This window comes from Cervus canadensis, chromosome 7, assembly GCF_019320065.1.
Source record: "Cervus canadensis isolate Bull #8, Minnesota chromosome 7, ASM1932006v1, whole genome shotgun sequence".
Classification (NCBI taxonomy): domain Eukaryota; kingdom Metazoa; phylum Chordata; class Mammalia; order Artiodactyla; family Cervidae; genus Cervus; species Cervus canadensis.
In genome coordinates, this window is record NC_057392.1 from 94,314,137 (window position 1) to 94,458,315 (window position 144,179).

Below are 144,179 nucleotides of genomic sequence, written 5' to 3' on the forward strand. Positions count from 1 at the left end.
TAATACCTCTGGGTACTAGGCAGGATTTTTCCTTAATATGAGTGCCTTTTTTATATTGTGGGCAAGATGAGAATAACTGAAACAACTGTCCCTTAAAATTGCTAAGTTGGTTAAAGGCCAAAGAACATTTTTTAAAGTCTAAGTGTATTACAGAGTGGTCCTTTGAGGAATAGCCGTTAAGCACAAACTTAGCTGTTTAGTACAGTGTGTTTATAAGGGATACTGCCTATTTCTAAACTTCTTGATTATATATAATTGAGAAGTACTATAATTGGAATATTCTTAAGAGTTTTACTATATTATTAAATAATTAAAGCAGGCAATGATAAATAACTAATCTAGAAAAAGAGAAATGTGGTTTCTTCTTGGAAACACCAAATTTTAGTTAATGATACAGAGGATCAATTGACTTTTATTTAACATTTAGAATAATACAGTAGAAGGAGTTATTAAAGAGGCAGCAGAGACCAGAGAGGGCCTGGGAGAGGGGAAAACTAATTCATATTGATATGTGGCTCACAATAAATCAACCAGGTAAGAGCTTTTATCACATGTATTATTTAAAACAATGTATGGGGATTAGGATTTAAAGTGGAAAAACAGGGGAAAGTAGTGACTGGATAGTAGTGGGAAAGACTAAAATAGGATCAAGGCACTAAACTCAGAAGTACTGACAAAAATATATTTTTTTGGTTTGTTTGTTGTTTGGTTTCTGTAGAAATAACCACCACAAAGTTTCAGTTGGACTATCATGGTATTTCAGCAACTATAGTCCCTCAGTTTATGTTTTTTTGGCTAAGGGCATGTACTGATAAACAAGACAGTGGATCAAGTCTTATCAAATTTGTCACTCAGGCTGGGCAGAACGTACCCAAAGGACCTGGAATTTTTCAGAGACATCTGTAACAGCGTGACCTCGTAACTCACCTTTCTCCTTCTCGTGCTGGACCATGCCTAGAGCCCAGCCCTGAGGATGGATGCTGGGTCACATTCTCCCCTTAGGGTTCCGTACCTTGTGAAGTCTCTGATTTTTAACTTGGTTACCATGTAGGGTCCTAGGCTCACAGCTTTTCTTCATGACTTTCTGCCTCATTTTACCCTCTCCTCCTAAGTCTTGGAAAAACTGTAACTATCCTGGGCTGCCCTACAACTTCTAAAGTCCTACTCAGAAATAGTAATGTGGAAGGGGTCAAGCCAAAAGCATTTAAATGGCCAGATTGGCTAGACTATATGAATAAAGAGGAATATGTCATGCGTGAGGGTATTGCTTTAGAGAACCTTGCTTCAACTGTCATATTTGACATATAAATCTGCAGACAGTATTAATATGAGGTCTTCTTTTTCAGAAATCTTTAGATCATGGACAACCAAAGTAAGTACTTTGCTTTGTTTATCTTCTTCCCTATAGTGTTCATCCTGTTGTTACTGGTTTTTGTGACTATGTTTTACTCGGTTTCAGAAAGGGCATGATTTGCTTTGTGTTGTTATGCTCCAGAATCTAATGGCTAGTTCAGTAGTTGGACCATAGACAAGATATAGACAAAAGTCCCCTTTTCACCCTTTAAAAACTCTAAGAGTATTTCTCTGATAATGAGTGATGTTGAGCATCTTTTCATGTGTGTGTTAGCTCTATGTATGTCTTCTTTGGAGAAATGTCTGTTTAGTTCTTTGGTCCATTTTTTGATTGGGTCATTTATTTTTCTGGAATTGAGCTGCAGGAGTTGCTTGTATATTTTTGAGATTAATCCTTTGTCTGTTGCTTCATTTGCTATTATTTTCTCCCAATCTGAGGGCTGTCTTTTCACCTTGCTTATAGTTTCCTTTGTTGTGCAAAAGCTTTTAAGTTTCATTGGGTCCCATTTGTTTATTTTTGCTTTTATTTCCAATATTCTGGGAGGTGGGTCATAGAGGATCCTGCTGTGATTTATGTCAGAGAGTGTTTTGCCCATGTTCTCCTCTAGGAGTTTTATAGTTTCTGGTCTTACATTTAGATCTTTAATCCATTTTGAGTTTATTTTTGTGTATGGTGTTACAAAGTGAGGTACCACAATGAGGTACCATTACACGCCAGTCAGGATGGCTGCTATCCAAAAGTCTACAAGCAATAAATGCTGGAGAGGGTGTGGAGAAAAGGGAACCCTCTTACACTGTTGGTGGGAATGCAAACTAGTACAGCTGGGGAACAGTGTGGAGATTCCTTAAAAAACTGGAATTAGAACTGCCATATGACCCAACAATCCCACTTCTGGGCATACACACCGAAGAAACCAGATCTGAAAGAGACACGTGCACCCCAATGTTCATCGCAGCACTGTTTATAATAGCCAGGACATGGAAGAAACCTAGATGCCCATCAGCAGATGAATGGATAAGGAAGCTGTGGTACATATACACCATGGAATATTACTCAGCCATTAAAAAGAATTCATTTGAATCAGTTCTAATGAGATGGATGAAACTGGAGCCCATTATACACAGTGAAGTAAGCCAGAAAGATAAAGAACATTACAGCATACTAACACATATATATGGAATTTAGAAAGATGGTAATGATAACCCTATATGCAAAACAGAAAAAGAGATACAGATGTACAGAACAGAATTTTGGACTCTGTGGGAGAAGGCGAGGGTGGGATGTTTCGAGAGAACAGCATAGAAACATGTATATTATCTAGGGTGAAATAGATCACCAGCCCAGGTTGGATGCATGAGACAAGTGCTCGGGCCTGGTGCACTGGGAAGACCCAGAGGGATCGGGTAGAGAGGGAGGTGGGAGGGGGGATTGGGATGGGGAATACATGTAAATCCATGGCTGATTCATGTCAATGTATGACAAAAACCACTACAATATTGTAAAGTAATTAGCCTCCAACTAATAAAAATAAATGAGAAAAAAATCTAAGAGTAACCTAAGAAATTCTAATCTTATTGGGAATAAATTATATAATTGTCAGTGTTCCACCAGATAAGTTTTCCCTATTCTGTGTACATTGTATATACATAAAGTTTATTCAAATCATACTAATTAACAGATAGTGAATTTAATATGTTCATTGTTTAAAATCCTCAGATATATCCCCTATGTATATTTCTTAACATATACAGATATATAGGTTTAAATAAGTAACAATCATTAAGTTCAGGCTGTTTTTCTCTAAGAAAATTCTAAATAAAATAGATATTGATCAAGGATATAAATAAAGACCTTCTCTTTTTAAAATTTTAAGATTCTAAAGGGGAAAACAATATATAATAGAGGGAAATGTTAGGAACAAAATCCTGTGAAGAGCAAAGAGGAATGATGCTACCCAAAATCAAGACTTTATGATAGTTACAGTATCAAGACAAAGTGGCAAGTGCAAAAGAGTAGACAAATATATTTGTCATTGGAACAGAATAGAGAGTCCAGAGTAGATACCCATAGATATAGTCAACTGATCTTTGACAAAGGAATAAGGCTTGCAATGGAACAAAAATTTTTCAACAAATAGTGTTGGAACAACTGGACATTGACATGCAAAAATTGACTCAAGACACTGACCTTACACTCTTCACAAAAATTGACTCAAATGTACTATAGACCTGAATCTAAAGAGTGAAACTATCAAATCCCTAAAAAATGACACAGGAGAAAATCTAGATAATCTTGAGTATAGTGATTTTTTTTAATACAACCCCAAAATCACAACCAATGAAAGAAACAGTTGATAAGCTGAACTTCATTAAATTAAAAAACCTCTACTTTGCAAAAAGAGACAATATCAAGCATGTTAGAAGACAAGAAACATCCTGAGAGAAAATATCTGCAAAGACACATCTGATAAAGAACTACATGTAAAACATACAAAGTACTCAAACTTAACAACAATAAAATCCTGTGAAAATTGGGCTGAAAAACTTAAAGTTTTCAGTCTCAAGTGACTTCCCCACTGTGCTCCTTCTCCAAGGGTGATCCAATAGGGGTTTCTGCTGGGGGTGACCAGGATCTGAGCTTTAAGTCTAGAAGGGACTAAAGAGATCTAAGCACCTCACACAAAAAAATATACAGATGACAAGTAAGTACATCACTTATTAGTATGGCCAAAATCTGGCACATTCAGTTCAGTTCAGTTCAGTCGCTGAGTCGTGTCTGACTCTTTGTGACCCCATGAACCACAGCACGCCAGGCCTCCCTGTCCATCACCAACTCCCGGAGTCCACCCAAACCCATGTCCATCGAGTCGGTGATGTCATCCAACCATCTCATCTTCTGTCGTCGGCTTCTCTTCCTGCCCCCAATCCCTCCCAGCATCAGGGTCTTTTCCAATGAGTCAGCTCTTTGCATCAGGTGGCCAAAGTATTGGAGTTTCAGCTTCAACATCAGTCCTTCCAATGAACACCCAGGAATGATCTCCTTTAGGATGTACTGGTCAGATCTCCTTGCAGTCCAAGGGACTCTCAAGAGTCTTCTCCAACATGACAGTTCAAAAGCATCAATTCTTCAGTGCTCAGCTTTCTTCACAGTCCAACTCTCACATCCATACATGACCACTGGAAAAACCATAGCCTTGACTACATGGACCTTTGTTGGCGAAGTAATGTCTCTGCTTTTTAATACGCTGTCTAGGTTGGTCATAACTTTCCTTCCAAGGAGTAACCATCTTTTAATTTCATGGCTGCAGTCACCATCTGCAGTGATTTTGGAGCCCAGAAAAATAAAGTCAGCCACTGTTTCCACTGTTTCCCCATCTATTTGCCATGAAGTGATGGGACCAGATACCATGATCTTAGTTTTCTGAATGTTGAGCTTTAAGCCAACTTTTTCACTCTCCTCTTTCACTTTCGTCAAGAGGCTCTTTAGTTCCTCTTCACTTTCTGCTATAAGGGTGGTGTCATATGCATATCTGAGGTTATTGATATTTCTCCTGGAAATTTTGATTCCAGCTTGTGCTTCCTCCAGCCCAGCATTTCTCATGATGTACTCTGCATATAAGTTAAATAAGCAGGGTGACAATATAAAGCCTTGACGTACTCCTGTACCTATTTGGAACCAGTCTGTTGTTCCATGTCCAGTTCTAACGGTTGCTTCCTGACCTGCATACAGATTTCTCCAGAGGCAGGTCAGGCGGTCTGGTATTCCCATCTTTTTCAGAATTTTCCACAGTTTATTGTGATCCACACAAAGGCTTTAGCATAGTTGATAAAGCAGAAATAGATGTTTTTCTGGAACTGTCTTGCTTTTTTGATGATCCAGCGGATGTTTGCAATTTGATCTCTGGTTCCTCTGCCTTTTCTAAACCCAGCTTGAACATCTGGAAGTTCACAGTTCACGTATTGCTGAAGCCTGGCTTGGAGAATTTTGAGCATTACTTTACTAGTGTGTAAGATGAGTGCAATTGTGGGGTAGTTTCAGCATTCTTTGGGATTGCCTTTCTTTGGCAATACTGGAATGAAAACTGCCCTTTTCCAGTCTTGTGGCCACTGCTGAGTTTTCCAAATTTGGTGACATATAGCATCATCTTTTAGGATTTGAAATAGCTCAACTAGAATTCCATCACCTCCATTAGCTTTGTTTATAGTGATGCTTCCTAAGACCCACTGGACTTCACATCCCAGGATGTCTGGCTCTAGATGAGTGTGACTGATCACACCATCGTGATTATTTGGGTCGTGAAGATCTTTTTTGTACAGTTCTTCTGTGTATTCTTGCCACCTCTTGTTAATATCTTCTGCTTCTGTTAGGTCCCTACCATTTCCGTCCTTTATTGAGCCTATCTTTGCATGAAATGTTTTCTTGGTATCTCCAATTTTCTGGCATATTGATAACACCAAATGCTGGTGATGATATGAAGCAATAGGAAATCTTATACATTTCTGGTTGGAATGCAAGATGGTACAGCCACTTTGAGAGGTAGTTTGTCAGTTTCTTAAAAAAATAAATATATTCTTAACATACAATCCAGATATCATACTCCTTATTATTTACTCAAAGGTATTGAAAACAAATCCACACAAGATCTTGATGTGCTTATATCTGTCTTCTGTCCCAGTATATGTATTTATCATAGAAGTGTATTTTATTGAAAATACAATAATGAAATTGGTAGCCTAGTTCTTGGAGAAGGCAATGGCAGCCCACTCCAGTACTCTTGCCTGGAAAATCCCATGGACGGAGTAGCCTGGCAGGCTGCAGTCCATGGGGTCGCTAAGAGTCAGACACGACTGAGCAACTTCACTTTCACTTTTCACTTTCATGCATTGGAGAAGGAAATGGCAACCCACTCCAGTGTTCTTGCCTGGAGAATCCCAGGGACGGGGGAGCCTGGTGGGCTGCCGTCTGTGGGGTCGCACAGACTCGGACATGACTGAAGCAACTTAGCAGCAGCAGCAGCAGCCTAGTTCTTGACTTCTGTTTGGTGTATTTTCATAAATATTAACATCATGTAGCTTCTCAGATTGCACAGTGGTAAAGACTCCTGCCAGTGCAGGAGACACAGGAGTTATAGGTTTGGTCCCTGGGTCAGGAAGATGCCTTGGAGAAGCAAATGGCAACCCACTCCAGTATGCTTGCCTGGAAAATTCTATGGACAGAGGAGTCTGGCAGGCTACAGTCCATGGGGTCGCAAAGAGATGGACATGACTTAGCGACTGAGCACACACATGAATAAATATCATAAAAGTAATTTTTATTTATAGAGGATAGTAAAAAGATGTAAAGGTAATAAAAACAATAATGAGTTTAGATTTATCTGATGAAATATAAATCTGTACATAAATTAAACCCCAAAATACACATGTTTAATAAAAGAGTTTATTGATTCTCTTTTTATTCTGAAAATTGTGGTCATGTAATCATATTTAGGAGACTTAGCCCTAGAGGTTTTTGAGTCATTTATTATCTGGAGTTAATTGTATTCATTGAGCATCACAGAAGCAGTGACTTTTTAAATCTGGAAGCTGTAAGCAATAGAAACTTAGCTACCTGGGATAATTTTCATTTTTATTTTGTAATATGTATGAAAGCTTTATTTTTGTATGCATGCTGAATCATGCCTTACCTCCCTACAAATTAGGGAATATGTTTTGCTTTTGAACCACTGCATATAAGATGTCAGAAAATTTCATCCAGACAAAGGCAGGTTTCAGAATTATCAGCTGGCAAAGTCCATGGTATACCAGATTGTCAAGTAGGCAGAGACCTAGGGGCCTAGAACCAACAGGAATTTTGTGCCAATACCATGCTATTTGATTACTATAGCTTTGTAGTTAGTCTGAAGTCAGGTTGCTATCTCCAGTTTTGTACTCTTTTCTCAAGATTGTTCTGGCAATTTTAGGTCTTCTATGATTCCATATAAATTTTCAGATTATTTGTTCTAGTTCTGTGAAAAAAAATGGCTTTAGTTCTGTCGTGGGTAATTTGATAGGGATTGAATTCAATTATAGATTGCTTTGGGTAGTATAACCATTTTATTAATCCTAAACATTCCAGTTGAAGAGCATAGAATACCTTTCTACTTCTTTGAGTCATCTTCAGTTTCCTTCTTCAGTGTTTTTAGTTTTCAGAGTGTAAGTCTTTCACCTTCTTGGATAAGTTTGCTCCAAGGTATTTAATTTTGTGTGATTTTTATTTGTTGTTAATTTCATTGGAATATAGTTGCTTTACAATGTTGTATTAGTCTCTGCTATACAGAAAAGCTATTTTATGTGATTAGAAATGGGAGTTTTTCTTTACTTTCCTTCTCTGATAGTTCATTATTACTGCATCGAAAAGCAAGAGATTTCTGTTTACTAGTCTGTTGTATCCTGCAACTATACTGTTATCATTTATTCTAACAGTTTTTTTGTGGAGACTTAAGGGTTATCTATACACACACACGCACACACATGCACACACACATGCACATGCACACACGCACACGCACACATGCACATGCACGCACACATGCACATGCACACACATGCGTGCACACACGCACACATGCGCGCATGTACGCACACACATGCACACACATGCGTGCGCGCACACACACACGTTGCTGCTGCTGTTGTTTAGTTGCTAAGTCATGTCTGACTCTTGTGGCCCCATGAACTGTAGCCTGCTAGGCTCCTCTGTCCAGGGTATTTACCAGGTAAGAATACTGGAATGGGCTACTGTTTCCTCCTTCAGGGCATCTTCCTGACCCAGGGATCAAACCGCATCTCCTGCATTCAGGCGGATTCATTACCACTGAGCCACCTGGGAGGCCTCATATATATATATATATATGTATATATATATATATATAGAGCGAGAGAGAGAGTTATCTGCAAGTGGTGATAATTTTTACTCCTTCCCTTCCAATTTAGATGTCATTTGTTTCTTCTTCTTGTCTGTTGTGACAAGGGCTTCTGATACAATGGTAAATTGAGGTGGTAATAGTGGGCATTAACCACCCACAATTTTTGAACTGTGGGGTTGGAGAAGACTCTTGAGAGTCCCTTGGACTGCAAGGAGATCCAACCAGTCCATCCTAAAGGAGATCAGTCCTGGGTGTTCATTGGAAGGACTGATGCTGAAGCTGAAACTCCAATACTTTGACCACCTGATGTGAAGAGCTGACTCATTTGAAAAGACTGTGATGCTGGGAAAGATTGAGGGCAGGAGGAGAAAGAACAACAGAGAATGAGATGGTTGGATGGCATCCCTGACTCAATGGACATCGGTTTGAGTGAACTCTGGGAGTTGGTGATGGACAGGGAGGCCTGCCATGCTGCGGTTCATGGGGTCACAAAGAGTCAGACACGACTGAGTGACTGAGCTGAACTGAACTGAATTGTGGGCATTCTTGCTTCATTTATTTAGGATTAAGACATTCAGCTTTTTACCATTCAGTATGATGTTAGCTGTTGGTTTGTCATAATTGGCCTTTATTATGTTGAGCTGTGTTCCCTCTATCCTAGCTTTGGTGAGAGTTTTTATCATAAATGGGTGGTAAATTTTATCAAATGCTTTTTCTGTGTCTCTTGAGATTTATTCCATGGATGCAAGGTGGTTCAACATTTGTAAGTCAATCAGTGTGATACACCACGGTAGCAAAAGGAAGGATAAAAATCACATCCATCTCAGTAGCCAGTATTTTATAATAACTTTTAACAGGATATTATCTATAAAAGTACTGAATCACTATGCTATACACTTGAAACAAATATAATATTGTAAAACAATGACATTTCAGTTAAAAAAATTATGGGCAGAAAGGTACATGCATTTTGTATACTACTCTGAGCAAACAAATCTGCTTGGGAGCTACATGGTTTGTCCAGACAGAAAACTCCCAGTGTGGCCTGAACCTCATCCGGATGTTTGCAATTAAAAGTATGTGCAGTAGAAAAACTTTAAAGCTTTAAGGCGGTAAATCTCAACACTGCCTTCACTTAAATATTAAGAAGAAGCTCTTTAAAATACTATCAGGGATTATGTCAGAAAAATCAAATCAGAAACTCTAGTTGTGGGACCCAGTGATTGATAAATTTTAATTCCTCAAGTGATTATACTGTGCAGCAAGGACTGAGAACTGCACTCTAAATCCTTATACTGTTGCTCTTTGAAGAATGATTAGCAAGTCTATAACATCTATCCAAGGCACTTGGAGAATGATTTAATCTACACTGTAGAATTAAAGCAGGTGGTACATAATTAAAATTGGTTGTACTCAACTTGAAAGTTCATGAGAAAAATTGCCGTTTTCTTTTTTAAGTCCAAGGCCACATATAGCTCATGTCTTAGGAGGAAAGTTATGCTAACAATATTATAGCTTAAAATTGAGGATTTACTGTGTTTTAGGCATTGTTCTATGTGCCTAATGTAGATTAACTCACTTAATTCTCAATCATATAGAGTAAATACTATTAATTATCCCCATTATTCAGGTGGGGAAAAAGGCAAGAAAGATTGGATCAGTCATCAGGTTTGGGTTCTATATCTAATAGTTGTGTGGTGATCTTAAACAAGTTATTACACCTCCAGCCTCAGTTTTCTTATCCATAAAGTGGGGGAAATACATATTACAGAGAATATTCAGTCTCACTGGCTTTCCATTACTTTTAGAATGGAAGCCAAAATGCTTAATTTGGTCACCAGGTCCTAGGAGACTTCCCTGTCTTTTCTGTTCAGGTAGATTGGCCTCTTTTTGGATTTTTTTTCTTTTTCTTCATTTATTTTTATTAGTTGGAGGCTAATCACTTTACAATACTGCAGTGGGTCTTGTCATACATTGACATGAATCAGCCATGGATTTGCATGTATTCCCCATCCCGATCCCCCCTCCCACCTCCCTCTCTACCCGTTCCTTCTGGGTCTTCCCAGTGCACCAGGCCCGAGCACTTGTCTCATGTATCCCACCTGGGCTGGTGATCTGTTTCACTCTAGATAATATACATGTTTCGATGCTGTTCTCGCGAAACATCCCACCCTCGCCTTCTCCCACAGAGTCCAAAAGTCTATTCTGTACATCTGTATCTCTTTTTCTGTTTTGCATATAGGGTTATCATTACCATCTTTCTAAATTCCATATATATGTGTTAGTATGCTGTAATGTTCTTTATCTTTCTGGCTTACTTCACTGTGTATAATGGGCTCCAGTTTCATCCATCTCATTAGAACTGACTCAAATTCTTTTTGATGGCTGAGTAATATTCCATGGTGTATACGTACCACAGCTTCCTTATCCATTCGTCTGCTGATGGGCATCTAGGTTGCTTCCTCTTTTCAGATTTTTAAAGTCTCTGTGTTTGTTATTATCCCAGGACTTCTTTCTGAAATGTTCATTCCCTGCCACTGGCCTACTAAACAACTTTACATGCCTTAGGTCTCTTGATGGTCTTTAGGGAGGCTGTCCCCATCCCCTTCCTTCCTCTCTGTCCCCTTCCAAACACTGTCCTTTGGCATGCGTAGTCATAAAACCCGGGTCCCTCCCTTTAAAGGATTTGTTTCTGATTCTAGTTAGTCATTTCATCACACTGGTGTTCTATCTCTTTACTCTAAGGGTAAGCATACAGTTCTGTTTCCCATCAGGTAGTTAGGACAGAGGTTGCATTTGCACTTCTCATTTTAAATCCCAGTGCTGAGTTTGGGAGTGTTCCTTCCTCTGCAATTTTTTGAAATCGTTTCAGAAATATAGATGTGTGTGCATGCTAGGTTGCTTCAGTCATGTCCAATTCTGCGACCCCATGGACTGTAGCCTACCAGGCTACTCTATCCATGGGATTCTACAGGCAAGAATAATGGAGTGGGTTGCCATTTCCTCCATCAGGGATCTTCCCAACCAAGGCATTGAACATACATCTCTTACTTCTCTTTGGCAGGTGGATTGTTTACCACTAGCACCACCTGGGAAGCCCAGATAGACATTAATCTTCTCTAAATATTTAAGAGAATTTACCTGTAAAGCTTTCTGATAGCTCAGTTGGTAAAGAATTCGCCTGCAATGCAGAAGACCCTGGTTTGATTCCTGGGTTGGGAGGATCTGCTGGGGAAGGGATAGGCTGCCCACTCCAGTATTCTTGGGCTTCCCTTGTGGCTCAGGTGGTAAAGAATCTATCTGCAATGTGGGAGACCTGGGTTCGATCTCTGGGTTGGGAAGATCCCCTGGCCTAGAGCATTCTATGAACTGTATAGTCCTTGGGGTCACAAAGAGTCGGACATGACTGAGCAACTTTCACTCACCTGTGAAGCTGTCTGGTCCTGGACTTTTGTTTGTTGAGAATTTTTAATCACAGTTTCAATTCCCACAGTTGTGATTGGTCTTTTCATATTTTCTGTTTCTTCCTGGTTGAGTCTTGGAAGATTGTACCTTTCTAAGAATTTTTCTATTTCTCCCAGGTTGTCCATTTTATTGGCAGATAATTGCTTGTAGTAGTCACTTAAGATACTTTGTATTTTTGTGGTTTGTATGATTTGTATGATTTCTTTCCTTCTACTAACTATGAGTTTTATTGTTTTTCTTTCTCTAGTTGCTTTTCAGTGTAAGGGTAGGTTGTTTATTTGAGACTTTGCTTGTTTCTTGAGGTAGGATTGTATTGCTATAAACTTTCCTCTTAGAATTGCTTTTGCTGCATCTCTTAGGTTTTGGAACATTGTGTTTTAATTTTAATTTGTCTCAGTATTTTTTAAATTTCTTCTTTGATTTCTTCACTGATTCATTGGTTTTTAATAGTCTACTGTTTAGTCTCCACAGGTTTATGGTTTTTGAGTTTTTTTCTTGTAGTTGACTTCCAGCCTTATAGCATTGTGATCAGAAAAGACGCTTGATGTGATTTCAATTTTCATACATTATTGAAGCTTAAAACCCATGAACCTATGGCCAATTAATCTATGACAAAGAAGGCAAGAATGAATATACAATGGAGAAAAAGTCTCCTCAATAAGTGGTGCTGAGAAAACTGGACAACCACATGTTTAAAAACAAAATTAGAACATTCTGTACCACCATACACGGAAATAAAAATGGATTAAAAACCTAAATGTAAGACTAAATACTATAAAACTCATAAAAAGAAAACATAGGCAGAACACTTTGACATAAATCTCAGCAATATCTTTTTCAATCCACCTCCTGGAGAAATGCAAATAAAACAAAAACAAATGGGACCTAATCAAACTTATAGGCCTTTGCACATCAAAGGAAATCATAAACAAAACAAAAAGACAACTCATAGAATAGGAGAAAAAGTTTGCAAACAATGCAACTGACAAAGAATTATATTTATCTTCAAAATATATAATACAAACAGCTTATGCAGCTCAATATCAAAAAAACCAACAACCCTATCAAAAATGGGCAGAAGATCTAAATAGGCATTTCTTAAAAAAAAAAATACAGGTGACCAAAAAGCACATGAAAAGATGCTTAGCATTACTAATTATTAGAAAAATACAAATCAAAACTATAATGAGGTATCACCTCACACTCGTCATAATGACTAATGACCATCATCAAAAAGTCTACAAACAATAAATGCTGGAGTGGATGTGGGGAAAAGGGAATCCTCCTGTTAATGGGGATGTAAACTCGTACAGGAACCATGGACAATAGTATAGAGGTTCCTTAGAAAACTACAAACAGAACTACTATATGATCCAAGTCTCACTCCTGGCCATATATCCAGAGAAAGCCCTAATTCAAAAAGATAAAATGTACCTCAGTGTTCACTAAAGCACTATTTACAAAAGCCAAGACATGGAAGCAATCTAAATGTCCATCAATAGAGGAATGGATATATACAACAGGATATTACTCAGCCATAAAGAGAAAAAACAATGCCATTTGCAGCAAAATGAATGAACCTAGAGATTATCAAATGAAGTGAAATAAATCAAAGACAAATATCATGATTTCACTTATATGTGGAATCTAAAAAAAAAAATAAATAAAGATAAAAATGGACTTATTTACAAAACAGAAATAGACTCACAGACTTAGAAAACATATTTATGGTTACCAAAGGGAAAAGGGATAAATTAGGAGATCAGGATTAACATATATATACTACTATAAATAAAAAAGATAGCTAATAAAAATCTATTGTATAGCACAGGGACCTCTACTTAATACTCCGTAATAATGTATATAGAAAAGAATCTGCAAAAAAATAGATACTTTGTGATTGAATCATTTTGCTATATACTTGAAACTAACACAACATTGTAAATCTACTTTATTCCAATATAAAGTAAAATAAAAAATTTAAAAATTCCAGTGGTAGGTACTCCCCCAAACCTTGTAATTCATAAATCGGACCATGAAATTTGTTCTTCTGCTTAAAATCCTCTAAGGCCTGTCAATCACATTTGGAATAAAATAGAAACGCCTGATTTAGCAGCTCCCAAGATGAGCTGATCCTGTGTCTTTACGTCTTTAGTGTTAGCCATTTCTCTTCTTCTTATTTCCTATGAAATTTTATTGTAATTACAAATTCATGTGGAATACAGAGTATACACTTATTAAATTCCTTCCTATACTGTGCTTATTACATACTTAAGACAAATTTTCCTAACATGCTTTTTACCTTCCTTGCTTCTCAAATTCTATTTTCTGGAGAGCTGAGGGTGTGAAATTGTAAAGTTTAAATTTGTAACTCAAATATCATAATTTAAAATGTTTTAATGTACAGCATCTTAGGAACAGAATACACCATGGATTAAACCCCCAGGTAAGTTGTCAAGCCAGACAAGTATTTGAACAATACTAGATAGAATGACATGTATTTACTTCTATACCAGGGCTGTCAACAGCAGCACTATAGTATTTGGGGGTGGATGATGCTGTTTCTTCAGGATGCTGTTCTGAGCATTTTACAATATTTAACAGCATCCCTAGCCTCTGTCCACTAGCTGCCAGTGTTGCTCTCTCCTCTGCAGCTGGGACCATGAAAACATCTCTGGACCTTGGCAAGCATGCCTTGAGGGAACAAAACCACTGTCAATTTTATACATATAGGAAGTGCCATTTGTTATAATTCCAGAATTATTATGTATCATAAGGTGTTTTGGGCTAGAAATGCAGGCTCCAAGCCATCACATTGGGCCCTTTGTGCTGTGCTTAGCCTCTCTGCGACCCCGTGAACTCGAGGCCACCAGGCTCCTCTGTCCATGAGGATTCTCCAGGCAAGAATACTGGAGTGGGTTGCCATTTCCTTCTCCAGGGGATCTTCCAAACCCAGGGATCCAAACACAAGTCGAATCCCGTATTGCAGGCGGATTCTTTACCCTCTGAGTCACCAGGGCCCTTACCCAATGCTCTCTCTTATTTCCATGAAAACATTCTAGGATCTCTATGTACATGACTCTAGATCATTTTTTTTTCCCCCACTTTCTTAGGTTTCATGCATATTTTCATCTGAATTTTAAACAATAAAAATAAGGCTATGGGCCTTACACACATTCCCCAAACCCTCAAAATAAAAGTGGACATGTAACCCCAGATATTTTATTGAAAATTACTGAATGATAAAAACACAAACTTTAAGCTTAATAGAAACAGGATTTCTGAGGGGAAACTGTAGTTTGTAGATAACTGAAGTAATCCTAAAAAATTGAAGTTTTCAATTTTCTGTTCAATTAAAAACAATTTCATTTGTTCGTATTTCAGCATCTCTAGAAAATAGCCACTCCCCTGCCCCCAAGGATGACTCTAGTGCCCCCACGGCTGTCTGTCCTGAGACCCAGGCTGAGAATACTGTCCCCGACCATCATCCCACCTCCCAGCCTGGCGCCTGCAGAGCCCAGACTGAGTGTATAATCATACCACCTGGCTGTTCTGTGGTTGGAGCGGCTGTCATTCCCGTCCAGCTCCAGCCAGCTGTGCCTGAAGAGCTAGCATGGACCCCACTCTCATCAGACTGTCCACCAGGGTTGGAATGTTTAAATCAGGTAATTTCAAATACATCAAAGACTCTTAACAGGTAAAACTGTGCTTCCAGTTTACTTAATGACATGAACAAATAACTAATTCACAAAAGTCTGAAATGGTAAAACAACATTTCTTGCTAACAAATTACTCTAATTCTTCTAGGTGAGGTTTACTAGTAAAGCAAAATATAAATGTCTTAGGAACTGTGTGTTCTATGATCTTGAATATAATCTGCAACAATACTCAATGGCAAACCTTTATTAAGCACTATTTTCCAAGCTTTGTTCCTAAGTGTAATACACATATTAATGCATCTAATCCCTTAGAAACTTTATAATATGTAGGAGCTATAGTTATCACCATTTTACCAAAGGCCTAGAAAAGTTACATGATTTGCACAGCATCATAATACACAGGAAGTAGATGTGACTTTTTACTTCTGGAACTTTGGTTCTGGATCCTGTGTCCTTTAACCCCAACACTGAATAACTTTCTAGGAATTAGAAACAAACATCAAATATAACTTAGTGTTCAATTCAACAATTTGTGTATGACTTAACTTTTTATTGTCATTAATAGAATTACATTTTATGTTGCTTTTATTCTTTTGAAGACAATTTTATAAGTGCAACCATAAAGGGGGAAAAAGTTCTGGATTTTAATGTACTACATTATAGCTTATCTCAGCAAAATGATGTTTTACATTTGTTTGATGTTAGAAATCTCATATGTAAAGTAGAATAGGAAGTTCTGTGTACCCAAACTATATGAAACTAAATATTCCTGTGACATCCAATCATATTTCAAAAAATGAGTAGTGTCTCTTACAATCTCTGAACTAATTTTATATCTTAAAATGTACTTGGGCATCATATATAAGAATATTATTGATTCATATATTCTCCAAGAAATATCCTCAATGGATATTTTTAAAATCAGGGACTCAAGGAATATGTAGGGGAAGTTTATCACCTACTAGATATGATGGTATCATGTACACTTAAAAAGAAAAATCTTGAGATTTGCAGTAATAATACTCTTTAAATAGATTAAAGTGGTCTTAATAGTTCCTAAATCCCTTCTAGAGACAGCAGTGTGTTCTTATATTTACAGAACTTTCAATGTAAGTCAATTTTATTTCACTTGAATTTTCCTGCATTAATAGTGAACGCATTCAATTGATGTTTTTGAAAAAAGATTACCATTATTTTTGCAACAAAAAATAATATAAAGTATTATTGAACACTGAAAGTATTGATACATACTGATGATTGTGTATATTCTTAAAATATAAAAATATATATGCTTAACAGCTTAATTTATTTGTTTACTATAATAGGTAGATCATATTCAGATTCATCAGCAAATTGCACTTACAGAAGGTAAGTATTCATTGTATTGGTTATGTTTCTAGAAAGATGGGACAGCTGATACATTGATAAAGGAGCTGGTGATATGCAGAGAAAGGTGTATCACAAACCACCAACTGCAAATAAAACACTTTTAGTGATATTGGACCATTAAAGCTGTTTATTTACAAAAGTCTCTGTGGCAATGAATTGATGAGGTTTATCAGCAGCTTATTTCTTAAAATTAGGAGTCAAGTGGTAAAATACTATTTCTCTGGGTCTCTGTCTTCATGATAAGGACTCTAACTTTGAAAGAAAACAATCGGAATTTACCTTTGTTCCCTATGCTCTCTAGACATCATTTCAAGGAATTTATCTCTTTACCTGACTTCTATGACTTCAGCTATTTTCTTCCCAATTTCTGACAACCTTGACATTGGCAAAGAGCTACCAGCAATAGTTCATATTAATTTATTATCATGTATTAATGCTAACAGTTGTTTAGTCAGTTAGTCACGTCCAACTCTTTTGTGACCCTGTGGACTGTAGCCTGCCAGGTTCCTCTGTCCATGGAATTTCCCAGGCAAGAATACTGGAGTGGGTTGCCATTTCCTTCTCCAGGGTATCTTCAGGGCTCAGGGATCAAACCCATGTCTCCTGAATTGGCAAGCAGATTCTTTACCACTGAGCGACCAGGGAAGCCATAATAACACATTTCTAAATAGAGTGAAATTTTTTAATTTGGAGGGGGATATTTTAGAAAATGGTATTCCTGCTCAGTTTCTCTTGGGAGTTCAGATGAATCCTATAAAACCTGTGTTCCACGGGCTATGTTCCACGGACTGTGAATTACCAGCTCAGATGAGGGGACAGAGTGCTGACCAGCGGTCCCAGTAGCCTGGCTTCCCAGAAGAGCACTCCTGCTTGTGCTAAATGATACCTTTGACTCTACCGGATGTTTCCAGGCCTTTTCATGTTCAAGAATAAACTTAGGACCTAGTGAGATGCTTCAGGTCTGCTGCCAAGGGAAAGATAACTGTGTAGATTCGTGAAACAGACTGTCTTCCTTCCAGATATAAGGAGATTAGTGAGAAAACTGCTAGTTGTAGAATACATCTGTAAATCTATCTTTATATCTCTGGACAGTTCCTTTCCAGTAGTATATTTAGAACCTGAATTGTACAGCAGAGTAATGGATTTGTTTAAAATATACAATTATCTGCATCTATCTATGAAATAGAAACAGAATCAAGGACATAAAGAATAGACTGGTTGCCAAGGTGGGGGTGGGGGTGGAAAGGGTTTGAGTTGGGAGTTTGGGATTAGCAGATGCAAACTGGTATATGGGTGTTAGTCACTCAGTCGTGTGCATCTCTTTATGACCCCATGGATGGTAGCCCACCGTGGATTGTAGGCCCCTTTGTCCATGGAATTCTCCAGGCAAGAATACTGGAGTGGGTTGCCATTTCCTTCTCTAGGGGACCTTCCCAACTCAGGGATCTAACCTGGGTCTCCCACATTGCAGGCAGACGCTTTACCGAGTGAGCACTATGAGAATAGATAAATAACAAGGTCCTACTGTATAGCATAGGAAACTATATTCAATATCCTGTGATAAACCATAGTAGGAAACCATTTAAATATATATATATATTCATATTCATACACACATATATATGTGTATATATATACACATATAATAATTTCATATTCACATATACACACATATACATATAATTTCATATTCATATATACATATAATAAATTAATATTCATATGTATACATACACATATATTTTCATATTTGTATATATACATATATGCATATAATTTCATATTCATATATATACATATATACATATAACTGAATAACTTTGCTGCACAGCAGTAATTAACACATTATAATTCAACTATACATTAATAAAAAAATTAAAAATATATATAATATCATCGAATACATTTAAATTACTTATTGTGGACCAGTTGAAGATGGTGTCAGAACAGGCTCCTGAACTCACCTCCTCCGGTGGTGACAGTAGATCTACAGCTACCTACAGAACAGCTCCCTCTGAAGGAAATCTGGACACTAACTGAGCGACTCTGCACATTGGACAAATGAGAAAAAAAATGCACATTGAAATGGACTGGGGGATGTGAGATACAATATCACCACCAACCATACCCCCAGCACAATACACAAAGAGGAGGGAACTTACAACTCCCAGGTTCTCCTAGGGTGAATGGTCCTTGACCCCATAATTGATACCCCAGTTCTTAATATTTTCACAGAATGGTGTACACCCCAAATATGTGGTTTTGAAAGTTATGGATTTCACGTACATAAGACCCACAAGGCTATAACAAACTCAGAGATAACGTCTTCACATTTTTATTGATGTATTTATTTATGACTGTGCTGGGTCTTTGTTGCTGGCTGCGGGCTTCTGGAGAGTGGGGCTCCTCTCTGTGGCTGCACACAGGCTCCTCGCTGCAGTTTCCCTTGCTGCAGAGCTCTAGCTCTAGGGCGCCTAGGTTTCCGTAGATGTGGCACTCCATGGGCTTAGCTGTCCCATGGCATATGGGATCTTCCCAAGTCAGGGACTGAACCCATCTTCTGCATTGGCAGGTGGATTCTTAACCACTAGACCACTGGGGACGGTCAGAGGTAATTAAATGTTGATTCGCTATGTCTAACTCCCAGATCCCAGCACAAATGTAGCAGACTGAAAGCAGCCCAGTCTTTTTGTGAAAGAAACCTAGTCTTACCATGAAAGAAGTGTGGTTTCTTAACTTGACACATATCAGGGCCAGCTGCGGTGCAATCTAGAGTCCCCAGAGACCTGCGGGCCCCGTCTCTGTGCTCTCCCTCGCCCCCATCCACTTTGCTGATATCTCCTAGAAAGGAGTCTGTACACGTCTGTCACCCGGCTCCTGTGGGCGCCACAGAGAGGAAGCATCTCTTGATAGCCTGCCTTTGGTGGTAACAGTGCTTGTGTTCAATTTCCACAGTGTGGTAACAAACAAATGATTCTTAATTGGCTATCCACCCTAGGGTTCAGCACCTATATAGGAGAGAAAAATGTGCATCTCCCAATCATCCCCTGAAAGATGTATATTTGCATACTTTAAATGTTGTTGCCTGAATGTCCATCTTCCAACCAGACCACATGAAGGGACTGAGTAAGACCCTACAGTTTGGGACACTGATAGTTCAACTGCTGAAAGCCACTAAGAATAAGAAGGCTGCTTAGGTGATCACAGAAGTTTGAGAGGTAATCCAGGAGCTAGGGCAGTGTTACATGATACAGTTCACTTCCTTCATGAGGCCACTCATTCAAGACAGAGAGAGATACATGTTTTATGTAGTTCAATGAAACCAACACAGGGAGGCCAGGAAAATGAAGAAACAGAGAAATGTATCACAAACAAAAACAAGATAAAGACTCAGAAAATGTCATTAATGAAATGGAGATGAGTGATTTATGAAGAATTAAAAATAATGATCATAAAGATGTTCAACACGATTAGAAGAATGTAACAATGTGAGAATTTCAACAAGAGATACAAAATATAAGAAAGTACCAAAGACACAGTGCTGAGGAATATAGGAACTGAACTGAAAAATTCAAAAGGGGTTCAACAGCAGAACAGATGGAGCAGAAAAGTGGATCAGCAAATTCAAAGACAGGGAAGTGGAATTCATCCAGTCAGATGATCAAAAAGAAAAAAAAATTAAAGATAGCTTAAGGCACTTATGGGACAGTATCATGCAGACCAATAATCACATTTAAGGCATCCAAGAAGGAAAAGAGAGACAGAAACAGACACAATACTCATTGGAAGAAATGACAGTTTCCCTAACCTAAGGAAGGCTACTGACCTCCAGATCGAGGACACAGAGTTCTAGATAAGATTAGTTTAAAGAGACTCACTTGTGGCTTCCCTTGTGCCTCAGCTGGTAAAGAATCTGCCTGCAATGTGAGAGACCTGGGTTTGCTCCCTGAGTTGGGAAGATCCCCTGGAGAAGGGAAAGGTTACCCACTCCAGTATTCTGGCCTGGAAAATTCCAGACTGTATAGTACATGGGGTCACAAAGAGTTGGACACAACTGAGCGACTTTCACTTTTAAAGAGGCTCACACCAAGATTCATTATAATTAAATTGTCAGAAGCTAAAAGAAGAGAGACTCTTAAAAACAGCAAAAAAAAAAAACAATTTAATACTTCCAACAGAACCCCTATACAACCATGAGTAAATTTTTCAATAAAAATTTCATAGACCAGTGGGAGTGGAATAATACTGTCAAAATTCTGATAAAGGAAGAAAGCTACTGACAACCGAAAATATTTTACCTGACAAAGTTGACCTTCTTAATTTAAGCAAAGATAGTTTGCCAAGCAAACAAAAGTTGAAGAAATCCATCACCACTAGACCTGCTTGCAAGAAATGTTGAAGAGATATCTTTAAGAAGATATAGTTAAATTCAGAATTATTTAAAGTTATAATGATGATGGATTAATCACTGATAAATCTAATGTGAAGGATAAAAGATAAAAGCAGGAAAAACTATACAATAATTTGTTAATGGATACACAAGATAAAAAGATGTAAATCATGATGTCAAATAGTACTACAGAGAGTAAAAAAGTGGGCCTATAGAACATGTTCAAACTTAAGTTGTTTTAAACTTTAAACAGACTGTCAAAAACATAAGATATTCTGTGTAAGTCTCATGGTAATTCCAAAGTAAAAAATCTATAGTATATACATAAAATTTAAAAAAAAAAATCTAAGCATATCACTACAAAAAATCATCAAAGCACAAAGATAGAAACAGGGAGAAGAGAAAGGGACATAGGATTACAAAATATAATGCAACCATTAATAAAATGTCAGTACAAGTCCATATATATAAATAATTATTTAAAATTCTCTAATCAATAACATATAGTGGCTGACTGGATTAAAAAAACAAGATTCACTGAATGTGTGGTGATAGAAAGATATCTCAAACAAACGGAAATCAAATAAAGCTGGGATAGCTATACTCAGATTTGACAAAATAGACTTAAAGTCTGTAACAAGAAGCAATGCCATTATATAATGATAAAAGGGTGACTCTGAGAAGAGGATATAACATTTTTAATGTTTGTGCACCCAACGTAGGAGCACCTAAATATATAAAACAAATATTAGGAGGCTATGGAGAGAAGTAGTCAGCAATACAATAACAGTAGAAGTCTTTAACACCCACATTCAGTAGTGGACAGTTCATCAAAAGAGAAAGTCGATAAGAGACAATTGCACATAAAGCAACATTGATGAAGAGGTGAACAGACGTCTACATAAAATCCCATCCAAAGCAACAGATACACATTCTTTTAAAGCGTACAGACAGCATTCTTCAGGATTCATTATATGTTACTTCATGAAACAAGTCTTGATACATATAAGATCAAAATCATATCAAACAGCTTTGTGTGAAACTAGAAATGATTACAGGAAGAAAACTGGAAAATACATGGAAACTAAACAACATAATACTGAGCAACCAAATATTCAATGAAGAAGTCAAAAGAGAAATCAAAAACTATCTTGGGACAAATGAAAATGGAAATATAACAACTGAAACAGGGGATACACTAAAAGCAGTTCTAAGAGGGATCTTTTTACCAAAAATTTTAAAAATGTGACATTAAAAAAAAGAGAGATTTCAGATAAGCTAACTTTATACTTCAAGAAACTGGAAAAAAGAACAAACTTAACCTAAAAGTATTATAAGGAAGAAAATAACAAAGATCAGAGCTGAGATAGAGACCAAAAACAGTAAAAAAAAAAAAATCAGTGAAACTAAGAGCAGGGTTTTTTTGAAAGGTAAACAAAGTGGACAAAGTTTTAGCAAAGTCTCATCAAGGTAAAAAGAGAGAAAATTCAAATAAATAAAGAGAAATGGAGATTTACCACTGATCTGGCAGAAATACAAAGGATTATGAGATAGTGCTGTGGACATTTAAACACCAAAAAACTAGAAAACCTAAAAGAAATAGATAATTTCCTACAAACATACAACCTTCCAAGACTTAATCATGAACAAATAGAAAATGTGAGCAAACCAATTACAAGTAAGGAGTTTGAATTAGTGATCAAACAAACAATAGTCCAGGAACAGATGGCTTCACTGATGAATTCTACAGAATATTTAAGAAGAGTCAACATCTGAAACTCTTCCCAAAATGATAAGAGGAGGGAACACTTTCAAGCTCATTTAAGAGGATAGCATTACTCTGATACCAAACCTTAAAAGGATGCTATTAGAAAAGAAAATTACAGGCTAATATCCCTGATTAAAATAGATTAATAATTCTGAACAAAATATTAACTGATTTCAATAAAATAGAATTATTTATCATAAATGAGATTTGCCCAGTGATGCAAAGATAGTTCAATATTTGCAACTCAAGTCATGTGATACGTTACATTAACAAAATGAAAGGTAAAATTATGCAATCATCTTATTAGATGCAAAAAAAGCATTTGACAAAATTCAACATCCACTTACAATACCAAACTCTCAACAGAGTATAGAAGGAACATACTTCAAGATAAAAGGCCATATGTCATAATCCTATAGCTAACATCATATTCAGTGATGAAAAACTGAAAGCTTTTCATCTAAGTTAAAGAGAAAGGCAAGGATACTCACACTTGCCACTTTTATTCAATATAGAACTGAGGTCCAATCCAGAGCAACTAGAAAAGATAAAGAAATAAAAGACATCCAAATCAGAAAGGAAGAAGTAAGCTGTTTCTATTTTCAAATATATTATATTATATAGAAAACCTTAAAGACTCTATAAGTAAACTGATAGAATAAAAAAATACAGTAAAGATTTAGGATACAAAATCAATATACACAAATCAGAAAGAAATTAATAAAACAATATCATTTATAATTATATCTAAAAGAAAATATCTGGAATATATTTAATGAAGAAGGAGAAAAATCTATACTCTGAAAGTTATGTAACATTGACAAAAGATGCTGAAAAAGAACAAATAAATGGAAAGGTATTCTGTCCTTTTTGGCTGGAATAACACATATTGCTTAAATGTCCACACTGCATAAAGCAATCTATAGAGTCAATTCAATCCCTGTCAAAACATCAATGAAATTTTTCACTAAAAGAGGAAAAATAATCCCAATTTTTCTTTGAAACCACAAAACCCCCAAAGGGCCAAAGCCATCTTGAGAAAGAACAAAGCTGTATTAGGAAGAACATGCTTCCTAATTTAAAACTGTATTACTAAACTGTAGTGATCAAAACAGTACCATGTTGGTGTAAAACAAACACGCAGACCAGTGGGAGATAATAGGAGCCCAGAAATAAACCCACACAGTCAACTGATCCGTGTTAAAGAGCCAAGGATACACAAAGAGGAAAAAGCAGTCTCCTCAATACATAGTGTGAAAAATTTGCATTTCCATTTGCAAAACAGTAAATCTAGACCACAATCTTAAAACTACAACGAAAAAGAACTCAAAATGGAATCAAAATTTGAATGTAAGACCTGAAACTACAGAACTCCTAGAAGAAACTAGAGAAGGTAAGTTCCTTGACATTGTTCCAGGTAGTAATTTTTTTTGTATAAATCATAAATCACAGGCAATTAAAACAAGTAGGGTTACATTAAACTAAATAGCTCTACACAGCAAAGGAAATCATCAATGAAAGAGTAGCCTGTGAATGGGAGAAAATATGTGTCAATCATATATTTGATAAAGGATTAATATCTAAAATATATAAAGAATTTATAAAACTCAGAAGAAAAAAAAATGATTTTAAAAATGGACAGAGGATCTCAATAGATGTTTTCAAAAAGAGGTACATGAAAAGTCCTCAACATCACTAATGATCAGAAAAATACAAATCAAAACTACAGTGAAACCACCTCATGCTTTAAAATGACTATTATCAAAAAGAGAAGAGAGAACAAGCAGCTAGTAGGCTATGGAGAAAAGAGAACCCTTAGGCCCTGTTGGTGGGAATGCACACTGGTGCAGCCAACATGGAAAAATACTATGTATGGAAATTCCTGAAAAAAATTAAGAAAAGAAACAAATATAATATTATATGTCAATTACACCACAATTAAAAAATTAAACTGCTATATGATCCAGCAATTCCATATCTGGGTGTTTATCAATAAGAAACAAAAATCACTATCTCAAAAAAAAGCATATGCACTTACATATTCATTGCAGCATATGTATAGTAGTCCAGACAATGAAACAACTTGGATCAGATGAATGAATAAAGAAAACATGGAAAATATACACTGGAGTTTTATTCAGTCATAAAAAAGAAATCCTACTGTTTGCAACATGGGTGCACCTTGAGGGCATTATGCTAAGTGAAAAAGTTAGACATAGAAGGCAAATAGTGTATGATCTCACTTATGTGTGGAATCCGAAAGAAACTAAACTTAGATAATAGACTGGTGGTTGCTGTAGGTTTGGGGGTAGCGTGATGGAGAAATGCGTAATGTGGTGGAAAGGCATAAGCTCAGTTGTAAGAGAAAGAAATCCCAAGAATGTGATATACAGCGTGTGCTCCGTGCATAGTCACTCAGTCGTGTCTACTCTCTGCAACCCAGTGCCGTGTCGCCCGTCAGGCTCCTCGATCCACGGAATTTTCCAGGCAAGAATACTGGAGTGGGTTGCCATTTCCTTCTCCAGGGGACCTTTCCCAGCCAACAGTTGAACCCACGTCTCTTGCATCTCCTTCATTGGCAGGTGGATTCTTGACCACTGTGCCACCTGAAAGCCCACAATTAGCAGTACTGTTGCTTCCCAGCCTGCCAATGCAGTAGACATAAGAGACGCAGGTTCAGCCCCTGGGTTGGGAAGATCCCCTGGGAGAGGAAACGGCAGCCTATCTCAGTATTCTTGCCTGGAGAATCCCGCGGACAGAGGAACCTTGGGGGCCCCAGTCCACATGGTGGCACAGACTTGGAGATGACAGAAGCGACTTAATCCTGAGCGACAGCACACACACATGTAGTATATTGGAAAGTTGCTGAGATAATAGGTCTTAAAACTTCCTGCACAAGAAAAAAATTTTGAATGTATGTGTAGTATTATTGTGGTATACATTTCTCATATATACTGATAGCAAATCATAATGTACACCTAAAATGAATACAATGTTCTATGTCAATTATACCTCAATAAAAACAAAGTATATTCTTAAAATGACTTATAATACACATTATTAGATATGTATAAAATTGAATTTGTTTAGTTTTTTAGTAATTTTATTTATTTAGTTAGTTTTGGCTGTGCTGGGCGTTCATTGCTGCAAGGGCTTTTCTCCGGTCGTGGTGAGTAAAGGCTGCTCCTGGTTGCAGCGTGCAGGCTTCTCACTGGGGCGCCTTCTCTTCTTGCGGAGCATGGACTCCAGGGCACACAGGCTCCGGGAGCTGAGGCTCGTGGCCCCAGCGTTTGCAGCCCCCAGGCTCTGGAGCAGTCTCCACAGCCGTGGCGCCCTGGGGGAGGTGCTTCGTGGCGCGTGGGATCCCCCTGAACCCACTCCTACACTGGTGGCAGGTTCCTTACCACTGAGCCTTCAGGAAAGCCCTTGTTTAGCTTTCTGAGACTAAGTTTTCTCTGGAAAGGAGCTCTTTGATGTTTACAATTTTCACTCTAATTTTTTTTTAATTTATTTGTAATTGGAGGATAATTGCTTTACAATGTTGTGTTGGTTTTTTCCATATAACAGTGAATCAGCCATAGGCATACATGTATCCCCTCCCTCTTAAGTGTCTCTTCCACCCCACCCTGTCTGAATTTTTTAAACACTTTATTTTCATTGAGATTATAAAACCCAAAAGACAAGATATGATACATTTTTCAGCATTTTTAAATTTAAATGTTTGTGTAGATTTGCAAAAACATTTTTGGCATGAAATATAAAGTAACAAGTTTACTAGTTGTTAATTTTCAGTCTTTATAAGAGATGTTCTTAACTTTTTTCTCAAATAATAAGTCTATGTAGTATTTTCACATTATGAGTAGTATAAAGGGATGAAGATTACTCAGTTTTTTTTTAGCATATGAGATGATGACACACTTATTTATAGCTGTTTCCAGTTCAAAATTTAATATACCATAAAGATATCACTACAGAATTTTTATATTTATTTTCATTCTTCAGTAGTTAGAAGGAAACAGAGATTGTGTAAACACATTAATCGCATTTTAGAGATGAACAAACTAAAGACTTTCAAGAGTAAGGTACTTAACGAAACAGCTAGACAATAGAGTCTATATCGGGACTTCTGTGGTGGCCAGTGATTAAGACTCCAAACTTCCACTGCACAGGCGTGGGTTTGATCCCTGGTCAGGGAACCAAGATCCCATAGGCTGCAAAACCAAATTAAAAAAAAAAAAAAGATTCTATTTCATGAATCAGATCAGCTTTTTCTCATAAGATATTTGGCTGGGAGATGGTGAGGTCAAGGATAGTTTTCTAAAGCAAAATCCAGGGCCTGTCTGAGTAAAAGACATTTAAAGGAGGTCAAGGTGATAGAGCTTGTGAATGACTTTTGACTAAATCCATGATTTTTGTCTCCGTGTGTCTCTTTTAATTGCTCTTTATTTTGGTGGCTTCTGACTTCCTATGATCCATGTTAATGAGGGCTGTGGACAAGTGGGACCATTCATTGCTTCTTCTGGCTTTAAGCAAGGAGAGTTTCCAAAGTGTGGTTTGTAGGGGAAGCCCTTTGGTAAGACACCACATGGGTGTCAGTATTTAGCATGTCTCTGTTTCCCCCCATAGAGACATTAGCCCCCACTAAAGTGCAGAGTGCACTCAGGATGCAGTGGTCTAGACGTCCTGTGACTTACAGCCCTGGTTGCCAAGCACCTTTTCCCCTTTTCTAATCCCACCTCTCCCTTCTGAACAATGACTGCTGATCTAGACAGGGTACCATGAACCCAGGGCGCAGTTCTACCTCCCCTTCCATTTTTACTCTCTCCTTTATCACATGTGCTCATTGAGAGAAAGCCCTCTCATACATTCCTCACACAGTGCAGAAAAAGAAGTGATGCCTGGTTTATAAAACAAAATCTTAAGCCTGTTTACTTAATATAATATTGTACGGCACATAAATATAACAACCATCCTATATTCCCCTCTATAGTAGAATACATAGACAAGTAGACATTCTCTGCATACACTCAGCATGACTGTGGCCATCGGCAGCACTGTACCATCCCTCACAGCAAAATCTCCCTTTCTGACATGGTCCATGGGATTAGGAAGATGTGAGCTGTTTTGTCTTCCATGTCTCACATAGATACTCTTAATTTCTCAGTACCTTACTCCAGTTTCCTCCTTTTTTTCTTTGCCTTTTTTTCTCTGTCTAGATCATCTCTAAACACCTTTCCTTTTTCTATTTATCCAAGAAATATAATGTCTAAAAATATGTAAGTCTAAAATATTTAGGTTCAAAATATTTTTAAAATAGTGATTGTGGTTTCCTCCTCCATGTTTTAGCCATGATAAGCTATGAGACCAACAACAGGTATGAAATCAAGAACGGCCGTGGGCAGAGGATATACTTTGCAGCGGAGGACACTGCTGTGTGCACTCGGCTTTGCTGTGGGTCCTGCAGACCCTTCACCGTGAGGATTCAAGATCTCAAGGGCCGAGAAGTCATCACTCTGAAGAGGCCACTGCAGTGTTCCAGCTGTTGTTTCCCCTGCTGCTTGCAGGAGGTCAGGAAGCCATTGCCTGGGTGCTCTGTAAAGTAGGTCAGCAAGAAGCTTTACCCTGTCGTTGAGCTACATAATCATATGAGATTTAAAGGAAAAGCAGCACACCAGCCTTTGGATTACACTCAAGAGTAACTTGTAGGAAGGCGGCAGGTGGAGAAGAGCAAGCCGTCAGCCGCACCTCCCTGAGCAGTGTGCCCTCCGGGCTGGGATCAGAGCTCAGAGACCAGACTTCTTGATCTTCAGGGAGAGCTGAGAATTAGGGCACCTGGGTCACGTCCCTCACCTGAAATGACCACGAGGGCCTGGCCAAACCTAGAAGAGGGTTCCATAGAGAATATCTTTGAATGCCATCCCAGAGGCAAGTGGACAGAAGAGTGAGGAAAAGAACAGATGTGTTCATCTCATAATTTTAGCCAACTTGCAGGGAGCTAACTTACAGGAAGGCTCCCTCTAAGAAATCTCAAATCCTGTGTTTTTCAGTTCTCTATTTGAAAAAAAGTATTATATCTGAGTGTTGTGAGCACCTTCAGGCCTGTAAAGGCCAGGTGTCTCTTCCATAGAACTTGACAGCCCTCTGACAGAGAGCATGGATCTCGGTGGGGGGGTGGGTGTGGGCACCAGGGCACAGAGTGTTTACAGGAAGTTGACCTTTGCCTGTATCTTCACTGACCTGAGACCAGCACTGCCCGGGTCACAGCGGTGAGAGCAGGGCAGACAGAGCTACAAGCACATAGACACTTGATGTCTAATACTGCACTTCTTTTGAAAGGATAACTGAACTTATTTATACTGAATTTTGTTTCCCATGTCACCTACTTTAGATATAACAATACTCATAAAAATAGCTAAGGCAAAATTGAGAGTTTGATGGAATATTTTCTACAATTTGTAGGGCACATTAGCATACATTATACTTTTGGTCTTAAAAAATAGGTCTAAGAAGTCCTTACTTACAGATGAACATGCTGAGATACTCTCAAGGTCACCCAGCTAGGGTTCAGAGCCAAGAACCCAGGCCCCATTTTTCCTTATGTCCCAGCACTATTACCACTCATATTTGAACATTGCCCTGGGGATCAGAGCTCCGTTTATACACTAAACTACTATTTATAAAGGAGTTTAAGAGTTTTAGTAATTTAGATATTTTTCATAAATCTGAAAAAAAGAAAATTTTGAAATATAGGAGGCCAGTAGAGCAGTACTTCAAAGTGGAGACTGTGTGTACAGTTTGTGTCTCATCCCTTCCATGTTGCACCTGAGGAAACTTAAACTAATTAATTTACCTCTCTGTCCCTCAGTTACTTCCTCTATAAAGAGGAATAATAGTACCAACCTGCTAAGAATGTAGTGTGAATTAAGTGGTGCATAGGACAGTATTTTGCACTCAGAAAATGAGCAAAGGATTTAAATAGACATTAAAGAAATGTCTTTTTCAAAGAAAACATAGAGATGACCAAAAGATACATGAAAAGTTGCTCAAAATCACTATTGGTCAGAAAAATGCAAATCAAACCCGCAATGATATCTTACATCACACCTGTTAGAATGTCTGTTATCACAAAGACATGTTGACAAGGACGTGTCAATAGAAAAAAGGGAAATTTTGTACATCGGTGGGAATGTAAAGAGCCATCATGGAGATGAGTATCAAGTCTCCTCAGATTATTAAAAATAGAACTACCACATAAGCCAGCAATCCAACATTTGAGTATATATCCTAAGGAAATAATATCAGGTTCTCAAAGAGATTTCTGTACTTATGTGTTTATTGAACCCTTATTTAGTAGCCATGATATGGAAACATCCTTAGTGTCTACTGACTGGTGAATGGATAAAGAAAATGTGAGATGTGTGTGTATATACACACACACATGCGCATACATATATATACAAATATAAAATATTATTCAGCCAAAAAAGAGAAGGAAATCTTGCCATTTGTGATAATATACATGCACCTGAAAGTATTATGCTAATTGATAAGTCAGATTAAAAGGAAAAATGCTATATGGTTTTACGTATATGTCTAATCTGAAAAAAAAGTCTAACTCATAGATACAAAGAATATAATGGTAATTGCCAGGGACTGGTGGGTGGGAGAATCAGGGTATGTTAAGTCAGACACTACAGACTTGCAGTGATGAAATGAATAAGCTCTGAGGATCTAATATGCACCCTGAGGACTACAGTTAATAATGCTCTACTGTATGCTTGACATTTGCTGAGATAGAGCTCATGTGTTCTTACAAAAAAAAAAAATTACTCATATGAGGTGATGATTGCTTCATTTAACTTAATTGTGGTAATCTTTCTACGATGTGTTTGTATAACAGACCATTGTATCATACACTTTAAACATACTACTAATTTTGTGTGTCAAATGTACCTCAGTGAAGGTGGGAGAAAATAATATTATTAATTGAAAAAAACTACTCAATAAATGAAAGTGATTATCAGACATTGTTCCAGTGATGATGATAATTACGTGTTACCTTCCTCTCTTGTTTCTGTAGATAGAAATCTGTGCTCCTCCTGGTATACCAGTAGGTTACGTTACACAGACCTGGCACCCGTGTCTGCCAAAGTTTACAATTCAAAATGAAAATAAAAAGGACGTTCTAAGAATTATAGGCCCATATTTTATGTGCAAGTTTTGTGGAAATATTGAATTTAAGGTAAGAGATGAGATATATTTATAGGATTTGCTTTCCTAATATAAGGATAATATAATTTTGTAAGATGTTACAAATATATTAAATAAATATTTGTATACTGATATCTCAAGAGGACGATAATGTGCTCATGTATTTAACCTTGGTCAGAAAGGTAGTTATTGCTCTGATTAGATGTCAGTGTTGATTATATTAAATGGAAAAAAGAGAAGCAGAGCCTTATAGTCACATAAACATAAGCAAAATATCTAACATTTAAACATGGTGGGTTTTGTATGGAGGCACTGAATATTATCATTTAAAACAGAACACTGTGTGTTTTCAGTCATGTCCGACTCTTTGAGGCCCCATGGACTGTGGCCTGCCAGGCTCCTCCATCCATGGGATTTTTCAGGCAACAGTACTGGAGTGGGTTGCCGTTTCCTCCACCAGGGGATCCTCCTGACCCAAGGAGGGAACCTGTGTCTCCTGTATCGGCGGGGGATTCAATTCTTTACCACTGAGCCATCAGGGAGACCCGAAATAGAACATTAGCCTTGTTATTAAATCTGATTGCCAAAGCATTTAGTCTTTCCTTAGTCTGAAACACAGACTTCCAGTGTTCTAGACCCTTTTCAGGAGCTCTGACTCTTTAAGTTCCTTTGAAAAGCTCACGTATGCAAAGAGAATTTTAACAAAAATGCAGTAAGACATACTATACAGTTATGCTTTCTATGGCCCTGTAAACCACAATATATTTGTATGTTTATTACTACAGGAATAAATTCTATCATGGCAGCTTTTCAACAGGTGGTCTAGCCTTATAGCTTTTGTATTATTCAAATACAAATGCATAATATAAAGGTTCAGTGTTTTGTAACTTAATGATTCTCTTAGAAAACCATGAGGTCTGTTCAGCTGCATCCAAATTTCCATACAAGGGACAAAAATCTAAATGTGGAACTAATACAACATTGTAAAGCAATTATCCAGCAATTAAAAGTAAATTTAAAAACAAGGAAAATTTTACTTTGGAGCCGTTTGTTTTTTTATGCATCCTTCCTCTTTTATACATCCTACATCCTTTTATGCATCCTTCCTCTTGTTCAGCACCGTTCTGTTGTCCAGTCTTACCCAAGCTCGGAGCTGGAGCATATGCCATCGTTACTTATTGGTGACCTACCTTCACTCAAAACTGCCAGTCCGCTTTTCCGGGCTTTGGCATTTTACATTTTCCTACTGACAGTGGATGATAATGAGGCCTTCTGTCATATTTAAACACTCACCCGATGTCAACCCTCTGTGCTTGTCTTAAATTAGAATTCAGATGGGCATTCCATTTACTACCCCCCCCCATGGCTTCTAGAAATTTATCAAAGAAATATTTCATATTTATATCATTTTCACTTAACTTTTATTTTGGATCAGTTCAACTCACTTATTAAGTCTGTCTTAATGTTAAGTTTTCAGCAAAACTACTTTTATGTAAGTCCTCTAAAGCAAAGAGATAATTTTTCATGTATCTATAGACAGATGCATATATCTGTATGCATCTAATGGATCATAATATGCACAGTTCCATTTGGCATGTGATTTTAAGAGTATATCTGTTTCATTTTTATCCAACTTTGAAAGTAGATTAAAATTTTCTAGAATTTTTTTTAAGACTGTCTCCTTCTTTTTTCAATTCAGATTAAATCTCTTGATGGAAAAAATGTGCTTGGCAAGATTTCCAAGCAGTTTACTAAGATTATGAGAGAAATATTCACACACTACAGTGCCTTTGGCATCCAGTTTCCTGCCGACATTGATGTGAAAATGAAAGCTGTGATACTTGGCATGTGTTTTCTCCTTGTAAGTCTGTTGTCACTAATTTTGGCTGTAGATGATTTCTCTAGTATCAGGCTTAAATTATTCAGTAAATTGTATATTTTAGAATGAGCTTCTTAAATTTATAGTTTTTTTTTTCCCCCAAAGTATTTATTTAATCCTAGCTTTTAAATCCTGTTTCACCTGACCCTGTAGATTCATAGACTAGTTCTCTCTGGGACCTCTGCTCAGGTTCCCATGTCAGCAGGAAGACCTTCTATGTTAAGGAGAGGCCCTAGTTTTGGGGGCTTGTATTAAAGAATCAAAATTAGTGATATGGGAATACTTTAAATATGAGCTTACATAGGATAAAACTCCTGGAGTTTGCTCAACTTCATGTCCATTAAGTCAGTGATACTATCTATAGCTATCTCATCCTCTTTTGCCCACTTCTCCTTTTGTCTTCAATCTTTCCCAGCATCAGTCTTTTCCAATGTGTTGGCTCTTTGCTTAGGTGGCCAAAGTACTGAAGCTTCAGCTTCAGAATCAGTCCTTCCAATAAATATTCAGGGTTGATTTCCTTTAGGATTGACTGGTTTGATCTCCTTACTGTCCAAGGGACTCTCAAGAGTCTTCTCCAGCACCACAATTCAAAGGCATCAATTCTTTGGCACTCATCTTCCTTATGGTCAAACTCTCACATCTGTACATGACTACTGGATAAACCATAGCTTTGACGATATGGCCCTTTGTCAGCAAATGGATGTCTCTGCTTTTTAATATGCTGTCTACATTTGTCACAGCTTTCCCTCTAAGCAGCAGTGTCTTTTAATTTCATGGCTGCAGTCACTATCCGTAGTGATTTTGGAGCCCAAGAAAATAAAATCTGTCACTGCTTCCACTTTTCCCCTATCTATTCACCATGAAGTGATGGGGCTGGATGCCATGATCTTAGTTTTTTGAATATTAAGTTTTAAGCCAACTTTTTTATCCTCCTCTTTCACCCTCATTAAGAGGTTCTTTAGTTCCTCTTCACTTTCTGCTGTTAGAATGGTATCATCTACATATCTGAGGTTGCTGATATTCCTCACAGAAATTATGATTCCACTTTGTGGTTCATCCAGTCTAGCATTTCCCGTGATGTACTCTGCATAGAAGTTAAATAAGTATGGTGACAATATACAGCATTTTAATACTCCTTTCTCAATTTTGAACCAGTTCATTGTTCCATGCCTGGTTCTGACTGTTGCTTCTTGACCCATATACAGCTTTCTTAGGAGACAGGTAAGGTGGTTTGGTACTCCCATCTCATTAAGAATCTTCCACAGTTTTTTTGTTCCAAGTAATCAAAGGCTTTAGCATAGACAATAAAGCAAGAGTAGATGTTTTTCTTGAACTTCCTTGCTTTCTCTAAGATCCAGTGGAGGTTGGCAATTTGATCTCTGGTTCCTCTCCTCTTTGAAACCCAGCTTGTGCATCTGGAAATTCTTGGTTCATGTACTGCTGAAGCCCAGCTTGAAAGATTTTGAACATAACCTTGCTAGCATGTGAAATGAGCACAACTGTGCAGTAGTTTGAACATTTTTTGGCATTGCCCTTTCTTGGGATTGGAATGAAAACTGACCTTTTCCAGTCCTGTGGCCACTGCTGAGTTTTCCACATTTGCTAACATATTGAGTACAGCACTTTAACAGCATCATCATTTATGATTTTAAATAGCTCAGCTGGAATTCTATCACCTCCACTAGTTTTTCTTGCAGTAATCCTTCCTAAGGCCCACTAGACTTCACACGCCAAAATGTCTCACTCTAGAGGAGTGATCACACCATCATGGTTATCCATGTCATTAAGACCTTTTTTGCATGGTTCTTCTGTATATTCTTTCCCCCTTATCTTAATCTCTTCTGCCTCCGTTAGGTCCTTACTGTTTCAGTCCTTAAACATGCCCATCCTTGCATGAGATATTCTCTTGATTTCTCCAATAAGATATCTCTAGTCTTTCCCATTCTGTTGTTTTCCTCTATTTCTTTGCACTCTTCATTGAAAAAGACCTACTTATCTCTCCTTGCTATTCTCGGAACTCTGCATTCAGTTGGGTATATCTTTCCCTTTTTCCCTTGCCTTTCACTCCTCTTCTTTCTCAACTATTTGTGAAGCCTCCTTAGATAACCACTTTGCCTTCTTGCATTTCTTTTTCTTTGGGATGGTTTTGATTACCCCTTCCTCTACAGTGTTACAAACCTTCCTCCATAGTTCTTCAGGCACTCTGTCTATCAGATCTAATCTCTTGAATATATTTGTCATTTCCACTGTATAATCATAAGAGCCTTGATTCAGATCATACCCAAATGGTCAAGTGGTTTTCCCTACTTTCTTCAATAAGCCTGAATTTTGCAAGAAGGAGCTTATGATCTAAGCCAAAGTCAGCTCCAGGTCTTGTTTTTACTGACTGTGTAGAGTTTCTCCATATTTGGCTGCAAATAACATAGTCAGTCTGATTTTGGTATTGACCATCTGTAGATATTGTCCATGTGTAGGTATTGTCCATGTGTAGAGTCTTCTCTTTGGTTTTTGGAAAAGGTGCTTGCTATGACCAGGATTGTCTCTTTAAGAAAACACTGTTAGGCTTTCCCCTGTTTCATTTTGTACTCCAAGGCCAAACGTGCTTGTTATTCAGGGTATTTCTTGACTTCCTACTTTTGCTTTCTAATCCCGTATGATGAAAAGGACCTTATTTTTTTTTAATGTTAGTTCTAGAAGGTGCTGTAGATAGTCACAGAACTTGTCAGCTTCAGCTCCTTCAGCATCAGTGGTTGGGGCATAGCTTGGATTACTGTGCTGTTGAATGATTTACCTTGAAAATGAACTGAGATCATTCTGTTATTTTTGAGGCTGCACCCAAGTGCTGCATTTTGAACTCTGCTCTTGACCCCGAGGGGTATTCATTTCTTCTAAGTGATTCTTGCCCACAATAGTAGATGTAATGATCATCTGAATTAAATTCGCCCATTCCTGTCCATTTTAGTCACTAACTCCTAAGATGCCAATGTTACTCTTGCTATCTCCTGCTTGACTGTGTCCAATTTACCTTGATTCACAGACCTAACATTCCAGGTTCCTATGCAATACTGTTCTTTACAGCATCAGTCTTAACTTTCACCACCAGACACATCCACAACTGAGTGTCAATTCTGCTTTGGCCAAGCCACTCCATTCTTCCTGGAGATATTATTTATTGCCTTCAGCTTCCCCAGTACTATGTTGGACACCTTCTGATCTGGGGGGCTCATTTTCATATCTTTTTGCCTTGTCATACTGTCCATAAAATTCTCCAGGCAAGAATACTGGAATGGGTTGCTATTTCCTTCTCCAGTGGATTATGCTTTGTCAGAACTTACCACTATCACCTGTCCATCTTGGGTGGCCCTGCATGACATGACTCAGAGCTTCACTGAGCACACAAGCCCTTTTCCATGACAAGGCTGTGATCCATGAAGGAGAAATTACCAGAAGATGAATTCAATTCTTGCAGTTATCAAAAAATGCATAGAATTATGGGATTTCATTGCTATTAAAATTAAATGCTGCAGGTGGAGCTCATATAGCTATAGACTTGCTACAGCTTTTCAATTTTCAGTTATTTTTTCTTGTTTAACAGATATATTACTGTGTTTCATCAGATCCCTTAGCATCCCTGTGCATCAGAATTATCTCTCTTATGCTGTTGAAATTCATTTCTGCATTTTTGTTTTTATCTAGGATTTCATGTTTTATGAAAACAATGGCTGCATTCAACTTTTGACAGGAGGAATATGGTAGCAGAGTAATGAAAGTATCAAAAACTTTGATGTCTGTATTGATTGGGACCGTAAAAGAAAAACTCATTTTTTTCTTTTGAAAGTCATTATGCCACATGTGAAATACTCTTGATATCTGTAGTCCCAGAGTGTGACTTCAGTTTGAAACTATGGTCCATTTTCTGTTTGCATGCTTATAAATATTTTATACATTTTCTTTGAATGTTCACTATGTATTTGGGAGAAATGCATAGGGCTGTTTACCTTTAGACATGAAACTTCTTATGAAAAACTATTTTGAATTATATTCTGATTTATTTTACATTTTATAGCAAAATTAATGAAAGACTTATTAAGTGAATTATACTGTAAAATTATATTTTTTTAAATCTAGTTATTTCACACATAATAAGTCATGTTATTTTGCAAACACTATATATTTGAGAACTAATATTAACATAATTTCAGTTTCCTTTACAATTACATTCAAATAATACTCAATATAAATACCAAGGAAAGTAAAATGTGTTTGTTTTATATTCAGGGATCCATACTATATTAAATTTTTGATAATCTGCTAATGTAAATAAAATCTTCATATTGACAAGGCAATAAATTGCCATTTTTGACAGTTTTCAGCAAACAAAGAAAAACATGATTCTGTCCCAAAAAGGACACATTTTAAAAACTCACTCTAAAACTGGGGTATTGTTATAATTTTTGAAGTAACCATTTACACATGAAATAGCTCCTATATCCTGTTGTCTACAAGACATAGAAACCTTGATATTATTCTATGTATTAAATATAACATACCTACTCCTTTGCAGGGCTTCCCTGGTGGCTCAGTGGTAAAGAACCTCCTGCCAATGCAGGAGAGGCAAGTTCAGTCCCTGGATTGGGAAGATCCCCTGGAGAAGGAAGTGGCAACCCACTCCAGTATTCTTGCCTGGGAAGTCCCATGGACATAGACTGGCAGGCTACACTCCATGGGGTAGCGAAAGAGCTGGACGTGACTTAGTGACTGAACAACACCAGCAACCCTTTTGCAGGGTAGAAACTTCAATAGAAATCTAATATGAAGTGTACCAATAACCAAATAAGTGGAATTTTAGAACTGTTAACATGTTTTCTTATACATTTGATTTTCTAAACAATCAGTGAACAAACAATTCAGGTGGTATTCTGAACCCTGTACCTCTCGTTATCTTTCAGATCTCCTTAAAAGGAGCAAAAGCATATGACACCATTAGTAAAGCCAATACTAGTGCTAGAAAATAGGATTTCTATATATCAGAAAGTTAGAGGAATTTTTATACTCTGTCTTGTAGAGAAAATTGAATTGTGTGAAATGTCCAAACCACAATTTACTTCATGCAAGGGAAGTGTGTTTAATAAGTAAGAGCTTAGGAGGCTGGTCTCAAGATGGCAGAGGAACAAGATGGGGAGACCACTTTCTCCCCCACAAATTCATCAAAAGATCATTTGAATGCTGAGCAACCTCCACAAAATAACTTCTGAACGCTATAGACGACATCTGGCACCCAGAAAGGCAGCCTCTTCTCTCCAAAAGGAGGTAGAACAAAATATAAAAGACACAAAGAAAGACAAAAGAGTTAGGGACAGAGACCTGTCCTGGGGAGGGAGACATGAAGGAGGAGAAGTTTCCACACAGTAGGAAGCTTTCACACAGGTGGGTCTGGGGTGGGGGTTGGCATCTCAGACGGCAACATAACTGGGAGGGGGAAAAAAAAAACAGAATACGCACCTAACTGCAACTGCCAGCAGAGAAGTAGCCCAGATGCTCACGTCTGCCGCCAGCGAGTGGGGCCTGGGCAGAGAGGTGCGGGCTGCATAGTCAGTGCTTAGGGTAAGGACCAGGACCGAATGCCCTGAGGACAATCTGAGGGAGCTAACATGAGATAGCAACCCAAACTGCGGGATCACCAGAGAGGAAAAAAAAAAAAAGAACTTTCCCATGAAAGGCGCTAATGTCCATCCTGGCCCACTCAGAACAAAGGATTAAGCGAATACCAAAGGAGAGCTAGCCAGCTGCACACAGGCCCCTCTCCCCACTACCCCGGAGGCAGAGAGGCAGGTGTGCGTCAGCCAGAGCTGGAAGGCAAGGAGCTGCTGCAATCTTGGCCCCAGAGACCACATCCTCCACCAAACTGTGACCAGGCTCCCAGTTGCTAGCCATGTCTTCCTGGGATCCTGGATTGTTGACATCCGCCAGGAGGGTCACAGCCTGAGATCAGCTCCCCAGAGAAGATGCACGGCACACCTGAGACGGTGCTCTCCTGCCGCACTGGGGAAACCGCGCGGCCAGGACCAGGGAGGTGATTAAGACGTGTGGCCCACCTGCAAGTGTGCTCACCATGCACCTGGTACCCTGAGCTGCTCGGACCTGGGAAGGGCAAAAAGCGCACACCCAGCTGAGTCTGTGCCCTTGTGGAGTGCCCAAGAACCTGATCGGCTTAGACCTGGGAGGGGCATGAAATGCAGGGTCTGCTTTGGACAGTGCCTTTGCAGAGCAACCTGGAGCCTGAGCAGTGTAGACGCAGGAAACACATGCTGCCTTGACCCACGGCAAAGCCAGTGTGGTCCATGCACTGCAATCACTCCCAACACATGCCAGCAATATTTGCAGTGTTCCTGCCTCCCCACAACACAACTGACCAAGTGAGCCTAAATAAGGGAACACCTTTGCACCCTTGTGTCAGGGTGGAAAAGTCTGAAGAGACTTGCAAAGAGAGGAAGCCAAAATAAACAAAGAAGGGGGAACCACTCAGGAAGCGACAGGTGAACAGATTAAATCCCTGTAGTTAACACTGACTAAGCATTGGAGAGGGGCTATAGACCTATAAGTCTTGAGAACAAGTACAAGCTGAAACAAGGAACTATCTGAAACTGAACTGACTCCACACTGCCCACAATAGCTCCAGAGAAATTCCTAGATATATTTTTACTATTATCACTTTTTTTTAAAGTTTAAGTTCTTTGTTACTACTTTAAGTTTCATTTTTATAACCTACTATAACCTTGCAAAAAAAGAACTATTTTTAAAGCAAATTTAATATATATATACTAATTTAATATATATATATACTATATACTAATTTAATATATATATATACTAATATATATATATATATATACTAATTCTTGTGATTGATTTTGTTTCATATCTTTTATACTGTATCTTTGAGAGTCTAACCTCTATACTAGATTTTTAATTTTTGCTTTTTGGTATTTGCTATCAATTTTGTACCTTTAAGAATCTAATCTTCAGTATCCATTTTCACTTAGGGATGTGATTACTGGCTTGGCTGCTCTCTCCCCTTTTGACTCCCCCTCTCTCTCCCAGGTCACCTCTATCTGCTTCCTCTCCCTTCTCTTCTCTACTTTGTGAATCTCTCTGGGTGTTCCAGAAAGTGGAGAGCAATTAGGGAATTGATTACTGGCTAGATTACTCTCTCCCCTTTTGAGTCCCCTTCTTCTCCTCTTGGTTACTTCTATCTCCCTCCTCCCTCTTCTCTTCTTCACATAACTCTGTGAACCTCTCTTGGTGTCCCTCACTGTGGAGAACTGTTTCACCATTAACCTAGATGTTTTATCATCTGTACTGTATGGATGGAGAAATCTTGAGGCTACTGTAAGAATAACACTGAAAGCCAGAGGTGGGTGGCTTAACTCCAAAATTTGAGAACATCAGAGAACTCCAGATTCCAGGGAACATTAATAAAGAGCTCATCACCCAAAACCTTCCATACCTACAGTGAAACCAAGCTCCACCCAAGAGCCAATAACTTTCAGTGGAAGACATACCACGCTAATTTTCCAGTAAAACAGGAACACAGGCCTGAGTATTAAAAGACAGACTACCCAAGGCCATGCCAACCCCATAGACACCCCAAAATTCACTACTGGACACTTCATTGCAATCTAGAAGAAGAGATCCAGCTCCATCCACTGGAACACAGACGTAGGCTCCCCTAACGAGGAAAAATTGAAAAGCCACCCCACCCAAGGGAGCAGGCTACACAATAAAGAGGAATCATGAACTTTCAGCCTACAGAAAGGGCTTCATAAACACAGCAGTCTAAACAAAAAGAAAAGGCAGAGAAATACTCAGCAGGTGAAAGTCAGTTCATTTGCTCAGTCATTTCCGACTCTTTGCGACCCCATGAACTGCAGCATGCCAGGCCTCCCTGTCCATCACCAACTCCCGGAGTCTACCCAAACCCATGTCCATTGGGTGATGCCATCCAACCATCTCATCCTCTGTCATCCCCTTCTCCTCCTGCCCTCAACATTTCCTAGCATCAGGGTCTTCTCAAATGAGTCAGCTCTTCCCATCAGGTGACCAAAGTATTGGAGTTTCACCTTCAATATCAGTCCTTCCAATGAACACCCAGGACCGATGTCCCTTAGGTTAGACTGGTTGGATCTCCTTGCAGTCCAAGGGACTCTCAACAGTATTCTCCAACACTACAGTTCAAAAGCATCAATTCTTCAGCACTCAGCTTTCTTTATAGTCCAACTCTCACATCCATTCATGACCACTGGAAAAACCATAGCCTTGACTAGATGGACCTTTGTTGAGAAAGTAACATCTCTGCTTTTTAATATGCTGTGTAGGTTGGTCATAACTTTCCTTCCAAGGAGTAAACATCTTAATTTCATGGCTGCAGTCACCATCAGCAGTGATTATGAAGCCCCAAACAATAAAGTCAGCCACTGTTTCCACTGTTTCCCCTTCTATTTGCCATGAAGTGATGGGACTGGATGCCATGATCTTTTCTGAATGTTGAACTTTAAGCCAACATTTTCACTCTCCTCTTTCACTTTCATCAAGAGGCTCTTTAGTTCATCTTCGTGTTCTGCCATAGGGGTGGTGTCAACCGCATATCTGAGGTTATTGATATTTCTCTGGGCAATCTTGATTCCATCTTGTGCTTCCTCCAGTCCAGCATTACTCATGATGTACTCTGCATATAATTTAAATAAGCAGGGTGACAATATACAGCAGGTAAAGGAACATGATAAATGCTCACAAAACCAAACAAAAGAGGAGAAGATAGGGAGTCTACTTGAAAAAGAATTCAGAATAATGATAGTAGAGATGATACAAAGTCTTGAAAACAAAATGGAGTTTTTCTTTCTTTTTCCTTTTTTAATAAATAGACCAGAGACAAGGATTGAGAAGGTGCAAGATAAGGTGTTTAATAAGGACATAGAAGAAATAAGCATCAATCAATAATGAATAATACAATAACTGAGACCAAAAGCACTCTGAAGGGAACCAAGAGTAGAATAACTGAAGAAGAAGAGAGGATAAGTGAGGTGGAAGATAGAACGGTGGAAATAAATGAAGCAGAGAGGAAAAAAGAAGAAAACGAATTAAAAGAAATGAGGAAAACCTCAGAGACCTCTGGGACAATGTTAAATGCCCCAATATTCAATTCATAGGTGTCCCAGAATAAGAAGACAAAAATAAAGGACACGAGAAAATACTTGAGGAGATAATAGTTGAAAACATCTCTAAAACAGGGAAGGATATAGCCCCTCAAGTCCAAGAATCCCAGAGAGTCCCAAACAGAATAAACCCAAGGCAAAACACCCCAAGACACATATTAATCAAACTAACAAAGATCAAACACAAAGAACAAATATTAAAAGCAGCAAGGGAAAACCAACAAATAACACACAAAGGGATCCCCATAAGGATAACAGCTGATCTTTCAAGGAACTCTTCAGGTCAGAAGGTAATGGCAGGACATACTTAAAGTGATGAAAGAGAAAACCTACAACCCGGATTACTACACCCAGCAAGGATCTCATTCAGATATGAAGGAGAAATCAAAAGCTTTACAGACAAGCATAAGCTGAGAGAATTCAGCACCACCAAACCAGATCTTCAACAAATGTTAAAGGATCTTCTCTAGACAGGAAACACAGAAAAGGTTTATAAAATCAAATGCAAAACAACAAAGTAAATGGCAACAGGATCATACTTATTAATAACTACCTTAAATAAAATGGGTTGATAAAATACCCAACCAAAAGACAGAGACTGGCTGAATGAATACAAAAGTAAGACCCCTATATATGCTGTCTACAAGAGACCCACCTTAAAACAAGGGACACATACAGACTGAAAGTAAAGGGCTGGAAAAACATATTTCATGCAAATGGAGACCAAAAGAAAACAGGAATAAAATTCAGATATCAGATAAAATAGACTTTGAAATAAAAACCGTGAAGAGAGACAAAGAAGGACACTACATAATGATCAAAGGATCAATCCAAGAAGATATAACAATTATATATGCACCCAACATAGGAGCACGTCAATATATAAGGCAAATGCTAACAAGTACAAAAGGAGAAATTAACAGTAAAACAGTAATAGTGGGAGACTTTAATACCCCACTCACACCTATGGATAGATCAACCAAACGGAAAATTAGCAAGGAAACACAACCTTTAAATGATACAATGGACCAGTTAGACCTAATTGATATCTACAGGAAATTTCACCCCAAAACAATGAATTTCACCTTTTTCTCAAGTGCACACAGAACATACTCCAAGATAGATCACACCCTAGACCATAAATCTAGCCTTGGTAAATTTAAAAAAAAAATTGAAATAATTTCAAGCATCTTTTCTGATCACAATGCGGTAAGATTGGATGTCAACAACAGGAAAAACAAACTATCAAAAATACAAACATATGAAGGATAAACAACATGCTTCTGAATAACCAACAGATTACAGAAAAAAATAAGAAAGGAAATCAAAATATGCATAGAAAGAAATAAAAATGAAAACACAACAACACAAAACCTATGGGATTCAGTAAATGCAGTGCTAAGAGGAAGGTTCATAGCAATACAAGCTTACCTCAAGAAATGAGAAAAATATCAAATAAATAACCTTACACCTACAGCAACTAGAAAAAGGAGAAATGAAGAACCCCAAAGTTAGTAGAAGGAAAGAAAAAAAATCAGAGCAGAAATCAATGAAAAAGAAGCAAAGGAGAGTATAGCAAAAATCAGCAAAACTAAAAGCTGGTTCTTTGAAAGGATAAATAAAATAGATAAACCATTAGCCAGACTCATCAAGAAAAAAAGGGAGAAGAATCAAATAAACAAAATCAGAAATGAAAATGGAGAAATCACAACAGACAACACAGAAATATAAAGGATTATAAGTGACTACTATCAGCAACTATATGCCAATAACATGGACAACTTGGAAGAAATGGATGAATTCTTAGAAAAGTATAACCTTCCAAAACCGAACCAGGAAGAAATAGAAAACCTTAACATACCCATCACAAGTACAGAAATCAAAACTGTAATCAAAACTCTTCCAACAAACAAAAACCCAAGACCAGATGGCTTCACAGGTGAATTCTACCAAAAATTTAGAGAAGAGCTAACATTTATCCTACTAAAACTCTTCCAGAAAATTGCAGAGGAAGGTAAACTTTCAAACTCATTCTATGAGGCCATCAGCACCCTAATACCAAAATCAGACAAAAAATGCCACAAAAAAGAAAACTACAGGCCAATACCACTGATGAACATATATGCAATAATCCTCAACAAAATTCTAGCAAACAGAATCCAACAATATATTAAAAAGATCATACATCATGACCAAGTTGACTTTATCCCAGGGATGCAAGGATTCTTCAATATCTGCAAATCAATCAATGTGATATGCCACATTAACAAATTGAAAGATAAAAACCATATGATTATCTCAATAGATGCAGAGAAAGACTTTGACAAAATTCAACATCCATTTATGATTAAAAACTACCCAGAAAGCAGGCATAGAAGGAACATACCTCAACATAATAAAATCCATATATGATAAACCCATAGCAAACATTACCCTCAATATTGAAAAATTGAAAGCATTTCCCCTAAAGTGAGGAACAAGGCAAGGGTGCCCACTCTTACCACTATTATTCAACATAGTTTTGGAAATTATAGCCACAGCAATCAGAGAAGAAAAAGAAATAAAAGAAATCCAATTAGGAAAAGAAGTAGTAAAACTCTTACTGTTTACAAATGACATGATCCTCTACATATAAAACCCTAAAGACACCACCAGAAAATTACTAGGGCTAATGAATATGTTAAAGTTGCAGGATATAAAATTAATGCACAGAAATCCCTTGCATTCCTATACATTAACAATGAGAAAACAGAAAGGGAAACTAAGGAAAAAATCTCATTCATCATTGTGATGAAAAGAATGAAATACTTAGGAATAAATTTACCTAAAGAAACAAAAGGTCTATATACAGAAAACTATTAAGCACTGATGAAAGAAATCAAAAAGGACACAAACAGATGGAGAAATATACCATGTTCATGGATCGGAAGAATCAATATAGTGAAAATGAGTATACTACCCAAAGCAAGCTATAGATTCAATTCAATCCCTACCAAGCTACCAATGGTATTTTTCACAGAACTAGAAAAAAAAATTTCACAATTTGTATGGAAACACAAAAAACCTTAAGTAGCCAAAGCAATCTTGAGAAATAAAAATGGAACTGGAGGAATCAACTTGCCTGACTTCAGACTATACTACAAAGCTACAGTCATCAAGCTAGTATGGTACTGGCACAAAGACAGAAATATAGATCAGTGTAACAAAACAGAAATCCCAAAGGTAAATCCATGCACCTATGGACACCTTATCTTTGATAAAGAGGCAAAAATATACCATGGAGAAAAGATAATCTCTTTAACCATTGGTGTTGGGGAAACTGGTCAACCACCTGTAAAAGAATGAGACTAGAACACTTTCTAACACTATACACAAAAATAAACTCAAAATGGATTAAAGATCTAAAATTAAAAACCAGAAACTATAAAACTCCTAGAGGAAAACACAGGTAGAACACTCTCTGACATAAATCGCAGCAAGATCGTCTATGATCCACCTCCCAAAGTAATGGAAATAAAAGCAAAAATAAACAAATGGGACCTAATTAAACTTAAAAGCTTTTGCACAATGAAGGAAACTATAAGCAAGGTGAAAAGAAAGCCTTTGGGATGGGAGAAGATAATAGCAAACAAAGCAACTGACAAAGAATTAATCTCAAATATATACAAGCAGCTCATGCAGCACAGTACCAGAAAAATAAACAACCCAATAAAAAAATGAGCCAAAGAACTAAACAGACATTTCTCTAAAGAAGACATACATATGGCTAACACACACATGAAAAGATGCTCAACATCACTCATTATCAGAGAAATGCAAATCAAAACTACAATGAGGTACCATCTCATGTCAGTCAGAATTGCTGCTATCAAAAAGTCTGCAAACAGTAAATGCTGGAGAGGTTGTTGAGAAAAGGCAACCGTCTCACACTGTTGGTGGGAATGCAAACTAGTACAGCCACTATGGAGAACAGTGTAGAGATTCCTTTTAAAAAAATGGGAAATAGAACTGCCATAAGACCCAGCAACCCCACTGCTGGGCATACACACTGAGGAAACCAGAATTGAAAGAGACACGTGTACCCCAATAGTCACTACAGCACTGTTTACAATAGCCGGGACATGGAAGCAACTTAGATGTCCATCAGTAGATGAATGGATAAGAAAGCTGTGGTATATATACACAATGGAATATTACTTAGCTAACAAAAAGAACACATTTGAGTCAGTTCTAATGAGGTGGATGAAACTGGAGCCTATTATACAGGATGAAGTAAGTCAGAAAGAGAAACACCAATACAGTATATTAACGTATATATATGGAATTTGCAAAGATGGTAATGATGACCCTATATGTGAGACATTTGTAATAGCCTCCAATTAAAATTAATTGATTAATTTAAAAAATAAATAAATACGAGCTTAGGGAAGAGACTTCCTTTCATCCACAGCAGAACTGAACACCACGAGGCCCTTATGCTGAGAACATTGGGATGGCAGAGGAGCTGCAGGAAAAGCCATGTCCAGACCACCTTTCATTAGCCTAAATAATTCACCAAATGCCAGGTTCCTATGCAGAAGTGTAGCTGAGGCACTCACGTTCAGTTTTTTTAGTACACTGTGCCAGGTGCAATGAGGTACAGCTGGATCCTAGTGGTATTAGTTATGCCAGTCAGAGAAGGAGGGCTTTCCAAGCTATCAGGTACCACAGTCAACTGAAAAAGAGGGCAGAGGTATAGGTGTTATCTCTGTATAGCTACATCTTGCTTTCATTTCCTCCCTCCCCTTCCTCCCATGTTCTTCCTTCCTTTCCTTTACATAGGACCCAGGATCTCTGGTTATGTAAAGTAAAACTGCAGTTAATCTGAAAGATTCCTCTGTCTTCAACTGTGCAAAAGAGATTTAAGCAGAAATCCACACACCATCTACAGGACTCATTTAAGTTGAAATACTAGACAAATACTTTCTCATTAAATATTTACAAAGAGAAAAATGACCAAAAATGAAAGATTAAAAATTTAAATCAGAAAATTCTATACCAGGAATTACAATAAATATCTAATTTGTAATCTCTGAATTTTGAGGGAATGCTGCATATATATTTATTTCTGGAACAGGCAATAGAGAAATGATAACATTCTGATGTAGCAAAAGTATGATGAAGAAAGATACCACAATAAAAAGAGGGATTTTAGAACTTCTCCAGCAAGTCTAACAAAGTGTAGACAGAAAAGGTGATGTTTGAGGAATAGATGTATCAACTTTGGGCTTCCCAGGTAGCTCAGCTGACAAAGAATCTGCCTGCACTGCGGGAGACCCCAGTTCAATTCCTGGGTTGGGAAGATGCCCTTGAGAAAGGATAGGCTACCCACTCCTCTATTCTTGGGCTTTCCTGGTGGCTCAGGTGATACAGAATCCACTTGCAATTCGAGAGACTTGGGTTTGATTCCCAGGTTGGGAAGATCCCCTGGAGGACGGCATGGCAACCCACTCCAGGATTCTTGCCTCGAGAATCCCCAGGACAGAAGAGCCTGGAGGGCTACATACAGTCCATGGTGGCACGATGAGTTGGACACAACTGACCAACTAAGCACATTACAGTACATATCAACTTCAATTTGTGTACAACCAGAATTCTAGAAGGAGAAATAAGGTAGAACCAAAAGAATAATTTTTTAAAATTATTTTTTTATTGAAGGATAATTGCTTTACAAAATTTTGTTGTTTTCTGTCAAACCTCAACATGAATCAGCCATAGGTATACATATATCCTCTCCCTTTTGAATCTCCCTCCCATCTCCCACCCCATCCCACCCCTCTAGAATGATACAAAGCCCCTAAGAATAATTTTTATAAGTAAGAAAGCTTATTTTCGATCAGGACTGACTGTACTCTTCTAGTCGAATGAATTTATCATATATCAGAAAAATTCATGGAAATACCTATTTATGATTATTTATTAACAAAACTATTATATGTCTGCAGGAGGGCAGACACTGTCAGACCTTAGTAGAATGGTTTCTGTGGCTTAAAATTCATGACCTTCCCACAGTATAGTTATTTTTTTTTTTTTTACTTCATCAATAAGGTTCAATCAATTCAGCACTGTTTAATCACAAATATGTAAAAGATCAAGATATGAAACAAAGAGAAATCCTAGAAAGGTACTGTGTGCCCCCATTTCCCAAGCCTGCCTTTGAATAGAGACCTTACCACTTCAGAGGTTCTGTCCCTCAGGATGATGTGACTTAGAGATATGGGGTCACTGACTCATTCAGAACATTGACTCATTCAGAACTGGCTATCCTTCTCACCCTGAAAAGAACAAAAGAAAAGCATCACATCTCAGGTCATCATGCTGCCCACCAAGTCCTAGCACTTTGCTTCTAAGTATCATTCTCTACTCAAACTGGGCTCTTTGAGAAATGAGCTGAAATGAGAAATGAGATCAATTTCTCAGCGGATCAATGAGAAATGAGCTCTTTGATCCTAGAGCTGAAGCAAGGAAAACTAAAAGATGAGCCTCAAGCAAATTACGGAATATCAAGGAAGTGATATCAGGGAATGAAGATGGAGTATCAGATGATTAAATCTGAAAGGGCTCCAACCAGCAAGATTAAGGGCAATTTGCATGTCAACATATTTTATTAGATTATTACCATTTAATAAAGTAGGACACCATGTGTCCTTATAGATATAATAAATGTAAAACTGAAAACTTTAATGAGGACGCAGATATAGTTTTGAATTACTTTCTCATGAAACCTTTTCAATTTTTAAGGGGGAAATATTAACTTTTCCAGCATAGCCTAGCAGCCCCCACTATGATCATGTAATCAAAGTGATTGTCGTCAATAAGAACAAAGTAAATTGATAGGATTCAGTAAGATAGAGCATCAGGAGTTGTGATATGTAGTTTAGCATAGCACACAGTGAAGTAATATTTCCAAGTTTTATTGAAATATAATTTATATATAACATTGTATGAGTTTAGATGTGCAATATGATGATTTATGTTCATATTGCAAAATGATTACCACAGCAAATTTAGTTAACATCCATCCCCTCATATTTAATTTTTTTTTCCTTGTGATGAGAATTTTAAGATTTCTTCTCTTAGCAACTTTCAAAATACATGACACAGTATTGTCAACTATAATCACCATGCTGTACATTACATCTCCAAGACTAATTTATCTTGTAACTGAAAGTTTGTACCTTTTCACAACCTTCACTCATTTTGCCAACCACTCAACTACCCTCCACTGACAACTATCCACTATATTCTGTGTCTATGAATTTTTAATAGGTTCCACATATAGGTGAAATCATACAATATTTGTCTTTATCTGTTATATATAATTTAGCATGGTGCCATCAATGTCCATCCAGGTTGTTTCAAATAGCAGGACTTCCCTTTATGACTGAATAATAGTCCATTGTATACACATACCACAGGTTTTTATCCATTCTTCTGTGGATGGACACTTAAGCTGTTTTTATATCCTGGCTAATGTAAATAATGCTGCAATGAACATATGATTGCAGCTATATTTCCGAGACTATGATTTCATTTTCTTTAGTTAAAGACCAAGAGGTGGAATAGCTGAATCATATGATAGTTCTAACTTTTTGAGGACTCCCCATACTGTTTTCCATATTAGCTGCACCAATTTATTTTTCTACCAAAACTACACAGAAGTACTCTTTTTTCTACATTCTTGACAGCACTTGTTATTTCTTGTTTTTCTTAAAACAGTCATTCTAATCAGCATGAATAAATACCTCATTGTGGTTTTGCTGTGCATTTTCCTATTGAGGAATGATATTGAGCAACTGTTGGTCATTTGTATGTCTTCTTTGGAAAAACATTTATTCATATCCTCTGCCCATATTTTCATCAGATTCTTCTTTTTTTTTTTTGCTTTTGAACTATAGGAATTATTTAATATTTTATATATTAAACACTTAGAAAATATATGATTGGTAAACATTTTCTCTCTCTGAAGGCTTCTTTTTCATTTTTTCATTTTATTGAGTTCCTTTTGCTCTGCAAGAGCATTTTAGTTGACAGAGTCCCATTTGTTGGTTTTTGCTTTTGTTGCCTTTGTGCTTTTGGTGTAAAATCTAAAAAATCATTGCCAAGACCAATGTCAAGGATATTACCCCTATCTTTTCTTCTAGCAGTTTCTTGTTTTCAGGTCTTACATTCAAGTCTTTAATTCATTTTGAGTTGATTTTTGTGTATGAGGCAAAACCACATAGACTATTGAGTCTATATTATCCTAGGACAGGAAAGATTCTTCTGCGCGCCTATCCTTGCACCCACCTACATACTACTTTTGGACTTAAACTGAAACATCTTCTCTTCCCTGAGTCTCCAGTCTGTTGGTCTAACCTGCAGATTTTGGACTTGCTGGTTTCCACAATCATGTGGGCCAACTCTTAAAAATCTCCCTCTTCCCCACCCAGAGACTGAAGTTGTGTCTCTTGCATTACAGGCAGATTCTTTACCACTGAGCCACCAGGGAAGCCCTCTGTTTCTCTGGAAAACCCTTAATACTTTCTCTATAACCAATCTTGCAGTTAGTATTTCTGTATGTTTCCTTGTATGCATATGGAAGAGATTCTCTGGGGTATTCCTATTACTGGAATTGCTGTTTTAAAGTGTATGAACATCTTCATTATCATGAGATACTGCTCTCCAAGCTGGTTATTCCAATTTATTGTCTTAAGAGCATTATTCTTGCTTTACATACTCACCACAACTTGATACATTTTCAGTTTTTGTCAACTAGTATTTTTAGTAAGGAATCTTATATTTTTTTAATTTGCATTTCCAAGATTTCTAGTGTAGTTGAGCATAGCTTCATTTGTTTGTTGGATGTCCACATTTCCTCTAATATAAATCACCCTTTTTACATATTTAAATCTTTTTTTCCTATTGACTTGCTTATCTTTTTCTTATTGATTTGCAGAGGTTTTTAGGTAACCAATGTTTCAAAACTCAAAATATACTATATTTTCAGTGAGACATAGTATCTCTGTATTTCCTTTAATTACTCATTCATGTCAGTTCTCTGAAACCTGTGATTCAGTTTACTGAAACCAGGAGGGTACAATCCTGCAATGCTCATTTGATCTTTCTGGGTCCAGAAAAAGGAAATATTTTCAATGTTTTAATCTGGCTGAGGGCTCATGGGTTGCTGTTAGCCTGTACCCTTTAGGCTCTCTCATTTTCCCCAGGCAGAAGTTAGGCATCCAAGCAGCACAGTTCCTTTCGGACTAGTGGCATTTTATACTAACTGACAGTCTTTATCATGGTCTTTGCCCAATGTGGTGGTCAGTGGGACTTGTCTGTCTCTCCTGAACAGAGTGTGAGGTGCTAAACTCTGCCCCTACTTTCAGGTACCACCCCCACCACCGACATCATGGATAGGGGCCCGGTGGCAGTTCAAGCTCACATCTACTTCACAAGCCCCACCCCGTGGCTCACGGTGGCTCACAAACGTGTGTGTGCTGGCCACTGCCAAGGTTAGCCAAAAGGCTCCTGCCCAGGAGAAGCTTGCCACAGCGCCCCTATCACTCTGCCTCAGGTCCTCATACAGCAAAGTCACTCTCTTTTCCGTTTTGATATACCAACGTCGTTACCTTTTCCCTTACCCAAGCCTGACACCAAATGCGATGTCCTAATTCACACTCCGCTTTGTCTTTCTCCCTTGCATATATATTTGAAGGGGAGCTTTTCAAGAACATCCCCCTGCACAAGGTGCAAAAAAGGGTAAACAATACAACAGAAGACTGCATACATACTCTGACACCATTTTACCGATTGTAATGTAATTTTTAAAATTCTATGATTGTTGTGCAATATAGAGTCCTAGGGTCTTTAGCTACCAATAAACCCCTGAGAAAGTGGCCCCAGCTTGGCCAGTTATCCAAATAAAGTGTGGGTGGCACTGGGCACCCCTCTTTGTCCCTACGCTGCCACTGCAGAACTGCAGGAGAGTCACAGCGTTACATCCTAGTACACATGTGAGTATTCACAGAACTAATTCACTTCAAAGTTCTGAGTGGAATGTTTATTGTTATGGCTGTTTGGATGTCTCATCTCAGACTCTTTCTCACAGCAGCTCTGGCAAACTGTGGGTGTAAGCCAGATGAAGGATCAGGTCCCCGCAAACTCCACTCTCAGGTAGCTATTTCACATGGAAGGTCTAGAGACTAACGTGTTCTAACTGTTGGCACCATAACTGTTGTCTACCCTATCTTTATGTCTATGGTCCTATTCATGACCTACCTGTTAAAGATAATAACTCACCTTAGGAAATTGTAGTCTTCAGGCAAAAGAGTCTCTAACTTGGCTGATGTTTCATTGCCGATGTTCTGATATAAGTGAAAATCTTGCTTCCTTTCTGGAGATGATACCCAGTTTCCTGGGTTTTGGACAAGTCTCTGAGATTCCCACTCAGGTGTTCAATATCAAAAGTTGGAAGCTGAGATTTATATCTGGAGCACAGGAAAACAAATATCATAGCTCATGAGTAACCAACCTCCAATCTCATCTGATTTCTGAATTCTAATCAGCCATCTGTATAAAATATATCTGCCCCTGCCTGAGCCTCTTCTTCCTGCCCCAATTCATTTACTCCATCCACACCCTCTGCCCCTATTTCAGGAACCATTTCAATTTCTCCTGCTGTTCCTCTTCTTCAGAAGAGGATGTTAGCTCTAGCTTCCCTATTTATAATTCTCAGTGCCAACAAAGCATCTTTGAGGCTCATATTTTTGATCTGTAAAAATGGGATGAGAGGTGCTTGCTTCGGCAGCACATATACTAAAATTGGAACAATACAGAGAAGATTAGCATGGCCCCTGCGCAAGGATGACACGCAAATTCGTGAAGCGTTCCATATTTTTGCCAGTAAAAAAAAAAAAAAAAAATGGGATGAGAGGAGAATGGCATTATTGAAGTGGCAAAATCAGTTTTCTACCATATTCTACACAAAGAAGACTGATTTTGACAGTCACCCATGAGTGAGAATACCTTGCATCCAGCAGTTAAGAAGAGATATTCTAACACACCATTGGAGCAAAAGATATCAGAGATTGGGCACATTGAAGAGGGTAAGAGGAAGGATTTACTTTATCCACCTGTTCCCAAGGTGGCAAAGCTCAGTACCAAGGGAGCCATTCTTGGCTATGATTTTTCACACCAAGCAAAGTCTGTCATGAGAGTGAGTACCTAGATTCCCCAGATGTGCAGGAAGCTGCCAGAGAGAGCAACCTATTCAGAATACTGAGGCATGTAGCACAATGAGGGCACAGCTAGGTGAACTGTGCTAGGGCTCTTGGAGGACAACACAAGGACATGGATCCTACTAACTTCATCACAGATTCTATCAGAAAGTCCACCCGCTAGCCCCTGGGGACCTCACCTAAAGATCGCACTCATCTGGCCCACAGGTACCCCCAATACTTCATGTGCCTCACCTACTCACATCCCTACCCTGTGACCAGCTACTGTGCATGCCCCCATTTGCAGATGGCTAGTGAGTAGGTAGAGAAAGGAAGCCTGACAATGCAAGATTTGAGAAAAGAAATCACACAAACTCTGGATTCAGCACCATCCTAGAGAAAGCAAACAAGAGACTGTTGGTACCTGGTTGGCTTTGCAGGATAAAGAGAAGGCATAAAATCTTAAGAATTACCCCCCTCCCCCCACGGAACAAGAAGGGTAGAGCAGGCATATTTGTAAAAAGGTCTGAGGAAGCCTCAGAATCCCTAATAGGGTTGTCAAAAATATTTCTCTCCAGAAAAAAGATCAGTAAAGACTGAAGGAGTTGACTGATGCTTTAGGTACAAAGAACAACGTAAAACTTAAAGGAACACGAAAATCAAGGAAACATGAAATCATGAAAAGAATGCAGTAATTTTGTAGTAATCAAATCCTCCAAAATGGAGGTCTATGATTTACCCAATAAAGATTCAAAACAGATCCTTTAAAGAAGCTCAGTGAAACACACAAAAAACTGAAAGACTAATGATATTAGCAACACAGTACATGAACAAAAGGTGTTTATCAGAGAAAAATCACAAAAAGAACCAAACAAAAAACAGAGCTGAACTTCCAGGTATATATTTGAAGGAAATGAAATTATTACATGAAAGAGATGTGGCCATGCCTGTAGGCTTAGTCGTGTCTGACCACTTGCGACCCTTTGAACTGTAGTCCTCCAGTCTCCTCTGTCCATGGGGTTTCCCAGGCGAGAATACCAGAGTGGGCTACTATTTCCTTCTCCAGGGATCTTTATGATCCAGGGATTGAACTCGCTTCTCCTGTGTATCTTGCATTACAGGCAGATTCTTTACCCACTGAGCCATCAGGGAAGCCCTATCAAAGAGATACCTACACTTAATTTTCTTTCATTTTTAAAAATTATATACTGAGATATAATTAACATGTAATGTTTTGTATGTTTGAAGTATATAATGTATTGGTTCGATATGTATATGTTGCAATATGATTACTATAGTAGCATTAGTTAGTACCTCTGTTATATCATGGTTATAATTTCTTTTTTGTTTTGAAAATAATTGATTTACTCTCTGCAATTTTTAATGTTTATATAGTGTTTACTATAATCACTATATATGGTGCATTAGTCTCCAGAACTTATTTATCTACTAGTTTCAAGTTTGTATCCATAAACAATCTCCCCATTTCCCCAACCCTTAAGCCCTTGGTAGGTAACTGCCATTCTACTCTCTGGTTTTTCACGTTTGAGTTTTTTTAGATTTCACATATAAGTGATACCATATAGTTCTCTTCTTTCTCTGTTTGAATTATCCTTTTTAGCATAATGGCCTCAAGAAACAACCATGTTTTTAAAGACTTAAATATAGGGCCAGAAACTATAAAGTTCTTAGAGGAAAACAGGCACTACACTCCTTGACATAAATCACAGCAAGATCCTCTAAGACCCACCTCCTAGAATAATGAAAATAAAAGCAAAAATAAACAAATGGGACCTAATTAAACTTAAAAACTTTTGCATAGAAAGGGAACCATAAACAAGGTGAAAAGACAACCCTCAGAATGAGAGAAAATAATAGCAAATGAAATAACTGGAAAAAAGATTAGTCTCCAAAATATATGTGGAGCTTGTGCAGCTCAATACCAAAAAAACACACAACCTAATCAAAAGTGGACAGAATACCTAAATAGATATTTCTCCAAAGAAGGCATAGAGATGGCTAATAAACACATGAAAATGAGCTCAACTTCACTCATTATTAGAGAAATGAAAATCAAAACTACAATGAGGTATCATATCACACCAATCAGAATGGCCATCAAAAAGAAAATCTACAAAAAATAAACGCTGGAGAGCGTGTGAAGAAAATAGAACCCTTCTGCATTGTTGGTGAGAAAGTAAATTGATACAGTCACTATGGAGAACAGTGTGGAGATTCCTTAAAAAACTAGGAATAAAACTACCATATGACCCAACAACCCCACTACTGGCTATATACCCTGAGCAAAGCATAACTGAAAACAGAAACATGTACCCCAATGTTCACTGTAGCACTGTTTACAATATCTAGAACATGGAAGCACCTAGAAATACATCAACAGATGAATGGATAAAGAATTCATGGTACATATATACAATGGAATATTACTCAGCCATGAAAAGAAATGCACTTGAGTCAGTTCTAATGAAGCGGATGAACATAGAGCCAATTATACAAAATTAGAAAGAGAAAAACGAATATCATATATTAACACATATATACAGAAGATGGTAGTGAAGAATCTATGTGCATGGCAGCAATGGAAACGGAGGCAGACATAGAGAGCAGACTTGTGGATACAGTCGGGGAAGGAGAGAGTGGAAACATGTACATTACTGTATGTAAAATAGATAGCCTGTGGGAATTTGCTGTGTGATGCACAGAGCTCAAACCCAGTGCACTGTGATTAACCAGAGGGGTGGGATGGGATGGGAGGTGGGAGGGAGGTTCAAGAGTGAGGGGACATATGTTTGCCTATGGCTGATTCATGCCGATGTATGGCAGAAACCAGCACAATATTGTAAAGCAATTAACCTCCAATGAAAAAAAATTAACAACAACAACAAAAAAGACACATCCATGCTGTTACAAATGGCAGAATTTTCTTCTTTCTCGTGGATGAATAATATTCCATTCCATGGGATAAAAATATCTATATAGATATCTCACATCCTTTCTATTCATTTATTCATTGATGGATACTTATGTTGTTCCAATATGTTGGCTATTGTAAATAATGCTGCAGTGAATGTGGGTATGTAGATCTCTTTGAGATACTGATTTCAATTCCTTCAAATATATACCCAGGATTAGAACTACCATTGAATATGGTAGTTCATTTTTTTAAATTTTTTAAGGAACCTCCAGTTTTTCATAAGACTGTACTAAGTTACATTACCACCAACAGTATAAGTTTTCCTTTTTCTCCATATCCTTGACATAATTTGTTATCTCTTATCTTCTTAATAAAAGCCATCCTAACAGGTGTGAGGTGCTATCTCACTCTGGGTTTAATGTGCATTTCCCTGATGGTCAGAGATAATGAGCACCTTTTCATCTATCTGTTGACCATTTGTATGTGTCTTTTGGTAAAAGGTCTATTCAAGTTCTTTTTTCATTTTAAAATTGGATTATTTGCTCCTTTTTCTGTTGAATTGTATGAGTTCTGTATATATTTTGCACATTAGTTCATTATCAGATACATGGTTTATAAATATTTTCTGCTAATCTGTTAGCTGCCTTTTCAATTATTATTTCCTTTCTTATGAAGAATGCCTTTAGTTTAATTTAGTCCCACTTGTTTATTTTAGTATTTGTTGCCTTTTCTTTTGTAACTTACCCAAGAAATCACTGCCCAGATATCTTGATATCTCTACACTTCACTTCACTCACTTGAGTCACTCAGTCATGTCCAACTCTTTGCAACCCAATGGACTGCAGCACGCTAGGCCTCCTTGTCCATCACCAACTCCCGGAGTTTATCCAAACTCATGTCCATTGAGTCAGTTAGCCATACAACCATCTGATCTTCTGTCGTCCCCTTCTCCACCTGCCCTCAAACTTTCCCAGTATCAGGGTCTTTTCAAATGAGTCAGCTCTTCGCATCAAGTGGCCAAAGTATTGGAGTTTCAGCTTCAATATCAGTCCTTCTGATGAACATTCAGTACTGATCTCCTTTAGGATGGACTGGTTGGATCTCCTTGCAGTTCAAGGGACTCTCAAGAGTCTTCTCCAGTACCACAATTCAAAAACATCAGTTCCTTGGTGCTCAGCTTTCTTTACAGTCCAACTCTCACATCCATACATGACCACTGGAAAAACCATAGCCTTGACTAGACGGACCTTTGTTGGCAAAGTAATGTCTCTGCTTTTTAATATGCTGTCTAGGTTAGTCATAACTTTTCTTCCAAGGAGTAAGTGTCTTTTAATTTCATGGCTGCAGTCACCATCTGCAGTGATTTTGGAGCCCAGAAAAATAAAGTCAACCACTGTTTCCCCATCTATTTGCAATGAAGTGATAGGACCGGATTCCATACTCTTAGTTTTCTGAATGTTGAGCTTTAAGCCAACTTTTTCACTCTCCTCTTTCACTTTCATCAAGAGGCTCTTAGTCCTTTACTTTCTGCCATAAGGGTGGTGCCATCTGCATATCTGAGGTTATTGATATTTCTCCGGGCAATCTTGATTCCAGCTTGTGCTTCATCCAGCCCAGCGTTTCTCATGATGTACTCTGCATATAAGTTAAATAAGCAGGGTGACGATATACAGTTAGGGTACTCCTTTTTCTATTTGGAACCAGTCTGTTGTTCCATGTCCAGTTCTATCTGTTACTTCCTGACCTGTATATAGATTTCTCAAGAGGCAGGTCAGGTGGTCTGGTATTCCCATCTCTTTCAGAATTTTCCACAGTTCATTGTGGTCTACACAGTCAAAGGCTTTGGCATAGTCAATAAAGCAGAAATAGATGTTTTTCTGGAACTCTCTTGCTTTTTCGATGATCCATCGGATGTTGGCAATTTGATCTCTGGTTCCTCTGCCTTTTCTAAAACCAGTTTGAATATCTGGAAGTCCACGGTTCATGTATTGCTGAAGCCTGGCTTGGAGAATTTTGAGCATTACTTTGCTAGCACGTGAGATGAGTGCAATTTTGCAGTAGTTTGAGCATTCTTTGGCATTGCTTTCTTAGGGATTGGCGTGAAAACTGACCTTTCCAGTCTTGTGGCAACTGCTGAGTTTTCCAAGTTTTCTGGAATATTGAGGGTAGCACTTTCACAGCATCATCTTTTAGGATTTGAAATACTTCAACTGGAATTCCATCAAGTCCACTAGCTATGTTTGTAGTGATGCTTCTTAAGGCCCACTTGACTTCACATTCCAGGATGTCTGACTCTAGGTGAGTGATCACACCATCATGATTATCTGGGTCATGAAGATCTTTTTTGTATAGTTCTTCTGTGTATTCTTGTCACCTTTTCTTAATATCTTCTGCTTCTGTTAGGTCCATACCATTACTGTCCTTTATTGAGACCATCTTTGCATGAAATGTTCCCTTGGTATCTCTAATTTTCTTGACGAGATCTCTAGTCTTTCCCATTCTATTATTTTCCTCTATTTCTTTACACTGATCACTGAGGAAGGCTTGCTTATCTCTCCTTGCTATTTTTTGGAACTCTGCATTCAAATGGGAATATCTTTCCTTTTCTCCTTTGCTTTTCGCTTCTCTTCTTTTCACAGCTATTTTTAAGGCCTTCTCAGACAGCCATTTTGCTTTTCTGCAGTTCTTTTGCTAATGTGTTGGTCCGTCTCCTGTACAATGTCATGAACCTCTGTTTATATTTCATCAGGCACTCTATCAGATCTAGTCCCTTAAATCTATTTCTCACTTCCACTGTAATATCATAAGGGATTTGATTTAGGTCATAACTGAATGGTTTAGTGGTTTTCCCCACTTCAATTTAAGTCTGAATTTGGCAATAAGGAGTTCATGATCTGAGCTGCAGTCAGCTCCCGGTCTTGTTTTTGCTGATTGTATAGAGCTTCTCCATCTTTGGCTACAAAGAATATAATCAATGTGATTTTGGTGCTGGCCATCTGGTGATATCCATGTGTAGAGTCTTCTCTTGTGTTATTGGAAGAGGGTGTTTGCTATGAGCAGTGCATTCTCTTGGCAAAATTCTTTTAGCCTTTGCCCTGCTTCATTCTGTACTCTGAGACCAAATATGCCTGTTAGTCAGATGTTTCTTGACTTCCTACTTTTGCATTTCAGTCCCCTATAATGAAAAGGACATCTCTTGGGGGTGTTAGTTCTAAAAGGTCTTGTAGGTCTTCATAGAACTGTTCAACTTCAGCCCTTCAGCATTACTGGCCAGCGCCTAGACTTGGATTACCATGATATTGAATGGTTTGCCTTGGAAAGGAACAGAGATCATGCTGTCGTTTTTGACATTGCATCCAAGTACTGCATTTCGGACTCTTTGGTTGACCATGATGGCTACTACATTTCTTCTAAGGGATTCAGAGTAGTAGATGTAATGGTCATCTGAGTTAAATTCACCTCTTCCGGTCCATTTTAGTTCACTGATTCCTAGAATGTCGACGTTCACTCTTGCCATCTCCTGTTTGACCACTTCCCATTTGCCTTGATTCCTGGGCCTGACATTCCAGGTTCCTATGCAATATTGCTCTTTACAGCATTGGACCTTGCTTCTATCACCAGTCACATCCACAAGTGGGTGCTGTTTTTGCTTTGGCTCTGTCCCTTCATTCTTTCTGGAGTTACTTCTCCACTGACCTTCAGTAGCATACTGGGCACCTACCAACTGGTGGAGTTCATCTCTCAGTGTCCTATCTTTTTGCCTTTTCATGTTTATGGGGTCTCAAGGCAAAAGTACTGAAGTGGTTTGCCATTCCCTTCTCCAGTGGACCACATTTTGTCAGAACTCTCCACCATTACCCATCCGTCTTGGGTGACCCTACATGGCATGGCTTAGTTTCATTGAGTTAGATAAGGTTGTGGTACATGTCTCTAAGTTATCAAGAATATATTCCCCTATTTTTTTTTCTTCTAAAAGTTTTATAATTTCAGGCCTTACATTTAAATCTTTGATTCATTTTGAGTTAATTTTTGTGAGCTGTGTATAAGCACTCAGTTTTATTCTTTTGCAGGTGGATATATAGCTTTCCCAACATCGTTTATTGATGAGGCTGTCATTTTACATTGAGTGATGTTGGCACCCTTCCCTGCTTATATGCCAATACCACACTTTTTAGATTATTATGGCTTTTAATATAGATTAATATTGAAAGGTTGTTGCTGAATGATAAGATGCGGGATTCTTGGCCTCCGGAGGAGACGAATTCAATCCGGGGCCAGAGATGAGGCTGGATCGCTCAGATCTTTTGTGTAATAAAGTTTTATTAAAGTATAAAGGAGATAGAGAAAGCTTCTGACATAGGCATCAGAAGGGGGCAAAAGAGCCCCTTTGCTAGTGTTAGCAATGGAGTTATACACTCTTCAATGAATCCAAAGAATGTCTGGAGGTTGTAAAGACCTCACCAGACCCACTCCCATAATTTATATTTTAAGATAACAGAGTTGGCCAGAAGGTTTAATCCAAAGATTGTCCTCAGGCAGGATACATCCTTGTAAAGACCAGACCTACTCCCATAATTTATGTTTTAAGATAACAGAATTAGCCAGAGGGTTTAATCCAAAGACTGTCCTCAGGCAGGATACATTATTGTTATATAGTCACTCACAATCTGTTAATGAAAAGAAAGGAATGTCATAAAACTTAGAATGGCACCAGATAATTCATCCCTGGCCATAAAACGATTGACTTGAATCTTGTAGAAGGGCAGATTACCAACAAATAGTTTCATTTACATAGATCAGGGGAACAATACCTGAGTAAATAGGTTGGGCCATTTGGCGGGACCAACTTGAAGATAGAGTCATAGCTTAAGACAACATTTCCATAAGAAAAAGAAATGTATTGGTTAACTCAAGGTTTAAGAGTAGTTAGCTTCAGGTGAAACCAGGCATCATGGCAACACAGCATTTTAAGAGAAACCTCCTTTTAAATTTGTATAGAGAAGAAAAAATATCACTGGTTTGTTTCCTCCTGCTGCTTAAGAGAGATAAAAATGTCTAGTAATTGCAGCCTCTTTCCTCCGTTTGGAGACCCCTGGCCTTCCTGCCTGTTACCCTCTCAATATCAGGAAGCATGATGCCTCCAACTTTGTTGTTCCTTCTCAAGACTGATTTGGCTATTCAGTGTCTTTTGTAGTTCCATGAAAATTTTAGGACTGTTCTTTCAACTTCTCTGAGAAATGCCATAGTAAATTTTATTAAGATTGTATTGAATCTGTAGATTGCTTTGAGTAGTGTGGACATTTTAACACTATTGATTCTTCCACTTTGTGACATAGATTATTTTTCCATTTATTTGTGTCTTCTTCAACTTGTTTCATCACTTCTATAGTTTTAAGGGTTCAGGCTTTTCATTTACTTTGTCAAATTTATTCCTAAATATTTTATTATTATAAATGGGATTGCTTTTTAATATCTCTTTCAGAGACTTTGCTGTTAGTGTATATAAATGTAATTGATTTCTGTATATCACCTTTGTATCCTGAAACTTTACTGCATCCATTTACTATTTATAAATATTTAGAAAAAAAATTTAGAGTAGTTTTTAGGCTTTTCTATGTGTAAGATTATGTTATCTATAAACAGTTTTGCTTCATCATTTTCAATATGGATACTTTTTACTACTTTTCTTTTATTACTTTTATGTAGTTTTCCATAAGTTTGTCTATGCTGTATTTCCATTTTAATATATTTTAAGATATTTTTATTTTTCCTATTATATCTTTGACCCATTGATTGTTTAGGAGCATGTTTAACCTTCATATATTTGTGAATTTTTCAGTTCTTTTCCTGATATCAATTTCCACTTTCATACCATTGTGTCTGGAAAAGATCCATGGTATGATTAAAATCTTAAACTTGCTAAGACATGTTTTGTGACCCATCTTGGAAAACATTTTATTGCATCATTTTCACTGCAGTATTATTAACAATTTCCAAGAAATTTTTGGAAACAATTTCAGGTTCTATGGAAACAACCTGAGTGTTCACTGGAAGATTCCTGCATAAAGAAAATAATGCTGTTAATACTGGAAGAGAAGGTGGAGAAAAGTGAACACTCCGACACTATTGGTGGGAATGTAAATTGGTGCAGCCATTGTGGAAAATAGTATGGTGGTTCCTTAAAGACTAAAAATAGAGTTATCATATGATCCAGAAATCTCACTTCTGGGCATAGATCCAGAAAAGACAAAAACTCTAATTAGAAAAGATGCATGCACCCCACTGTTTATAGCCTGGGTACTTTAGCAGATAGCTAATAGAAATGTGGTTATTAAGATGTTGATGTTGAGGGCTCAGAAGGAAGTGAAGAGCATAATACTTCTCAGAAGGAAGTGAGGACAACATACTTTAGAGAATACCTAACCTATTTAGAGAATACCTAACATACTTTAGAGAATACCTAACCATATTTAGAGAATACCTAACCTATCACAACCAGACTGTTGGTAAAAATATGTACATTAAAACACTGCTGGTGAGGGGACAGGAATAAATGACAAAAATATGTTATTGGAAGCCTGAGGAATGGGTGTTCTCATTATAGAGTGGCAGAATGCTTAGCTGAATTATGTCCTGGAGTTAGGTGAAAAGAAGAATCTGTAACCAATGAAATTGGATATTTAGCTGAGGAGATTTCCAAGCAAAGTGTTGAGGGTGCACACAAAGAAAGTCCAGGCCCAGATGACTTACTTGGTGAATTCTACCAAACATTTAAAGAAGAATTAATACAAATTTTCCACAAACTCCTCAAAACATACAAGAAGAGATACTCTTTTCAAATTATTATTGAGACCAGTATTACTTTGATGGTAAAATCAGACAAATACATTATAGGAAAAGAAAGTTACATATCAAATTTATTTTTTATTAATTTAACACAAAAATTTCCAATAAAGTATGAACAAACCAAACCCAGCAAGATAAAAAAAGAATTACATAACAAGAATAAGCAAGATGTATTTCAGAAATGCAAGGTTGATTTGAAATTGAAATCAGTTAATATAACACACCATATAAATAGAATAAAATACAAAAGGAGATAATCATCTCAACAGAAAAGTTACTCATGAACATTAGTTAAGATAATGTAAATCAAGACCACAATGAGATACAACTTCACACCCATTACAAAGCCTATAATCAAAAAGACAGACAGTAAAAGTGCTGACAAGGATGCAGAGAAATGAGAACACTCATATTTTGCTAGTGGGAATGTAAAATGGACTAGCCACTCTGGAAAATATCCTATAGACACCTACAAACTTAAACATATAGCCACTATGTGATCCCATTAAACTTAAAAAAAATTTTTAAAAAAAGAAAGAAAATAGTTCTTAATTTGCATTTTTCTCTTTTCCTAGGATCCTTTCTTCACTTCTCTAGCTCAACTCTCATTTCATAGCCTGATTCTTTAGACTGCACCCTATTATTTAAAACTCACTTTTGTTTTCAGTAATAAATATTTTTCCAAAATACCTCTTTCTCTCATTATGACTGATAGTCATGTCTTGCATTAATGTTGTGATGTCTTGTTTGTTTTTTTAATGTATCAATACCTGAGAGTAAAACATACATTTGCCCCAAAACAAAGTGAGTAAATTCTTCAATACTTTTAATGTGTTTATCATCACTATTAGAATCATCTTTTTAAACTTTGAGCTGGAAGCATGGGTTTGTAAATTTATTTCATAAATTTAATCCTGATGCAAGCTGAAGAAAATACAGAGAATAATGAGAATTTAATAAGTGCCAATTAGAAAAGTTTGACTCCATATATATATATGTTCTGTTTGTTAGAATCATGGCACTAGAGATAGCACCCCAAACCTCATTTTTAAATATTTTATCTGTCTTTATGCAGGATAAAATGTTTTCATGTCCACCATAATATATATCTCAACAGTGGAGGGGAAATGTTTATCCAGTCATTGTCAAATGATTCTGAGCCTAAAGATTTAATTATATTTAAATAGATCAAGGCCACATAGGAATGTGTAAAACAATTTACACTCAGTTTATTACTCTTGTATTAACTGGGGCCTTCTTGTAGTCCTGAAGTTCCTTTTTTTTTTTTTTTTTTTTTTTTGAGAGATAGACTCTGTAAATAAAACTATAAATATTTCAATTGAGAACACTTTAAAAATAAAATATGGATGATGTTCACCATTTAATTTAATGCTTACCATTAAATGAAGAAAAACTAAACCTGAATTGAGGTTGATTCCTGTCTCTAACCATGTTAATATTTCTGTAATATTAGATTTTGAAGACAAAGGGAAAAATCTCTCCAATCTGTCACAGTCTTAAGCATTTATGTAATCTAGATTATGGCTTTTTGTAATATACAACCCAGGACACATTGGATGCAAACACCAGGGTCAACAGCCAACTGTCCACCTGGATTGGAATATTTGACTCAGGTACGATAATGTGTTTCTTAATTTAGTTGATGGAAAGTAATATGAAGTTAGATAGTTTCAAAATATTATTTGTTACTGGAAACATTTTTACTATAGATTGAAATACTACTCTTGTAACTTCCAAAATTTTGCATTTTATTTAATTTTAGTTTCTGATTGAGGTAGTAAACATAATTTAAATGCAGTCATTTCTTTGGAGAAAGAAATGGCAACCCACTCCAGTATTTTTGCCTGGAAAATCCCATGGACAGAGGGTCCTGTCAGGCCATGGGGTTGCAAAGAGTTGGACATGACTGACTGACTGAGCACACCCCTCAGCATCCGTGGGGGATTGGTTTCAGGACCAGCCTGGCAGACACCAAAATCACAGGGTTCTCAAGTCCCAGAGCCCACCCTCTGGATATGTGGTTTGGTGTCCACAGATACAAGCAACTGTGGATCATAAACAGGGCATGGTCAAAGGTTAGCTGAATCTGCGGATGTAGAACCAAGAACTGTATGCTGACTATAAAGTTACTCAAAAGAATCTGCTTATAAGCAGACCCTAATAGTTCAGACAATGTCTTTTAAGGCCCAACTATGGTAAAACATTGTTTGTTATAAATTCATTTTCTGGGAAACTTATTTACAAATAAATACCTACTTTTTAAAACAGGAACCTGGATTTTGGCAATGTAAGTAAAAATGATTTAAGGACTCTTCAGTTCATCTAATGCTTAGATAGTAGAAGCCTGGTTTACAAATGTAAAATATGAACACTAATATTAGAAAAATATCTATTCTCCACCAAATTTAATGACACAGAATTACTATCTTTGTGACATCAATTCTGATTTAATTTCCTGTAGTGCTGTCTCTGAATAATAAACTTTGACATTTCACATTACTAATTACTGGCTACATCTTAATTTTTAACTCTTAAAAAGTGAAACAGTATGCATGTTCCTTCTTAAAAAGGTTATTTACATTTTCAGTGCTTAATTGTAAATTTGTTGCAAACACTATAAATCTAATGTCATTTTTTAATGTGGGCAAAAACTACAATAAACTTTTTACTTTAAATTACAATACAGATATTTCTCTCTGAATTTCAAAAATATATTTAATAAAATTATTAAAAAATTTTGTGAACAAGAATGTTGAGACATTAACAATAGAGCAAAGAGAATACACTTTATAGATTATCTGATAATATCTTGTTATTTCCTTTTTCTATGGTAAAAAAATATTAAAACTTCACACACAGACTTGTATAAAGGTATGACATTTGACAGAAAAAAATGAGAGCTGTTGATTATGAATCAATTACTTTAAATATCCTAAATGTAAGTATTAATGAATATAAGTATTTTTATGTGCTTTAAATTTAGTTTGATTACTCCATTCCACATATATTTATTTTCTCCTGTAATAGATAAATCACTTATTCGTGTGTCAACGTTTTGATCTTCTGGAAGGTATGTACCAAATACACTGATATATTAATTCTTAAATATGTAATTTGTTTTGCTGTAGAAATGCCAATCCCTATAAATTAAACTGCTTCTTTTGTCTGAGGAAGACTAAACCTTGAAATATATGAAGATTGTATAGAAGATCTTGAGATGATGAAAACATGAATATGATCATAGTCTTCTCATGGGAAGGGAGGCAGAAAGATATTGGCTTTGGATTATAACTGAAAATTCTAGTCTGCATTAGTCTTACTAAAAGCAGGTCTATTTCCTGAAAACGTTCACCCATCCTGAATTCCTTTAAGATAGGTATTTGAGAGAAGCAATGATTTTAAATTCTTCAGGAGTTCTGAATAGAAACAGGATGCAAGTAAAGTAATGGGGAGTCCAATTCCACTCCTTAGTCTGAGAAATTAAACTGTCCTTTAGAATTCAACTGTTTGCCTTTATCTCAACTTAGTACCAAGATACATTGCTAAGTATAAAAAGCAGTTACAAAGTAGTACATATTGTAATTTGGGAGTGTGTGTATATAAAACACATTTAGTCTTTGTATATGTTTAAGATTTCTCTAGAAAAATGCATATGAAATTGGAGAAAGGAGAAGAAATAAAATAAGTCTAGAAGGAAGAATTATTTTAAATGTCATGTTCTTTGCATTTTTAAATTTGTTCCATGCATATGTAATTTCTAATCATTAAAGGAAATGAAATTTAAAAGGAAGTCAGAAGTTTTTTTCATAAATTTTGAGTTATAGTCTGTGAATTTTAAATCAAAACGAATACCTTCCAAATATGTTGGTACAATATGAAGACATAATTATGTTCATTTTTTATGAATTATGTTCACTTTTTAACAATTAGTGGGGAAATACTGTAACAGTTTCAAAGGTTAATATTAAAACAAAATGTTAAAGGTATATTAGAGCAACATATATTCATTATACATATGCTAACTAAAGAACATTTAAAATTAAGAAAAGCAGAAGATAAGCAACTATGCAAAACTACTGATAAAGTTGTTCTGAAGGCTTTTAAAAAATATTCCTTTGATGAGGCCTTTTGAAATCACTTTGACTCATTGTCCATGAAATAAGTATTTGTATTCACTTAATGTTTTTGTTATTTGTATCTTGAAACCCAACATTTAAAATATTTCTTAATTTACAATATTGTGTTAGTTTCAAGTGTATAACAAAGTGATTCAGTTATACATTTTATATATATATATATATATGTGTATATATATATATATTTCAGATTCTTTTCCATTATAGGTTATTTCAAGATATTGAATATAGTTCCTTGTACTACACAGGAAGATCTTGTTTTCCTGTTTTATGTATAGTAGTATAAATGTGTTAATTCCAAGCTTCTAGTTTATCTCTCCCCACGTCCCTGCCCTGCTTTCGGTTTAGGTAACCATGATTTCCTTTTCTATGTCTTTGAATTGATTTCTGTTTTGTAAATAAGTTCATTTGTACCATTTTTTGGATTTCACGTGTTCAGATGTCATATCAGGTGAAGCCATGTATTACGTGTGTTTGTCTGCATAACCTCACTTCACATGACTATGTCTGGCCACGCTGCTGCAGACGGCACTGTACGCTTTTGTGCCTCTCCACGCTGCTGCAGACGGCACTGTATGCTTTTCCCCCTCTCCACGCTGCTGCAGACGGCACTGTGTGCCCTTGTGCCTCCCCACGCTGCTGCATTGATGTATTTCCCTGTTTTTGTGCCATACTGCTTTGAATACAATAGCTTTGCAGTATAGTTTGAAATCAGCGAGTTTGATTCCTCCAGTTCCATTCTTCTTTCTCAAAATTGTTTTAGTTATTCGAGGTAATTTTTATTTTCATACAAATTTTGAGTTTTTTTTTTTTTCTTTTTTTGTTGCTCTAGTTTTGTGGAAAAAAATGCCATTGGTATTTGATAGGGATTGCACTGAATTTGTAGTATGGTCATTTTAACAATATTGATTCTTCCAATACAAAACCACTGTATACATTTCTGTCTGTTTGTGTCATCATCATTCCCTTCATCAGCATCTTAGTTTTCAGAGTACAGGTCTTTTGTCTCCTTAGGTAGGTATATGCCTAGGTATTTTATTCTTTCTGATGCTACAATAAATGGGATAATTTCCTTAAATTATCTTTATGATCTTTTGTTGTTAGTGTACAGACATGCAAAAGATTTCTGTAAATAAATTTTGTATCCTGCACTTCAACAAATTCATTGTGAGCTCTAATAATTTTCTGGTAGCTTTCTTAAAAATTTCCCTATGTTTTCCCATCATGTTTTCAGCAAATAGTGATAATTTACTTCTTTTCCAGTTTGGATTCCTCTTATTTCTTTTTCTTCTGTGATTGTCGTGGCTAGGACCTCATAAATATGTTGAACAAAAGTGATGAGAGTGCATTCTTATCTTGTTCCTAACCTTAGAGGAATTGCTTTCACCTCTTCACCACTGAATTATGGTGGTAGCTGTGGATTTGTCACATATGGCATTTATCCCTGGTGCCTCATATGGTAACGAATCTGCTTGCAATGCAGGATATCCAGGTTAGATTTCTGGATCAGGAAGATTCCTGGAGAAGGGAATAGCTACCCACTCCAGTATTCTTGCCCTGGGAATTCCATGAACAGAGGAGCCTGGCAGGCTATAGTCCATAGGGTCACAAAGAGTTGGACATGATTGAGCAACTAACACTTTCACTTTCATATTCCCTCTATGTCCACTTTCTGAAGATTTTTTTTAATAATAAATGGATATTTAATTTTATCAAAAGCATTTTCTGCCTCTATTGAGATGATTGTGTGTGTTTTATTCTTCAATTTATTAATGTGGTGTATCACATTTAATGAGTTGCAGATATTGAAAAATCATTGCAAACTTGGGGTAAATCTCCCATGATCATGGTGTATGATCCTCTTGATTTATTGCTGGTCAGTTTGCTAGTATTTTGTTGATGATTTTGCATCTATATTCATTGGTGATACCTGTAATTTGTGTATGTGTGTGCAATATCTTTGTCTGGTATCATGGTGATTGTGGCCTTTTAGAGTGATTTCAAAAGTGTTCGTTTCTCTTCAGTTTTTTTGGATTAATTTCAGAATTAGTTAAATCTTCTCTAAATGTTTGGTAGAATTCACCTGTGAAGTCATCTGGTCCTGAATTTTATTTGTTGGGAGTTTTTAAATTACTGATTCAATATTTTCTATTCCTTCTTGGTTCAGTCTGAGAGATTGTGTCTTTCTAAGAATTTGTCCATTTCTCCTAGAGTATCCATTTTATTGGCATATAGTTGCTCATACTAGTCTTTCCTTTTTTTTTTCCATTTATTTTATTAGTTGGAGGCTAATTACTTTACAATATTGTAGTGATTTTTGTCATGCATTGACATAAATCAGTTCTAATGAGATGGATGAAACTGGAGCCCATTATACACAGTGAAGTAAGCCAGAAAGATAAAGACCAATACAGTATTGGTCTTTAACGCATATATATGGGATTTAGAAAGATGGTAATGATAACCCTATATGAAAAACAGAAAAAGAGACACAGATGTACAGACCAGAATTTTGGACTCTGGGAGAAGGCGAGGGTGGGATGTTTCGAGAGAACAGCATCAAAATATGTATATTATCTAGGGTGAAACAGATCACCAGCCCAGGCTGGATGCATGAGACAAGTGCTCGGGCCTGGTGCACTGGGAAGACTAGTCTTTTCTAATCCTTTGTATTTCAGTGGTTTAGGCTGTAACTTCTTATTCATTTCTGATTTTATTGATTTGGGCCTTTTTTTTTTTGGATGAGTCTGGTTAAAGCTTACCAATTTTATCTTTTTTAAGAACCAGCTTTTAGTTTCACTGATTTTTTTCTGTTACTTTTCAATCTCTTCTATTTCTGCTTTTATATTTATGATTCCTTTCCTTACACTAACTTTGGATTTTGTTTGTAATTCTTTCTCTAGTTGCTTTAGACATAATGTTAGGTTGTTTATTTGAGCTTTTTCTCATTTCCTTAGGTAAGATTTTAAAGTTATAAACTGGCCTATCAAAAATACTTTTGTTGCATCCCATAGATTTGGATTGCTGTGTTTTCATTTATCTCTAGGTATTTTTTAAATTTCCTCTTTGATTTCTTCAATAATCCATTGAATGTTTAGTAGCATATCATTTAGCCTCCATGGGTTTGTCTTTTTTGTGTGGTTTTTCTTTTTTTTCCCCCTGTGGTTGATTTCTAGCCTCATATTGTTGTGTAAAGAAAAGATGCTTCATATGATTTCAATTTTCTTAAATTTATGAAGCCTTTCTTTGTGGCCCATCTTGTGATTTACCCTGGATAATGCTCCATGTGCACTTGAAAAGAATGTGTATTCTGCTGCTTTCGGATGGAATGCTCAGTTAAATCTGTCTGGTCTAGTGTGTCATTTAAGGCCTCTGTTTTTTACTGACTTTTCTATCTGGATGATCTGTTCATTGATGTAAGTGGGATGCTAAAGTCCCCCAAATTATTATGTTGTAACTGTTCATTTCTCCTTTTATGTCTGTTGATATTTGCCTTATATATTGAGGTACTTCTATGTTGGGTGCATACATATTTACAATATTTTCTTCTTGAGTTGATCCCTTGATTATTATGTATCATCCTTCTTTGTCTCTTCTATCAGTGTTTATTTTAAAGTCTATTTTGTCTGATATAAGTATTGATTGCTATTTCAGTATTCCTTTGATTTCTATTTGTGTGGAATACCTTTTTCCATCCCCTTACTTTCAATCTGTATGTGTCTCTACATCTGAAAGGAGTCATTTTTAGGCAGAAAATATATGAGTCCTCCTGGTTTTGTATCCATTCATCCAGTCCAGGTCTTTTTTTTTTTTTTTTTTTTGGAGCATTCAGTCCACTTACACCTAAGGGAATCATTGATGAATATGTTCCTAGTGACATTCTTTTAATTGTCTTGGATTTGTAGATCTTTTTCTTCATTTTCTCTTTTGTTCTCTTGTGATGTGATGACTATCTTTAGTATTGTGTTTGGAGTTTCTTTTTCTTTTCTGAGTGTATATCTATTAAAGATTATTGTTTTGCAGTTACCATGGTGAAACCCAGCATTTTAAATAGTTACCCAATAATTCTCAAGAAGGGATAATACATATTACCTTTTGTTGTTAAATATTTACTTTGCTTCCATTTTATTTTTTCTAAGTTGTGCAGTAGTGAATATTTGGTACAGAGAGCAATTTTTAAAATTTTAGAAATTTTTATGTGATCATAGAAGTAAGATTATTAGGAAAAAAGATAATATTTCCATTTTCTTGCAAAAAAAAAAAAAGGTGAATTCATTATCTTATGTGGACAATATATGAGAGTGTTCACTGTCTCCCCTAATTTAAGTGAAATATTTTTGCTTGGTTTCTACTAGCCAGACTGAAGACTAATAAAGTCATTTTAATGACCTAGGAAAACTGGAGAGGAGCAATTTTTTTAAAGTAACTCAAAACCTAATAGTTACAGGTTAACTTCTCTGAACTTCAAAAATGAAATGCTTTGCGTGGAATTTTAGCATAAAAGGAACCAGGGAACAGCTACCATCACTTTTGTTTTTCTTACGGGGAAACTAAGAAAGTAGTGAGGAACAGTGCTTAAAGCCAAGGGGTTCCTTACTCAACATTATACAACTTATTTGTATTTGAACATAATTTGGTATGCAGTTTATACAAATCATATCAGTACTATTCATAATCACCATTTTATTTCATTCTTTAGTATTCAGTCCTTTTGAAACTAATAAAACATATGATGTCATGAATAATCAAGGACAGCGACTTTACTTTGCAGAAGAGAAAAGTAATTGTTTTGTCAGACACCTCTGTGGACCTTCAAGGCCTTTAACCATGACAATTTATGATAATGTAGGATGTGATGTCATTACTCTGCATAAAGCTCTAAGATGGAGCTGTTGCTGGAGTAACTGCTGCCTACAAAAGGTCAGTAAATATTATTTCTACAATGTGATTCAAATGTATTTGAGTTCCTTCAAAAAAGCTTCAACACTGGGCAGTATGTTAAAATTAAAACATTGGGACAAAGAATAGTCTGGAATGAACTATGTCAGAGAGAGAATTATATCTCTTACTTTCAGAATAAGACCCATGTGTAACACTGTAAATATTTTTCTGGCAATGAAAGTTACAAGAAATTTAGATTTTTAGAAGTTTTCTATTGTAAAATATTGTGACTTTTTCCCAAACTTTAAACATCTTATTTTGTATTGGGGTATAGCTGGTTAGCAATGTTGTGGTAGTTTAAGGGCTGAAGGGACTCAGCCATGTATATATATGTGTCTATTCTCCCCTAAACTTCTCTCTCATCCAGGCTGGCATGTAACATTGAGCAGAATTTCATGTACTATACCATAGGCCCTTGTTGGTTACCCATTTAAAATATAGCAGTGTGTAGTGTGTACATGTGGAGAAGGAAATGGCAACCCACTCCAGTGTTCTCGCCTGGAAAATCCCAGGGACAGAGGAGCCTGGTGGGCTGCTGTCTATGGGGTCGCACAGAGTCCGACACGACTGAAGCGACTTAGCAGCAGCAGCAGCAGCAGCAGTGTGTACATGATCTTCCCAAAGTGCTAACTGTTCCTTCCCCCTGGCAACCATAAGCTGTTTTCTAGGTCAGTGAGTCTCTTTCTGTTTTGTAAGTTCATTTATATCATTTCTTTTTAGATTCCACATATAAGGAGTGTCATAAGATATTTCTCCTTCTCTGTCTGACTTCACTCAATATGACACGCTCTAGGACCATCCATGTTGCTGCAAATGGCATTATTTCATTCTTTTTAATGGCTGAGTAATATTCCATTGTATATATGCACCACATATATATGTACCATGTGTATATATGCACCACACATGTGTACCATATGTATATATGCACTGCACACATGTGTACCATGTGTATATATGCACCACACACATGTGTACCATATGTATATATGCACCACACATATGTGTATCATATGTATATGCACCATATGTATATGCACACATGTGTATCACATGTATACATGTACCACATGTATACATACACATGTGTATCATATGTACATATGCACCACATATATATGTACCATGTATATATGCACCAAACATATGTGTACCATATGTATATATGCACCGCACACATGTGTACCATGTGTATATATACACCACACATGTGTGTACCATATGTATATATGCACCACACATATGTGTATCATATGTATATGCACCATAGGTATATGCACACATGTGTATCACATGTATATATGTACCATATGTATACATACACACATGTGTATCATATGTATATATGCACCACATATATGTGTACCATGTATATATGCACCACACATATGTGTACCATATGTATATATGCACTGCACACATGTACCATATGTATATATGCACCACACATATGTGTATCATATGTATATATTCACCATATGTATACATGCACACACATGTGTATCACATGTATATATGTGCCATATGTATACATACACACGTGTACCATATGTATACATGTACCACATATATACGTACCATATGTATATGTGCACCACATCTTCTTTACCCATTCATCTATGGGCATTTAGGTTGTCTCCATGTCTTGGCTATTGTAAAGAGTGCTGCAGTGAACACTGGGGTGCATGTATCCTTTTGGATAATGTTTATCTCCAGATGTATGCCCTGGAGTAGAACTGCAAGGTCATAGGGTGGCTGTTTTTAGTTTTCTAAGGAACCTCTATATTATTCTCCATATTGCATTTCCCTGTGTGTATTTATTAGCTACTGAATATCTTTATATATTGTTTAAATCTTTTAGCCTTCCTAAAATAAGCCAATTCATCTTACTGAGTTATAAGCATTCTTTAGATAGTCTGAATACAAGTCTTTTCTCAGATATGTGTATTGCCAATATTGTGCCCAGGATTATGGCTTGGCTTTTCATTTTATCACCCTTGAAAAAAAGGAGGATTTCAATTTTGATAAACTCTAATTTATCATGTATATTCTTTTATGGTCCATGCCTTTAAGAACTTACCTAAAAAATTTTTGCCTATCACAAAATAGCAAAGACTTTCTTATATTTCTTCCAGAAATTATATATTTAGGTCTAGTTCCATTTGAAGTTAATTTTTTGTACCTGTGAGGGAAGAGCTGAATTTTTTTTTTTTAATTTGATGTCTAGTTGTTTGAACACCATGTTTTGAAAAAAGACCACCCTTACCATAGAATTGTCTTTTATATCTTTGAAAACAAATTGTCGATATATGTGTGTACCTATTTCTGGAATCTGCTCTCTTCCACTGTTCCACTGATCTGTTGTTGTTGTTGTTTAGTCACTAAGTTGTGTTCAATTCTTTGTGACCCTGTGGACTGCAGCATGCCAGCTTCCTTGTCCTTCACTATCTCGCAGAGTTTATACTGATCTATACATATAGCTATATATAGATATGTACCCTTATGCCAATACTACATTGTACTGACTACCTAGCTTTAAAGCCTTAATACTAGTCAGTATGAGCATTCTAATTTTGGCTTGCTTTTTTAAAATTGTTTGATTCTGTTAAGTACTTTGCATTTTCATATGTTTCAAAAGAATATTTTATATTACTTGAAAATTCATGCCAAGACAGTGATTTGGATGGCACTGAACCTATTTGTTAATTTTGGGAAATAGTGGTTTCTTTCATTTTGCTCCCCAGGTGGGCTCAATGGTAAAGAATGAAGGAGGTACAGGAGGCATGGGTTCAATCCCTGGGTCAGGAAGATCCTCTGGAGTAGGAACTTGCAACCCATTCCAGTATTCTTGCCTGGAAAATTCCATGGACAGAGGAGCCTGGAGGGGTACAGTCCATGGGGTCGCAAAGAGTTAGACAAAGCTGAGCCACTGAGCATGATTTCTTTTACTCGCTTATTTATTTTTATTTTTGGTTGTGCTGGATCTTAGTTGCTGTGTGTGGGCTTTCTCTAGTTGTGTAGAGCAAGGGCTACTCTTAGTTGTGGTGCATGGGTGTCTCATTGCGGTGGCTCCTCGCTGCATAGCACAGGGTCTAGACTCATGGGTTTCAGTAGTTGCAGCATGAAGGCTCAGTAGTTGTGGCACATGGGCTTAGTTGCTCCACAGCAGGTGGAATCTTCCTGGATGAGAGATTGAACCAGTCTCCCCTACATTGGCAGGCAGATTCTTATCCACTGTGTCAACAGGGAAGTTCAGTAAGTGATTTTTTACTAATACAATATCTTTGCTTGATAACTATGATCCATTTTTCCTTAGATTTAGGTCTTCTTTAATAACTCCTGGTAGTTATTTTCAGTGCGTAGTCATATAAATACCCTATTAGGACTAAATGAAAGTATTTCATGTTTTTAGATACAATTAAGTGAAAGGGAAAGTCACTCAGTCAAGTCCCACTCTTTGCGAGCCCATGGACAATAAAGTCCATGGAATTCTCCAGGACAGAATACAGGAGTGGGTAGCCTTTCCCTTCTCCAGGGGATCTTCCCAACCCAGATATGGAACCCAGGTCTCCCACACTGCAGGCAGATTCTTTACCAGCTGAGCTACAAGGAAGATACAATTAAAAATATATTCAAATTAAGCATTTCATATGTGTTGCTCATATATAGAAAAACAATTGAGCCTTGATTATTGATCCCTTACCCTTTGACAGCCAAAAAGCACTTATGAATTCTATCAGGAATTTATATATTCCTTAAGGTTTTCTCCAACTACATAATAAGAAAATAATGTTTTACTTCAGCTTTTCTTATCTGTATGCTTTTTACTTATATATGTATATGTATAAATGTCACATTTATTTGTTGTCAACTTTCTAGTTAATAATACTATTATAATATTGATCCTAAGTAAGAAAGGATAGTCTTGCCTTTTGTACTGATTTTTAAAATCTAATCTTTATCATTAAGTATGACATTCTTCTGTAGTTTTTTTACATATTAAAAAACTGTTTCATATACTTTCTTAGGTGGAGGAAGCTCTCATTTATCCCTAGTTTTCTGAGTTTATATCATAAATAAATTTTGTATTTTGTCAAATATTTTTCCACATCTTCTCATTTGATTATATGACTTTTCCATTTTAATCTGTGACTATGTAAACTGCATCAAATGATTTTTTAAATGTTAAATCAACTTTACATTCTTGAGGTAAATTCCACTTGTACACATTTGTTATTCTTTTTATATATTTCTGGATTCACTTTGCTAATAGTTTGTGTTTATGTATATGATATCGGAGAAGGCAATGGCAACCCAGTCCAGTACTCTTGCCTGGAAAATCCCATGGACGGAGGAGCCTGGTAGGCTGCAGTCCACGGGTCGCTAGGAGTCAGATGACTAAGCGAGTTCCCTTTCACTTTCCTGCATTGGAGAAGGAAATGGCAACCCACTCCAGTGTGCTTGCCTGGAGAATCCCAGGGACGGAGGAGCCTGGTGGGCTGCCGTCTATGGGGTCGCACAGAGTCGGACACGACTGAGGTGACTTAGCAGCAGCAGCAGCAGCAGCAGCATGTGTATGATATATATGTCTGTATAATTCCTTTAAGTTTTTGTGTGGCTTTGGAATCAGGATAATGTTGGTTTCATAAAGAAAGTTGGAAATATTCCTCATTCTTTTCTGAAAGAGCTTGTGTAGGATTTGTTTTGTTATCTTATTTTAAATATTTTATTATGTTCTTTCAGTTCAGTTCAGTCGCTCAGTCAAGTCTGACTCTTTGCCATGAACCGCAGCACGCCAGGCCTCCCTGTCCATCACCAACTCCTGGAGTCCACCCAAACCCATGTCCATCCAGTCGGTGATGCCATCCAACCATCTCATCCTCTGTCGTCCCCTTCTCCTCCTGCCCTCAATCTTTCCCAGCATCAGGGTCTTTTCCAATGAGTCAACTCTTCACATCAGGTGGCCAAAGTACTGGAGTTTTCAGTGTCAGCATCAGTCCTTGTAATGAAGACCCAGGACTGATGTCCTTTAGGATGGACTGGTTGGATCTCCTTGCTGTCCAAGGGACTCTCAAGAGTCTTCTCCAACACCACAGTTCAAAAGCATCAATTCTTTGGTGCTCAGCTTTCTTTATAGTCCAACTCTCACATCCATACATGACCACTGGAAAAACCATAGCCTTGACTACATGGACCTTTGTTGGCAAAGTAATGTCTCTGCTTTTTAATATGCTGTCTAGGTTGGTCATAACTTTCCCTTCCAAGGAGTAAGCCTCTTTTAACTTCATGGCTGCAATCACCATCTGCAGTGATTTTGGAGCCCAGAAAAATAAAGTCAGCCACTGTTTCCACTGTTTCCCCATCTATTTGCCATGAAGTGATGGGACCGGATGCCATGATCTTAGTTTTCTGAATGTTGAGCTTTAAGCCAACTTTTTCACTCTCCTCTTTCATCTTCATCAATAAGCTCTTTAGATCTCCTTCACTTTCTGCCATAAGGGTGGTGTCTTTAGTGAAGCTATTTCAGTCTGTAATAATGGGTGTGTGAAGGATTTTAGACTTATATTCAAAACTTGTTTAATATATATAGAGATAATCAGGTTTTCTTTTTCTTCTTAAGTCCATTTTTGTAATTTGTTTTTTTCAAAGGATTTATCGAAGCTGTTGAATTTTAATTGGCATAAAGTTAATATATTCTTTACTTTCAAGTTTGCAGATTTTGTAGTAATAGCTCCCTTTTCATTTCAAACAGCAGTAATTTGTGTTTTCTTTCTTTTTTCATGTTTAGCTTAAGGAACTTTACCTTTGGTTTTGTTTTCTCTTTTTTAGTCCATTTCCTATTTGATTTTTTTCCTCTAATCTTTTATTATTTCTTTCACAATTTCTCCTACCTCCTTAAAATAGGGACTTTTGTTAAAAAGTCTTCACAACCTCGTCCAGCACTTACTGGGGCCCAGAACTCAAATAAGAAGCCACAAGAAATCAAGGCCCTCTCAACCAGTGCCATTCCCTTTTTCCAGACGGTGAGTCATGTCCAGTTCTTATCTTCAGAATCATTTAAGAGATTCTAATAGGAGGGTAGAATTCTAGGAGTTTCCCTTCTGTTCATGTAATGTTAGAAATATGGTTTCTTGGTTCTTGTTGAGATTTACCTTCTCTTTACATCTCTTCCACCTTTACCTGAACTTCTCTTTCTTTAACCTAGATCTTCCTGTCTTATGCAGTTTTTATTCTACTCTCTCCTTAATTTATTAGTGTAAAACTTTTTTATGAAAGGGAATCTTGCATGGATGACATTGTAGAAAGTTTTTATGTCTAGACATCAGCCCCAGTGAGTCCTCCCATCATCTTCTTGTACTGCCAATGAAGGCAGTAGGGGCTGTGATGTTGCATCCCATTTTCAGTTATATTTCTCAGACTGGTCCTTTGAGATTTTTTTTTTTTACCCTATTGATTCTTGCCAAATGAAACACCTGCCATGGCAACAGTTATTCGGATATGTTTATAAAAGTGCTTCTCCCTCTGTTAATCCTATTTTGTTTTTTTTTTTTTTTCCATTTTGTTTTTTAAAAAAATTATTTACTTTAATTGCAGGATACTTATCTTCTGAGGGGGATCTGTTTCTGTTTGTGATGAATACTGGTTAGTGGTATCTGGATTCTTTGGATCTCAGGAGTTATCTTGCTGCTGTCACTTGTTTTACTACATATATTTGTGTTTTGAGATGTGAGGCTATGATTTTCCGTCTACTTTGATAAAGAATTTCACGGCGGTTTTGTTTGGTTCAGCAATCATACCTACTGCATCCTTTCTATGAGGATTTTGAGAAGATTCAGAAACTACATCACCACTACCACCATCTTCACTTAGCGGTCTTCATTTATTTTTTGAAAAAATAATAAATATATATGTATATATAAAAAGAAGGAAGTTAAAGAGGAAAGAAAAAAGAGAGAAGGCAGGAGAAAGAAAGAAAGAAAGTTAGCAGAAGTATATTCAGGAAAAATAATGTCTGTCAAACTCTTAGTTCCCATGTCTGCTTTATTCTTCTTCAGAAGCAGCTGCTATTATGAGTTAAAGAATTATTCTATGAATATTTGTATAATAGATGCATACTTATGCATATATATATGTATATATACCCACATATATATGTGTCTGTTTGTGATGTGTTTGTAACACAGTTGGTAGATATTTTTTTACAATTTTTTAACTTGAAGATTATTTCAGTATGTATAGAACTTCCTCATTCTCATAAATGGTTGCATGATAAGCCATTTTATGGATGATATGCCATAATTTATTCAACTAGTCTCTATTGATTTTAATGAACTGGATGTTAAATCACAATGAGCATAAAGAACTTCAATGAAGTCATATTTGCATTGTCATAAAGGTACAAAAGTTCTTGGCATATTGGATAATAAACAGTTTTGGTGTGATTTGCACTTTTAAGGCATATCTAATGAGCATAAAAATTTAAAAAGTGATCCTCATAAGCACCAACTATTATTATCATCCCTCTTTTGCAAGTGGAAAATTAATTTCAGAGAGGTGAGTGATCTGTCCATATTTCATGTGGTTAGTGACCAGCAGCATCAGATCTCAATTCAGGGATTTCAACATCCAAATTCTTCTTTTTGACTTCCATACATGCGGGCTAAGTTGCTTCAGTCGAGTCTGACTCCTTGCAACCCTATGGACTGTAGCTCATCAGGCTCCTCTGTCCATGGGACTCTCCAGGCAAGAATACTGGAGTGGATTGCCATGCCTTCCTCCAGGGGATCTTCCTGACCCAGGGATCGAACCTGCATCTCTTGCATCTCCTGCATTGGCAGTCGGGTTCTTTACCATACCACCACCTAGAAAACCCTTTCACTTCTGCATCAGTCCCCAAACACAGGGCATGCCTAAAACTCAAGAGTTCTGTTCGCATATACAAAAACTTAAGTAAAAGGTGGCATATAAGTAAATACAGTATTATTTACAAATCAAACATATCTCATTTGATTAATACTATATGTTTTTTAATATTTTGTAGCTAAAAGTTGAGGCTCCTCCTGGAGAAATAATTGGATATGTTTATCAATACTATCACCCATTTTTGCCAATGTTTAAAATAAAAAATGAAAATAAGGAGAATTTAATGAAAATCAAAGGGCCATGTGTGGTTTCTAGCTGTCTCAAAGATCTAAATTTTAATGTGAGTAATTCATTATGTTTTAGGATATCATGTTCAAATTAGTTAATAATTTGATACTTTTCTAATGCAGATAGTTAATTAATGTGATTAAAACATGTTATAATTATTACTATACCTATTTGCCTAATTTTTAAATTGAATTTCTAATTCATAATTTCTTTGCTTAATTAAGCCTTACAGTTTGTGAAGCTTACAAGGCACCTTTTAATCTATATTTGAAGTGTTTAACTATCAAACAAGAAGCTCGTATTTAATATTTGAAAATATTGAAAGAGAAAATTAACTTTATTTCAATAGATAATGACATAATCCAGCATTAATTATAGTTAATATATTAATGCTAATTTTTATAAAATTCTGAAATTGCTATGATACAATTTTGTTAATTTTTATGTACTTACTGATTTACTTCTCAGAAAATGGCCAACATTCAGATAATAATTTAAGAAGTAAACTACTAAATATAGTTAATAAAACTAAATAACCCACTACAGTTGTTTAAATCTGTAGATTCCTAAGCAACAGAGAATATTATCTTGGTATGATAAGATATTCTATTTGAAAAAAGTACTGACTGTCAGCCTTTTATCAGGGATATTTTGCTTTTTTAATATCTGAAATGTATAATCAGAAATTTGGACACAGCCTAGTTAAAATACTGCTTGAGATTTTCTTCCTCCTCTAGAATTACATCAATTCAGTTTAGTGATGCTAATTCTGATTGGCACTTGCATGCACTGATTAAAGAAGGCATGCTTAAAAATTAAATATAATAATAACACTTTTTTGAAAATTTAATAAAATGAGCATACAGGACACTTATTTTTCTATTTCAAGTTGAAAACCAGTGCAACAGGGTGTTCTGTGCTTAAAACTCTGGAAGGCAAAGCTACCTTGCCTCATTTTTAATAATATCAGTGTTTTATCTCACATTATGGTTCAGTAAATTCTACTTTATTCTACTGCCTTAAGAGCTTTCTCTAAGGTATTTAATGGACTTCCTATTTCTTCTAACTTTGAAACAAGGCCATTTTATAGTTGGCACTTGATGGTAACCTCCAAAGTAAGGAACAAGAAAGGGAGGTAATAATTCCGTAAGAAAGTCATCTTGTGCACAACTGTGGGCAAATCTTTTAATACTTTTGGTACTGAAAAAGGGGAGATGTAAAGGAGCAGCTGGTTTTAGAGCAGGACTAGGGTATGGCAAATAAGATGTTTATCTCAGGTAAAAAATTACAAGGGGTACCAAAAAACCTGGTAATTAAGAAAATTATAGTTGAATATATTTTTAACATCAAAATTAATGCAAAAGTCTATTAGAAACAAATACCAAAACTTTAGATAAGACAGAAACTAACTCTGCATCTATATGGCCTGTCTCCCTGTATTACCATAAACCTGCTCCTGACTGGATGGGGCACTGAGTGGACAGGGAGGGATATTTATGAAAGGCATTTCCTTGGTATGCTTTGATTTTAAAGGAAAGAAGCCAAATTGGAGGAAAAATGTGGAGAAACAACAAGAACTGAATATTTGATGAACTTTGTTTCTTACTTGGTATGGAACCTAAGGCATGTAGGGAACTGGTCTTGAACAGGCATAGAAATGGCCCATTCATCACACTAGAAAGGAAGCAGGGAGTGTTGGTAGAGATAGAATAACTTCCTAGGCTGGTGTCTGCAAGTTTAGTAAGTTCCTGTCCAGTTGCTCCTATTTTCTCTTCAATGGAAACAATAAGCTATTTTGCTGAGGGTAATAGGGAAAGATGTGTTCAGAGTTCTGGAAAAACTGGATGTTTGACATAATCATGTAAAACTCTTCCATATTTCTATCCTCAATTTCCTTAGCATTACTTACAAGGCTATGCAGACCTAGTCCGCCATGCATCTCTTTTCTTACTCATTTTCTACCACTGTCTCCTTCACTCATTTTCTCCAGCCATGTTCCTTCCTAAATCAGAACCTTTTAACACATAGCTGACTCTCTCTAGGAGCTCTCACTTTCCCTATTCCTCTGTCACTAGTTCCTACTGATCCTCCAAATCTCAGCTCAAATGATGCTTTGCCTAAGAGGCTTTCTCTAAAACCATTCCTCCTGTTCTTCCAGTCTGCTTATTATCTCCCTATTATACTCCATCATATCACACTTCCTTTCTCTTCTGCCATTCATTACAAAATAAGCACTGGGATTTATCACAGATGTATTGTTTTATATTTACATGAGTATCTCTTATATTGAGAAATAACATTACTTGGTATGAGAAGTTGTACTCTAGGGAGTCTAAACGAGTAAAGAAAAAAGGACATGAGGAAAATGCAGAGGGATTCAGAAAATTAGGATCTCTTAGGAAAGAGTTAGCTATGTAGAAGAGCTGAAAAGCTAGTGGTTTTCATTTCACAATTAAATGGATTCTCCAATCAAATTTAAGCAAATTATATATATTAATATAATTTTATATAATATGCATTTTATATAAAACATAATATATGTACATATACACTAATATACATAAAATCACTTGCATCCAATCAATTTGAAAATTTTCTTTTAGGTAGACATTGTAGATGTTTTTTAGAGGCTATCTTCTGTTCCTATTGAATATTCTTTTTATTGCAGGGTACATCATTATTATATTATAACTCATATGGGTCATATGTAATTACTAAAATTGATGTAGGAATACCTGTTTTTATTTCAGGGGTTTTAATCTAAGATTAAAAATATTTTTTTTTATTTTAGTTATTGTCGCTGGATGAAGAAATGATTATTGGTAAGATTTCAAATCAGTGGATTGGATTTATGAGGGAACTTTTCACCAATACCAATAAATTTGGGATCCAGTTTCCATTTGATCTTGATGTTAGAATAAAAGCATTGATGCTTGGAGCAAGTTTCCTCATTGTGAGTCTATTTTCATTCTATTTAGCTGCACATTAATTTTCTGAGATTATCACTATACTTTTGCTATTATTTTCCTCCAATCACCTAGATCAATTGCAATCTGTGCTTTTGGTCTAGTCCAAGGTCCCCAAATTACATCATGGATTGAGTGTTCACACTGCAAAGGAAATAAAAGCCAGAATGTCCTGGAAATGTGATCATTAGAGTTGAATTCCTTTGCCCTAATGAGAAATAAGAGTAAGTCACTGAAAATAAGAATACAATGTCTCATTCAATGTAATTCACTGTTATTTTTTCAGTGGTAAGAATCCATTTGCCAATGCAGGAGACTCAGGAGACTCGAATTCAATCCCTGGGTCAGCAAGATTCTCTGGAGGAGGAAATGGCAACCCACTCCAATATTCTTGCCTGGGAAATCACATGGACTGAGGAGTCTGATAGTCTACGGTCCATGGGGTTGCAAAGAGTCAGACACAACTGAGCAACTGACCGCACACATACACCAAGAATTAAAAATTTCATAATAAGAACTTTTTAAAGCAGTTCATTGAAAAAGGTAATCATTGCTCATTTAGAAACCATAGATATGCAGAAATATTTAAAAAGATCTCATTGAGTCTTAGGAGAAAATGAATATAGCAACTATCTTCGTTCTCCAAATATTATGAAATAGCAGGAAATGGCAGAAGAAGTGTGCAGGGATGTGTCATACAGTATTAAGTAATTTGGAGAAAGAGAAAAATAAATAGATTAAATAGCAGATCAAATGTAGCTGAGGAAAAAATTAGTGAACTGGGATATGTATGTAGTTGAGGAAATTATTCATAATAACCTACAGAGACAAGGAAATATGAAAGTCAAGAGTCTTAAGATAGGATAGGGAATAATAACTGCTAAAAAAAATTTCCAGAAGAAATACAAATTCAGTGAAGCAAAAAGGACAACATATCTTAAGTAATATAATTAAAAATTAACACCTATATAAATCACAGTGAGGTAGAAAAACAGTAAAGAAAAATAAGTAACCAGAAAGAAAAGAAAAATCTACTACAAACAATAGACTGACAATTGCCTTCTTAATAGAAAGAGTGGAAGCCAGAGAGAATAGAATAATAGCTTCAAAGTATTGATTTAAAAAACAATTTTAACCCTCAATTTCAATTTTCTTCAAGAATATCTCAAGGAGAAGAGCAAAATAAATAAGTTTTTGTTGTTTTTTTTTTAAAGCACATTTTTTACACACATAGATCATTTCTAAAGGAGATAATTCAGGAAGAAGGGACATAATCTGAGAATAATCATCTGAGGTTCAATAATACTCACGAACAAATAAAATGCTAGCTATATTTGTGAATGTAGTGTTTTTACAAATAAATAGCAGAAGAGGTTCAAGACGGCAGCGTAAGAACCACCTGAATTCACCTCCTCCCATGGACACATCAAATCAACTCCTACATATGGAATAACTGTGGCTTCCCCAGCGGCTCAGCGGTAAAGCATCTGCCTGCAAGGCAGCGGATGAAGGAATCATACATGACTGAAGCGGCTGAGCGCACATGCATGTACATGGGACGTTTCCCTCTGAAAAAAGCCTGAGAACTAGCTAAACAACTCTTCAATGATGAAGGGTAAAAAGATCAATATAGGATGGAGAAACAGAGATGTGTTCTCACCAAAAAATTCATACCTGGTGTGGTGACACACAACTGGGGGGGCCTCACAAATACAGAGCTTAGCCCCAGAGCAAAGGGTTGGTGCCCTGCTTCAGACACTCCAAGTCTTGGGACCTGCGCTGGAGAAATGAGCCCCCAAACGTCTGGCCTTGGAAACCAATAGGGCCAAGGTTCGGGAGATTCAAAGCACTGCAGGGAACAGAGATTCCTCTCTTAAAGGACTTACATGCAGACTCACCCCAAGACAGCACATAAAGATGCAGTTTGAAAAGCATCTAAATGACATTAGCTAGTGAAGGGGATTCACTAGCTACTCTTAAAGCATGTTCCAGAGGGAAAAGGGCCTGTTGGGACTTTCCAGATAAAGTTGCTAGCATTTTATGCTTTCATGTTCTCTTTCTACATTGTAAGGGCCAGCACTAGTAGGTGCCAGTTTTGCTACTGTGCTAGTGCTGGTGGTCATACTCTGCTGGCAGCCTTGTTAAAGCCAGCAGGCATCGCCTGGCTCCAAGCTCACCTGCAGTCCTGCTAAAGCCAACAGATATATATAGTCAACACAGGGGGATAACCCTTGATCACCTGACTCTGGTGGCCAGGGGTGCTTGGGCTTCTGGGCCCCAAGTGACTGAAACAGTCTGAGAGAGAGTTCTTAGCAGGCTACCATGTGCCAGACCATGACATAGATGGGAGGCTAAAACAGAGCCCTAGTCTTCCTGTGAAAAAGGCTTCTTTACTTGGGCTTGACCTCAGCTTGAGGGGCAGGTTTACCATACATCTAGAGGCTATGAAGTTGTTCTCAGGGAACATAGGCTGGGGGGTTCTATTTTTCTATTTTTTTACTCTTTTGGTCTTGCTTCAGCTCATGGTACTTTTACTAGGAAGGAGGTTACACATTCATCTAGAGTCCCAGTATCTGTAAATGTCACCAAGGGATACATCCAAATTACTTGGTTTGGAGTCCAGCAGGGTTTATGACTATAATCCCAAAGAACTGTATATATTTACATATCCTAAAAATTGCTGCTTGAGGATATGGCATCCAGTGAGCCTGAAACTAGGTCCTGACAGATTCCTCCTTTGAACACTGAAAAGTGTTGATTTCAACCACTGGGACCTATCAACAACAAATCTGGGTGCTTAGATAATCACAAAAGTTTGAGAGATAACTAACAGCAAGGGTTAGGTAAATGATAAGGTTCATCTCCTATACAAGAGCATTCCTTCAAGACTGGGAGAGGTAGCTGCTTTGCCTAACATAACACAGAGTCAAGCAAAATGAAGAAACAGAGAAATACACTCCAAATGAAAGAACAAGATAAAACATCAGAAAATAAAATTTAATGAAATGGAGATAAATAACTTACTTAATAAAGAGCTCAAAATAATGGTCCATAGCATTCAGAAGACTGAATGAACACAGTACATCTTTATACTCTGCAAAAAAACCCCATTAGAACTAATAAATAAATTCAGTAAAGTTGCAGGTACAAAATCAATATACAAAAACCTGTTGTGTTTTTATGAGCTAGAAATGAATTATCAGAAAGAGAACGTAAGAAAACAATCTTATTTACAATGAAATCAAGAAGAATAAAATAACTAGGAATAAATTAACCAGAAAGTGAAAGACCTGTATACTGAAAACTATAAGACATTGATGAACAACTGAAGAAGACAAATAAATGGAAAGATATTACATGTTTGTGGGTTGGAAGAATTAGTTCAGTTCAGTCACTCAGTCATGTCCAACTCTTTGCGACCCCATGGACTGCATAACACCAGGCTTCCCTGAACATCACCAGCTCCCGGAGTCTGCTCAAATTAATGTGTATCAAGTCAGTTATGCCATCCAACCATCTCGTCCTCTGTCATCCCCTTCTCCTCCTGCCTTCAATCTTTCCCAGCATCAGAGTCTTTTCATATGAGTCAGCTCTTCACATCAGGTGGCCAAAGTATTGGAGTTCCAGCTTCGGCATCAGTCCTACCAAGGAATATTCAGGGCTCATTTCCTTTAGGATTTACTGGTTGGATATCCTTGCAGCCCAAGGGACTCAAGAGTCTTCTCCAGTACCACAGTTCAAAAGCATCATTTCTTTGGCACTCAGCTTTCTTTATTTCAACTCTCACATCCATACATGACTACTGGAAAATCCATAGCTTTCACTATATGGACTTCTGTTGTCAAAGTAATATCTCTGCTTTTTAATATGCTGTCTAGGTTGGTCATAGCTTTTCTTCCAAGGAGCAAACGTCTTTTAATTTCATGGCTGCAGTCACCATCTGCAGTGATTTTGGAGCCCAAAAATAGTCCTTCAGTGTTTCCATTGTTTCCCCATCTATTTGCCATGAAGTGATTGGACCAGATGCTATGATCTTAGTTTTCTGAATGATGAGTTTTAAGCCAACTTTTTCACTCTTTTCTTTCACTTTCACTGGTCCATATTTCCTAAAGTAAATAGAATAAATAATCCTAAAATATATATGGAACCACAAAAGATACTGAAAGTCAAAGCAATCTTGAGAATGAAGTACAACTCTGTGGGCATCATGCTCCCTGATTTCAAAGGATACTAAAAAGTCATAGTAATCAAACAAGTTTGGTATTTGTATAAAAACAGATACATAGATAATGAAAAGGCATAGTAACCTCAGAAATAATGCATGCATATATGATTGATTTATGACAAAGGAGCCAAGAATATACAATGGGGAAAGTATTGGGTCTTCAATAAATGTTAATAAAACTGAATAGTCACATGCAAAAAAATAAAATTAGACTACTGTCTTATACCATTCACCAAAATCAACTTAAAATGTTTTAAAGAATTAAATATAAGACCAGAGACCATAAAAATCCTACAAGAAAACACAGGTGATGAACTCCTTGATATTGGTCTAAATAAGGAATTTTTGGATCTGACTCCAAAGGCAAGGGCAAGAGCAAAATAAACATGTGGCTTTATTTCTTGTTTTTTAAGGAATCTCCATACTGTTTTGCATAGTGGCTTTATCAATTTACATTTCTACCAACAGTGCAAGAGTTTTCCCTTTTCTCCACATCCTCTATAGCATTTATTATTTGTAGATTTCTTTATGGTGGCCATTTTGACTGGTGTGAGATGATACCTCATGGTAGTTTTGATTTGCATTTCTCTAATAATAAGCAGTGTTGACCCAGCAGTCCCACTACTGGGTATTTAGCCTGAGAAAACCATAATTCAAAAAGACACATGTACCCCAATGTTCATAGCACCACCATTTACAATAGCTATGACAAGTAAGCAACCTGGATGTCCATTCATAGATGCATGGATAAAGAAGTTGTACACATGCGCGCGCGCGCGCACACACACACACACACACACACACATATATACATATAATGGAATATTACTCAGCCACCAAAAGAAATGAGTTTGAGTCAGTTGAAGTGAAGTAGATGAACCTAAAGCCTGTTCAATGGAGTAAAGTAAGTCAGAAAGAAAAACAAGCATTGTTAATGTATATATAGTATATATTGAGGGAAGCTCAAAAGGAAGGCAGGGGATACAGCAGAAACCAGCACAGCACTGTGAAGCACTCATCATCCAATTAAAAATAAATTAAAAAACAACACATGAAACTGAATCAGACTGAAAGCTTCTGAACAGCAAGGACCCCATCATCAAAATGAAAAGGCAACCTACTGAATGAGAGATGTCTGCAAATTTATGTCAAATAAACGTTAATATCCAAAGTATAATTAGAACTCATACAACTCAGTAGTTAAGAATAAACTAACAGTATAATTTTTAAATGGGCAGAGAATCTGAATGGACATTTTCCCAAAGAAGACATGCACATGGCCAAGAGACACATGAAAAGACGCTCAACATCACTAATCATCAGGGAAATGTAAATTAAAACTTCAATGAGATGTCACCTCACATCTGTTTGAATCACTGCTATCTAAAAGGCAAGAAATAACAAGTGTTGGCAAGCACTTGGATAAAAAGGAATCTGTGTACACTATTGGTGAGAATGTAAACTGGTGCAACTACTATGGTAAACACTATGCAGGTACCTCAGAAAAACAAAAATATACCTTCCATATGATTCAGCAATTCTACTTCTGGATATTTACGTTAACAAAATAAAAACTTTACCTTGAAAAGACATTTGCACCCTCATGTTCATTGCAGCATTATTTAAAGTAGCCAAGTTATGGAAAACAATGTAAATATCCATCAATAGATGAATGGACAAAGAAGACATGGCACACCTATGAGAGACTACTATTTAGCCATAGAAAACACAGAAATAAGTCAGAACAAGAAAGACAAATGTCACATGACTTCACTTGTATGTGGAATTTAAAAGACAAAACAAACAAAACTGAGCCACATTAAACTAATAGAAGACACTGGAGAACAGGCAAAACAGGGGGAAAGAATCAAGATGTAAAAACTTTCTACTTATAAAATAAATAAGTGGATATGATATACAGCATGATGACTCTAATAATATTGTATTGTATATTTGAAAAGTGCTAATATAATACATTTTAAAAGTTCTGTTTACAAGAAAAAATGTTGTAACTTTATATGGTGGTAGATTGTAACTGAACTTAATGTGGTGATCATTTGGCAGTGTATACAAATATCAAATCATTATGTTGTATATCTGAAACTAATACAATATTTTATGTCAATTGTGTCTCATAAAAAACAACAGTAGCAAATGTCTAATTTGTGAGATCAAAAAAAGCAACACTAAAATAATAGGCAACAAAAGTAAACAAGCTGTGAGAAAATCACTAGAATTAAAATGTCATAAAGTCTTTGTATTGTTCAGGAGGTGAGTTAAATATGCATGTTAATTTCATGGACAACCACTGAAAAAATGAAAGGACTTAATAAATTGCAAACTAGTAGAGAGGAGAAATGGGAATAAAATACAGGCAAGCCAACAAATGAGTGAAAGAATTAGGGGAAAAACCAAGACGAAAAAAGCATAGACAAAGTGGGACAAATAGAAACAGGAAATTAAAATGGTAGAAAATAGCTACCTATTCAGGTATATCAATATGTCAATTAAATATATTCTATACACTATCTTGGGCTTCCCTTGTAGCTCAGTTGGTAAAAAATCTGCCTGCAATGCAGGAGACTCGGGTTCAATTCTTGGGTTGGGAAGATCCCCTGGAGAAGGAAATGGCAACCCACTCCAGTATTTCTTGCCTGGAGAATCCCATGTACAGAGGAGTCTGGCAGGCTACATACAGTCCATGGGGTTGCAAGAATTGGACACAACTTAACAACTAAACCAACACCACCACACAATATCTTATAACACCTACAATAAATGTAAATGGCCAAATATTGCAAGTAAAAGAATAGATATGGTTCGATTTGTGTTTGAAAATATTCAGAGGCTCTGTATAGGAGACAGACCTAAAATAACGACAAAAAAATTGAAAGAAAGAAAATATGGGATAAATTAACAGAAAAATGCTAACCATAAGTAAGCTAATAAAGCAAGGTCACTATAAGGAAAAAAAAAGTAGACGTTAGGACAGAAAAACACTATTGGGGCAGATAGAGGGTAACTACATAATGATAAAAGTTTTACTCAGAAGATACAATAATTCTAGGCTTTTATGTACCTAATTATAAACCTCAAAATATAGAGAGACATGTTATATAGTTAGTGAGAAACTCATCATCATAGTGGAAAATTCATACAGCTTTTAATTTTTACTCATTGTAGAAGACAGAACCTTAGTAAACTTATTTAAATTTGAACAAAAAATTAAGAAGCTTGATTTAAAGAATGTATGTAGAACTCTGTATCAAGCAAGTAGATAATATAGTTTCAACAAACATTTTTTTATAAAAATTTTTCTCATAGTAGGTCAAGAAGGAAGCCTCAACATAGTTCAGAGAATGGGTATAATTTGGACCTTAGTGTCTAAGCAAGTAACAGTAAATTAGATGTTGATGAAAATACACATTTTAAAATATTTTGTACAGGAAAACATGTAAATAAGTCAGGGATAAAAAGTAACACAATAAAAATTTTAAAATACATTAAATTAAATAATATTACATTTTAAAACTTTTAGAATGCAACTAAAAATGTTAAAAAGAATAATATAGCTATAAACACTTTTGAAGAAGAGAAAAGAGTGAAAAAATAATGAACCTAATATCTATATAAAAGCTTAGTAAAAGAATAGAACAAACCCAAGGGAAGCATAAGGAAAGAAGTATTGAATTACTGATCAAAGATAAATGAACAAATAGCATTTACACCTGGTTTCTAGATAGAAAAGAACTTTCAAAGCAATTAAGTCACAGAGTAAAAGACTGCTAAATTAGAATATCTTAACTTCTGTGCGTGTGTGCTCAATAGCTCAGTCATGTCCAACTCTTTGCAACTCCATAGACTGCAGCCCACCAGGCTCCTTGTCCATGGAATTTTCCAGGCAGGAATACTGGAGTAGGTTGCCATTTCCTACTCCAGATCTTAAACTTCTGTACCTCAAGACAAATCATAATATTAAACTTTCAAAAGCAAAAATAAAGTAACTAAAATATATGATTCATATATGACCAAGAAATAATATCATTATATTAATAAAAAATTTACTTAAGTGACAAAAAAATCAAATCCCAAATGAAATGGATATAGAATATTAAAAACTAATTAATACAGCCATTAATAAGGCAATACAGATAACCAGTAACTGTATGAAAACCTTTTCAAAAACATATGAAGTAAAGGAATAAACAACAATGAATTATCTCTTTTAATTTTTTCTCCCAATCAGGTTGCAGGAATCAGAAACTCAAGAGCTATACATACAACTTTGGGGGGACAAACTGAAAATATCCATCAAAAATTATAATGTTGATATTTTTTCACATGTATTGCTTTCTTCCAAAAAATTAAGAGATGCGGACAATTATGTAGGGCTCCCCTGGTGGTACAATGGTAAAGAATCCACCTACAACGCAGAAGCTGCGTGAGATGCAAGTTCAATCCCTGGGTTAGGACTATCCCCTGGAGAAGAAAATGGCAACCCACTCCATTATTCTTGCAGAAATTCCATGGACAGAGGAGCCTAGCAGGCTATAGTCCATGGGTCACAAAAGAGCTGGACACAACTTAGTGACTAAACAACAACAAACAATTCTGTGTACTCTAGTAAAGAGAAATGTATACTCTATGTTGCAAAATTCATTCAAATAAATAAAAAATGTTAAAATCTAAAATGTAAGGTATGAGGTTTATGAATCACATTATAAACTATCTATGAAGTAGAATGTTAACAACTCAAATGCTAAATGATATGAATATTCAGTGTATATTATTTAATGAAAAAAGTAGGATATAAGTATATTATAATGCTAATTATGTACCTCGAAGGAATTTAAACCAAAATATTAATGGTGGATCTTGGAGAATTGAAATTATACATTTTTCCCTTTTGTATTTCTATATTTTTCTGTATTGAGTATAAATGAATGAAAAAATACAAAGGAAAATAAAGTAAGGTGAAATTAGTTGCTGTTCTCTAAGGGAAACAAATTCATATTATATTCAAGTTTATTATTTTGGTGTATTAAGAGTAGTCAAATAATCATACTTAATCCCTTAGAAGTTGCCTGTTACTGCTATTAAACCAGCCTAATCATATTTGTGTTTCATTTTCATCCTAGGACTACATGTATTTTGAACTCTGGTCATAAAAGTCAGCCTGAAAAATCATGCCAGATATTACTGGCATTAAGTTTTGCCAGTCCTCATCAAAATTAAACAACTTGTACTTAGAATATATAATAAAGTTTTATTTCACTAAAATTATTTGTATGATTTTTTCTACATAATAGGACATACAGCATTTAATTTTCTACATAATGAACCACACCAAAAATTTAGGAACTTAAAAATTATCATTGAAAACAAAAATAAACAAATGGAACCTAATCAAACTTATAAGCTTTTGTACAGTAAAGGAAACCCATCAACAAAATGAAAGACAACCTACAGACTGGAAGAAATATTTGCAAACGATATAATCAACAAGGACTTAATTTCCAAAATATACAAATAGCTCATACAACTCAATAACAAAAAAGCAAACAACCCAGTCAAAAAATGGGCAGAAGACTTAAGGGGCATTTCTCTAAAGGAGACATAGAGATGGCCAATAGACACATGAAAAAATGCTTAGTATCATTAATTAATAGAGAAATGCAAATCAAAATTACAATGATGTATCATCTCACATGAGTCAGAATGGCCATCATCAAATGACAAATAGGGTGTGGAGAAAAGGGAACCCTCTTACACTGTTAGTGGGAATATAAATTAGTGCAGCCACTATAGCAAACAGTGTGGAGGCTCCTTAAAAAACTAAAAAGAGCATTGCCATATGATCCTGCAAAGCCACTCCTGGGCACATATTTAGAGAATACTCTGAATTCATAAAGATCCATGCACCCCAATGTTAAAGCAGCACTGTTTACAATAGCCAAGACATGGAGAAAACCTAAATGTCCAATTACAGATGAATGGATAAACAAGATGCTCTACATATACACAATAGAGTACTATTCAGCCATAAAAACAATGGAATAATGCCATTTGCAGCAATATACATGAACATAGAGAAACATACTAAGTAAGCTAGATAGAGGAATGACAAATGGCATATGATATCACTTACAAGTGTAAACTAAATAGAAAATGATACAAATGAAGTTATTTACAAAATAGAAATAGACCCACAGACACAGAAGAAAAACTTGTGGTTACCAAAGGGGAAAGGGACATAGGGATAAATTAGGAGTTTGGGATTACCATATACACATATACCATTTTATATAAAATAGGCAACCAACAAGGATTTACTCTACAGCACGGGGATTTATATATGTATAACTGAATCAATCTGTCTTATACCTGATGGTAACACAACATTATGAATCAACTATTCAGACAGGGCTTAGGGACTAGACAACAAAAATATACTTCAATGAAAACAAAAGATCATTGTATTTAGCTGAGGATTCTGCTGTATAATTTCTCCTTATCAAGACCTGGATCATTCATGCATGTGCAGTCACTTAACAGATTGACTGGGGACTGTCTCATCCCAGATGGTCTCATTCATATGTCTGGCTGTTGCCTAAGTTAGTAGGGGCATCAGGCCACATAGTTTTCATCATCTAGAAGGCTAGCCAAAACTTTTACACATGATGACTACATTGGAAAAGCAGCAGGAAAGCAAGCTCAAATGTTCACACCCAAACCTCTGTTTCTATTATACCTACTAATGTCCCTTAGCCAAAGCAAGTCAAATAGCCAAGTCCAGATTCAAGAAGTGGAAAAATAGACTCTACTTCTTTATGGGAAATGCTGAAAAATACTGTGGCTTTTTTATTCTCCCCTTCTACCATTTTTTATTCTCCCCTTCTACCCTGTCCACCCTCCGGTTATAATTATTTCATTCTCCCCATATGCAAAGTATTCTCAACCTTCCCAGAACTTCTAAAATTCTCTTTCATTTACAGCATCAGGTTCAAGTCCAGTATCATGTGATTTGCATCATTTGTGAATGCAAGCAGGGGTACCTGGATGTAGTTCCTCTTGATTCAGAGACGTCAAAACTAAAAAGACACACCAAACAATAGTGCTGTGTTATGCGCTGTGCTCAGTCATGTCCGACTCCATGGACTGTGCGCCAAGGTGGAAATAACTACAGTAAGCAAACGGAACTGATCGACAGCAATGTTAGGACTCAGATGGACATGTGCTGCCAGCTCCCCTTACTCTAGGAACAGAGAGTGTTCTGCCCTCGAGCTGCGCTCTCGCCCACTGTTCTCTGTAGCTATGCCCTCGGGGGTCTGGGCTCTGCCTTCTGCGACATTTTCCTTTTCTAAGTGAAATGGCTGTGTTTTTAACTGAATAGTTTTGTCGCCCTTTTCCTACTTATAGAAAGTTGGAGATAGAAGTCTTTTAATTTTAAACTGTCTCAGTCTCTTTTAAGACTATGTCAATATAACTCTCTTAAAAACTGTGTGGCTTTCCATGTATCAGATTTAGCTCACTATATTAGAAAAAGCTACATTCAGTCTTCTTTTCAGGACGGGCTTCTATCTCTGAATTTACTAATAGCTAGTCTAGTTTCTTTATATGTAGCTGGGTTCTAAAAGCAACCAGAGGACACAACCTTATGCATAAGCACTTTTCAAGCCTCTGCTTACGTCATTTGCAAATGTCCCATCGGCTAACTCAGGTCACATGTCTAAATCCACATTCAGTGGACTTTTAAAGAGATCCCATTCCTTGATTTGAGGCACTGTGAAATATTGTGAATGTGTTTTTCACAATCCACCACATTATTTAATGGGTGATTTTTCTTGATTTGAGTGTGCCATAGATTGAATTTTTCTGTCCCTCCCAACTGATATTTTGAAACTTAATCTCCAATGTGATAATATTTGGAGGTGGGACCTGTAGAAGTGATTCATTCATGAGAATGGAGCCTGCATGAATGGGATTGGGGCCCCCTCAGGGAGCTCCCTTGCCCTTTCACCATGTGAAGGTATTGCACAAGAGTGTAGTTCAGGAAGGGGATCCTCATCAGACACTTAATCTGCCAGCATCTTGATCTTGAACTTTCCAGATTTCAGAACTGTGAGAAATAAATTTCTGTTGTTTATAAGCCACTCAGTCTATGGCATTCTGTTATAGCAGCCTAAACCGACTAAGTCAGTGTTACCTAAAAAATAGTCTTTTTTTTTTTCTTTTTCTTTTCCCACTTTTGGATATTTATTGAAGAAAACAAAAACACTAACTTGTAGGAGACAGGAAGAATAGAAGAAAAGCAGGCCCCGGCATGTGCCGCAGAAGAAATTTATAATTATTGATAAACTGGATGCTTCAAGGCGTGAGACTCAGGGAATAAGTCCAGAGGGAACAGTTCATAATCTGGAAAACAAGATATGATCCTGGGGTTGGAAAACTGACCCCAGGCTGTTTCCCAACTGGTATCTCAGAGTCACATGTTTTACATATCTGAAGGAAAATCTATAGATAAGAATATTAGTCTTAGTTACTAACCTGTTATTGATTACTATTTCTTGATTACTTAATGGTTAGTGATCACTGTGTTCTCTGGCCCTGAAGGCCACGTGAGTTATAGCTTAACTCCCCGCATGTTCTTTCCTTCACGGCTGAGAGTATAATAAAGCTGGCCTAGATTCAGTTTCGGCACCCTCACCTTGGAGCGGTGTTGGTCCCCGGATCCTCGCCTTTCACTGAACTCATGTGTCTCATTCATTCTCCCGCCGCACCACGCTTTCAGAAACCTGCTTGTTGAACCCGACTTGACACTAACTGGAAAAGATACATGCACCCCGACGCCCACTGTGGTGGTGTTCAGTCGCTCAGTCATGCCCAGCTCTTTGTGGCCCCGTGGGCTGCAGCACTCCTGGATTCCCTGTCCTTCACCATCTCCCAGAGCTTGCTCAAACTCATGTCCATTCAATCAGTGATCCCATTCCAACCATCTTGCCCTCGGTCGTCCCCTTCTCCCTCTGCCTTCAATCTTTCCCAGCATCAGGATCTCTCCTAATGAGTCAACTCTTCACGTCAGGTGGCCAAAGTATTGGAGCTTCAGCTTCAGCATCAGTATGTTCATTGAGGTGAATATGATTTCTGGTGTCCCTTTATCAGAAGTTAGTCAAGGTTTTTTTCTCCTACTCCTGTGTTTCAGGGGTACGTCTTGAAGAAGTCAATGGGTAAACTGCTGCATATTTCTAAGATTCAAACTCATAAATTTCTTTGGGTGCACAGGCTAATTTTCCCCAGGTAGTGTTAATGGAAAGTCAGGTCTGGCTGCTCAACACTTGAAAGTGAATAGTCCAGAGGCAAGGCTGGTCAAAAGTTTGCTTTACTTTGCATACCAGCAGCTGTTGGAGAGGGTCCACATGTCCAAAGGCCCACTCCCTGCTGACAATTGAGGACAAGAATTTTTAAATGGGGAGTTTCCGGGGTGCATAGGAAAAAGGAAGGGACTCCAGACAGAAACAGCAGTCAGCTCTGACAGTCATCTTGAAATTGGTCATGTGATTCTCTGACCAGCATCATCCTGATTGTTTTAAATACAGTTAATATTCAGGCCCAGGATCACTTTTTTTCCAGTTTCTCTGAGGCCAGGTCTTGGAATTGTGCCTTATGCCAAGGACAGTCTGGTCTTCCTGCAGTTAACTTCTTCTGTCAGGTAGGGTTTTTAGTTTCTACAAAACAGCTCAAAGCATATGGCTCAGAACATTATTTACAGTCTTTGTAGAGGAACTAAAGGTCCTCAACTTTGCTTAATGACTAAATATAATTATTTTATCCTGTTTGATTTCTTTTCCTTTGTTTATGGATTTTCTCACTTCTTAGACTAAATTTATTCTTTAACTAAAGTTTTTCTACAGACAAAAGGCAGGCTGAGGACACTGGGGGCAGAGGGAGGAAGGACTGTAAGGTCCTGCTCTGTTTCAGCAGTAAGTGAAAGAGTCAAGTACCTCTGAGAGTCAGGACAGTGGAAGCAGACAAGAGAAAAAGTAGAAAGATTCTCTAAGAATAATGCAAATTTATCTGATGTTTGTGCACATATGAGAAAAAGGTTTTGATGAAAACTCTTCAGGTGAACATGCATATTATCTGTAAATACATCGATGAGGCCCATGGCACACAAAAGAGAAACTCTTACAGGAATCTCTTTGCAGGAATGAGTCAGTGGTGCTGTCCATGTGCCAACCTATTAGCCCAAAACTCAGTCCAGCAGCCATCACTGGACTGAAGAACAGGCTCAACCACCTTCAAGATGACTTTAGTCAAATGGTGTACCACACACCCAGGTCCTTCAATAATGGTTTTGTACTGGCAATCTTGACCTCTTTACCAATCTTCAATTTAGGCATTTACAGTCATATTTCCACCATGATAATATGGAGAAATCTACCTGAAAGTTGGTGAAATGATAATGAGATTCAAGCCTATTAAACATTTTTTTTTTTTGTATAAATGAGAGAAAACTTTAAAAAAAAGGGCTCCTTGAGACCTAGAATAATTCTTAGGTATAAGGTCAATTGCTCCGTGAGTCATGTGCATGCTCATTCACTTTGGTCATGTCCAACTCTTTGTGAACCCACGGACTGTAAACCACTAGTCTCCTCTATCCATGGGATTCTCATGAAAGAATACTGGAGTGGATTGCTCTCCTCCAGGGTATCTTCCAGACCCAGAGGTTGAACCTGTGCCTCCTGCAGCTCCTGCATTGAAGGCAGAATTTTTCAAAAATTTATTTTTTTAATTGAAGGATAATTGTTTTACAGAATTTTGTTGTTTTCTGCCATACATCAACATGAGTCAGCCATAAGTATGCATATGTCACCTCCCTCTTGAACCTCCCCACCCCACCCTTGTAGGTTGATACAGAGCCCCTGTCTGAGATCCCTGAATCACAAAGCAGATTACCATTGGCTATCGATTTTACAAGACCCAGAAAAAAGGAGCAATGATCCCACAAGAGACTGAACCAGACTTGCCTGTGAGTGTCCAGGAGTCTCCAGTGGAGGTGTAGGTTGGTGCTAGCCTACTGCAGGGTAGGGAGCACTGAGTGTACCAGTACAAGCATGGGGTCTTTAGAAGGAGCTCACCATAATCTTCATTACCTCCACCATAGTTCAGTTCAGCTCAGCCACTCAGTCATGTCTAACTCTGTGACCCCATGAACCGCAGCACACCAGACCTCCCTGTCCATCACCAACTCCTGGGGTTTACTCAAACTCATGTCCATCGAGTCACTGATGCCATCCAGCAATCTCATCCTCTGTTGTCCCCTTCTCCTCCTGTCCCCAATCCCACCAGGCAGGAGGGTCTTTTCCAATGAGTCAACTCTTCACATCAGGTGGCCAGAGTATTGGACTTTCAGCTGCAGCATCAGTCCTTCCAATGAACACGCAGGACTGATCTCCATTAGGATGGACTGGTTGGATCTCCATGCAGCTCAAGGGACTCTCAAGAGTCTTCTCCAACACCACAGTTCAAAAGCGTCAATTTTTCGGCGCTCAGCTTTCTTCACAGTCCAACTCTCACAACCATACATGACCACTGGAAAAACCATAGCCTTGACTAGATGGACCTTTGTTGGCAAAGTAATGTCTCTGCTTTTTAATATGCTGTCTAGCTTGCTCATAACTTTCCCTCCAAGGAGTAAGTGTCTTTTAATTTAATGGCTGCAATCACCATCTGCAGTGATTTTGGAGGCCCCCCCCCAAAAAAAAAGTCTGACGCTGTTTCCACTGTTTCCCCATCTATTTCTCATGATGTGATGGGACCAGATGCCATGATCTTAGTTTTCTGAATGTTGAGCTTTAAGCCAACTTTTTCACTCTCCTCCTTCACTTTCATCAAGAGGCTTTTTAGTTCTTTGTTCGCTTTCTGCCATAAGGGTGGTGTCATCTGCATATCTGAGGTTATTGATATTTCTCCCAGCAATCTTGATTCCAGCTTGTGCTTCTTGCAGCCCAGCATTTCTCATGATGTACTCTGCATATAAGTTAAATAAGCAGGGTGACAATATGCAGGCTTGACGTACTCCTTTTCCTATTTGGAACCAGTCTGTTGGTCCATGTCCAGTTCTAACTGTTGCTTCCTGACCTGCATGTAGATTTCTCAAGAGGCAGGTCAGGTGGTCTGGTATGCCCACCTCTTTCAGAATTTTCCACAGTTTATTGTGATCCACACAATCAAAGGCTTTGGCATACTCAATAAAGCAGAAATAGATGTTTTTCTGGAACTCTTGCTTTTTCGATGATCCAGCGGATGTTTGCAATTTGATCTCTGTTTCCTCTGCCTTTTCTAAAGCCAGCTTGAACATCTGGAAGTTCACGGTTCATGTATGGTTTAAGTCCGGCTTGAAGAATTTTGAGCATTACTTTGCTAGCGTGTGACATGAGTGCAATTGTGCGGTAGTTTGAGCATTCTTTGGCATTGCTTTCTTTGGGATTGGAATGAAAATTGACCTTTTCCAGTCCTGTGGCCACTGCTGAGTTTTCCAGATTTGCTGGCATATTGAGTGTGGCACTTTCACAGCATCAGCTTTCAGGATTTGAAATAGCTCAACTGGAATTCCATCACCTCCACTAGCTTTGTTCCTGGTGATGCTTTCTAAGGCCCACTTGACTTCACATTCCAGGATGTCTGGCTCTAGGTGAGTGATCACACCATCGTGATTATCTGGGTCGTGAAGATGTTTTTTGTACAGTTCTTCTGTGTATTCTTGCCACCTCTTCTTAATATCTTCTATTTCTGTTAGGTCCATACCATTTCTGTCCTTTATCGAGCCTAATCTTGCATGAAATGTTCCCTTGGTGTCTCTAATTTTCTTGAAGAGATCTCTAGTCTTTCCCATTCTGTTGTTTTCCTCTTTTTCTTTGCATTGATTGCTGAGGAAGGCTTTCTTATCTCTCCTGGCTATTCTTTGGAACTCTGCATTCAAATGGGAATATCTTTCCTTTTCTCCTTTGCTTTTTGCTTCTCTTCTTTTCACAGCTATTTATAAGGCCTCCTGAGACAGCCATTCTGCCTTTTTGCATTTCTTTTTTATGGGGATGGTCTTGATCCCTGTCTCCTGTACAATGGCATGAACCTCTGCCCATAGTTCATCAGGTACTCTGTCTAACAGATCTAGTCCCTTAAATCTATTTCTCATTTCCACTGTATAATCATAAGGGATTTGATTTAGGTCATACCTGAATGGTTTAGTGGTTTTCTCCACTTTCTTCAATTTAAGTCTGAATTTGGCAATAAAGAGTTCATGATCTGAGCCACAGTCAGCTCCCAGTCTTGTTTTTGCTGACTGTATAGAGCTTCTCCATCTTTGGCTGCAAAGAATATAATCAATCTGATTTCAGTGTTGACCATCTGATGATGTCCATGTGTAGAGTCTTCTCTTGTGTTGTTGGAAGAGGGTGTTTGCTATGACCAGTGCATTCTCTTGGCAAAAGTCTATTATCCTTTCCCTGCTTCATTCCATTCTCCATGACCAAATTTGCCTGTTACTCCAGGTGTTTCTTGACTTTCTACTTTTGCATTCCAGTCCCCTATAATGAAAAGGACATATTTTTTTGGATGTTAGTTCTAGAAGGTCTTGTAGGTCTTCATAGAACCATTCAACTTCAGCTTCTTCTGCATTACTTGTTGGGGCATAGGCTTGGATTACCGTGATATTGAATGGTTTGCCTTGGAAACTAACAGAGATCATTCTGTCATTTTTGAGATTGCATCCAAGCACTGCATTTCGGACTCTTATTGACCATGATGGCTAGTCCATTTCTTCTAAGGGATTCCTGCCCACAGTAGTAGATATAATGCTCATCTGAGTTAAATTCACCCATTCCAATCCATTTTAGTTTGCTGATTCCTAGAATGTCAATGTTTATTCTTGCCATCTCCTCTTTGACCACTTCCAATTTGCCTTGATTCATGGACCTAAAATTCCAGGTTCCTATGCAGTATTGCTCTTTACAGCATCAGATGTTGCTTCTATCACCAGTTACATCCACAACTAGGTATTGTTTTTGCTCTGGCTCCATCCCTTCATTCTTTCTGGAGTTATTTCTCCACTGATCTCTAGTAGCATATTGGGTGCCTTCCAACCTGGGTACTTCCTCTTTCAGTACCCTATCATTTTGCCTTTTCATACTGTTCATGGGGTTCTCAAGGCAAGAATACCGAAGTGGTTTGCCATTCCCTTCTCCAGTGGACCACATTCTGTCAGACCTCTCCACCATGACCTGTCCATCTTGGGTGGCCCCACAGAGCATGGCTTAGTTTCACTGAGTTAGACAAGGCTGTGGTCCTGTGATCAGATTGGCTAGTTTTCTGTGGTTATGGTTTTAGTGTGTCTGCCCTCTGATGCCCTCTCACAACACCTACCGTCTTACTTAGGTTTCTCTTACCTTGGACATGGGGTATCTCTTCACGGCTGCTCCAGCAAAGCGCAGCTGCTGTTCCTTACCTTGGACAAGGGGTATCTCATCACGGCCGCCCCTCCGACCTTGAATGTGGAGTAGCGAGTAGCTCCTCTCGGCCCTCCTGCACCCGCTCATCCGCTGCTCCTTTGGCCCCAGGTAAAAAACAGGGAGGAAACACAGCTGCACCCATCAATAGAAAACTGGATTAAAGATTTACTGAGCATGGTCCCATCCATCAGAACAAGACCCAGTTTCCCCCTCAGTCAGTCTCTCCCAACAGGAAGCTTCCATAAGCCTATTATCCTTCTCCATCAGAGGGCAGACAGGGTGTGGAGAAAAGGGAACCCTCTTACATTGTTAGTGGGAATGCAAACTAGTAGAGCCACTATGTAGAACACTGTGGAGATTCCTTAAAAAACTGGAAATAGAACTACCATATGACCCAGTAACCCCAGTGCTGAGCATACACACCAAGGAAACCAGAATTGAAAGAGATACGTGTACCCCAATGTTCATTGAAGCACTGTTTATAATGGCCAGGACATGGAAGCAACCTAGATGTCCATCAGCAGATGAATGGATACGAAAGCTGTGGTACATATATACAATGGAATATTACCCAGCCAATGAGGTGGATGAAACTGGAGCCTATTATACAGAGTGAAATAAGCCAGAAAGAAAAACACCAATACAGTATATTAATGCATATATATGGAATTTAGAAAGATGGTAATGATAACCCTATATGCAAGACAGCAATACAGACACAGATGTGTAGAACAGTCCTTTGGATTCTGTGGGAGAAGGCGAGGGTGGGATGATTTGAGAGAATAGCATTGAAACATGTATATTATCATATGTGAAACAGATCGCCAGTCCAGATTTGAGCATGAGACAGGGTGCTCAGGGCTGGTGCACTGGGATGACCCAGAAGGATGTGATGGGGAGGGAGGTGGGATCAGGATGGGGAACATATGTACACCCGTGGCTGATTCATGTCAAGGTATGGCAAAACCACTACAATATTGTAAAGTAATTAGCCTCCAATTAAAATAATTAATCTTTTATTTATTAAAATTTTTTTATAAAATAAAATAATTTAAAAAATACATATATGTGGAGTCTAGAAAAATGGTACAGATGAATCTATTTGCAAAGCAGAAATAGAGACAGATGTAGAGAACAAATGTGTGGAGACCAAGGTGCTAAAGGAGGGAGGGGAAATCAGAAGACTGGGACTGACACATGCACACTGTTATGTCTAAAACAGACAACTCATGAGAACGCAGGGAAGTCTACTCAGCGCCCTGTGGTGAGCTAAATGGGGAGAAATCCAGAAGGAGGGCTGTGTGTACACGCGCGGCCGGCTCACTCTGCTGTGCAGCAGAAACTGACACAGCATGGTGAAGCGACCACGTTCCAGGAAGCATTGCTAAAAGAACCTACGATGAGTGAGACTGGCCTGTCTGCAAAGGTTTCCTAAGTGGTTACACTAGTTCATTTCAGCAGAATCTGAATGTTTAAGAAAGGAGATGAAAACAGAGATGTTAAGGAATGTGCTTAACATCACACAGTAAAATAGGAAGGAAAAAAAAAACCAAAAAGATTTGTTGAGATATTTTCTGAAAGCAGGACCTGTTACATAATCTGCATAAAAATGAAGTGCCACTTATTCAAATGCCACTGAACTTTCAAGATGGCAATAGCAGCACATTAATCCGAGCACAGCTCCCAGGTCCATGAAGCCAGCCATGACCAGAGGATAGTATCACCGTATACATTGAAGCAAGTTAAATCTTTCTTATTTGGCCTAGACTGTAAATCATTATCTTTTAACTATAGCAAATATAGGTCTGAATCCTACCTCCATCACATATTACCAACTGAATGTTGGAAAAGTTATGAAATTTTCCATTTCCTCACTGAAATGTGGCCATGTTAATTAAAATTTCCACTGCAAGTTCTATACATACATGTTCTATACATACAATACTACACATAAATTTGCACATGTGAATTTTCTTCTGGTGAATTTACAAATAATTAAACATGTATCACTTGTGGCTCATCTGGTAAAGAATATGCCTGCAATGTGGGATACCTGGGTTTGATCCTTGGGTTGGGAAGATCGCCTGGAGGAGGGAAAGGCTACCCACTCCAGTGTTCTGGCTTGGAGAATTCCATGGACTGAATAGTCCATGGGGTCGCAAAGAGTCAGACATGACTGGGTGACTTTCACTTTCAGATATATTATAAAAATTGTGCAAAGCAGTGGTTTTATAATATTGCTATGTTAGTTTTATAAACATAATTATGTTAAGCTGACACAGTCCTTTAATTACTTTTTAAAAAAAATTCCTTCTCCATTAATGATATCCCTCATCTCAGTTGTAAGGTATCAATCACATAAGTTCACCATAAAGATCATTTTAAGATAAGATTTTTAGACATTTAAATAAAAGTTATATATTGAGGTTTAAGAACATAATATCATGTGCATTATATAATCTGTATATTATATTCTCCATTGTAATATTTCAACACTACTTTGGGGTATTCACAGATAAATTCATTTAATTTACATTGAGTTTAACAATTAAAAAAATCATTTACTAAAGCAGTTAGCATCTTGGCATAAAAATACATAGATGAACAGAACAGAACAGAGAGACCGAAAATAAACCTAAATAGATAAGGTCAATAATTTACAAAGAACACAAGGAAAGAACGACTGTTCTTTCAGTAACTGCTGTTGGGAAAACTAGACAGCCACATGCAATAGAATGAAACTGGACTACTATCTGAAACCACACACAAAAATTAACTCAAGATGGACTGGAATGTAAAGCCTGAAACTATAAAACTCCTATTAGAAAACATAAGCAGTAAGCTCTCTGTCATCAGTCCAGGTGATGATTTTTGTATTTGACACCAAAAAGCAAAGGCAACAAAACCAAAGGTCAACAAGTGGGACTACATCAAACTAAAAGGCTTCTGTGCTGCACTATGCTAAGTCACTTCAGTCGTGTCTGACTCTTTGCGACCCTATGGACTGTAGCCTTCCAGTCTCCTCTGTCCCAGGGATTCTCTGGGCAAGAGAGCTTGGGTTGCCATACTCTCCTCCAGGGGATATTCCTGACCCAGGGATTAAACCCACATCTCCTACAGCTCCTGCGTTGTAGGCGGATTCTTCACCTCTGAGCCACCAGGGAACAGCAAAGCAAATTTCAAAAAAAAATTAAAATGCAATGTAATGAATGGGAGAAAATATTTGCAATTCATATATCCAATAAAGAGTTAATATCCAAAACATATAAAGAACTCATACAACTCAATAGTAAAAAAACAAGCAATCCATTTTAAAAATTGACAAAGGATCTGAATAGGCATCTTTCCAAAGGCATGAAGATGATCAATAAGCACATGACAAGATGCCTAACATCACTATCATCAAGGAAATATAAATCAAAACCACAATGAGATATCACCTCACACCTGCTAAAATGACTATTATGAACAAAACACAAGAAGTGACAGGTACTTCTGAGAGGGTACCAGGCAGGAAGGCCAGGGGTCTCCAAACGGAGGAAAGAGGCTGCAAGTGCCAGACATTTTTATCTCTCTTAAGCAGCAGGAGGAAACAAGCTAGCAATACTTTTTTTCCTTCTCTATTCAAATTTAAAAGGAGGTTTCTCTTAAAATACTGTATTGCCATGACACCTGGTTTCACCTGAAGCTAATTGTTCTCAAACCTTGAGTTAACCAATACATTTTTCTTACGGAAATGTTTGTCTTAAGCTATGTCAATGTACCCCAAACTCTGTCTTCATGTTCTGACAAATGGCTCAGAACCTACTTGACAAACCAGTATGTTATACTCAGATATTGTTCCCCTAATCTATGTAAATGAAACCATTTGTATGGTAATCTGCCCTTCTACAAGATTCAAGTCAATCGTTTTATGGCCTGGGATGAATTATCTGGTGCCATTCTGAGTTTTAAGACATTCCTTTCTTTACATTAACAGACTGTGAGTGACTATATAACATCCAGCTGAAGACTAGCAGGCGGGTACTCTCTGCCCCCTTCTGATGCCTATGTCAGAAGCTTCCTCTATCTCCTTTACACTTTAATAAAACTTTACTACACAAAAGCTCTCAGCGATCCAGCCTTGTCTCTGGCCCCGGATTGAATTCGTCTCCTCCGGAGGCCAAGAATCCGGGTGTCTGACCATTCAGCAACAACCGTTCACTTGCAAGGATATGGAGAAAAAGGAACTCTTGTGCACTGTTGGTCGGAATGTAAATTGATGCAGCCACTATGGAAAACAGTATGAAAGTTCCTCAAAACTTAAAAATAGAACTACCATATGACCTAGCAATCCACTTCTGAGCATTTATAAAAAGAACAGGAAAACACTAATTTAAAAAGATACAGGTACACTTATTTTCACTGTAATGTTACTTACCCTAGCCAAGATATGGAACTGTTAGGTAGTTAGAGTAGGGAAAAGGAGTCCAGAATGGCGGTGGCTGAAAGACATGGAAGGGAAAAGCCTGAAAAAATAGAACAAAGGAACGTCCGAGGACCAGAGTGAAAACCTCAGGTAAAACAAACAGCACTCCTGGCTGGCCCAATTTACATAGGACAGGCCCAGGGAGACAGAAACATATAAAAAGAGGAGCCAAAGCTCTCTTCTCTCTCTCTCTCTCCCATGCAATGGAGTGCCCTTCTCTTCGCGTCTTTGGATCCACATGCCCTCACGCCTCGAAGATGGATTTTCCTGCTATTGTCTAAATAAATAGAGCTGTAACACTGAGCTGTAACACTGATTTATTTAAGAGCTGTAACACGGTCTGTTCTCCGAGAGCTGTGACCCGCCAAGGGGCTTTAATGTCCGTCACTCCAAATATTTGTTGTGACGAGACAAAAACCCAGGAGCTTACACTCGCCTGACAGAAACAAACTGTGTCCATCAGTAGATGAACAGACAAAAAAGATGTGATTATATACATAAATATATATATGCATATATGCAAAAGAGTACTGCTGAGCCATAAAAAAGCATGAAATCTTGCCATTTGCAACAACATGGATACTTCTCGAGGGGATTATACTATGTGAAATAAGTCAGACTGAGAAAGACAAATACTGACTTCATTTTTATGTGGAATCTAAAAGAAAATAAAAACTAAGCTAATAGATACAGAGAAGAGATTGAAGGGTGGAAGAAATGGGTAAAGGGGGTCAAGAGTTACAAACTTTCAGTTATAAATAAGTCATGGGAATGTAATGTACAGTGTGGTGAATATAGTCAATTATATTATTAATATATTGCATATTTTTAAATTGCTGAGAGTAGATCTTAGAAGTTCTGACCACAAGGAAAAAAAAAATTGTAACTGTGTATGGTGACTGACGTTTTCCAGACTTATGGTGATAATCATTTTGCAATATACATAAATATCAAATTGTTATATTGTACACTTAAAACTGGGCTTCCCTGGTGGCTCAGCAGTAAAGAATCTGCCTATCAATGCAGGAGATGCGGTTTTGACCACAGGTTCAGGAAGATCCCCTGAAGAAGGAAATGGCAATCCACTCCAGTATTCTTGCCTGGGAAATCCCAAGGACAGAGGAGCCTGGCAGGCTACAAGGTCATGGGATCACAAAGAGTCTGACATGACTCAGCAACTAAACAACAACACCTGGAACTAAATAATGCTACATATAAACTATACCTTAATTTTTTAAAAGTAAAAATGAATTATTTACTTATATTTTAGCTTTCATTCTTATGCAGAAAAACGAATGCTGTCTTGACTGTGGACCTCTGTCTTTCTCTCTGGGTTGTCTCATAACTTTCTTTTTGTTTCCAGGTATGTTTTAGAGAACTAGCTTTTTCATAACATCATTAAAAACTGAAACCACAACTTCAATTATTTAACTTCCTGAGTAAGATCACTGTTATGCTCTCTCCATTAAAAAGAGAGAGCAGAAGGGTACAGAATACCTCTCCCAACACCCAACCCCATGGTTAAAGCACATCTCCCTGGAAAACTGCAAAAATAAGAACTCACTCTCCTACTGACACTCTCTTGAATTCTCACCTATATCATGTGATGTTTGCTCCTGTGTACTCTGTGCCCTGAGCCTTTGAATACAACTCTTATTTAAATCATTGTGGGATAACAAGGGCAAGAATTACTCATCTTACTAGTGAGAAGCATAAAGTCAGATGAATGAAGTGAAATATCCAAGGTCACAAATCTAGTGATCAAAATTGATGTGGCAATTGACCTTCCTATTACAGAATAAATCATCAGTGATATAAACTTAAGAATAATACCTAACATATTACTCTAAACCAGACCCTCCAACAAACACTTTGCATTCATTGCCATATTTACTCTTACAACAACTCTCTAGGACAGATACTAATACCATCCCCTTTTTACACTGAAAGAAACTAAAGCAAAAGAAAATTTAGTGATTTCTTCAAGGTCATTTTACTACTAGCAAATTGGAAAGCTGGAGTTCAGATCTAGGTGGTCTGGGTCTAGCATCCATGGCCTCACTTTCAAACAGTATTTGAAATGACATGTGGCTCAGGAGCTCTTTCCCAGTGATGAGAGAGTTGCCCAGCTGTGTCTGTTCTGCATCATACAACCTGTTTATTCCAAAGAAAGGGAACAGAAGGTCAGGGTGTTGTGCAGGAGAACCAAGGATGCCTTTGTAGAATTTTTGTATTTCTGAGATTCTTTCTGGAATTAGCTGATGGACTATATACATAAAACAAATATTTCAGTTGTAAAACTGTGTATATAGCATTCTAAATTTTTAAAATATAAACACAACATCTTTTTGGATATATATAGAACTGACAGTACAGTAGCATCTCCTAGCCATGGATGTTGTCCTAGCCAGGACTCTGAAATATAGGCCTAATAAATCTGAGACAGTGAGAAGGATTATATAAGTTTTCTTGATCTGAAAATCATGATGTAACCACCTCTGACTTCTGAAGTAAGGAGTTTATATTTTAATCTGATGTATTCAAAATTATGAGAAATAGAAAAGAGACAGTCTGAAAATTCATATATTTATAATGATGATTATTACAAAATACTTCCTTTAAATAATTACCCATAAAGTGTTCTGCATTTAGAATTACTTTTAAAGACGCATGTTTTGCAGCATTAAATGCTTCTCCACTATTCTCTTGCTAGCATGAAACTCAGCCATCTCAGTTTATCCAAATACATCGTTTTAGTTTCGGTCAGACCTTGCAGAACAAGGTGAATGTTCAACAGGAATGTAAATACCATATATTAGATATTGTCAGGTCATGGCTGAGAAACTGAGTCTAATTTTGTGGTAGATGCAATAAAATGTCTCATATTTTTTCTATATCCAAGAATATTCTTATTTTGTTGGCAACGTCTTGAAGATAAATGTAAAGGAACTTTATCTCTGGATGGTTATTGTACTCCACCATCTGACATAGGTATATTTAATAGCGATACATTCATGGTGTTAGAGGGTCTTCAAAATGCATCTTGAACAAACTTAGACGTCTTCATCTTAATATAATTGACACAGAGTGAGAATGAGAGCTATGGAGCAGGCCACATGTCTTCAGACCCAGTGCTTTTGCTATTCTCCCTCGGCCTCCACCTGCTGGCCTACCAGGAAAGTGACATTAGAACTATTGTCCAGACAAAGTAGACCAGAATCAACCAGATAAATCTAAACATGGTGTCTACTAAACATAAGATATTTAAATAGGGCCCAGACTTTCACACAGTTCATTCAGCAACTGAGATAATTACTATGCAGAAAATCTGCAAGGATGTAGATGTGCTGAAGAACATAGCCAACAGGGAATAACAGACATATAAAGAACACTACAGCAAATAACAACAAAATACACATTCTTCCACCAAGATAGACCATATTTTTTTATCATAAATAAATCGCAACAAATTAAAGAGTTGAAATCTACAGAACGTGTTTCTGATTATAATGGAAACAACTAGAAATAAACAGAAAAGAGAAAAACCTCTGAATATTTAGAACATAACCCACTTCTAAATAATAAGACTTAAAAAGGATACATGGAACTGAATGAAAATAAAGATGCAATGTATTAAAATATGTAGGATGCAGCTAAAACAGTGCTGAGGGGAAATTTTACAGTAGTGTGTGTGTGTGTGTGTGTGTGTGTGTGTGTGTGTATGTGTGTGTGTGTGTGCACGCACGCAGTCATTTCTGACTCTTTGCAACCCCATGGACTCTAGCCGGCCAGGTTCCTCTGTCCCTGGAATTTTCCAGGCAAGAATACTGAAGTGGGTTGCCATTTCGTCCTCTAAGGGATCTTCCCAACCCAGAGATCAAACCTGGATCTCCTGAGTCTCCTGCATTGGCAGCCGGATTCTTTACCACTGAGCCACCTATTAAATTTTTATATTACAAAAGAGGAAAGATCTCAAGTTAATAATATAAGTTTCTACCTCAAGAAATTAGATAAAAAAAAAGAGGCAAAATAAGCCCAATGCAAGCAGAAGGAATGAACAGGATGAAAAGACAAGCTACCCACTGGAAGAAAATATTTGCAAACCACATATCCAACAAAGAACCACAGAATAAAGAACTCTCAAAACTCAACAGTAAAAAAAAAAAAAAATACAATTAAAAAATGGTAAAAGACATGAACAGATAGTTCACGGAAGAAGGTATACAGACAGCAAATAAGTTTATATAAAAGATGTTCAACATCATTAGCCATTAGGGAAATGTAAATTGAAACCACTATCTACCTATTAGAATGGTTAATATAAAAATAATTATCACACGAAATATTGGCAAGAATCCAGAGAAAACACATCACTCATATACTGCTGGTGGGAATGTAAAATGATATACTAGACCCTCTGGAAATATTTGGCAGTTTCTTATAAAACAAAACAGGCAACTATCATAGAACCCAGAAATTTTCAGCTCAGACATTTCTCCCAAAGAAATAGAAATGTATTTTCATGCGTAAGTCATAGTAGCTTTATTCATAACAGCCCCAAACTGAAAAAAGTCCAGACGTCTGTCAATTGATGAATAGTTCCACTGTAGTACATTCATAATATGCAATACTACTCAGGAATAAGAAGAACAAATCATTGATACATGCACCTTGGGTAAAAAATGTCAGTCCCCAAAGGTCACATACTGTATGATTCCATTTATGCAACAATTTTTAAATGACAACATTTCAAAGTGGAGGTCAGAGTCCTGGTTTCCAGAGTTAGCACAGGAGAGAAGATGTATGGAGAAACTATACAGAGGTGGGTATGGTCATACAAGGGCAACCTGATAGCTTCTTATGATTTGGAGTGTTCAGTATCATGACTGTGGTGCTAGATACACAAACTGACAACTGTGATAAAATTACATACAACTCAATCCCCCTCCAACACATATGTGTACACACATGCACACACACACACACCAGTGGAAAATAAAGCTGGAGAAACCTAAATAAATTCAATTATATCAATGTCAATATCCTTGATGTAATACTATACTAAGTTTACAAAATGTTACTGGTGGGGGAATTAGGTAAAGTGTTTAAGGGATTTCTCTATTATTTTTAAGCAACTGCATGTGAATCTACAATTATCTCAATAAAATTCAATTTAAAAATGATACATGTAAATATTTCTCCCAGAAACTACCCACAGGAACTCTAAGGTCAGATTAACCATTGGATTGTTGCCAGAGAAATACTGTATAAAAACTCCCAGTGCTACCTCCAAAAACTCCAAGCCCAGTGCTACCTCCTGATCATATTCACTGACTCATCTAAACTATTAAACAATCTTATGAGAAACTGTGGGCTTCCCAGGTGGTGCAGAGGTAAAGCATCTGCCTGTCAATGCAGGAGACACAGGAGACGTGGTTATGATAATTAAGCCTATGGGTCATGCCAGGCTCCTGAAAGGGTGCGGAGCACTGAAGCTGTCTCTAAATGGCTATGTTTTTTCTAACCAGTAGGCACTGTTTATCATAGCACAATCCAGTGGTTTCGAGAAGTTGGGACTTGGCAGAGTGTGCTAATTCTCTATGACATGATGACTTCTACTATGACTTGGCACAGACCAAACTGAGGTCAAAATGAGCAGTTCTTTTCCAATAGTTTTGGAAGAGACACTGACAAAACCCTCCTTTCTTTTGACAAAGCTTATTACCCAAGTGATAGATGCAGAGATATAGAGGCTAAAGCTCCCATGATAGCAAAAAGCAAACAAAAGAGATTAAATATTTTTTTTCTAACTGGACAACTTTTAGCTTCAGAAGCTTTGAAAAATAAACATGAATATATTTTTGATGATGGGGAAAAGGTAGGAAAAGACCAGTTTCAACAACAGAAGGTAGGAGAAGATTATACATTAAGTCTGAGACATATAAACAATAACAGAAGTGATGAAGTTCTTCCTCAAAAATTAGCAAAGGAAAGACAAGGAGCGAGAAGATAGAATTGTTGGTTTCACCAAAATACTACAGCTGGAATAAGTACTTAATTTCTGGGCCCTATATCAGAATAATTAAGTCAGGGTCTCTGTTCATAGAGTCTGGATTTTAATAAATTTCTCCAGACTAAGGTACAGACACCTTTGCGAACCATGGCTCTAGACTGATGTGAGGCTCAAATGTATTTCCCATGTGGAGCTTAGAAGATACCCCAGTATACACCCAGCAAACTACTCTTATCTAATGCAGTTTGTCTACCAAAATCTCAGAACACACTGTGAGTGCTGCAGAAAGATAACAAAGCAAACATCAGATACATAGAACTTGAATGCACTGTTTTATAAGTTGGTTCAAAAATAAATTTGTCTATACCTATAGTGTGATTCTTTCAACTGAGGAGTTTTTTTAAAAAGAGAAAACAGACCTGTAGTCCTATATGAATATAAAAAATCTATATAATTGAATTTGGTCTAGTGGGAGTCTGAATTTTAGGCTGAATACATGCTAAACCTCATTCTATAAAAAATCTTGCTTGAGTTCAGAAAGTAAGTTAATGGCAAAGTCCTAACAAAAACCCTTTTTGCTATACTTGGCTATAAGTGTAGTAGCAAGTAAGTTGTTGGGGAAAGTGTTACATTAATTTTAGTCTACATTTTTATCTGGGTTTTTTTATTCACTGTCCACATTATCTTAGAGATAATGTTAAATGAAGAGAGAAAGAATCAAGAGGTGAATAAAAGGAGAAAGTAAACATTTTCTTTGGTCTTCATCAGCTCAAGAGGATTCGGCTTCAGATTATTCTGTGAGAAGTTTAAACTATGTTCAATACATTTCCAAAATATATTCACATATACTATTTCATCTGATTCAAATGCTTTCACAGCAAAGTGTTTGTATAGGTGTCGAGTCCGGCTCAACAAGACACGCTTCCCCAAAAGCGTGGCGTGGTGAAAGAATGAGCAAGACCCAAGAATTGAAAGTGAGGATCAGGGGACCAACACCGTTCTGAGGTGAAGGTGCCCAATCTGATCAAGGCAGCTTTATTGTATGTTTTCAGGCAGGGGAGTACGTGCAAGGGAGAGAGAACATGCTCTCAGAAGCATATGGAGCCACCTGGCTGTTAAAGATAGGCTAGGAATGTAACATAAAGATTTACTTTTAACTAATGACTTACGTTTCTGTCTAAAGAACAAAGCTCCAGATACAAAAAACATCTGACTCAGAGAAGCCAGGTCACTGAACAGTCTGATGATGGCTTTCCACCTGCAGACACACATCCTGCTTTCAAGATGTTTTTTTATTCCCTCTGGATTTATTCCAAGTGTCATATGTCTTGCAGCATCTGGTCAGCAAGACTAATGATGTTTTCGCACGCCTTTCCTAGGGTCTACTTTTTCTCTTTTGCACTTGCTTCCTACATATAGGTGTGTGTCCTCAGTCAAGTCTGACTCTTTGCAACCCCGAGGACTATGGCCAGCCAGGCTCCTCTGACCATCGAATTTCTCAGGCAAGAATACTGGAGTGGGTTGACATTTCCTCCTCCAGGGGATATTCCTGACCCAGGGTTCAAACTCACCTCTCTTGCACTGGCAGGCAGATTCTTTATCATTGCTTTATTTAAACACATTTGGTATGTATGGAATCCTTAATCTATTCTTTCATCCACCATTTTTGCATGATCATTGTCTAGTTATTTTTCAGTTTTGACAATTTTTATTCTTCTTCCTTCACAACATTCATTCCCATGGAATTTCAACATGGATGAGAGAATTCAAGACTCTTACCTCAACAACTTACTTCTGCTTTCTCCACCAGTATAAGACAGTACAGTATTTCCCAGGCTTCTTCCTCCAGAAACCAATGCCAACAGTGCTTATGTGACCTATGAATGGGTACCACACACACTCTCACAGAATGCATTCTACAGGAAAATGGCTATCAGAAATTTATTTTTAAATTTATCTTTTGTTTTAGTTCTAAAAAGATGGTTCACCTTCCAAGTACTGGTTTTGTCAGATTTTCTTGAAAACTTCTTTTTCTCGCTTTCAAGATTTACACCAAATTTCTATCTTTTACATTCTTTGATAAGCCTTCCCATTTTTCTTCTGGCCTTTCCTCTGACTTTTTGATACATGTACATTAGAGGATTTAACCAGTTTTGACCCAATGTCTTTGTATCTTATTTTTATAAACTCCTATTTAACCTCTTTCAGAATTCTCTACATCCAAAATATAAAGGAACAGTATTGTATCACCCAGTTTTAATACCTTTCTTTGTCCCCTGCAGAGGAAGGAGTATCATTATTAACGTATATGGGAAGGGTATCTTCACATAGTTCAGATTGTGTCTAGGTCATACTATAACAATAACTATACTAGTGTAGTCAATCCAACATTTTCTTAACCCAAACAATAAAAAACCACCATGTCTCCACTCTTCAATGAGCTTTACCATTTTTCTCATGTTAACACAGAAACCAGTGTACTTTCTCCCTCAAGGTCCTCTCTGACCTATATCTGTCCATTTGCACAACTTGACAACTTTCACCACAAACATGTTATACCCCCAAATCAGTCATCACTGTTAGTTGTTCTTTCGCAAAATATGGTTGCTGTAAATTTTGATTAGTTGGTTGTTTATAGTATAGTTCAATTCTCTTGAATGTGCCATAAAGTAAGGAAATTTGTTCTCTCAGTTCTTGAGGTTGTTTGAAACTCAACAGTGTGGACATGCACCACTTTTCTCCTGAAATATTCTTTAGCATAAACAACTTAGCTTTGTGGTTTTGTTATTGTTTCATTGCTTCCTTCTAATGCTTTATACCCCAGAATTAATTTAATTTTACTCCCCTCTCTTAACTCAGTCCTGATTTTCCAAGAACTGAAATTTTTCTTTTGATGCCTCAGAAACTTTATGGATTTCTGCAAACCCATATTTCTTACAACTGTTTCAAGAGCTAGGGGAGTAAACACTGACAATGAAGAAGTCTTTTATCTTCATATAGATGAACAGATTAACTGTTTTCAAATAGCCTAGAACAAGTCCAAAATTTGTAAACAAGAAACATTTTAATGTACTCTTCCATTGGAGGAAAAGTGTGTCCAAAAATTTTGCAGAAATTGTTGATTCTTCTAGAATCTTATCAGAAATGATGACCAAGTAAGACACAGAAGTAATGGAACTAGCAAGCAAGAAAGGTTCAAAACAATGTTACATTAAAAAGCCTTCATCTGAATAACTATTTGATTGTGACATATTCAGCAACTTCCCAGGTGGCTCAGTGGTAAAGAATCTGCTGCCAACACAGGAGACATGGGCTTGATCCCTGGGTCAGGAAGATTCCCTGGAGAAGGAGCTGGCAACCCACTCCAATATTCTTGTCTGGGAAATCCTATGGACAGAGGACCCAGGTGGGCATGGGGTCATAAACTATCAGATTCGACTTAGCAACTAAACAAAAAGCAAAATTCAGCACTACTTATTCATAACCTAATGGGCCAGAATGGATTAATCCCTGGACACAAATTTGAAGAAGCTGCCCTCATGGGGCTTGCAGACTTTTCAGTTTTAATCTTCACAAAGATTCTTTGAAACATGAGGGTTGGAATTATTATGCCAATAATAGCTAAGAATAAAGAATCAATATCTTGCCCATGGTCCAACTAAAAGTTAGAGGTTATTTAAAATCAGTTTCTACCCAAGCCCATTAAATGTTCTGGTAAATATTTGAAGCATATTACTTTGAAGAAAGGTCAAAGTTGTACCTGCTCAGGGCAAGTTACTGGGCTGTCTTCATTTCTGGTCCTAGAGGAATAAGTAATGATAAAACTGTCTTAAGCTAATAGAGATAGGTGTTGAAACTCACTTCTGATATATATATAGTTGTCATTATGTGGACATATGAATGAATAAAATAAATGAATTAAATTGTAAGTCAATACAGTTGCATTTCATTTAACTAATCCTATACATCAGAAACTAATCCCATAAATATTTTATTAGTCAGAGTTATTCGAGAAGAAGAACCAACAGTGTGTCATGCTCAGTATATGAAAGAGAGAGAGACTGAGATTGACTTATTATGAGTCACATGGTTATGGAGACAGAAGTCCTGTGATTTGGCAGGTGAAGATCCAGGAAAAGGTGGGAATGTAATTAATCTGAGTCCAAAGGCTTGAGAATGAGGGAAGATGATGTTATAAATCCCAATTTAAGGGCAGGACAAGATGAGATGTCTTATCTTAAGCAGTGAGGCAGGACAAAAAAAAAGGGCACATTCCTCCTTTCTCTACCTTTTGTTCTGTTCAGGCTCTCAACAGATTAGATGATGTCCATCCACACTGAAGAGGGGAATTTGTTTTGCTGAGTCCATCAGTTCAAGTGCTAATCTCATAAGGAAACTCTTACACAACACACCCAGAAATAATGTTTAATCTGGGCATCCTATTGACAATCAAGTTGACACATAAAATTAACCATTACACTTAGACTTACATATTTGATAAAAGGTACGTGTATCCAAATATTCATTGCAGCATGCAGCTTTTAATACTTAAAAGCTTGCCAACTTCCATATATTAGCAATTCACTCTTTGATTATTCACTTAAAATACAATTGCAAAAGCCATCACACTATTTGGGTTTCAGCAGTATTACTTTTTGAAAGATAATACATGTGAGTTGTAGAAAAAATCAAGTCCATGAATTTATGAATGGTAAGTAAATGTGATACAGGCATAAGTGGAATATTTGATAATAAAAAGAAATGAAGTACTCATACAATGGTACAACGTGGATGACCTTGAAATTATATTAAATGAAAAAAGCTAGGCACAAAGGACCACAAATTGTATTGATCTCATTTTTATAAAAAGTCCAGACTAGGCAGATCTAGAGAGACAGAAAGTAGATGTGTCGTTGCTTAGGGTTTGGGGCGGGGGGAGCTTCCCTGGTGGCCCAGACAGTAAAGCATCTGCCGACAATGCGGGAGACATGGGTTCAATCCCTGGGTTGGGAAGATCCTCTGGAGAACAAAATGGCAACCCACTCCAGTACTCTTGCCTGGAAAATCCCATGGACGGAGGAGCCTGGTAGGCTACAGCCCATGGGGCCACAAAGAGTCAGACAGGACTGAGCGGCTTCACCTTCAGGGGCAGAGGAGTGGAGGAAGCGGAGAAAGGTAGGGGTGAAAGGTAAAGAGGGTGGGGTTCCTTTTGAGGGTAATAAAATATTCTAAAATTGACTGTAGTAATGGTTGTACAACACTGCAGATGTATTAAAAGCAACTTTATTGTTCCCTTTAAATGAATGAATTATATTGAAATAAAGCTGTTTAAAAAGTACATAAGGACATATAATGAAAAGTATCTCTCTAATCCCAGTTATTTCTTTAGAGTCAATCACCTATTTTATCCTAGTGTTCTGGATAATGTTTCAGTGCATAGATAGGTGTTTATTGATCAATTATCTATGTATCTATCTCTCTAAGTTTCCAGTTCCTTTTCCCTGCTTCTTGTTTGTTTGTTTGTTTGTTTTTGTCTTTTTTTAGGGGGAGGTGGTGTTGGCATCAACAGGGAAGGTACTTAAAACTGTTCTGTAATAGTATTCATAAACTTTTTTTAATGCCAAACAGTATTTCATCATACAAATGAGTCAATCATACATCCTAAGTTATAAGGAATTAGGACCATTTGTCTTAAGAATAAAAACAATCCATTGAAATAGACTTAAGATGACTCAGGATTGTAAAAGTTTTCATAAATGTTCAAGAGCTTAAAAAGATGGTTATAATGAAGAAACACACTGCAAAACTCAACAGAGACACAGAAGATGTAATAAAGAACCAAACAGAAATAAGAGAAATGAAAAGTGTAACATGTGAAATGGAAAAATCACTGGAGAGGCTTAACAGCAGATCGAAATAAATAAAGGTCAAAGCTTGAAGAGAAATTCAAAGAAAATATCCAGTTCAAAGAGAAGAATAAAAGAATGAAAATACAAACAAAGCCTCAGTGATCTGTGGGACAAGATTTAGAGTTCTGGCATATAGATTCCTAGAAATAAGGGAAAGAATGGAGCAGAGAAATTTCAAAGAAAACTGGCTAAAATTTGGATAGGAGGAATCAACTGACATATCCACAAAACTAAGAGAACCCCAAGCAGGAAAGACACAAAGAAAACCACATATTTTAGACTAATTTTAAGAAAGTCAAAGATATAAATATATCTTTTAAAACAATGATAGCCTACTCAATATCAGATAAAAATGGAAATCAAAGGGATGCTGTCTTTAAACCTTGCAAAAATACAATAAAACGCTGCCAATCCACAATCCTGTATTTAGTAAGATGAATCTTGAAATGAAAGCAAAATAAATTTACTCTCAGATTAATAAAAGATGAAAGAACTTACTGCCACCAGATCTGCACTTTAAGATATTCAAAAGGAAATTTTTTAGCCCAAGGAGAGGTGCACTATGTAAAATTCAAGTGTCCAAGAAAGAATGATGCGCACCTGGAACTGTATACATGTGGTAAGTGTAAGATCTTCTTTCCCTTCTCTTAATACCTATGAAATAAAACTGACTCTATGCCAAAACTATAACAATGTACATGAAATTTATATCATATGTTCACATAAAATATGTGACAACAGTGACCTGAAGGATTGAGGAACTGAAGCATGTTGCACAAATTAATTAATCTTGTATTAAGTGATACATTAACTCTAAGTGGACTGTGACAAAATAGAAGCAATCAGTTAAAAATAACAACACACAACATGAAAAAGTACAGCTAAAAACACTGACAGGTGAAAATAAATACTTAAAGAAATATGTGTTCATCCCCTGACTTATTGAAGTCAGAACATCATCAGATCCTGACTTTGTTAAAGACTTAAGTTTAGACCATCATAGCTTTGGTGCCTGTTTGTTTCATACTTTCATGGTAAAGAATCTGCCCACAATGCGGGAGACCTGGGTTCAATCTGTCGGTCGGGAAAATCCCCTTGGAGAAGGGAATGGCGACCCACTTAAGTATTCTTGCCAGGAGAACCCCAAGGACAGAGGAGTCTGGTAGGCTACAGCCCATTGGGTCACAAAGAGTTGGACACGACTAAGAGACTTTCATACTATTTCTACATTTGAAAAATGTTCTGTGCAATTTCTTTGGAAAAATACAGTATTTTTAAAAATTTATTCTCAAATAGCATGCATATCAAGGATTATGGAAAATTCCAGAACCTCCCTCCCGTATGCTTTCCCGTATATGCTTTCCCGTATCCAGACTTCTCCCAGAGTGGGGGCACTGCCAAGTTCTCTTCAGAGTGTAATCTATCTTTGTCCAGTTCTAATTTCTTTTGCGATCAGGGACCTCTAGATTCTCCCAGGTCCCTTCAGTGTGTGACCAAACAGGACCACTTCCGGTCTTCTCAGAACAGACCTCCTGCACCCAGATTCCTCAGCCGCCTCTAGTCTGTAGAAAAACTTAAGTTCCAAGTCCTTCACCAAGTTCCAAATAATAAATGTAATCAGTGAGGCGAGAGAACACAGAAAGGAAAACAGTCAAACAAGACAAACTATATAATAACGACAGCCACTAAACAAAGTCAAAGGCCTTAGGTTCCCTGACCTCAAAGGCTATAGATAATATTCTGAGCCATATCCTTTGAGCTCTTTTGCAGAGATTGAAAACCCCAGCATGTGGAAGAAGTCAACTGTAAGCTGCAGGTAGACTCAAGCAGGTAGACTGGCCCAGACTGGCTGGAACCAGAAGGCTGAAGATGTTGACTCCCTATTACCTCACCACCAACCAATCAGAACAATGTCCGGGAGCAGATTATCCACCCCACACCCTGCCTCCTTCACTCTGGCTTTAATAACTTTTGCCTAAAGACCATCAGGGAGTTCAGATCTTTTAAGCACCAGCGGCGTAAACTGCTTGCTTGGCATGCTGCAATAAACCACTTTCCTTCACCACAACTCTGGGTCAGTAGGCGGACTTCACCACAACTCTGGGTCGGCAGGCGGACTTCACCACAACTCTGGGTCGGTAGGCGGACTTTCCTACAGTGACCCAACAGCAACAAAAGAATTGTGTTCCTGCCCCGTGGACCACAGACCTGGACCTCAGTAGTTTAAAATCACTACTTGTGCCTAACAACGGTAATTAACAAATGCCATTTTTTCTCTCAGAAAACACAGGCAACCCTGCTCCCCTACCCCTCTTCCCTGACACCACTTCCTCTCTCCCTCCGACATCAAACTGGCTTCCTCCGACCCTGCGGAAAGGAAAACAACAAATGCCTGAGCCCTGAACCTCCGTTTCCAGCCAGCACTGCATCGCCAAGACCAAACGTGCAAGCCAACGGTCTGGTGGTTGGCGTTGGGGGGGTAACGACAGGTGCAAATTAACAGCGCTTCTTTTCCTTCCTGGACTCCGTAACCTCTGTCAGAAGTCCTGCCTCACAGGCTCTAGAAAGTGTCTCTCGGATTACAGGCAACCGTCGACTTGCTCTTATTCTTTTCTTTACCTCACGTGAGAGCGGTGACGGTGACAACGTGTTTTTCCTTGTTTTCCTGGCCCCTGCGTTCTTCGCTTATAAATTGGATCCAAGTGACGGCCGCGCCCCCAGAGTCCGCCGACCGCGGAGGCGGCGGAGCGCCCAGCACGGGGCGGGGCGGCTGCCCCGGGAGGGTCCCTGCCCGCGGGTCTAGGCCCCCAGGCCGGCGCCCCTCCCCCCGCCTCTATTTGAATTTGAACTTGAACCTCCTCCTCTGCCGTCTCGCTCCACCCGCCCCGCCCTTTTCTCGTTCCTCGGCGGAGGAAGTCAGACCCCAGGCCCGGCGTCCCGGGTGCCGAGAGGACAGCTGACCTGGCGGTGAGTGGGGCTGGGCCCCTGGTAACAGAGGTTCGAGGCCGGCAACGCCCCGCGCCGCATCCTCAGGTAGTTCCTGAAGTTTCGGGGCACCGGGAGGGAGCCGGCTCCGTAGACGGCGGCCGAGGCCCCGGGAAGGAGGCTCTGTTGGCTAGAGTTTTCCACCTGGGCCCGCCTCTAGGGCCGCTTGCCACCCGCCGCGTTTCTGTCCCGCCTGCCGAGTCCCGTCCGACGGGGCTCCTCTGGGATCTCGGGCTGGTGCTCCCTCCGCACAGCGCTGGGGACCCGGGTCAGGTCGACTCGTAGGTAAAAGGGTTTGCAGTCATTTCTTAACCTGCTTTGCTGGCAGAAGGGCGGGGATTACAGGGAGAACCCATCTCTCACTTAAGCATTCAGGTAAACTGGAAAGATGTAGTTATTTCAGGTGCTCCTTCTCAGTTAAGTCGCAAGGGACTCTTTGCTACCTCATGGGCCAACAGGCTCCTCTGTCCGTGGGATTTTTCCAAGCTGGAATACTGGGCTGGGTTGCCATTCCCTTCTCCAGGGGTCTTCCCTCACGCAGCGATGGAACCCCGTCTCCTGCATTGGCAGGCGGTTCTTTACCACTGAACAACCAGGGAAGCCCATTTCAGGGTGCACTAGAATGTAAAATAAAACTGGTATTTCTAGACTTAGGTTTTTCTCTAAATTTTATATTCTCCCTTTTGTTTACCTTTACTGAGAACCTGCAGTGAGTTAGATTTTATATCACATACATAAAATTGGAGCCACCTAAATAGGTCTATGGAGAAGGAAATGGTAACCCACTCCAGTGTTCTTGCCTGGAGAATCCCATGGATGGAGACGCCTGGCGGGCTACAGTCCATGGGGTCGCAAAGAGTCGGACACGACTGAGCAACTACCAAATAGGTCTAGGTGAAGTAAATACATATGTACTAAGTTCATTTCTCACCTCCGTAAAGGATTATAAATCAGTGTTTTAAACTGCATGTCTCTCTGATAGGAATATACAGGTAATCTGTTCTGACATCGTGTTTAAGATGAAAACACTACTATCTTCTCCATCAAATTTGAAAAGAATGTGAATCTTACAGCCAGGACAATTAGGTAGAACAAGTTAATATTCTGATTGGAAAAAAGAAGATACAAAGAACTACCTTTACACATAATATGGTTGTATTCCTTGAATGTCCAAATGTAACAACTGGAAAGCTCTTTGAAAAAGTAAAATTTAGTAAACTGAGTAATCCTAATCTACAGAAAAACTGCATTTCATGTATATTAATGCTTAGGGAAAAAAAAAAAAAAACTTTTCGGGTTGTGAACAAGCAACACAAAATATACAGGACCTATTTTTAAAAGATATAAAACTATAAGGGAAAATGCATATATACAGATGTATCTATGAAAGTACATTTTTTTTCCTCCTAAAGAAATGTATAAATTAAATACAATTTTAGAATTTTTTTGGTTTTTCTAATTCCATTGTTCATGTGGAAAGACAAAACACCTGAGAATAGTTAGGAGATTTTCAAAAAGGAAACTGTAAATATCATTTCAAAGCTACAGTGATTAAAAGACAATAGCATACACCTAGGACCAGATAGGTTAACAAAACTGATGATCTAAGACTTCTATTTTGTTTCAACTTGCTGGTTTGTTTCTACTGATAATCTTTTCTTAGTACAGCAATATCTTGAGTTCATTTCATTTTGAAATTGATTTTATGGTTTAACGTTTGAATACTGTTTCTATTCATTTACAAATATGAACATTACTATCTTCCTGTATTTGACACAGAAAGAGTCATAGGAAATTTATATTGGTCACATCTAAAGAAAGATACTTAAAACCCATGAGGAAAACAAGGTAAAGAAAAGTAAGAATAGGAAAGAGCTGATAGTAATGAAAGGCTTACCTTTATAGAGGAGGTCTGAAAAGTGGGCCCTGAGTGTTCTAGCCACAGATATGAGGAGAGAAACACATTTATGGGACTCTTATTGTCTGAGATAAGTCAACCAATTCTTTCAGAAATGCTGAACTATTCCTGATACTGAGGGCTTCCCCGATGGTAAATATCTGGTAAATAACTCGCCTGCCAATTCAGGAGACACAGAGGGTTGGGAAGACCCCTTGGAGAAGGAAATGGGAACTCACTCCAGTATTCTTGCCTGGAGAATCCCATGGACAAAGGAGCCTGGCGGGCTACATTCCATGGGGTGGCAGAGAGTTGGATACGATGAGCGCATGTGCACACACACATTCCTGATACTGAGGCCAGGAGAATCTGTCTCCAGTCACAGTAAAAGGAAAGGGTATAACATGAAATGTGACATCAATACCTTCTTTTCAGTAATTATAGTGACATCAGTTTTAGGAAAAATAAAATAGAGTCACTAGCAAGGTGAACTAAATCACCTCTAAATGAATTATGTTTGCACACTGCCTTTTAAAGCATCAAGTATTTATGTTGCTTTGTTTTGAACTTTGACACAGCCACTTTCCAAAAAAGATATGGGGGAAAAAACCAGATTCATGTCATGTATGCCAAATTCTTCATACTGCATTAGAGGACAAAGAATTTTGACTGTCTTGGAAGGAATTTGGATATACAAATAAGAGCAATATCAGGTCATGTGAACCACCAGCCTGAGAACTCAGCATGTAAATCACAAGTACGGCATAATTGCTCAGCTTTACTTTTTTCATTGATGTTCAGCCTAAGAGTTACTGTGTGTATAAGTTAATGTCTAATATATATTTTACATGTTTTATAGTAAATGTGGTATATATTGTAGTGATTACATACAATGATGATTTAGCATACTAAAAATTTAATATCTTCAGTCATCAAATTATTTTATTTCTCCCTTGTAGTCCACCTCTCTCTGAGGCCTATTACCACAAGCCTTGATCAACCTGTCGATGAGATGGAAAATAAAACAGAACTCCTGGATCTAATGCCTGGTGTTCCTCCTGCCTACAACTGCCATTTAAATTCATCAGATCCAAATTCTGATGCCCCTCCAGAATACAATTCCCATTTTGTACCCGTTAAGTTAAATATTCGCTTTGACAGAAAATGATGCTAAGAATTAAGGTTGCTCTTTTAATTAACTGATTAGTTTCTTGATTCAACAAATAAATATTGCATGCCTGCTGGATTCCAAGTAGTTTACTGGCTGTCAAGTGGGACAGATTCCTGCTCTCAAAGAATTTACAGCCTCCTGGGGTCGGAAGTTGTGAAAGCATTGATGGCATTCTCCACATTATTAGGGAAACAGACTCTTTCCAATGGACTGTAGCACCCTCAGACTCTTCTGTCCATGGGATTTCCCAGACAATAACACTAGAGCGGATCACCATTACCTTTTCTCCAGGAGATCTTCCAAACCTGGGGATCAAACCCAGGTTTCCCACACTGCAGGCAGATTCTTTACCATCTGAGCCATCAGGGAAGCACAGAAGACAGAGTAACTGATTCTGCCAGGGATGAGGGAAATCCTAACTAATGAAGTAAAGTTTTGTTGCCATGATAAGGATTTTCTCAACCCCCCAAAAAAGTGGGAAGGGACCAAGCCTGGGAGAAAGAAAACCATATCCAGAAGCACAAGGTCATGAAGGCCTGGTGGTTTCTTGGGGACATGATAAAAGCCTATTTGGGACAAATAGCAGAAGTGTAGAGAAATGATGGTGAAAGATCTTGAGTGCAGATAAGGAGTTTGCATCTTATCCAAGAGACCATGGGGGGTCTGCAATGGCTGTTTAACAGGCCATTGGGACTATAAAGTAGATACTTGAGTTTGGTTTTTCATCACCTTCCCAACTTCTGGCACAGGGTCCATTGCATAATGAGTGCTCAGTGACTATCCTGTGAACAGCTAGTTGATATTGAATAAGACAGCTCTAAGGATCAGTGTGAAGGAATTACTGGAACGAAAAGAAAGTAAGAAAAAGGGGAGAAGTCAACAATAGTCCCCACTGGATGAGACTTGGTGACAGTATCAAGAAGAGAGGCGAAAACTTACAGTTTCAAAAATAACCATCTGTGAGATGATGCAGAGATACTATGTCTTTATAGAAATAAGCTTCTGTAGCTCAGGCAGCCTTTGCTCCTGCATTATTTTCTGAAAATGGCAGGGCTGTTTTCCCCTCTGCCTCATGTTTATGCATGTTGTCTGGATCTGGTCCAGTGTAACCCCCAATTCTTGGGTCAACCCCTTCTAAACCCAGATATTAACAATCCCCAACATAATACAGTCAGTACCATTTGTCATTACTTAGTGCCTTTCAACATGATTTACCTTGATTTCTTTTTTTAATGGAGATAAATTTATACACAAAATTCACCACTTAAAAAGCATGCAAGCCAGTGGTTTCTAGTATGTTCACAAGGTTGTACAACCATCACTAGTTTAAATTTAAATCCAGAACATTTTCATTTTATTCATCACCTTCTGTTAACAATCACTCCACATTTTGTCCTTTTCCTGGAAACCACTGATTTACTTATATCTGTATAGTCTTGCCTAATCTGGATATTTTCTATAGATGGAATCATAACACAGGTGGCCTTTTATGCCTGCTTTTTTCAGCATACAGTTGTCAGGGTTTATCCATGTTGCAGCATGTGTCTGAACACTATCCTTTTTTATGCTGAATCATATTCTGTTGCATAAACATCTTAATCATCCATTGATCACTTCAGGAACATTTGGACTCTTTCCACTTTGGGGCTACTATAATGTTGCTATGAACATTTACTTTTAATGGCACGTTATGTGTTAAATTTCAGGGAAAAAATTCTAACCATCTGTTAAAATGTAGTTTAATATATGCTAAGTGTATCAAAACAGTATGATTTCTTTTAATAAACTAAAAATGATAGATTTCTGGCTACCTATTGAATCAGGATCTCCAACAAAAATCTTGAAAAACATCCTATCTTATTGATTTTTATCAACAGCTAAATTTTTTAAATTTATTTTTAATTGGAGGACAATTGCTTTACACTGTTGTTTTGGTCTCTGCCATTCATCAACATGAATCAGCCATAGGTATGCATATGCCCCCTCCCTCTTGAGCCTCCCTCCCACCCCTGACCCCACTCCACCTCTCTAGTTGTCACAGAGCGCCGGGTTGAGCTCCCTGTGTTATCCAGCAGCTGTCCACTAGCTGTTTATTTTACATACGGTCATGTATGTGTTTCAGTGCTACTCTCTCAATTTACCCCACCCTCTTCTTCCCCTGCTGTGCCCACAAGTCCGTTTGCTGCATCTGTGTCTCTATTCTGGCCCTGCAAATAGGTTCATCAGTACTATTTTTAATATGCGTTAATATATAATACTTGTTTTTCTCTCTCTGACTTCGCTTTGTATAACAGGCCATAGGTTCATTCACCTCACTAGAACTGGCTCATTCATTCCTTTTTATGTCTAAGTAATATTCCATTGTGTGTATCTATGTATGTATGTGTGTGTGTATATATATATATATATATATATATATATATATATATATGTATATACCACAACTTCTTTATCCATTCATCTATCAGTGGACATCTATGTTGCTTCCATGTCCTGTCTGTTATAAATAGTGCTGCAATGAACTTTGGTGTACAGGTGTCTTTTTGAATTATGTCAACAGCTAAATTTGAGAATTACTGTTCTAATATCATTTCCCAACCTATACATCCATGAGTAGACTGTGAAATTAAGTTAGTAATTTTCAGTCAATAAATTCTTGACCAAAAAAGGTGAGAATATTCAAAATAAATAAAAACCCACAAATGTCATCAAGGCTTCAGTCAGTTTTAAAGGTCAGGTCTCAGCTAGAATCTCCTGTTAATATGGAGTTAGTTGCATTTTAGCTAAAATCGATCTGTAATAGAATCTGAGCTGGTTTCTTCTATTTTGTTTTCAACTACAGTAGTTTTTTAAAACCGTCTCTTTTGGCTGGGATTAAGAAGAGAGCACCTTTTGTGTTGTGGATCTGTCTGTCTATTACATTTTGTTCTGGCCTTTCCTCAAAGGTCAGAGAAAGAGAGCTGTGGTTCTCCCTCTCACAGGGCTTCAGGTAAGGCTCTCCAAAGTTAGGAATAACTTAAAGTTTATTAGATACCCCTTAGTAGTGGACCAAAGCCCAATTACTTACATAAATAAACCAATTAATCAGTTTAAATCTAAGAAAGTAAAATGAAAGAAATTTGGAGATTAAAGTATTTAGATCTTATTTTTTTCAAGAACTATAGATACTTCCCAGCAGAATGGATAGTCTCATGTCTAAATGCTGGTAATTCTTCATATTTTAAGCAGTCATTGTGAAATGTTTGTGGAAAGTTACCCATGCTTCTTCATTAAATGTTAAGGGATCCTGCTTCCTTACAGGGAGCCTTCCTTTTGCACAGGTGGAGCTGAAATGTTCCTTGTTACTGCTGGCAGGAGTTCAAGCTCCCAGTTAGGCCTGCACTGATACCATCCTGGCTGGAGAAGGCTGAGATAAAAGGAGATGATATCCCTGCTGCTTTTAAGAGACATTTAGTAAAAGAAAAACAAAATCTAAAGTCACCCATTAGTTATACCCTCTTATTAATTCATGATTTTGAGAGCTTGTCTTCTTAAACATCATATCTCTTTAAGGAAATCTGGTTTCCTTGACTGTGATCTTTTTTATATTGACAGAGTTAAAATTTAACTGATTCTTGTTTGGAGGAAAGCTGTGTGAGAACCAGATGATGAGGGTATAAACAGGTAACTGAGTCACAGACAATGCAGCAGTCTAAGTCATCACTTTGAAACTAGCACATGACTTCAAATCTCAGTGTTTCCACTTACGTGAACTTGAACAATAATGGTAGAGAATATAAAAGTAGAAATTTGCATCATGGTAATTTTATGCCAGACCCTGTACTAACTAGCTTTATGTGATAGGCATAGAGAGGGAACAAATTACTTAATCTCCTCACTTGGTTTTTGCACTTGTGAACTGGGCATAACTATCTCACAGGTATAAGAAGATTAAGTGAGTTAATAATACAGTAAATCCCACTACATTTTTGGTACATGCCCCTTCCCTTAGAAAATGGAACTTCTTGTCATTGTTAAGACCTGTCTTGTGACTTATGTAATCTCCATATAAAAATTCATGCTAAGTCTCAATATATTAGTTTTCACTATATATAGTCGTCTCATTTGTTTTTGAATGCAGGGCTCCTTGGACCAGCAGTCCCTTCACCAGCGCACACCCCAGGAGACTTGCTCATGGGATACTACAGCCCACTGCAACTCAGGACCCTCCCTTCACACCTGCCAACTGGTGGTACCCATCCTATACAGTACCAGCATGGCTGGCACCCTTCACCAAGTAAGTCTGCTCTAGCAACTTGGATGCCAGAGCCAGCTCCTATGCTGAACTGTCCTCCTGGTCTGGAATGCTTAGGTCAGGTACTTCACACAAATCCAAATTGTTTTCTTATGAAATATGATCTGGGAGATCCAACAAGAAGAAATGAACAGTTGAAGAGGGTGGGTATGATCAAAGGTGATGACAGGTGTCTAGTTTGTGAGACTTTAAAAGTGGTGGTACTAATTTAAGAAATGTAGAGGATAGGGATTCTTTTAGTGGGAAGAGTGTGGTTTTCATAAACAGAGCAGGTTGAACTGTAAGATACTCAAGGTGTCCTCTTATAGAGAATTAGAAAAACAGGAGTAGGAATAGAAAAATGCTATGGTAGATGCAAGCTGGCGTGTCACTCACTAGGAACTAAGAGTGAACACAAAGAAAGATGATGTGAAAGAAACAGACACTTAATGGCCAAATCATCAAGTGGCTTGACCCCTTGCTTTCCCTCACCACTCATAATTCATTAGCTGCTCCAGCCCCCACAAAAACCTAATACCTTACTAAAAAATAAGGTGACTACCAAGCATATATGGGCTTCCCTGGTAACTCAGTTGTAAAGATTCCACCTGCCAATGTAGGAGATGGAGGTTCAGTCATTGGATAGGGTAGATTCCCTGGAGAAAGAAATGGCAACCAGCTCCAGTATTCTTGTCTGGAGAATCCCAGGGATGAAGGAGCCTGTTAAGCTACCGTCCATGGGGTCACAAAGAGTGGGACGTGACTAAGAGACTAAACAGCAACAACCAAGCACGTGTAGCTTCAAGCTAAGTCATAAGACTCCCCCGCCCACAAAACGGTGACCTCCTCAGTCCCTTCTACGTAAAAACTGTAGAACCATCCTGAAACCCTGACCACAAATTTGGGGATAGGCAGTTTTGGTGAACAGAATGGTGTACGCTCAAAAATTGTACCCTAAGATAAAGCTGTTAGTGGAAAACCTTCTGTAATCTTGGCCCATTTGGTTTTGGATGCCAGGGGTTCTGAAGTTCATTGTGAGCAAAAGACTATAATTCAATACTTGTCTCCCATTATAGTCAAAAAAATATTCCTTGAGGTTGCCATGTTCCTACTGGCAATTCAATATATTGTTAATCTTGTGCACTGCAAACTATTGATATGATGCTATAGAAACAATGTGTGAAATTCAACACAGTTGTACTAGGAAACTGAAATTAAATGCAAAAATTTTATTAAACTTTCTCTTTGTAACACAAATATAAATACACATAAAAGTCATTAAATTGGTAGAGTAAACCCCTTTATAGAATGTTTATAGGTAATACATTTGGAAAATCATTTTTCTACTCACACACTAATAGAGGAATTTGTTCTTGCAAGCCTAGGGTCTCCTAAACCATTTCCCTTTCTTTTAAAATTGTACAACTTTAAAATTACATAAGTTAAAAAAAGTTGTTCAACTTTTTCTGTTACCTTGACAGATACTATCAATTCACTTTTCCATTTCAGAAATGGTTTCAGTTGAAAAACAAAACCAGGAATAAATTAAAAAATAAAACAGGCTTTGGAGCCAGACAATATGGTTTTTAATTCTGACTTTATCCACAACAAGTTCTGTAACCTTTAACACACTTCTTAACCTGTTGGTGTTTTAATTCCTTCATTTATAAAACAATACTATCTATCCCTGCCCTACTGCGTATTATGAGAATTATTGACATGTAATATAATTCAAACAAAGCTAGTGGAGGTGATGGAATTCCAGTTGAGCTATTTCAAATCCTAAAAGATGATGCTGTCAAAGTGCTGCACTCAATATGCCAGCAAATATGGAAAACTCAGCAATGGCCACAGGACTGGAAAAGGTCAATCTTCATTCCAATCCCAAAGAAGGACAATGACGAAGAATGCTCAAACTACCACACAATTGCACTCATCTCACACGCTAGCAAAGTGATGCTCAAAATTCTCCAAACCAGGCTTCAGCAATATGTGAACCGTGAACTTCCAGATGTTCAAACTGGTTTTAGAAAAGGCAGAGGAACCAGAGATCAAATTGCCAACATCCATTGGATCATCAAAAAAGCAAGAGAGTTCCAGAAAAACATCTATTTCTGCTTTATTGACTATGCCAAAGCCTCTGACTGTGTGGATCACAATAAACTGTGGAAAATTCTGAAAGAGATGGGAATACCAGACCACCTGACCTGCCTTTTGAGAAACCTGTATGCAGGTCAGGAAGCAACAGTTAGAACTGGACATGGAACAACAGACTGGTTCCAAGTAGGAAAAGGAGTATGTCAAGACTGTATATTGTCACCCTGCTTATTTAACTTATATGCAGAGTACATCATGAGAAACACTGGACTGGATGAAGCACAAGCTTGAATCAAGATTGCTGGGAGAAATAGCAATAACCTCAGATATGCAGATGACACCACCCTTAAGGCAGAGAGTGAAGAAGAACTAAAGAGCCTCTTGATGAAAGTGAAAGAGGAGAGTGAAAAAGTTGGCTTAAAGCTCAACATCCAGAAAACTAAGATCATGGCATCTGGTCCCATCACTTCATGGCAAATAGATGGGGAAACAGTAGAAACAGTGAGAGACTTTATTTTTCTGGGCTCCAAAATCACTGCAGATGGTGATTAAGTCATGAAATTAAAAGACGCTTATTCCTTGGAAGGAAAGTTATGAGCAAGCTAGACAGCATATTAAAAAGCAGAGACATTACTTTGCCAACAAAGGTCCATCTGGTCAAGGCTGTGGCTTTTCCAGTGGTCATGTATGGATGTGAGAGTTGGACTATAAAGAAAGCTGAGCACCGAAGAATTGATGCTTTTGTACTGTGATGTTGGAGATCACTCTTGAGAGTCCCTTGGACTATAAGGAGATCCAACCAGTCCATCCTAAAGATCAGTCCTGGGTGTTCATTGAAGGGACTGATGTTGAAGCTGAAACTCCAATACTTTGGCCACCTGATGCAAAGAGCTGACTCATTTGAAAAGACCCTGTTGTTGGGAAAGATTGAGGGTAGGAGGAGAAGGGGAAGAGGATGAGATGGTTGGATGGCATCACCGACTCAATGGACATGAGTTTGGGTAAACTCCGGGAGTTGGTGATGGACAGGGAGGCCTGGCGTGCTGCGATTCACGGGGTCGCAAAGAGTTCAACACGACTGAGTGACTGAGCTGAACTGAACTGAACTGAATATAATTCCTGGCACACAGGAAGTACTGAATAAATGAGAACTATATTGATGCTGTTTAGCTAAAATGCCTCCTTGGCTGTGAGTGGAAGGCACACACCCAATCATCGTTCTATATCTTCCCTAGATCTTTGAGATGTCGTATGGAAGATATGTAAATCCTTTTCAGGAGCTGTTAGTGGAACTCTGTCTAGCATAGCAGGATTATTTGGTGTCTGAGACTTAAGTTTGCCAGAGACCCCAATAAATCCTCAAATAACTACTCTGAAATAGCCGCAGTTTGTTATGCAGTAAATTTCTCCCACAATGAAGAGCTTCATTTCTTTAGGACATTTTGCCCAGCAGCAGACATTTTACCAAGTAGTGAATATGTTTTATCTTTTAATCCTAGATTTAAGATGCTAGAATATTTTAAAGGGATGGTAAACCATTTTAATGGCCACTTTTGAAATATCACAAGACATTTTCAGACTCCCCACACCACCTTCTTGTGTTTTCACAGATGAAATACTACTGAATTAAACATGGATTGTGTTGTCTCTGTCTGCATGTAATCACTGGTATGACTAAACACTCATCATTTCAATTCATTTCAAAATGCATTCATTAACTTATTTAACAAATTAATTAACTTATTCAACAAATGTTTAAGAAATATGGCATTTCAGTCAATGTTCTATGTTCACAGATTAGGAATGATGTAAAATTGTATAAGGTATCATCAGTCTGCCCTAAAGGAGATTTCCTCTGTTAGAAGGAATCAAATATAATAGGTAATGGAACTGTCAAATGTCTATCTTGGGAGTAATTCTGAAATAAAGTGAAGATAAAAAATTTATCTAATGGTATTCCCAACCTCCCTTTCCTTTGCCCGAATCCTAGCCAATGTTGCCTGCCCTCCAAACTTTTCCTAATTAAAGTATGTGCTGCGGGAAGATCTTGGTGTTTAGTAGTGTACGTGAATGGCAGTCACTATGTTATTTTCTCAGAAGTACCCGTGAAATGATATCACATTGGACATTCCTGAGTAAAGTCCACTGGCTGATTCACTGTCCGTAAGTCACTGAGAAAACTGGCTTCTCTGGCTGGTCGGTATTAAACCATCATGAACTTCCTGACAACTCCAGTCTGTGGGAGACATGTCAGATGTCAGTGAGTGGAGATCGAGGGGACTGAGCTGGGAGCAGTCCATGTCAACACAGCTTTTTCTCAACGCAGTCACTGTAGCAGGAAGGTGATTTTCTGATATTTTAGATAAATGTTTCGATCTTTTACAGTAGAACTGAAGGAAGCCGTTTTTCCTATCTGGTCATCTCTGCTAATAACCATCTGATCAGGTGCAAATAGGCCAATTTCATTTGATAAAATATATTTTTAATTCTATTCGTATTAAGTGAAGTGAAGTTGCTCAGTCATGTCCAAGTCTTTGCAACCCCAGGGACTGTAGCCTACCAGGCGCCTCAGTCCATGGAATTTTCCAGGAAAGAGTACTGGAGTGGGTTGTCATTTCCTTCTCCAGGGGATCTTCCTGACACAGGGATTGAACCCGGGTCTCCCGCATTGCCGGCAGATGCTTTACCGTCTGAGCCACCAGGGAAGCCCTGATGCTGTTATTAAAGATACTTTAAAAATCAATTAATATGCTATAATATATGATCAATTTCTTTTCTAATGCTGACCTTAATTCTTTTATTTCTCACCTAATTGCTTTTTTCTCTCCCAGCAGTTGGACTACATACATGTTCTTCAGCATTTTGAACCTCTGGAAAGTATGTATAATTCAACAATGTTCAACAGTATTTGAATAAGGTGGAAGTTTGAATCAGCAACATTATAATCAGAATTATCCAGTAGCCACTTTCTTCTTTAGATTAATCCATTTTAGTGGTTCAAAGAGGAAAGATTTCCTTTAGAAGCTAAGAGAATTATCTTTGTATAATTGTATTTATTAATAAGTCATGTAATCATCAAATCTTATATATTACCTGATTCTTCACTTAGTCCTTGTCTCCACTCCTATCATTAACTTGTATAGATAAGGGGCGGGGGGTGGGAAAGAGCAGAAAAACGAAATGACTTAGCAGATAACAAGCGAATCTTGATTTGCTGAATTCCAGTCCAGGGCCCTTGCTTTGGAAGTAGGAAGAATGAGGACAGTCAACATAGAGACTGTCTTTCATCAGTAAAACATTCCCGACCCTTAAAGCAACAGCTCTACACATTTGTTTGGCTACAACATAAAGTTTCTAACTCTTCTTGGTCCTTTTCCTATTTGCAAGTTGCAATGACACTGATCATCTTCCACAAGCTGACTAATTCATGATGCAACATACAATCTCATCAAAATACTTTTATAAGTCAAATTTTCTGGATATAGGTATTATATAAGACATAATCAGTCTTCTTCAATATGGTTTCAATCTTTACTCTTATGTGAAAAAAAAATGTTTAATCATTTTACCCTGAGATTAAAATAAATGTTTTAAATTCTAAAAGATCTAAATAGATATAAGGATTATAAAATATTTTGATGTTTGAATCAGTTGCATTTGTTTCACATGAAATTTTTAAAAAGTTATTTTTCTTTATACCTGTAACAAATGTTGCATGAATAACATCTTGAGAACTATTTTCACTACTTCTAATTTAAGATGGCTCTCTCATTTTGTGTTTTAATGATGGCAGGTTTTGAAACTAATCGGAGAAGGAAATGGCAACCCACTCCAGTATTCTTGCCTGGAGAATTCCATGGACAGAGGAACCTGGTGGGCTACAGTCCATGGGGTCACAAAGAATTGGACAAGACTGAGTGACTAACACACTTTGAAACTGATTATAGATACTATGATGAAAACAACATGGACCAGATGGTTTACACTGTAACTGAAGTTGGAGCAGACTTTATGCAGAATGCTACTGAGACACTGAGGCCCTCTCTGCTCAGGGTCACTGACTGTGTGGGCCAAGAAGTCATGACAATGCAGAGACCTTTCAAGTGCACGTGCTTCTGCTGTCCCTCCTCTGGGCAAGAGGTCAGAGAATGAAAGTCTAACCCATTGTTTCTTCCTGATCCAACTCTTCACCACATGGTTGTGCTCTTTCCAAAACCACGGAGATGGGGATTGTCACTGGCTCTGACAAGTCAGTATGTAAGAAGATTTGGGGAAGGGGGAAATTTAATTAATTAAATTAATTCACCTAAGGAAAATCACCAAGGGATTTTCTTATGGGTTCATGGTTTTGGTGATAATTGGTAGGCCAAGAACAAATTAGAATTGTTTAGTCAGTGTCCACAGTTCTATCAATTGTGTGTACTGAATTAGAAATTTACCTGTCAACTAGAACAGTAGTCACACACTTACCTAAAATACCTTTGGATCCCTAGATAAGGTATTGGTAAACATATACTTACTTTTAGTATTAGAAGAGATTTTAGGTGACTTTACACAATCCATCACAACCCATGTCTTGCTACAGATAAAGAAAGAGTGGTTCAAAAGAGTTAAGTGCCTGATGACGGTGTTATGTTTGGCAGGTGGCAGTGCCAAAACTAGAAAGCAGATATTCTGAATTACGGTTTGGTTGTGCATGTGTATTTCAGTCACTTCAGTCAAGTCTGACTCTGCGACCCTGTGGACAGTAGCCCGCCAGGCTCCTCTGTCCATGAGATTTCCCAGGCAAGCATACTGGAATGGGTTGCCATGCCCTCCTCCAGGGGATCTCCCCGACCCAGGGATGGAACCCGCATCTCCTGCATCTCCTGCAATGGTAGGCAGAATCTTTGCCACTAGCGCCACCTGGAAAGCCAACTCTTCTCCAAACTGTGCAGCACTCAGAATATGGTTTGCTACAAGGAAAAGGAAAGCAGTTTTAAAAAGAGGCCAACCAGAATTTTGAATTCCAGATATGTCACCCACTTAAATGCTATAGTTTATTTAACTTCTTTGGGACCCAGTGTTCTTGTACTTAAAAATAGGCACAATAATATCCACAGGATTTTTTAAAAGACATGTTTATTAGCATTTGCTAAATGTTAATTTATTTATGTTAATAATTTAGTAAATGCTGATACTTAATGATTATGTGATTTGATTTTCTATATAATAGAGACAATAATAGTACTCATCACTTGGATCTTTTTGAGGATTAAATAATAATAAGTGATAACTGCTCTGAACAGCACCGGGCACATAGTACAGTGGTGGGAGAATGTTATTAATATTTATTTCCAGGTATCATACTTTATCACTACTGCTTTTGTAATAACAGTCTTATATTTGGAATGAAACTTTATTTATAATCCTTGATTATTTTAGATATACTAGGAATTTTTCTTCATATTCACAGTTTGAGTTTTCTTCCAAGATTAAAGTAAGCCGTGATGTAGTGTGGTTCCAGGGTAAACAATCTACCTGCCAATGCAGGAGACACAGGTCTGACCCCTGGGTCGGGAAGGTGCCCTGGAGAAGGAGATGACAACCCACTCCAGGGTTCGTGCCTGGGAGATCCCACGGACAGAGGGGCCTGGTGGGCTTCAGTCCATGGGGTCATCAAGAGTTGGACACAACTGACTATACACACACACATGATGTAGTAAAGCTAATCAAAATTCTAGACTTACTCAATTTATGGAACATTTATCCCATGATAGGTTTTTGGTTTTTCTGACTTCTCCACTCATGTTTGTGTCACGTGTGTGTGTGTGTGTTTAGTTCTATGACATTTTATCAGCTGTGTGGATTCCTGTATTCACCACAATACAGATGCCGAACAGTTCCATCACCACAAATATCCCCTTTTATAACCACACCCACCATAGAATTAGAAAGGGAGCTGCTTGTTTTATAGAAAGCGATAGGCAAGCCTCCTCTGTGTCCTGAAGGAAAACATAGCCCCATCCTTCAAAGTTTCTTTGTTCAAAGATATCCTCGAAGTGTAAGAGTGAAGTGCCAAAGAACCATGAAGGGCTATCTCTCCCAACTATAGTTTCCCTAGTCCTTGAATAAGTGAAGAGCGTATCTAGTGTGTGTGTGTGTGTGTGTGTGTGTGTGTGTGTAAATGCAGCATCTCCACCTCTGTCTCTGCTTCACTGGCAGCTGGAGGAGCAGTGTCCTCCTGGTATCACCACTGGCTTTGTAGCTGAACACTGGAACCTGTGCAGGGTGGTGTCCAGCCTCCAGAATGAGAAGAAGGAAGATATAATGGGAGTGCTTGGGCCGTGTTCTACCTATGGCTGTGGTTCATTCTATTTTTGAGGTAACCTAATGTTAAAATAATGTATTTAGAATTTCTCTATGTGGGTAGATCAGCCTCTGAATGATCTTGTTTCAGTCCACTTTCACATATAAGTGAACTGAGGTTTATAATATCACTCATGAAATGAATATAGGACTTTCCTGGTACAGTGGATAGGGATCCCCCTGCCAGTCCAGGGACACCGGTTCTATCCCTGGTCCAGGAAGATTCCACATGCTGTGGAGCAGCTAAGCCTGTGTGCCCCGACTCTGTGCCTGTGAGCCACAGCTCCCGCGGCCCGCATACCAGAGCCTGTGCCCCCAACAAGAGAAGCCACCGCAAGAGAGCCTGGGCCCCCAACAAGAGAAGCCACCGAAAGAGAGCCTGTGCCCCCAACAAGAGAAGCCACCGCAAGAGAGCCTGTGCCCCCCAACAAGAGAGGCCACTGCAAAAGAGCCTGTGCTCCCCAACAAGAGAAGCCACCGCAAGAGAGCCTGTGCCCCCCAACAAGAGAGGCCACTGCAAGAGGGCCTGTGCCCCCAACAAGAGAGGCCACCGCAAGAGAGCCTGTGCCCCCCAACAAGAGAAGCCACCGCAAGAGAGCCTGTGCCCCCCAACAAGAGAGGCCACTGCAAGAGAGCCTGGGTGCCGTGACAGAGAGAGAAAGCCCATGTGCAGCAGCCAGTGCAACCCAGAAATAAAGATTGCTTTTATTAAAAGGCTTTAAAAAATAAATAAAATGAATATAGTAGTATGATGAAAGAGTTAATTACCCAGCTGACATCAAAACATTTTCAGAGATTGCTACTGGGTTCCATTATCTTTACCCAAAATGGGAGGTCTTTTTTTTTATGATTTCAGCAGTTGATAAAGGTACAAAGAGTAATAACTCACTAAAAATATAAAAAACTTTCAGAGAGATAGCCTGAACTAATCTATTTTTTAATACTGATAGAGCTTATAACAGGTCATACTATAGCAGTTTTTCAGTAAAAAAAAAAATATTGCCTTTCAGTGTCTACAAGAAATTTCTTATTATCTAACAGTAAGATTTGACAAAAGAAATTTATAGAAATATTTCCAGGATTTTTAAAAGATTCCTTTCTGAATGCTTGACAATCCAGCTAGGTTCATCATGTTTATCCAGTAAACTTTTCAAGGTCCCATATTTATTTCACCATATTATCTGGCATTGCTTATCTGATTAAAAAAAACAAAAGTTACTGTAGTAAAGAGAAAATGTGGCTGAACTAAAGAGTGGGAAGAATGGAGTATATTATTCCCATGAGCAAGTGACATTAACATAGTCACCATATAGTAAGTCCCAGGGTCTCCCTTTTAGAAGCAGAAGTTCTTTGGTGTCCTAGGATACCTTAAAGACAGTGAGTTTAACCTACAAAAGCTCGTGTGAGTATATGGATTTTATGAAGTACACAGTACCATACCTCCTTGCTCTTTCATGTTGCTTGCTAAGCTGGAGGAGAATCCTCCCAATCCCCAGTCCTAATCCTTTGCTATATTGAAAAGAATTTAGTAATTAATTCAAATCATACCTCATGACACAAGTTTCCCCTAATGCTTCATTTAAAGATGAAGAAAGAGCATCGGCCTGATAATTTTAAGATGTAGTCCATTCTCTACATTTGCCTCTCTATTCTTGCCCTGCAAATAGGTTCCTCTGTACCGTTATTTTAGATTCTCTATATATGTGTTAATATATGATATTTGTTTTACTCTTTCTGACTTATTCACTCAGTATGACCAACTCTGGGTTCATTCACACTACTGCAAATGACCCTTTCACTCCTTTTTATGGCTGAGTAATATTCCATTGTATACATGTACTACATTTTCTTTATCCATTCATCTGTAGATGGACATTTAGGTTGCTTCCATAACTTGGCTGTTGTAAATAGTGCTGCAATGAACATTGAGGTGCATGTGTCGTTTTGAATTATGGTTTCAGGATATATGCCCAGTAGTGTGATTGCTTGGAGAAGGCAATGGCACCCCTCTCCAATACTCTTACCTGGAAAATCCCATGGACAGAGGAGCCTGGTAGGTTGCAGTCCATGGGGTCGTGAAGAGTCAGACATGACTGAGCGACTTCACTTTCACTTTTCACTTTCATGCATTAGAGAAGGAAATGGTAACCCACTCCAGTGTTCTTGCCTGGAGAATCCCAGGGACGGGGAAGCCTGGTGGGCTGCCATCTATGGGATCGCACAGAGTCAGACATGACTGAAGTGACTTAGCAGCAGCAGCAGTGTGATTGCGGGTAATATGGTAGTTCTATTTTTAATTTTTAGCTCTTAACTAGTTGCATAGTACATAACCCTTCTTAACTATGATTTCCTCATTTGAAATTACATTAAGTACTAAGTCCTTTTCCTGAACTGTTTTTATGCTCTCTCAATAGAAATTGTTACTAATTAGAAAATTAAAACATGTATTTTAACACTTTTCAATCATCACAAAGTCTCATTCTTGTCTTTCTAGGTAAGATTACTTGATGGCATATCTAGCATGGGCAGTATTACTCGGAAGTGGAATGGTGTGTTATCAGCAATGAGTGATGCTGACTGCTTTGAAATTCACTTCCCATTAGACCTAGATGTGATGATGAAAGCCATGGTTTTTGGAGCTTGCTTCCTCATTGTAAGCCTGTCACTTTTGAGTTATCTTGAAAGTGTTATTCTTTCTGATGAGGAATAACAGTAAGAGTGCTGGGAAGGGAATAAATGTGGGAACTAGGACACCTCCTGTCTCTGCCACATTCGGTAGGTACATGACTTGTGACATAAGTCAGTTGAAAAGGTCAGTCAGTAAATTTGAGTTATTCATTAACCTACGCTGAAGCCAGGAACAGTCTCTAGTACATCTGAAATGTTCAGTGAAGGCTGAATGAATAAAAGTCCTGTTATTTGTAAGACATGGCTGGCTATTTAAGGGGAATCAAAGATAAACAAAATAGTACTATATCCCTCAGCAAATGTAAATGAATTAAATATATAACTAGATATGAAGCTTCCCAAGAGTTTCTAATATAAAATAAATGCAAATTAATCTTCTCCAGACCATGTCATGAGATACGTGTCAATTCTATATTTTAGAGGTAAAACTAAAATTTTTCAGGGGTTCATAGTAGGCAGATGGGAGTACTGAGGAATCTCTTCCCTCAAATGGAATTGTAATGAAGGGAGTTGGAAAGAAGGGGAGAGACTTGAAAGGTCCTGGAAGAGAGGGTTGCAGAACGGGCAGAATTTAGCTGATACAAAAGCCTAGTGAGCTCATAAGTTCAAAGTTCCAACAGGAAACTTGATGAGGCAGCCAGCTGTCTTAACTCTGTTTTCCCGCCCCCAGAGCAGGCTGGTGGTCAGTGCTCTGGCAAGTGTGGTGGGGCAGGGAGAGGCCTAGGGCTACAGTGACTGTGGTGCATCCGCTCTTGAGATCAAAGCTATATTCTGTTTACCAACCAAGTGTGTGTCTTAGAGCATCTATCCACGTAACAGTTTTTGGATTCTAAGAAATCAAAATATATGTACAGTAACATAACACATTATAAGGCAAATGATTTACATTGGAAACCTATATATAAGTGTAGTTAAAAAAATAAATTCTAAAAATAAGTTTTAGACACATATAATTAGATAGCTGAATGGTTGCCCATTACATTTTCCCATGGTTCTTAGCTCTACTGCTGATATCAACAAAGGACCAGTCATGTGAAATCAAATAATTTTGTTATATATAATTTCTAGGTTTACTTTAAAATTAAATGCAGGCCGGACTTACATGCATCTGGGTAGATTTTGAGGAAAAAAATCCTAATCATGAAATAGGTGGATAATGTAACCAGTTACTTGTAATAGCAAAGATGCTAACTGTGATGCTAACGATGATAGGGGCAGGTATTCCTTTTTAGTGTTTTTGTATTATATGCATGCTTCTGGTTCTAACTACTCTCTGTGTAGTAACTCATTGAATTCTTACATGTTAGATAAGTTACTATGATGATACCCATTTTAGAGATGGGACAACTAGGGTTAGTTATTTTGTGCAGAGCCATCCAGTTGCATAAGTGTCCAAAAGCCACTGTTGAAGGTGACCGCAGAGACGGCACCTTACACCACTGTGCCGTGTGTGCCTCTTGCGTCTCTGTGTGATCTCTGGTTCCTTTCTGTGTTAGCACAGAGGAAGAGAAACAGGATGAATGGTGGCCTCACGTATTTTTTAAATTTTAGGATTATAACTGGGAAGCCCAGGAGGCTCTAAGGAGGTCTTGTCTGAGGGTATGTTTTTCCTTCCTCTGGTGGCCCAATGGTGCAACCAACTTAAGACCACTTTTTATGTTATGCTGTCAATTTGGTGCTTCCCAGGTCCTGTATATGTTTTAAATGTGAAACCCTAGACAAGTACAAATCTTGATTGTGAATTCTCAATGGACAGTTTTCTCCCTACCTCTGGCACAGACTAGTGCAGTCAAGCTTTTTATTAATTCTCATTTGCCAAACTTTTTTTCCCTGGTTTCTCTTTTATACTGGATTGTGTCCCTTAGAGGGTTCCCATGTTATTGGGAGGGTCTTTAATACAATGCATTTATCGCTTAGGCCCACTGCCTTGCCACAATTGGTGAAATCAAATCAGAAATTGGCAACTCTTGGAAGCCAAAGAAGATGCCTGTGTAATACATAGAATTTTCAGATTTTTCCTTACTTGCTGCTGCACAGATTTCTCTAAATTTCCTAGGAGTTTGGCTTTGTATGGAAATAGGTTTTAATTATGCAGTTTTCCTTAGAACAAGGGTTTGAACTGCAGGTCCACTTGTATGCAGCTTTTTTCAGTAAATATGTAGCACAATATCACATGATCCACACTTGGTTGAATCCACAGATGCAGAACTGTAAAGTTATATGTGGATTTCTGATTCCCACTGCCCACATTGTTCAGGAGTCAACTGTACTTTAGTTAGCACTTTTAGATTTTCACATTATCTACTTTGAACATTCCAGCAATGGAAATGACATGGTTTATTAGTGCCAAGAACATAGGCACATAGGCAGAGTGCTCAGACATCAACATAACAATTAAAATAATTTTCTCCTTGTGAATTATTAATTGTTTGCAATGACTAAAAAAGATAGTCCTTTGTTTTCTGTTTTAGATAACATATGCAATGTTTCTGTCAGATGGCATTCATACAGAATTTCCAATTGTCTGAAAAATGTTTGTTTCCACTATTGTTTATTATGTAAATCATCATTCAGTTAATATAGGAGCAACTGTCTTATGATCCAGGATACAGAAAAATTTATCTTGGAAAAATGGATGAAACCATGTTTCTTCTGAAAATTTCAAGAGCATGTTTGCTCAGTTATTTTCACTAACAGTCATTGAACATTATTTACTTTTTTTTTTTTTTTGCTAAAAACAAGCAAAACCGATTTAGAAAATAAACAAATTTTAGACTCTTGCTTATGCAAGGATGGGTAAATGAGGGATGCCAGTGAGAATAATTAAAATGACAAAATATTTATCTAGCTTTTTAAATTAATTTTAATTGCTGCTTGCAGCTGTTTCTCCCCTCTCCAGCATAAAACTGAATAAAACAAACCTACAGAAGGAGGCAGCACAAGCTCTTAGCTTTCTTCACTAAAATATACTCGTTTTCCTAGCCAGAATTATGCCAGGTCTAATCAGTACATTTTAATAAACAGAAGCAAAGGGTTTTAGATATAGAAGGAACAGGAAGAACTATCTGCTCTACATTCTAATGTACAAGTGAGAAGGCTGGAAAGGCCTAGTTCATGCGTTCAAATTGATACCAGAAATTAATACTAGAACCAGAACTGTGATTACACATCCCCCTTTTTTGTCCAGTATTCTGGCAATCACACCAGAAATTTGATTTAAAGCATTTCAAGGTATTTTCATAACAATGACATTTTAATTATTAATTATTCTAAATTAATTCTATATTATTTTAAACTCATGCAAACAGGGCCCATTTCAATCATCCAGACTCATCTCATAGCAGTCCTCTAACTATGGTGGAAGAACCGAATTACTCTGTTGCAGAAATAGACACTTTAAAAGTGACTATGTCATGGATTACATAGAGGTTATTTTATCTTAAACGTCGGTACTCTTGTATCTTTACTTTCACGGCTACCATTCACATCTGAGTTTATTTTTTTTATTAATATAACTGCTTTTAGATTTTTTTGTAAAAGGATATTTAGCATTTGACAGATTCACTTGAACTGAGGTAATTTAATTTTTGGTGGCACAATATCAGATGAGCACAGACAGAATCAAACCACTACCTTGATTAGGAGAAGGGAAGTACATTTAATGGGCAGAAAGATACAGTTTGCCCAGATGTCATCCAGTCTTCCTGCTGGCCTGACAGAAGACATGCCTGGGGGTGTGAGAATATTTTATTCAGAGGTCTAGCAGACTTAGTCAGCTATGGAAATTATTCTGGGTACTGCTACAATATTTCAATGAGTTTATTTATTCATCAGTTTTAACATTTGCATTTTTGCCATGTTTTCTCTGTTTGTATATTTCTTTCTGTTCTATTTGTCTTTGTGTATTTCTGTCTGCATGTAATCTGTGCCGTTTGTTTGTGATATGGCTGTAACATCTGCCTGGAAATGGGTATCAGGGAGAGATTGTGCCATTTTCTTCACTGATAGATTTATAACATTCTAAGAGAGAATGTGCTCATATTTTTTGCATTTTCAAGAGGTCACTTTATAATCAATTGAGAAAACAGAAGTGAGAAACATGTTATCTTTGTCCTGACAAAGCTGTTGAGAGTA

At 37.6% G+C, this 144,179-nt stretch overlaps 2 protein-coding genes and 1 non-coding gene across 3 annotated transcripts; all 3 read left to right on the top strand.

Annotated features, from left to right (window-relative positions):
- The first annotated feature begins 26,167 nt into the window (after positions 1-26,167).
- Positions 26,168-51,923, top strand: LOC122444787 (phospholipid scramblase 2-like). The gene is made up of 8 exons (XM_043473405.1): positions 26,168-26,286; positions 27,923-27,948; positions 28,276-28,496; positions 31,010-31,171; positions 32,840-33,001; positions 36,716-36,771; positions 38,539-38,596; positions 51,639-51,923. The coding sequence occupies exons 1-8, from the start codon at positions 26,168-26,170 to the stop codon at positions 51,921-51,923; spliced, it is 1,089 nt and encodes a 362-aa protein (XP_043329340.1).
- A 416-nt stretch (positions 51,924-52,339) lies between these two features.
- On the top strand, positions 52,340-92,964 carry LOC122445208 (phospholipid scramblase 1-like). The gene is made up of 8 exons (XM_043474162.1): positions 52,340-52,425; positions 64,724-64,883; positions 66,298-66,340; positions 72,106-72,326; positions 80,389-80,550; positions 83,290-83,451; positions 83,751-83,752; positions 92,828-92,964. Exons 2-8 carry the CDS (start codon positions 64,791-64,793, stop codon positions 92,922-92,924), a joined length of 780 nt encoding a protein of 259 aa, XP_043330097.1. The 5' UTR covers positions 52,340-52,425; positions 64,724-64,790; the 3' UTR covers positions 92,925-92,964.
- LOC122445715 lies at positions 53,044-53,150 on the top strand. The gene has a single exon (XR_006270659.1). It is a non-coding gene; the product is annotated as a U6 spliceosomal RNA (small nuclear RNA).
- Positions 92,965-144,179: the final 51,215 nt, after the last annotated feature.

Coding starts and splice junctions, on each gene's coding strand:
- LOC122444787 (XM_043473405.1), top strand. CDS start 26,168: ATGGACTCCAGGGCACACAGGCTCCGGGAGCTGAGGCTCGTGGCCCCA. Junction 28,497..31,009: donor TCCCCTGCTGCTTGCAGGAG/GTCAGGAAGCCA, acceptor TTGTTTCTGTAG/ATAGAAATCTGTGCTCCTCC. Junction 38,597..51,638: donor AGTGGGGCCTGGGCAGAGAG/GTGCGGGCTGCA, acceptor CCCTACTTTCAG/GTACCACCCCCACCACCGAC.
- LOC122445208 (XM_043474162.1), top strand. CDS start 64,791: ATGGCTTTTTGTAATATACAACCCAGGACACATTGGATGCAAACACCA. Junction 64,884..66,297: donor GATTGGAATATTTGACTCAG/GTACGATAATGT, acceptor CTCCTGTAATAG/ATAAATCACTTATTCGTGTG. Junction 72,327..80,388: donor GTAACTGCTGCCTACAAAAG/GTCAGTAAATAT, acceptor AATATTTTGTAG/CTAAAAGTTGAGGCTCCTCC.